Source organism: Tenrec ecaudatus, chromosome 18 (assembly GCF_050624435.1).
Source record: "Tenrec ecaudatus isolate mTenEca1 chromosome 18, mTenEca1.hap1, whole genome shotgun sequence".
Classification (NCBI taxonomy): Eukaryota; Metazoa; Chordata; class Mammalia; order Afrosoricida; family Tenrecidae; genus Tenrec; species Tenrec ecaudatus.
Genome location: NC_134547.1, coordinates 9,625,069 through 9,753,568, shown reverse-complemented (window position 1 = coordinate 9,753,568; position 128,500 = coordinate 9,625,069). Strand labels below are relative to the sequence as shown.

General features: G+C 49.8%; 3 protein-coding genes across 4 annotated transcripts; 1 reads left to right on the top strand and 2 right to left on the bottom strand.

The window, feature by feature from the left end:
* Positions 1-14,073: 14,073 nt before the first annotated feature.
* LIG1 (DNA ligase 1) lies at positions 14,074-51,528 on the bottom strand. 2 transcript variants are annotated; one of them, XM_075537003.1, is made up of 28 exons: positions 51,207-51,528; positions 48,506-48,625; positions 48,082-48,177; positions 45,576-45,714; positions 43,522-43,648; positions 42,472-42,588; positions 38,251-38,358; positions 37,200-37,316; positions 36,374-36,449; positions 34,284-34,364; positions 33,808-33,864; positions 31,731-31,903; positions 29,716-29,882; positions 28,925-29,001; positions 27,618-27,709; positions 27,278-27,377; positions 26,169-26,254; positions 25,396-25,511; positions 24,441-24,536; positions 23,067-23,177; positions 22,547-22,618; positions 22,110-22,254; positions 21,007-21,089; positions 19,708-19,860; positions 17,878-17,931; positions 17,376-17,519; positions 14,535-14,627; positions 14,074-14,389 (listed from the first exon to the last, which is right to left on the bottom strand). In XM_075537003.1, the coding sequence occupies exons 2-28, from the start codon at positions 48,520-48,522 to the stop codon at positions 14,306-14,308; spliced, it is 2,781 nt and encodes a 926-aa protein (XP_075393118.1). In that variant the 5' UTR covers positions 48,523-48,625; positions 51,207-51,528; the 3' UTR covers positions 14,074-14,305. The 2 variants fall into 2 exon arrangements, with proteins under 2 accessions (XP_075393118.1, XP_075393119.1); XM_075537004.1 differs by lacking the exon at positions 51,207-51,528 and adding an exon at positions 51,057-51,197.
* A 2,320-nt stretch (positions 51,529-53,848) lies between these two features.
* ZSWIM9 (zinc finger SWIM-type containing 9) lies at positions 53,849-64,903 on the top strand. Its single transcript, XM_075536312.1, has 3 exons — positions 53,849-54,129; positions 58,053-58,365; positions 62,159-64,903. Exons 1-3 carry the CDS (start codon positions 53,855-53,857, stop codon positions 64,313-64,315), a joined length of 2,745 nt encoding a protein of 914 aa, XP_075392427.1. The 5' UTR covers positions 53,849-53,854; the 3' UTR covers positions 64,316-64,903.
* A 42,175-nt stretch (positions 64,904-107,078) lies between these two features.
* CARD8 (caspase recruitment domain family member 8) lies at positions 107,079-123,222 on the bottom strand. The gene is made up of 8 exons (XM_075537915.1): positions 123,198-123,222; positions 116,128-116,206; positions 114,385-114,614; positions 114,046-114,305; positions 112,953-113,078; positions 111,150-111,291; positions 109,728-109,772; positions 107,079-107,350 (listed from the first exon to the last, which is right to left on the bottom strand). Exons 1-8 carry the CDS (start codon positions 123,220-123,222, stop codon positions 107,079-107,081), a joined length of 1,179 nt encoding a protein of 392 aa, XP_075394030.1.
* Between the last annotated feature and the right edge of the window lie 5,278 nt (positions 123,223-128,500).

Below are 128,500 nucleotides of genomic sequence, written 5' to 3'. Positions count from 1 at the left end.
CCCGTGTGCTCTGATCAGTCATGTAGCTTCAGTGCTTTCCTCTGAAGTAAATTATTTGGGGGGGGCCTGTCCACATAGTTGGGATAAGGACCGGCCACCCCAGACCTCTCTACTGGTTCCCTGCTTCATTCCAGCACCTTGCATTCACATCTTGGGACACCCAGGGACAAGGGGACAACAAGTGATCCAAAATCAGTGGCGAAGAGGGTGTAGGAGGCCAGGTAGGGCTTGATCAAGGGCAATGTAACCAAGAGAAATCAAGGAAACACAAATGAAGGCTGAGTATGATAGTGGGACAAGAGGAAAGTCAAAGGAAATGAGGAAAGAGCTAGGAGGCAAAGGGCATTTATAGGGGCATAAATACAACCATGTAAATATATTTATATGTGATGATGGGGAAATAGATCTATGTACATATATTTATAGGTTTAGTATTAAGGAAGCAGATAGACATTGGGCCTCAAGTACTCCCTCAATGCAAGGACGCTTTGTTCTATTTAACTGGAATTCCATGATGCTCACCTTCCTGACACAATCACTGAAGACAAAGTGGGTGCATAAGCAAATGTGGTGAAGAAAGCTGATGGCACCTGACTATCAAAGATATAGCATCTGGGGTCTTAAAGTCTTGAAGATAAACATGCGGCCATCTAGCTCAGAATCAACAAAGCCCACATGGAAGAAGCACACATGTGCGATCACAAGGTGTCCAAGAGATCAGGTATCAAAGGAAAAAAAAACATATCATTGTGAATGAGGGGGAGTGCAGAGTAGGAACCCAAAACCCATCTGTAGGCAACTGGACATCCCCTTACAGTAGGGTCAAGGGGAGGAGATGAGTCAGTGTAGCAATGATGAAACATACAGCTTTCCTCTGGTTCTTTAATGCTTCCCGCACACCCCACCCCCTGCACTATCATGATCCCAATTCTGCCTTACAAATCTGACTAGACCAGAGGATGTACACTGGTACAGATGGGAACTGGAAACACAGGTAATCCAGGACAGATGATCCCCTCAGGACCAGTGGTGAGAGTGGCGATACTGGGAGGGTGGAGGGAAGGTTGAGTAGAAAGGGAAACTAATCACAATGATCTACATATAACCACTCCCTGGGGGACGGACACCAGAAAAGTGGGTAGAAGGAGACATCGTTCAGTGTAAGATCTGAAAAAATAATAACACTTTAGAAATTACCAAGGGTTTGTGAGGGAGGGAGGGGAAATGAGGAGCTGATGCCAAGGGCTCAAGTAGAAAGAGAATGTTTTGAGAATGATGATGGCAACAAATATACAAATGTGCTTGACAGCATGGATAGATCATGATAAGAGTTGTGCAAGCCCCCAATAAAATGATTTAAAAGGGGAGGGGGGACAAGTGATGGTGTAAGATATGAAAATAGTAATAATTTATAATTTATCAATAGTTCACAAGGGGTTGGAGAGGAGCTGATATCAAGGGCTCAAGGAAAAAGAAAATGTTTTCAAAATGATGATAGTGCTGATGAAACATACAGCTTTCCTCTAGTTCTTTAATGCTTCCCGCCCCCCCCCACTCTCAGGACCCCAATTCTACCTCACTGTGTTACACGGGGTTCTCGAGAGAAACAAAACCAGGACACTTTAAATAGATAGATAGATAGATAGATAGATAGATAGATAGATAGATAGATAGATAGATAGATAGATAGATAGATAGATAGAGATAATAGCTAGAACACGAAGAAATAAATAGCTAATTAGTCCACAGAGCAATACAAATGGCTCAGTTCAACTTACTTCCGTGAGACTGGCAGTCCTTTAACTCACGAGGGCTTCTGGGTGCCAGTCAAGGAAGCAGACAGCTGAGTCTTCTGTGAGCAATACAGGCAGTTCGGCCACAGGCAGCAAACAGCAGGGCAGGTCACCAACAGTCAGCCCGATGACAGGGTCTGAGAGTCCCCAGCTCAAGTGAAGTATACTCTAGTAGCGTGGCGAAGCAGGTCTTGAAGGAACCTCAGACTAGAGCAACGGTCCACAGGTTGGGTGTCCCACAGAGAGTGTAGCTTGTGTTGAGGCAGAGAACTAGCTAAGGCAGCCACACACTGGTCTGATCACAGGGATCCAGAGACAGAAAGGCAAAGCTCAGCGAGCCATTTATCTCTTTGTCCTTCAATTAAACAGCAACTTTATTAATACCACAGGTGTTTATTGGCCAGGTTGGCACAATAAACCTGCCTATCACACTCACAATCTAGCTAGACCAGAGAATGTACACTGTTACAGATAAGAGCTGGAAACACAGATAATCCAGGACAGATAAAGTCCTCAGGACCAACAATGAGAGTAGTGATACCAGGAGGGGAAGGGGAAGGTGGGGGGAGAAAGGGGGAACTGATCACAAGGATCTACATATACCCCTCTCCCTGGGGGATGAACAACAGGAAAGTGGGTGAAGGGAGACATCAGACAGTGTAAGACATGACAAAATAATAATAATTTATAAATTATCAAGGGTTCACGAGGAAGGGGATGAAGGGGAACAAAATGAGGAGCTGATCCCAAGGGCTCCAGTAGAAAGAAAATATTTTGAAAACGATGATGGCAACAAATGTGCTTGACACAACGGATGGGTGGCTTGTGATAAGAGTTATATGAGTCGCCAATAAAATGATTTAAAAAAAAGAAAATGATGATGGCATCATATGTACAAATGTGTTTGATTCAATTGATGTCTGGATTGTTATAAGACTGTAAGAGCCCCCAATAAAGTGATTTTAATAAGAAAAGAAAAATCTTACCTTTTTTTAGTGTTATCCATGACCTATAGGACAGAGTAGAACTGCCCCCAAACCTTATCTTTTCATTAATTCTCCTCTAACTTCCTGAAGCCTTCTTGTGTGTATCTATGCGCATACCTGTATAAACGCACACATATAGGTACACACACACATCTGTTTATTAAAAGGTTAAGTTGCCTGCCTTCTCTGAGTTGTGTAGAATGGTGTGTTCACCATCAGAGTCAGGAGACGGAGGCTGAAAGGATGGTGCTTCAGTTCACACACCGATGAGTAGCTGAGTCAATGTCTCGGTTTCCTCGAAAAGAGAATGGGGATCAAGGCCCCCAAATCGCGAAGTGATTATGAAAGTCAAAGAAAATGAAAAGGAAAGTATACACAACGATACCGCTGCAGGATGAAGAGCATCGACACGCTCTAGTGAACACTCTTCAATGGGTCTAAGAGGGCCGTCGGGTCACTGAAGGGGCCAATTAAAGAGACATCGGACAAGATAAGGCACGAGGGGCTCACCTTCGCAGGCATGACTTCAGGAGCCAGGGCCTCGCAGAGAGAGACTATATTTCCAACAGAAGCCCCTCCACCCCCCAAATGACAGGTAACCACACACGAAACAAAGTGGGCAGTACCCCAACCCCAAAGGTCCCTGAGTTCTTCAGAGAAGTAGCCTAACACTAGTGCTGGAGGCAGATAAGAACTCAGAGTGACAGTCCCCTGAGCAGGGAGAGCAATAGCACACGTCTGCTCCTGTAGATAAAGCTGCCGGCCAGAGAGCACTCAGCCAGGTTCTTGGAAGAGGTCACTTTAAGGTAGCACCATTATGAGAGGACAGAGGGGGGACGATATTAAATAAGAGAATGTGTTTGGGACTCATCTGTAACTCACACGTGTGAAGGCTCTCTCCACCCCAGAATCCTGGCCTGCCAGGCTTCTTGAAATATAAGAAAGAATTGATCTGCATACACTCTCTTCCTGTTCTTCAGTGTCCCACATTAAGTCAAGTCTGACTCAGCGAGTTTACGGAGAACAACATCAGATGGTATATAATGAGACGTCACACCATCCTCACAACTGCTCCTATGTCTGAGCCCCTTGGTGCAGCCACTGCACTCGTTCATCTCCTTGAAGGTCTTCTTCTTCCTTGGCCATCCTCTTTCCCAAGCACGATGTTCTCCTACAGGCACCAGCCCCTCTTGAAAACAGGTCCGAAGTCTGTGAGATGAAGTCTTGCACCATCCTCGCTTTCAAGGAATACCCTGTGCTTCTTCTAACACAGATACATTGGTCCTTCTGTAGTCCAAGGTTGACTCAACCGTCTTTGCCCACGCCATGCTTCACAGACAACAGTTCTCCCTCAGCCTTGCTTTCCCGTCGTTCTAGTTGCACATGCGCACGCGACGATTGAAAATCCCAGGACGACCATCACCAATTTCTCATTTCCTTCTTCCTTTAGCTTCCATCCTCCCATCTCGCGCTCTCTCCCCTTCTCTCGCTTATATTTTTCTCATCTTCTCTCTCTCTCCCTTCTCTGTATTTTTGTCCAAAGACTGCACTTGGCACAGTTTATCATGCTTTGCATTTACAGAGTAAATTTGTTGGGGGAAAATAGGGGGTTTCTCCATAGACGTTCTCAGGTAACAAGGTCAAACCAGAGTAGAGCTCAGCAACATCAAGTCTATGCCAAAACATAGCCACCTCACAAGATAGAGTAGAACATGTACCGCACCCGCTTCCCCCCTCCACTATAGGGGGCACATCTCCCCATCTTTTCTCCCATCAAGTAGGAGGGTGTTCATCCCATCCGGATGGGGTTGTAAAAGAGAACAGATAAGGAGACAAGACATGCAGGGGGGAGACACTGTGAGGATTCGCTACCCAACCAGGATAACCGGAAGCAGAGAGAGACCAGGAAGGACCTTCCCCTAGAGCTGAGATGGAGAGACAGAATGAGAGACAGAGAGCGTGTGCGCACCACCCCGCGGATGCCCCAAATGCAGACGCCCACCCTCCCACACTGGGAGACAGGGGGTCTCTGTTCTTGAAAGCACCCTACTTTGTAGGATTTGGCTACTGCTACTCTAGGAAATCAAGGCTGTACGTGTCCCAAACATGGGCAGGCCAAAAGACTTCTATGGTTAAAAAAAATCCATGTCTCCCATGCCCGACTAGAGCCAACGCATTATTATTTTATTTTGTCTCCTTCCATAGTCTGCACACACACACACACACACACACACACAAATCAAACTCACTGCCATTGAGTCGATGCTGACTCACGGTGACCTTATAGGACAGGGTAGAACTGCCCCTGTACGTTTCTGAGACTGCTGTAACTATTTAGGGAGTAGAAAGCCCCGTCTCTCTTTTACATACAAGTGTGGGATATAAAGAGGCTATTCTCCAAGTTGTCTCTCCCAAATAAATAAATATATGCCAAACCTAAGACGCTGTTTGCTGCACTGGGTAAACGACTGTCCCCTTGGAGGTCATTGCGAGTGACGTGGTCCCACAGCGTAGCTTCTACTTACTGTACCATCCATGTTCACCAGGGCTACAAAGTAGTATCACTTTTGCTCTAGCATCAGTTGTCCACATAGTTCACTGCATTCTTTGTGTTGTTGCGGTTGTTGTTAACAAACCTGATTAAAAGAGAAAATGTTGTGAATTAGGTGAGGTGTATATTTCAGGCCATCATCGCTATATTCCATCATTTAAGCAACTTCTCAGAGTCCCCAGTATTGCCAGTCATCTACGGGAGCGGATCTCCAAGTCTTCCTTCAAAGAGGCACTGGTGAGCTTGAACCGCCGACCTTAGTTCAGATGAGTGCTTAACCACTCTGCCACTTACTGCCATCGAGCTGACTCCTTAGGACAGGGTCAAGCTGCCCCCCTGTGGCATTGCAAGACTCTAACTCTTTACGGGAGTAGAAAGTCTTGACCAGATTTTAACATTGGCAAAGCGGCACACCAGCGGGACACCATTGATAAAATTCATATCCCAGCAAAATAGCCACACGGCAGCCGAAAACCGGATACCCTAGCTTGTTGTGCATTCTTTCCAAAAATTGGGACTTTTTAAAAATGCCGCGGGACGCGGGAAAAATTGTTAAAAATCAGGACTGTCCCGCCAAAAGCGGGACGTCTGGTCACCTTAGGTTATCCGCCCAGCTGATAACCACGACACCACCGAGGCTCCTGCGCCCAAGCCCTCAGTTACCTCTGATAATCTTCCATTTCTCTTGTGTCTGTGCCTATTCTGGATATTTCCTTATCTGGGATAAGGGTCAAATCATATCTTTTTGCTTTTGCAATACCCTTAGTTCCCTTGGCATATGCTGCTTCCTAGGTTCATTCATGTTGCCACCTGTATTCCTCTTCAGGGCTCAGTAATATTCCCTCGGCTATATAGACAACATTCTGTTTGCCCAATCATCTGTGGACGGACAGCTGGGTTGTGTGCACCTTTGGGTAACTGAGGGTAGTTCTGCAACATGTTGTCTGTTTGTGTTGCTGTGTTCGGGGAGAATTCCTGGGTCCCAGGCAGTTCTTGTACATTTACCTTTATTGTGCCAGCCTGGCCAATGAACACATGTGGGATTAATTGAAGGCAGAGAGATAAATGGCTCGGTGAGTATCACCTTTCTGGTCTCTTGCTCTTTGATGGTCAGACCAGTATGCGGCTGCCTTGCTTGTTCTGTCTCAACTTGCAAGCTACACTACCTGTGGGACACCTAACCTGTGGACTGTGTCGCTGTAGTCTGAGGCTCCTTCAAGGCCTGCTTCGCCAAGGCACTGGAGTGTACATCACTTTAGCTGGGGACTGTCGGACCCTGTCATCTGGCTGACTGTGGGTGACCTGCCTTGTTCCTGCCTGTGGCCGGATAGCCTGAATTGCTCTACAGAGGACCCAGCTGTCTGCTTCCTTGACTTGTACCCGGTGGCCCTCAAGACTTGAAGCACTGCCAGGGTGTTAGCTGTCTCATGGAAGTGAGTTGCACTGAGCCATTTGTACGGCTCTATATATTAACTCTTTATCTCTTATGTTATATCCATCTATATAAGTATATATATACCATTAGTGTCCTGGTTTTGTTTCTCTAGAGAGCCCTGTCTAACTCTAACATACATTTTTTGTGTGCCTGCCAGCAGGCAAGGAAGGGTACAGCGTCTGAATCAAACATTTGTTTGCTGAGACTCTCTCTCTCTCTCTCGCTCTCCTGATACCATTCTGGCAAGATTGAGACCCACCTATTCACACAGCAAGAGAGCGGCATCCTGCCGCCATGGAAGAGGGGGTCAACCATTTATGGAGCAATTCGTGGCTAATCTTGTGCCAGCGTCGTCCCCGGCATATCGTCTGTTGGTCATGCATTCAATTCTCACCCCAAGCCTTTGTAGACTGGTGGTGCCCTGTGGCTAAGGGCTGGGCTGCTACCCAAAAGGTGGGTGGTTCAAACCCACCCAGTCACTCCACAGGAGAGAGAGGTGGCAGCCTGTTTCCATACTGATTCAGCCACACCCACCCCAGTGAAAGACTGGGTGCCCGAAAGCTAAGACACGTATCTAACGGGCCAGTCTGGCCAACCCTTCAGACTTCAGACTTCAGGCAGCTGCCTCATTTATTTCGTCAGAGAGCCAGCAGGAATTTGGAGAAGTTATTTGGAGCTGGGCAGGGAGGAAACTATTTATAGGCTAGCGGCAAAGAGCCAACTCTTTGAAATTGAAGAGTCCTGGTTGAATCACAAGGAATCACGGTGGCTCAGTGGGTTGGGTGTTGAACTGCTAACAGAAAGGTTGGCAGCTTAAACCCACTAGCTATTCTGTGGAGGAAGATGAGGTGAGGCAATTCGTTTCTGTAAAGATTTATCGCCTCAGAGACCCTACAAAGCAGTTCTACTCTGTCTCATAGGCTGTGTCCGTTGGAATTGGCTCCACAGTAATGTGTTTTTTGCTTGCTTTTGCTTTTGTTTTGGGTTGAATCTCCAAGAGCTTCAGTGGTACAAAGGTTAAATTCTTGACTGCCAGAACCACTTAAGGCCAGTGGTTTGAACCCACCCTCTCCTCCATGGGAGAAATAAACTGCTTTAGGGGATTCATTTGTCTGTGTTTTACTTCAGCTCATACATCATCAACGGAGAATGATCCAACCAAACCAAAGACCGACTGCGATCTAGGCTACTCTGCCTTAGCGGCCTTAGAGGACTGTGTTAGTCCAGGTGGACTAGAGAAACAAAGGCACCGAAAGAGCTTTCCATATGAGATCAATCGAATATTGAGAAAACATCCCAGCCCAGTCCAGATCAAGTCCATAAATCTGATATTAGCCCATATATATGATACCAACCTGGAAACTCCTCTTCAGACCCACAATACACAATGACACCAAATGCAGGAAGATCACAGGCCACTGGGTGGAAAGTCTTGTGGATCCAGTGGTGTAAGCATCTCAGCACTGGCAGGGGTCTCCACGTGGCTCTTCCAGCTCAGGGCACTAGTGTAGCTCCATGTGTCTTGTCAGCTGCAATGTCTCCCAGGGACAGAGCCTTGTCAGTAGAGTCTCCAAGGGAGTGAGCGTGTGTCCCGCCTCCAATGAGCTATTTATCTCCTTAGCCCCTCCAAATGAGGTCATCAAGCTGTGACCTGACTAACAGGCCAAACTCCACCCCCTTCACTTGTAATTCTTGAATGGACAAGAGATGATCTACCACAAGGACAGAGAGGTGTAGCAGGTTACCTGTTGGGCTGTTAACCACAAGCTCAATGGTTCAAATGCTGCAACTGTTCTGAGGGAGAAAGACGAGGCTTTCTGCTCCTGTAAAGATGCAATCCAGGAACCCCTTGGGAGTAGCTCGAAGTGAGTTTCTTTGTTTTGTTGTTCTGTTTTTTTTCTGAGGATCGAGAATTGCTAAGTAGGTTTCTGAGGCTAGAAATCCTTCCCCGCGCAGGTGGCCGGCCTTGTCTTTCTCCCTTTCGGTTAGCAGCAGCTCCACCGGGGTCCTTTGATTAGCTGCTGTTGTTGTTGGGTGCCATTAAGTCAGTTCCAAACCAGTGACCCAATGAACAACAGAACAAAATACTGCCCGGTCGGTCCTTCACCATCCTCACAAGCATTCCTATGCCCCAGCCCATTGTGTCCGTCCATCTCCTTGAGGGCCTGCCTCTTTTTTGGCTGCCCTTCCATTTCACCAAGCACGACGTCCTTCCCCAGGGACTGGTCTCTCCTGACAACACGTCCAAAGCATGTAAGACGAAGTTCCCCACTCCTTGCCTCTAAGAGCACTCCGACCATACTTCTTCCAAGAGCGTGGTACTTTTCAGTAGTCTTCTCCAGCCGTAATTTAAATGCCACGATTCTTCTTTGGGCTTCTTGATTCAATGTCCAACTTTCCCATGCACACGAGTGTGGGAAACAGACCCGGGAAGGGAGTGGATGCAGACAAACGGTCAACATTCAGACGTGAAGGAGTCTGGGAGGCCAGGGCCTCCCGTGAAGGGAAACTTCGTGTTTGTGGGTTAGAGATATGCCCCACTCACATTCTCCTAAAAGTTATTTCCCTAAATGTCTCCCTATCATAAATGCCAAATCTAGGGTGCTGTTTGCAAACACATGGTTGCTCACTATCCTCTGGAAGGCCAACCACTCAAAGGCTATTTACCTGATGGTTGTCTGCTGTCAAAAGCAATCAGACCCTACTGTCCGTCCCACCCTAAGCATTGCCCATTCTCTTCTGAGAAGGATCATAGATTGATCCCCGTGAGAAGAGCCCAAAGACACCTAAGGTCAAGCCAGCTCAGAGACCACCAAGGTTCGGCTGCCATCTTGACTCTAGAGCCCACCCATCTTGTTATGTATATGCCGTTCTGCGGCATGGATCGCTCTAGTACAACCCCTTCCTATTGTGTGTACACCCCCCAGCTCACCCCTTTTGTTAGGCAGGCTAGCGCAGGGTTGGGGAATGTCCATTAACGCATGCCGAGAGCCAAGCCACGGAAACAAAGGAGTGACACACTGCACATGCTCAGAGGTTCAGGTTTCCCGCCTGTAGGCATGGGTGGGCGCTGAACCTGGATTGGCCCACCTAGGCCACCTGGATTGGCCCACTTAGGCCAGGTGAATACAATTCAGCCAATGGGGTCGATCAGGGGTCATCCACCACGCCTCCCCGTGGAATCCTTGGAAAGGCAGGAGCCCAGAGTCGAGCAACACCTTTTTCTGCGTGACGCTGAGCAGCTTCCGCCAGGCTGCATGGTCGGGAGGAGTCCTATGGGTGCCGTGTAAACCTGAAACTTCTTCTCTCAAAAAACTCACTTGGATCACGAACCAGGCTTCGGCGTGAATTCTCTGGCGCGCAGAGCCAAGGACCAAGGTATAACTCTAGCTCCAGAGAAATCCGACACTTTCATGTTATGTGTATGCTTTTGATACAACCCCTTCCTGTTACATACGTGCTTACCATGGCCTGGGTGCCTGAGATTATACAAGCTCATAAGATTACATTGCGCTCTCTGCACAGACTTGGCTCCTGGAGTCATGACTGAGGTGAGTCCTGGCATGCTTTATCTTGTCTAATGTCTCTTTAGCTTACCCCTCAATTACACAACCTCCCCTTGGACCCATTCGGTTGTGGGGAGGCTGGTCCCCCACACTGGAGTCAATGGAAAATGCCATGGCTCGGGTGGGGCGCCCCTCAGCTGAGCAGCCTTCCTTTCATCTGCAATGGCAATTCCCCTTTGCCATCTCGTGGTTGTTGCTAGCTTGCCGAGTCCACGTGGACTCATACCAACCCCGTGTGACAGTGCAGGGTTGCAGGGAGTGAATCCTGACCCACTGAGACGCCCCGTGTGGGGAACAGAACGGCAGGCACACAGCGGAACTCGGGCATGTCACAGCTCATGCCACCCAGAGACACACCTGGAGTCGGTGACGTAGCCTGCTAGCCCTTGACCTACCTGACCCGCTTCCTCATTGGTGAAGTGTGAGAAAATTCCAAGGTGAGGGGAGTGGACGGAGGCAATGGTACCGATGAACATGAAGTGCCAAACAAACAGGAGGAACCTGGCAACGTCCACTCTCAGATACTAACCTAAAGGTCAGTGATTCGACCCCACCCGGTGGCCCTGGAAGAAAGGCTCCCCGCTGTGAATTCTGAATAGTTTTCAGCTGAGCACACTCGATGGCCTCAGCTCTGTCCTGACACCTGTGGAGTTGCCACCAGTTGGAGTTGATCTGAAGGCAATGTCTTTGGGGTGTTTTTTTTGGAGGAAGGGGGGGGGACACTGGATGTGGCAACAGGGTGTCACTGAACAGCCCTGAGCTGCCACCTCCAACCCTGTAGTGACAGTGGCTCCAGGAATTAACCCATCCCCCCCATGGCACCAGGTCAATGCCAACACATGTTGTGGTTAAGTGTGGTCAAGCTGGTTTCCATCCTATCGACTTTACACGCTGTGTGAGGCCACGTGACTGGAGAAACAAATTCATCGACACTCATGTGTAAGGAAGAGCTTTCTATCTGAGATGGATGGTTTAGCAGTCCAAGATGGAAGAATCCAAACAAAAAACAAACTCGTTTTGTGTTTGTACCCCTAAGGTAGCCAGCCCCTAGGAGTCCTGGTGGTGTAGTAACTTACACGTGTTGCTGCTAACCACAAGGCCAATGGTTCGAAACCATCAGCTACGTCGGGGGAGAGAGCTGAGGCTTCCTTCTCCCACAGAGTTAGTCTCAGAGACCCACCGAGACAATTCAATACTGTCCTACAGGGTCACGGTGAGTTGGAATCGACTCGATGGCAGTTGAGTTTTTCATCTTTTTGGGAAAAGAACCCCTCGCTTATAGATGAGGGCAAAAAGGACGCATCCCTCAGACGTCTTCAGCTGCAGGTGACAGGGCCCAGAGGAACCGCTTTAACAATAAACGCACACAGCCCATCCTGCTGCCGCCAAGTCAATGCCAACTCATGCTGATTCCACGTTGCACAGCGAAGGCCATGCCCACCGCAGCGTGCGGCTGCTCCGTTGAGTTTCCTGATCACAATGAAAGTAGATCACATGGTGTTTCCCCGCAAACTTCTCAGTGGACCCAACCCACCCACCAAGCTTTAGGTTAACAGCTGGTAGCTCCACGCACCCAGGCTCCTAAAGGCACCGCCTTGAGTGGATTCCGACTCACTGCGCCCCCACAGGGCAGAGTGGAATGCTCACAGGTTAGGGGGCTTTTGGGGGTGCTGTGGGCTAGAAGTGGGGCCACTAACTGCTAGCTGCTCTGTGGTGGAGAGATGACGAGGCAGTCTGCTCCCACAAAGACTGACAGCCTCGGACACCCTTTGGGGCAGTTCTGCCCTGTCCTAGAGGGGCCCTATGAGTCAGCATGAAGTACACCATAGTCAGTTATGGTCGGGAGGAGGCTGCTGTCATCACCGGGTGCCATCGAGTTGACTTCTGACTCACTGTGACCCTGGGTGGTGGTGAACTGCCCCATCTGGTTCCCAAGGCCATGCCATCATTCCCTGCCCCCCCTTTTTTAATCCATCATTTTGGGGGGGCTTTTACTAATCTTACCACAATTCATCATCCAATTGTATCAAGCACACTTGGACCTATGTTGCCATCCACATTTCCCAAACATTTCCTTTCTACTTGAGCCCTTGGGATCAGCTCTTCTTCCCCACCCCTCCCCCTCCCTCCCGCCCAAGTGATCCTTGAGCAATTATCTATTATTGTGGTAACCATATCATTTTACAGCAGCAGGCGGCCTCCTTTGGGGGGGAGGGCACCTGCACTTTATGAGTTCCAGCGGAGTGCTTAACCACGGCGCCACCAGGGCCCACTAGGCATCCGACTTCAGCTTACTCGATTCCTTGGCCACCTCCACGTTTGACACCGTCCCGTGCCCATTCTCACTTGCTGTGTCTAATGCAAAGTCATTGGGTATAAAGGTGCACCCCACACTCCGGTGCCCTCCTTGCCCTAGCAGAATAGACTCCATCCCCAAATGAGACTTCATCCGGGGCTTGATTCTCACCCTTATTTGTGGAGCAGGTGGGGCGCACGGTAGCCCCTGGCAACTGGTCTGGTCACTGGCCACCTTCCAGGGGGAGACAGGCACGAAGAGGGGTGAGCAGTCCAAGGCCCATGCCTGGGCTTGGCAGGTGATAAGGGCACCAGGTGGGAGTGGCAGAGCTGGGTGTCTCCCGCCCACTGTGTTAGGACACGGTGTCCCAGGAGGCCTGGCATCCGGAGCCAGACTGCTGAGTCGGAAGCCTGGGACGTGCACCCACAGCTGTGGGTTAACCCCTCCTCTGTGCGTCTTGGCGAGAAGCAGAGCTCAGAGCAGGTGAAGCTGGTTCATCTACAACAGTGGCTCTCCACCTTCCTCGTGCCGCGACCTTTCCTTACAGTTCCTCCTGTGGTGGTGACCCCCCCAACCATAAAACTATGTTCGTGACGACTTCATCACTGTCATTTTGCTACTGTGATGAATCGTCAAGTAAACAGCTGAAAGGCAGGATGTGTTTTCATGGTTACAGATGGAACATTATGAAAACAAAGTGTAGTGATTCGTCACAAAATATGTCATATATTGTGAACTATTTATGTGACTTCCGATGGTCTTAGGCGACCCCTGTGAAAGGGTCGTTGGACCCCCAAAGGGGTCGAGACCCACAGGTTGAGAACCGCTGCCGTACACACTGAACAGCTCAACTCCCTGCCACTCAGTCCTCGCCCACTCACAGCAACCCTGTGGGGCAGGCCAGACCCACCCGGGGGGCTCAAGATGGCAACTCTTTACAGAACTACAAAGCCCCCGCCTCGACCTTCCCCCGGGGAGCGGATGGTGGTTTTGAACTGCTGACCACCTGTGCATCTCGGCGCCGTGCGTAACCACCGCACCACCAGAGCTCCGGCATGATGCGGGCCCTCAAAAGCTGGTAGGACAGCGCCCTTCTCGCGGAAACGTGGGTAAGTCCCCGGGGGCATAAAGGGCGAAGAGTGCAGACCCGCGTGGAGCTCGTGCCGGTGGTGACCTCCACTAACACCCAGCGTTACCCAGGACGCTGCTGTTCCGCCAGCTCGAGAGCGAAGGCACAAACCAATAAACCGCAGCCGGCCGGCCCTGCGCCATTTTGGTGACCGCCACTGTCCCCACCGCCGTGTGGGCCCCTCTCATGGGGGTGGGGGCTGGAAGGGTGGGCCTCATTTTCCGGGGTATCTTTGAGCAGCCCTGGTTGACAAGGCCCGGCCCGTGGTGGCACACTCACCTCAGAGCCCAGCACAGATGCCGGCACTGGGGAGACGCTTAGGAATGATTTATTGGAAAAGCAAACCAACCAACAAACAAAACGATCCCAGACCCTAGCGCACACCCCTTACCCTCCCCCCGTTTCTCTCTCACACTCACACACAGCGCCTCGCGTGCGAATAAGAAACCACGCGGACTATCAGACCAGACTGGTGGGAAAATAGAATCTGGCTCCCACTGCTTCCTCACCAGCCCTGCCCCCCGCCGGCCGGCCCTGGGGTGCCGGAGTCTAGTAGAAGTCCTCTGGGTCGGACTCGGAGCCTGTGCCTTTCTGGTTCTGGATCTGGCTTTGCTTCCGGTACAGCTGGGCCACCTGAGGGGAGAGGGGCCCGTGGGCGACGTTGCAAGTTCAGTGGCTGCCCATCCCTGTCCCCAGCCCAGCCCCGGGCCTCCACACCATCGCCATTCGAGAGGCCACCTCTCCGGGGCGGGGGGGCTGGCCTCTTCGCAGGCCTCACCTGGGAACTGGAGGTGGCTTCTTCCGGCTTCTTGTCATCCCGGACCCGCACGAACCGAGGGAAGCGAAGGGAGATGCCCTTCTCACGGTCCACCTGGGGTGGGGGGACAGGGAGGCGTCAGGGCAGTTTTCCTGGGGTCCAGGCTGCCCTGAGCCTGCACCCCTGTTCACATTCCTCCTCCCTCCTTCGCTTGAACCTGGGCCTCTGTCTCCTGGCCCGTTTGATGGGAGACACGCAACAGGTGGGTGTCAGGATTTAAGAGCATCTGACAAATAACCGGTGGAGAAGGGGCTTCCAAAGAGGCCCTGGGAAAGTGAGATCAAACGTGAGCTGCTAAGCACCTCGTCTGAGGGGCTCAGGGATGTGGCTGCTGCCCAAGCTACCCCGGGGCGAGGGCAGCTGCTGCCAGTGGGATTTGTGTCCATATTCCTGCCAGGGCCGAGGGCCCCAGGGGACTCTAGAAGCAGGGTCTTGTGCTAATCCCATGAGCCACCGAGGGCCAGGTTCTCGTGGCCCCTGGAGGGTCTGCTGCCCGTTCAGCATAGCGGTGACATGCGGGTTCTCTGCTGACAAGGCGGGCGGTGGCTGGGCAAGACCTAGGATTGAACCCGGGTCTCCTGCACAGGAAGCAAGAGCTCTACCACTGAGTGTCAACAAACGCCTTACGGAGAGCCAGGGGGAAGGAAGTCACATCCTAGCTCCCCACTCTTAGGGCGCTGAGGCCCATTTTACCAGCTCTCTGGGGCTCCCGGCCCCACTGCACTTAACACTAGGCAGGTCGAGGTTCCAGTTCCCTGCACTGAGAAGAGGATTCACCAGGTGCACACACACCCCACACTCATGATTCACCTGGGTTAAGTGCCGCTTCAGCGTTCTCACTCACTGCCAGCCAGCGGGTGCCGACAGTGGCGCTACAGGATGGAGTTGAACTACTGGCCTTGCGGCTAAGCAGGTGCCAGGGGTCCTTTAAAGGGCCACCAGGCTTTACGATATGACGCTGCTTGCATAAAACGGCGGGAAGATGTGAGGGCATGGAAATGGGATTTGTGAGTGGTTACCACGGTTGGAGAAAGGGGGCGGGGCGGGGCGGGGGAAGGACTCTGTTGACAGTGATGTTGCAGTGATTGCTGCCACCGGACCGGGGAAGGTCGTCTTGTATGAGGGGCTTCAAAAGGTGCAAACATTACATTGTCTCCCCGTCCCACGTTTCCAGAGCCTTGCTCAATTTCCCTCGTGTTTGTTTCTCACACACGCCCCACCCCCAAAACAAGTTCCCCCTTTACAAGCAGTCCAATGCTGATCAGAAAAGTATGTGCTACGGTTTGAAGGGGGCGCGGGGGTGGGGACTCTCAGAGCGAGTGTGCTTTTCATCTGAGAGGAAAGACAGGCAGTTGGAGGAGCGCTGGGTGCAGAGGCCCGTTTGCTGATTGGGGAACAAGGAGGCTCAGTGGGAAGTTGCTCCTGCCAAGAACAGAGTCCTCTCACGACGACTTGAGGATGGAATGTGAGATGAGGAGGTCGGAGGCACAATTTCTGGTTTCTATTACCAGAGAATTCCTTTTATAAAAAAATTAAAAACAAAAAGCAAAACCTGATGCCAGGGGCTTATGTGGAGAGCAAATGCTTTGAGAATGATGAGGGCAAAGAATGTGCTTTATACAACTGATGTACATATGGATTGTGATAAGAGTTGTAAGAGTCCCTAATAAAATCTTTAAAAAAAATTTTTTTAAGCGAGAGAAAGTGGTTTTTGGACCCCATTACCCTGACACTTTAGTAAATGTTGGATCGGCAAATGCTGCATTAGGCAGTAAAGCCCGTGGGTGCCGGAACCCATGGAAAGCAGAAACCTGTCGGAGGTGGAGAACATTTAACATCATTCCCACTCCTAGAGCAGGATAGAAACGGGCCAGGACTGCACCCTCCCAAAGGTGGGAAACTACCAAGACCCAGACCTGCCGAGCTCCGGCTCTCACAGGCTCCGCTCGGTATCCTGACCACTCAAAATCACCCCCAGGACACCAGTTACCCTGTAACAATGGAAGCCGGCTTCTAGTCTCAAGGGCATGTTATTTTTTTGTCCTTAGGATGAACGTCTTAATTCAAAACGCTTTCCACTCACTTTTATCAACAGATAGCATCTTTTTAACAACGTATTAACTAAATTGTTTTTTCAGATTCCCCCCCAAGATTTCCTTTAAAAAAAGCGTCATTGAAGGCTCCACCCAAGATGTTACCCCCAGCTGAAGTCATTTCCCTGAAGGGGTGATTTTTCTATTTAAATTGAGGGGGGGGGGACAGGGTTGTTTATCTTGTTACAAACGAGACATAGCAGGTCTCAAGGCCAGAGAGTGAAACTACAGAGCTCTTCTGGGTTCACGATGTGAAACAAGCCAAAAGGAAGCCCACTGTGGCTGTCGACTCTGATGGGCAGCAACCCTCCAGGAGGGTACACCTGTAGAACTCCCTAGACAGATGGTCACACTGTGTCCCCGCCACGAGGACACCTTCAGTTGGATGGTGGTCATCCTCACGAGGCGCCCAGGCAGGTACAGCCTTGGGCACCCGCGGGCGCTTCCCTAACAGGTACAGCCTCGGGCACCCGCGGGCGCTTTTCCTCCGTCCCGGTGATCACCACTGAGCGGGCATGGACCTCCTAGGGGTGGGTCCAGTTTGGGTTGGTTATTCGTCTGAAGAACACAGCTACAAGCTTTCCTGGTCCTGGCTTTGTGGTGCTCATCGTTACTCAGAAGAGAAATCGAGCACCCCCACCCCCACCCCAGTACCCTCCCCTTGACCCTCAATGTCTCACCCGAGATCCCTCTATAGCCAGGGACTCACCAGACCGCGGGCCGCGGGGTAGATGGGGGACAGGGACAGGTCGGCACACTTCACCTCCCACACGGTGCTGGGCTCCAGCCAGTGATCGGGGCTCACAGCACCATCGGCCCGCACATAGGAGCGTGGACTGGGCAGCACCAGGGCCTGTGGAGGGGAAGGTGGAGGTGAGAGGGGTCAGCTCTCAAGGTCAAGGAATGGGGTGGTGGACAGTCCGAATGGGGGAGAAAAGCTAGGTGGGAGAGAGGGGGAAGGGCAGACAGGCTCTGGGAGTAGACACAGCAGGCTAATGAGTGGGGGTCCCCGCTGGCAAGAGGATAACCCACACTCAGAGAGAGAGAAAAATACAGAGATTGGGGCGGGGGTGGGACAGAGACAGAGACCCAGAGAGACTCTCAGCACAGGGCAGAAAACCTCGGGGCAGGCACTGGTCTGGCTCCTCTCCAGCACCTGCACCGTGATCCAGGCAGATGGGGAGGGAGGCCGAGCTGGGGTGGGGGCTCACCTGGAGGCTCTGGTGGTGCTTTTCCAGCTCCTCATCGCTGAAGCCAGTGCCGAGCTATGGGGGGACATGGTGGTCAGGGCTCGGCCATATAACTACTCACTCAGCTTCCCGGTACAGGAAAGCCCCCCCATCCCGCTAGTAGCCACAGAAACTGCAGAAGAGGGGCCGGAAGGGTACCGGGAGGCCAGCCTCCCCCAAGACCCCTACCACCTGGACAGTCCAAAGGCCCCCACAGGAAAACTCCGTGGGGCCAGTGTGGTCCCACTGACCCCTCCTGTAGCCACCTGTCTCTGGCTCAGAGCCCCCCCTCCCAATAAGAGAGCAATGTCCTCTCCAACCCCAGTACTGCCAAGAGTTGTCTTTTTTCTACCAAACTTCAAATGCTAAAAAACAAACAAACGGGATGGCAGCAAGCCTGTGACCAGATGGGCACATTCCCACTCAGGACGGGGATGGAGTCCCTTCTGGATCCTGGTGCCCCTGGTGTGCACAGCTGAACCCGGCCCCACAGGGGCCGCAAGCCAAGTGCCGGTGTCATCTTCCGGCGCATCGGTCTCTGGGTGGATTAGAACCACCAACCTTCCAGCAGGCGTTTGAGCGCGAGTCACCACGGGCCTCCCCGGGCTGACTGTCTGCACTGTGATGCGCAGCATTTCCAAGCGGAAAGCTCTTTGTACTGAGCGCCTTAAAGCACCAACCAAAAAACACCCCACAAATCCCCTCACATTTTCCGGTTTCACATTAGGCTTTTTTCATTCTGGGGGAGGGGGCGCCCAACTGTCGCGGGGGGGGGGGGGGGAGTTTCCCTTCTCACTTCATTCCATTTCTCCGCTCACTTTTCAAACCCCCTCCCTGGAATTCGAGGTAAATGTAAAATGGCAATGCGCTGTAGGTGCCCCGGGTCTGAAAACGCTGGAACCACGTCTGTTTGGGTCCGTAAAGGCGGCCCATTCCAGAAACAAGGGCCTCTCCCCCGCTCTCTGAAGATCCGTGTGTACAGAGGCTTGGCAGGGCACGTGGGGGGTTGTTCATCGTTACTACACTGCTTCTGTGTGATTCTGACTCGGTGACCCTCTGCGGGGTGGGAGGGTGGGTGCGTGCTTGTCTCCCCAGAAGCAGAGCGCCCGTCTTCCTCCGGCAGACTGCCAGTGCCATGGCGAGCAGCCCAAGGCCTAACCCGCCGTGCCACCAGGGCGCCTCCCAAGTGCCACACGATCCCAAGTCAAGGCGGATACTTGCGGGGAGAAAACAAACCCTGGATGCTAGCTGGGAGGGAGGGCTGGAACTCGTAGCCACAAGGTCACCAGGAGGCCCCAAGCACAAGGGGGGGGGGGGGCGAGGAGCAGCCTGGGTTCCTAGTGGCCTGAGAGTCTCTGCTGCTCTCCAGACCCAGGCCGGGGGGTGGGGGGGGGCACCCTTCTCTTCCTTAAGCCTTAATCATTTGCAGCCGAGTTTAATTATTAACTGACAAGTTGGGAGGGAGGGAAAAAATGAGGCACTGATACCAAGGGCCCAAGTAGAAAGCAAATGTTTTGAGAATGATGAGGGCAACAGTGCACGAATGTGCCTGACACCACGGGTAGATGGAGGGATTGTGCTAAGAGTTGTACGAGGCCCCAATAAAATATTTTTTTTTTAAATAACAAACACCGACTAGTCTTCCTTTGACCTTTCCACACTAACCCATCTTCTGGGGTCAAAGGTACTTCCAGGTTCAGGAAAAGCACAGACAAACACGGGGGTGGAATCACCCTGCACCGGAGAACACGGAACCCTCTGGGTGTGGCGGCCCGAAAGGAAGCCGCCCCGATCCCACTCCCCGGCCCGCACCTTGCATATTGCCTGCAGCTCCTCACTCTCCGTGTCGTAGGAAGCCAGGAGGAAGCCCCCGTAGCGGCCGGCCCGCTTGCCCCGGCCCAGGTAGGCGCCGATCACCACGAGGTCCAGGGTGTCACCCACGCCCTCCAGATAGTCTTTCTTCAGCTGGGAGAGACCGAAGAGCGGTGAGGGCAGCCATCCACTACAGAGGCTCACGGGGACAGGGACGGACAGACTTCCAAAGAGTGGGCCTTGGGAGACTGCCAAGAGGGGATGGGGCCATGGGGAAAAGAGCCAGTGGAATAGGAACCACCAGAAATGGATTGGAGCAGCAGGCTGGACAGGGAGTTTCCTTTCCACTCCCACATGCATGCACACATCCTTCATCCACTTGCTCTTTCAAACGGACTCCATGTATCCATCTATTCAGGAGGCATTTATTAGGCACCGACCGTGTGCCTTTCCCTCCACACATACATCCCCTCCCTCGGGGCACATTTCCCTCATCCACTCGCTCCTTCACAACGCTGTGTGCTTCAGTACAGACTCCTCCCCTGTCCTGACCTAACACACAATCCACACAGAAGACAACTTGGGAGACACTTATTAGGCGCCCACGGGATGCCAGGAGCTCAGCTAAAGTGGCTCTGTCCCCGACAGGGCAGGTCTGCACAGCCCATGGCGGCTACCGCTCAACTCTGCCAGCTGTGCCAGCCTCCCTGCCTCTCTCCATGAGGCAGCAGGAGGGGCTCCAAGCGTGTGGGTTCCCTCCTCCAAAGGCCCAGGAACCCCCGGGCAGGGGCTCAGCGCCGCCGGTCCCACGGGCCTGGCTGCCCCTCCGCCCTGCACTGCCTGACGCTGGACAGCAAGCTCCAAACCCATCCAGTCCCAGTAACCCCATGTGCTACAGAACTGCTGGGGGTCCACCGTGGGGCCAGTTCGACTGGCCGACCTGGCGGTGAGGATGAAGGGCCCTTCCCCGAGTCGGCAGGAGAATCGCACGGTCTTTGGAGCCTGCCCAGTAACTGGTCCCGGACCATTTGTCACCCTCGGGGAGCCTTCTGTTCTGGAAGGCAAGGTCAGGGGACGCCAGAGACAGCTCCTTGGGAATCATCATGAGCAGGGGTGTCGGGGGAGTGTGAGAAGAGCCCCCACAGAGGGCAGGGGTGGAGTATGAAGGCGGGATACGGGCTGCCTTTGGGACCTCGGGCCCAGACGCCAGCAAGTGGGGCGGGGGCTGTGAGGGCCGGGAGACAAGACGCGGGGTCCCCAGATGCCCTCTTCCTTCCCCGGCTCTCCAGACCCAGTCACCTTGAGCCAGTTGTGTGACCTCTTGGCGATCTCGTAGGTGGCGTCCACGTCCAGGGTCTTCACCATCAGCCCCTCGCACGAGTCTGCAGGAGGCACAGGGGGTGCCTCTCGTGAGCGCCGCCCCCCCCCATCCTCCCCTCCCATGCGGCTGGAGCAGGAGGGATGGCACCTGCTCTGGATTGAACTGTGTCCCCTGGAAGTACTGTGCTGTGCACCCTGACCCTGAAACCTGAAGAGGGTCAGGTTAAGACACACTTCTAGCTGGATCACGGGCCCACTGCAGACACCGCTGCGATGAAGTGAACATCGCCACTGGGTCACACGCATGGTCTCTGGTTTCCAAAGGGCCGTCCGGCAGACGCAGTAGCAGTTGGGCTAGAAGAGCCCCCCGAGGATGACGGCATACCACACAACGTGGAGCGCAGGCTGCGGGGAACATGGGGCCGGCAGGCCGACGGGAATGCAGGGCGGCCACAAACCATCCTAGCTCTGGACTGTGCCCCCAGGCAAAAGCAATCGAGTGATGGGCCTGCTCCCCACCGAGGGGGTGGGCTGGTTATGCGAGGGAGCCCTGCCTCAAACCAACCACTCAAACACAAACACAGTTTTCCAAACCCCACGCGACTCACACCCTTTAAAGCCATTTGGTTGCTTTTAAACAGGGCGCATCATTGTTTCTGTTCTGTTCAGGGTCGTGTGGGTCAAAAAGGATTAGGCACCGGGGCAGGCAAGCAGAGACGGAGGGAGGTGGGTGAGGAACTGTGTAGAGACAAGGGACCTCCATCCTCCGGAGCCCAGATGGCCCTGCCCCAGGCTGGCGCCCACAAGGTGAGACTCTGAGTCAATGTGCGTGTCAGAGCCGCCCTCTAGTGGTGCTTTTGTGACACGGCACATTGTTGGCAAACAGCTGTTACCTGCAAGGTCAGCAGTTCCAAACCACCAGCCGCCCTGCAGGAGAACGATGGGGCTTTCTAGGTCTTGGAAACCCACAGGGGCAGTTCTACCCTGGGCGATGGGGACTCCCGGAGTCAGAATCACCTCCGTGGAACCAGCACCACCCACGGAGCACCTGTGGGGGAGAGGGCTGGGTGGGGCGCCCTCACCTCGCACCGACTGCTCCAGGAACTCGGCGATCTGCTCCGTGTCCTTGGTGTCCAGGGAGGTGGCAAAGACAAACTCGCCCTCTGTCTCCACGAAGTTCTCCCGGAGCAGCTGCCGGCGCCGGGAGAGGGGCTCCCGGACCAGGGACTGAGGGGGTGGAAGGGAGCAGGACACCGTGGTGACCAAGAGGCCGAGTCTTGCTGGCGCAGCGATTAAGCGCTCGGCCGCTAACCCTAACCCCAGCTGCTCAGCGGGAGGAAGACGACGGACAAGAGCCTTGGAAGCGTGGTAGGGGCGTCCCACTGTCCTGGTCGGGATCCTCGGACCACACCTTGAGACCCTCCTCAGTGTGGCTCCCCCACCCCGCCCCCTCAGTGAAAGGGGTTGAGTCCGAGGTCCCAGGCTCACCGCCCCCACTAGACAGGAAGCCAGAACTCACCTCTCCATTGAGGTAGATGAGGTCGAAGGCGTACAAACACACCTGCACCTGGATCTCCGATGCGTCCACGTCCTGCGGGGCGGGGGGGGGGGGGAGGGCGCGGAGGGGAACAGGGAATGAGGGGACGGCTATCAGCCGGCCCTGACACCCTCCTCCTTCCCTGCAGCCGGAGCTTTGTTTTCCCAGACTCCTTTGCAGCTAGCAGCGTGAGGGAGGGGGTGTGTATGTCGTGACATAATTCCAGCCAAAGGGATGCCGAGAGAAAGGAAGTCTACTGGGGTGCACGCTGTGGGGGCCACGGGGACAGATGTTCCCTCACAGGGAAACAACAGGCCAAAAAAGAGCCCCTCTCCCTACTCGGGATGAGTGTGTGATGGCTGGAACCGGGCAGCTACCTTGCAAGAAAGAGAAAATGAAGGCCTGATGGACACTCTGCTGAGAGAGAGAGAGAGAGAGAGAGAGAGAGAGAGAGAGAGAGAGAGAGAGAGAGAGAGAGAGAGAGCCGACGGGCCGGAGCTACCTTGCGCTTGCGGGTGGTGAGCACTTGGAAGGGCTGGATTTGCTTCTTTTCCCGGTCCCACGCCACAGCCTCCGTGTCCAGAATGAAGGAGGTGACGGACGGGAGTTTCATCTGAAGGGTGGAGGGGAGACGAGGGCTGTTGAGAGACGGAACAGGATCCCCTTTCCTTCCCCAGCGCAAGCTCCCTGGCCCCCGGGCATCATGGACAGTGGGAGACGGCTGAACACTGACCCTTTGTTCCCAGTCCCGCTAACCCAGCAGCCTCCGGTGGAGCCATGGGTGCTAACTGAAAGGTCGGTAATTTGCACCTTGTGGCCACTCTGGGGGACAAAGCCATGACGGTGTGGGGCGCTGCCACCCCCACGCTGCAGGACAGACCTGCCCACAGGCCAGTCTTGAGGGCGTCGGACAGTCAGGGCTTTCCTCAGAAGCAACAAGGGGCAGCCTCAAACCACAGCCTTCCGGCTGGTTGTGAAGTGCAAACTGGGTGTGCCACCTGGCACCCTGGGACCCAACACACCACCCGCCCCGCCCTACCTACTGTAGAGGGCTGGACAGCTCCGTGGGGCCAGTGCTGGGTCGTGAGGGAAAGGCGGGGATGGGGGAATGTTTTCTCATCAGAAGAGATGAATGCGCTAGAGCTCGGTCCCCCCGTGTGCCTGGACCCTAATAGGCAGCGACTGGGGAAGAGAGCCAGCCACCAGGCAGCTAAGCACGGTGGAGCAGAAGAGCCTGAGGGAGCCATCTCCACGTGTGAGGGGAAAATGACACATGCTTAATTAAGCCAACGGGCAGGGGACCCTGCTGGCGTGGCAGTTAGGCGCTGAGAGCCATTCCTCGGGAGAAAGGTGAGGCGTAGAGACGCACGGCTTTGGAAACCCGAAGGGGGCATTTCTACTGCCCTGCAGGGTCACCGTGCACGGGAACTGACTCGGCCCATGGCACTGGGTTTGGCTGGTGCCCCCGCCGGCCTCTCTGCTCCTTGTACTCGAGCGGCAGAGATGCGCGGCTGTGACACCGGAAGCCCTGCCGGCCACGTTTTCTCACACCAGCAGGCCCCCGCTGGTGGGCAGGCTTCCTTTAAGGAAACTTCCAGACTAAGACTGACCCGGAGGAAAGGCCTGCGGAGGGGAAACCCCAGGGGGATCACAGCCAAGTATTGCCCGAAACACCAGGACCAGCCAGCAGGGCTGGAAGGTGCTCACCCACACAGAGGCCACAACAAGGACTCTGGCCCGTAGGCCATTGTGGGCAAGGGGCAGGACCGGGTGATGAGTCCCCGGGCTCCGTGGCAACCAACCAGAAGCCACTGAGCGTGGCCACATGTGTTCCCGGTGATCTCCCTCCGTGCCCTCGCCCCCGGTGCACACCCACCTTGGGGATGCGGCTAATGATGTCAGGGTACTTCCCGGTGTTGTCTTCCTGATTCCGACTGAAGATCTTCACTTCCCCGTCCTCCTGAACATGGATCTGACCAGCCAGGGGCGAAGGGGGAAGTCAGAGTCAGTGCAGGGGCATCCTTTTCCCAGACCCCGCCCCGCACTAGCAGAAGGTTCCAGAAGCTCGTGAAGGGCTGGCAGAAGCACCTGGGTGTATCATCTCCTCACTCCCCACCATTGGTGGATCCCCGTAAACACCTGTGTCTTGCTGTGCGTACAGGTATGGATCCCTCCAAATGTTATTAAGCCTCATGGTAGGTGAGCCCTAAATATTGGTCCAGCGTTCAAAGATCCTCTACCACAGAGGTTCTCAGCCTGTGGGTCACGACCTCTTTGGGGGTCGAACAACCCTTTCACAGGGGTCACCTAAGACCATCGGCAAACACATATCTCCGATGGTCTTGGGAACAGACACCACTTCTCCATCCGTCTCCAGGAGGGCCTGCCCACCTGCAGATACGCCTGCATACAGGGGTCCCCACAAGATGAAGAATTGTATTATAAAGGGTCGTGGCATTGGGAAGGTTGAGAACCACTGCTCTACCACGCTCTTACTGTATAAAGAACGTCTCACTGTGTGTAGGCTCTGCCCCACACTCTCCCCAGGTTGGGGAGCGACACCCAATACATGCCAGGCAGCACCTGAGCTCACTCACAGTCAACCCCCAGTCCTCTGATCTCTGCTGTCCACCACACATGGGGTCTTACGGGCACCTCGAGGGCCCTACCTGGCCCAGGTGAAGGGAGTGCTCTTTCCCTAACTGCCTGCGCTTGGGGACGGTATGTGTGCCCCTGCCTTGACCCCCTGCTCCCCACCACCACCACGTCAGGGCCATGGCCTGCTGAGCCAGGCTCCCCGCCCCAACCTGGGTCACAGGTGTGTGCCCCACCTGCGCGCGCTGCCCGTCGTATTTGTACTCGCAGGTGAAAGCTGCCTCCTCGAAGCGCTTCAGGACCTCGCTGACGCCCCGGGTGGGGTGGGCCAACATGGGCTTCAAGGGGACCCCTGGGAGGGGCGGGAGAGGGAAGGCGGTAGGTTAGAAAGGGGCCAACTCAGAGGGACATACCCCCAGCCCCCTCCAGGGCCCACTGTGGTGACCTGTGCCCCCACGCAGAACGGCCCATAGTGTTCTCTTGGCTGCAACCTTTCCAGGAGCAGACTGCCAGGCCTTCTCCCACAGAGCCCTTGGTGCCGGGGGGAGGTTAACCGCTGCACCACTACCCCCCCCACCCCCAGAGCTCATAAACCAAGCAGGTGGTCTCGGGGTCCTTCTGACTCAGAGGCCTTACAGGGCATGGGGCAGCCCCACAAGAGGCTAACAGCAAAGATGACTGCTGAAAGAAGCAGCCGTCTGTCTGCTCCCATCAAGATTTTCAGCCTCGGACACCCTCTCCGCAGTGCTTCCCTGTCCCACGAGGGCCGCTCGGGGTCAGAATGGCCAGGACAGCGGTGGGTTAGGTGGCATCTACTGCCACGTCTTGGCCCCGCTGTACGGCCGGCAGGTTCAAACTGCCCAACTTGTAATAAGCAGGTGTGCGCTGAACCGGTACGCCATCGGGGTTCCCATCCTCCCCCACCCATACAGAAAACTCCACGGAGAAGTGGGAGGGGGTTGTGCACCGGGCACCAGAAAGAGGGGTGCAGGGGAGGCGCCGGGCGTACCCGGGCTCAGTCTGCAGTGCTCCGGCAGCCGCTCCAGGCCGTGCTCCAGCAGCACCGGCACGATGCGGTCCAGGTCCGGAACCTCGCTGGCGGAGGGAGAGAGATGAGGGGGCGAGGCGGCCAGGGAGGGGAGAGCGCGGGAGGTGGCGAAGGGAAAGGTGGGATGGGATGAAGGAGAGGACGGGGCTGGGCGAAGAGGAAGTTAGGCCTTAGGGGGGTCAGGGCAAGGTGGGAGGCACCCAAAAGCGGAAAACAGCTAAGCGCGGGCAAGTTCGGGGCCAATTGATGCGCCCATCACCTGTACCCACCCAGCAGAGGCTCCTGGATTTGAGCTGGCTCAAAGGAGAAACCCCTCACCCAACTCCTGGCGCCTGGGCACCTCTGCTGCCCCATCCTCTTGTCCCTTCTTCACCACAGTCAGGGGGCCTTCCATGTACACTGTCTAGTCCCCTGACTCGGCCTCCCCACTGTCAGGCTCTGCCGTGGCCCCCCACTTCCTCACCAGACCACGGTGAGAAGCAGTCAAGGCCAGTTTAAAACAAGACAAAGCGACAGCCTCCACTGCCAGAGATCTGGGCAGGTGGGGATGAGTCCTTCCCAGACTCCAACCTGATGGCAGGATGGGGGCCACAGCCCCCAACCGACCTCCGGCCTGGCCCCCACCCTCACACTGTTTCTGTCTCTGGCCAGCAAGTAACCCTGGCCCCTGCTCGGGACTCTGCCCCATCTCTGCAGACCCCTGCTTCCCTACCCCCAGCTGTGTCTCCGCTCCTCCCCCCCTAGGCACTGGTCTCTCAGTCGGCCTCCTCCTGCCCATGTGTCCAGCCTGTGTCTCCCAGTAGTAGTCTGTTGGACGCCGCCACCCCAAACGCGGGCACTAGCCCGGGAGGCGGTGACGATGCCTCCTTATGCCAGGCTAGTCCTTCCAACGTGGCCAGCCCGGGTCCACGCTGGCCCCTCCCCCTCACGCACTGTCTCTTAAACTGCATACACATCTGCTGTTCCACCCTTGAGACTCCCCCCCCGCCCTTGACCTCCCATCCTGGGACCTCCTATGCAACTCCCCCCCAACACACACACCTCCATTCCTTCCTCCCACCCAGCCTCACCTGAACGTCTGCTTCAGGACCATGCCCTGCTCATCCAGCCACGACTTTCTGGCCTCTGCTGTCCTGCCCTTCCCGGCATCCACCACGGCAGGGGGGAACTCTGAGAAGGGACCCGGGAAGGCTGAGTCCGGTCCACCATCCCCTCCCCACACAGTGAGGGGTGCTTGTGAGAAAGGGTTGTTAATGGATGGAGGGGCACTTCCTCTGCAAAGGCGGGTGGCTGGGGTGGTGTTGGAGGGACGACAGGTCATGGGCCGAGGGGAAGGGAAAGGGGAGGGGGCCAGGGGAGGGACCCTGGGTTAAGCAGTCATGGGTCTCAAGATTGCCCAGAGGGGCTCACCTTGGCCAGGGGGTGTGAGGCTCACGGCCTGGGCCAGGGCGGCCAGGACAGACTGCTCTGCCAGCCCGAGGCGCAGCCGGCCGCTCAGGGACCTGGGAGAACAGGGAGGGGGGGCCCCCACTCAGTCAGTTACCTCTCCACCTGCACCCGCTCCTCCACCCTCCTCCGTCTCCCACCGGAACCCTTTGTGGACCCGGCAGAAAGCTGGACTATCTTTCCGAAAACTTTATTTGCTTTCTGTGGCTGTGAGGCACCCACGCCAACTTCACAAACCGAACAGCAAACCCACTGGCCCAGTCGATTCCGACCCACAGCGACCCCTCCTCGGCAGGCTGGGGGTTTCCATCTCAATGGGAGCAGCCTGCCCCACCCCACCTTCCCGTTACCAGGTGTGCGCTTTAACCACTGCGCCACCAGGGCCCTGGCAACCCCCACCCCCCACAGAGCGCGACACTCAAGGCAAAGTCTTCCCTGGCGAAGCTGAGCTACTGGCTGGCTGTCAGCAGCAGAAAGAGCCCGGAGAGGCTGATCACAAGGCCCTGGGAGCCCCACCCAACAGAGCAGAGGGAAACTGGCTAGAAGCAGCCCGACCACACCAGCGACTTTTACAGGGCGTGGAGGGTGGACCCAGGTGCTCTCCTTCCCTGTGAGAGGGTGTGGGGAGGAATGGGGTGAACACAGCCCAGCCGGGGAAGAACCTGGCCCCAGAGCAGCCCTTGGTGGAACCCAGTGACCTCAGCAAGTGGCTTCGCCTCTCTGTGCCTCTGTTTCCCCTTCTGGAGGCCAGGGCCACCACCCAGAGTTTGTGGAGAGAGCGGGTGGTCTGTGGGAGGGCTTTCCCTGGCAGAAGCCAACCCCCAGTTCAGGTCGAAGCAGACATCACCAATTGAGCAGGGCACACCAGGTTTAGGGGTTACATTTCCAGGCAACCGGTCCCAGGCAGACATCACTCATCAATCACCACACCTGGCTTAGGTGCTGCCCCACCTGTCTTCTCCAACCAGCTCTCCAGACCTTCCCGACTCAGAGTCGGCATCTTCAGGGTCTCTGAGACTACACACCTCTACAGTAGAGACGGCCTTATCTTTCTGTGGGGCAGCTATGGCTGAGGAGCTCTGACTGATGATCTTGAGATGACTTCACTAGCTGATCTCTACCTTGAGTGTGGACATGCCCCGTCCCCACCCCTGTATAGGCCTCCTGGTTCTCCTGTCCAGGGGTAGCCAGCCAGTATGTCAGCAGTGATGCCAGCTGCCCACCCCACCTCCTCCCCACCTGGGGTCCCACAGGAGCACCCCCCCACTCACCGGGCGATGAATCGGGCCTCTGAGTGACGGCAGGCCACAAAGAGGCCTTTGATGACCTCGATCTTCTTGGCTGTGGACTGCAAGTGGCCGGGGGAGAACAGTGAGGGGCTGGCAGGAGCAGGGAACCCACACTTCCTCACCCTCCCCAAGCCCCGCCTCCTTGCCCTCCCCTGGCGGCAGCCGGAGGAGGCTGGCTCTCCTCCTTGCCCGCCTCCATCACCAGCTAGTATTTCAGAGTCCTGTCATATGGGGGGAGTCGGGAGGTGTGTTCAAACGGCGAGCGGGCTCAGCTGCTAACGGAAAGGCTAGAGATTCAGATCCTCCACGGTGCCTCGGGAGAAAAGCCTGGCAGCCTGCCTCTGAAAACCCTGTGGGTGCCATGTGACACACGAGAGGTGGCTGGGGCACCAGGAGCTGCACATAGCTGGTCACGTAGCCCTCGGAGCGCGTGTGGCAGAGCAGGGCTGCCCGACACGGTTTCTGCGAGGCAGTCACCTGCAGAGAAACAGGCCAGCAGGCCGTTCTGCACAGCCTCCAGGTGGATTCGAACCACCCACTTTCAAGTTTGGCAGCTGAGTGCACCCAGCTGAACTAGCCCACTGTGGGCGCCTGGATTCCAATTCACGGCAAGCCCGAAGGGCATAGCCCAGGGGCCGCAGGGGACTTGAGACGTCAATCTTACCAGCCGACCAGAAGACTGCCTGCCACACGTTGGACTCCGGGGCCCCTCCCAGCCCTGAGAGACTGCGTAGAGGCTCTGGCCAAGCTTGTGACCCACCCTGCCCACTCACTGTACTGCCGGCCAGCCGGGCGATGTCCCGGAACTTGGCGAAGACCCCGGCGGCGGTGAGTGGTGGAGGGGGCAGCATGATCCTCTGCGTGCTGCGGCTGCTCTTGGCCACCAGCCCCACGTCGCCCTTCTCGGCTACCTCTGCTCGGACCGACTCCAGCTGCCGGCCTTGGGGAAAGGGTGCAGAGCACAAGGTTGGGAAGGGGAGGGGAAAGGGCTGGGGGACTCCCCGGCTGCATGCACTTAGGGTGGGGCTGGGGCCCCCAGTTCCCCACAGGGGCAAACAGGTAAGTGCTATTTGCTGAGGCTGTAATCTGAACCGACTGGGAGGTGCCCTGGAAGAAAGATCTGGCTGTCTGCTTCAGGAGAGGCAGTCGTGAGACTTCCAGAGCCAGTCATTCTAGTCCACACCTGGGGCCACCCAACATCAGAGCCAACGTGCCGGCATCCGGTATGGTTTTGCCCGCTGGTACCTGGTTAAAATGGCTGGTTCTGTCTCTATCTGCCAGAACCGCAGGTGATGAGGGGCCATGAAGGACAAAGCGCCGCCCCCCACAAGCTACGCTGGTGGCCCATCTATGCCTGTGAATGGGAGCGTTTGGAAAGGGGGTCCTTGACGAGGCTGGCAGTTTAGTGGGCAGGGTCCTACTGGAGCCGGGCCTCCCAGAGACCAGATCCAGTCACGTGGAACAAGACAGCGTTGGGCTTACAGGTCAAGAAATGCATGGGCTAGCACAGCTGAGACACGGAAGACCGTCCCCTGGAGCGGAAAGACAAGTGGGGTCCTGCCCCTGCCAAGCCTCCACACCATCAAGACAGCCCTGTCCTGCTCTTGGCTTGTTGCAGGCCCTGGGGAGGGGGGAGATTGTTCCAGCAGCCCCCGTCAATCTCAGCCCCCCAGTCCCATCAACATCCCTTCCAGCATCTCCCCTCAGATCTGCCTCTCCATCCCCAGAGCCTGGACCGCCGCCTGCTGGCTCTCCACATGTGAAGGTTCCTTTTAGGCCAGCGGTTCTTAACCTGTTGGTGGAGACCCCTTTGGGGGGTGGAACGACCCTTTCACAGGGGTCACCCGATTCATAACAGTAGCAGAATGATAGTAAGTAGTAATGAAAATCACTTTATGGGGGGGGGGGGTGGTCACCACCACATGAGGAAGGTGGAGAACCACTGTTTTAGGCATTAACCTGGTGAGGCTCTTGGGCCGGACACTGGACTGGCTATTGCTCCACGACGTGTGTGGTACGTGGCGTGGTGTGCTGTGATGTAATGTAATATGACATCATCACTTTCCATTCTGTGCTGCGATGTGAGGAGCCAATTGAAAAGGGGCATTTCCTTGGGGATGTGGTCGGCCTCCAGACCATCAACGACACGTCCTGTCAGAGCTGGTTCGCGCTGCTCTCTCGCTCTGACTGCACCCTCCTTGCTGACTGAACCATAGCTCTGAGACAGAGGCCTGCGGCTGCCTGACCTGGAGGTTTGGGACCTGCCAGCCCTCACAGCTGTGAGCCCGCTCCTTGAAGGACATCCTGATGTGCAAGGATGTAGAAAATGGAAAACACTGCCGTCACGTCGATTCCCAATCACAGCGACCCACAGGTTAGAGCAGAACTGTCCCCCTCGGGGTGTCAAGGCTGAGGTCAGCAGTCCCTGAAGCCTAACCCCTACACCACCGGGACCCCTAAACACACATAAAAGTAAGTACTCTGTGGTCGTGCAGGACTGCCCCTGTGGGCTTCTAAGCTTGTCATCTTGACGGAAGGAAGCAGACTGCCTCCCCCGTCTCCCCGGTGGGTTCTCACGCTATTGTTTCTATCTGTACACACGTGCACACAGAGACAGCAAATAAATAATATGGAAAGAGAAGGGAACTTTCCCACGCTGGCGTGTTTGAGTCTCACTGGTCCCGCTCCTGTAGAGAACCCTAAGGCAGTGCGGGCTGTCCCCCAGGTGTCCCCCTGCATCAGCTCCCAGACCCTCCCTGCTGGTGCCCCAGCCGCCACCCTTTCTTACCCGTGGCCTGGGCCACTGCCTTGAGGAGGACGCCGTCCCCGACGCCGAGCTCCAGCCCCTGCTGGGGTGGCCCGAGGAGGTTGAGGCTGAGGTAGAGGACAGGGAGGAGGTCTGGCGGGGACAGGGCCACCACGGAACGTAGCAGGTTGCTCAGTGTCTCCACCATCCGGAGCCTGCGGGGAGGAAACAGGGAGGTGGGAGGCATGAGGGCCTGGCTCTCCAGGGTCAGGGCAAGGGCTGAACAGGCCAACCAGGGGGGGCCCTGGACCCCGGGAACGTCACAGCCCCCCTGGTTACTGTGTGCCCTAAACCACAAAGATGGCCCTCGGGGCTCCATCTTCAGCAACACAGGGGAAGCCCTCCTTAGAATTGTCCGGAAAGTTCCAGAGGGCTGGGCAGCAGGAGTGGAACAGGAAGCACAGGGAGGTGGCAGGAGGCGCAGGGGGATGGCCGACAAGGACCTGACGTGTGTGGACAGTTGGGACAAAAAACACCTGTGCTGTTAGCCTCCTCCCAGTTCACAAATGAGTTTTTAAAAAACCCACAAAGAGGTCTCATTTTAAGCCCAACCACGTCCCTTCATTAGACCGTGTGGGTCTTTCTAGACCCCTCCCCCGCAGTCAGAGCGACAAGAGCGACTGGACAGCTGAGGCAGGAACCTTCCAGGGCAGTGAGTTCATGTCAACAGGGGAGGGGCCACCTCACAGAGGCAGGCTCCCCAGGGACCAGGGGTCTCTGTCTCCTGCAACACTGCTGCGCCCCCACACAGAGAGAAGTCACTTTGGGGATAAGCATCTACTGCCGTCAAGTTGATCCTGACCCACAGGGACCCTACAGAACGGGGTACAACTGTTCCCAAGGGTGTAACTCCTTCACCAGAACCAAACTCATTGCCCCCAAGTCGATCCCAACTCCCACGACCCCACAGGAGAAGGGAGAACCGCCTGCCCCATCAGGGTTTCCGAGGCTGCACCTCTTTACGGGGACAGGCAGTCCTGTCTTTCTCCCGCTGGTCGGGTGGCTCGGGGGTCGGCTTCTTCGAAAGGGGCAGATGTGGCATGCGCGTCTTGGTAAGGCCGGGGCAGGCCAGTCTCAAACTGGGCGCAGGGTGTTTTGTGAAGGGCAGTTTCCCAGAGTGGAAGATACTGTCCCGCCCCACCGCCAGTGGAATGTTCCCAGGATTGGGGGGAAGAGGGGATGCAAAAGTACTTTATCCTCCAGGATGGGCTACAGCACACACGTCTTTAATTGTTGGGGAGAGTGGGGGTCACTGGGTAGTTTGGTTTTGTTCTTTGGAGCGGGGCAGTGGGCTAAATAAGCTTGGACACCTCTGCTCTAGTCTTTAAGGAATCTTGGTGGCACAGGGTCCAAGATTCGATGACCGCAGCGGGTGTTAGATATGCCCGTAGAGTCGAGGAGAGGTTACGTGCCTGGCTGCTAGCCGAAAGAAAGGTCGGCGGTTCGAAGCCAGCAGGCACTCGGTGGGAGAAATCAAGGCAGTCTGTTTCTGGAAAGGTCGACAGTGTCGGAGACACTCTGGGGCAGCGCTACTCTAACCACCAGGGGTGGTGGCGGCTGTGGGCTGGCATCTTTCATTAGCCGTAGAGACTCTGAACTATGAAGGCCTGGGGGGGGCTATTTGTGTTCAACGAATTTGTGGTAATCTTCATGTTTTTGTGTAAGTGCCTAACATATCATCGTGACTGACTCCCGTAGCTAGGAAATCTTGACATCAAGGTTAAATGAATGACAATGCATGGGTGAATGAATACCTAAATTTTGTATGACAAACCTCTTCTAAAAGGAACGTTTCTGAGTTCTCTTAGCCACAGAGACCGTGGGTCTCCCTCTCAGCCACCAACGGGAGCCTGTTTCTCAACATGACTAATTAGCTGCCATGGCTCTTAGAGCGATTGTCTCATCTTGACCACAGACACTCAGTCCCTGAAGGAGGTGCTCAATAAATAACCACGTGGGGTGGAAATGGAGATGGGGGGAGCTGTGGCCAACAGCAGCTCTGCCCACTGACACGTAGCAGCCCCTGCCCACACCCCACGGGGCTTATCTGCCCACTTACCGTGCAGAAACCTCCTCGATCTTCTCAAAGGTCCGGGCCACCGCCAGATAGGGGACCCTGGGGCAGGGAGAAATGCACTAGAGCCACATGTCCTGTGCCTGCTGTCCCGCCACCCCACCTCCCACACTCCTCCCTGGGGACAGCTTTGCCGAAGCCTGAACGCAGGCCAGCCACCCGGGTTTTCCCGGTGCCCGTGTGCCTGGAACAGGGGGAGGGAGAGACTTAACCACTTGGAGCCGTGATGGGATAGGAGCCCTGGTAGTGCAGTGAGTAACACACTGGCCTGCTAACCTCAAGGTCAACAGTTCAAAACCACGCTAAGCCACAAGAGACTCTTCTACTCCCAGAAATAGTTACATACGGTCTTGGAAGCCCACTGGTGAAATTCTACCCTGTCCTACAGAGTCGCCATCAGTTGGCGTGGACCCATATGGGTGAGAGGTGGACTAGGCCGGGCTGGGTGGGACAAGCCTCACTTCTGGCCAGGTTTCCAGCAGGCATCCTCCACGGGGTGGTAATTATTCTTGGCAGGATTGTAGTGGGCTGGGTCCAGGGGCCTGGGGAGTAGAAAGGACAGCAGAAGACGGGTAACTACCCAGGCCACAGAGGGCTCACTCCTCCCACTGTGAGCCCGAGCAGCCAGAGTCCCCGGGAGACGCAAACGGTTTGCAGTCACTACTAGCTTCGAGGTCGGCGGTTCTAGCCCACCTGGTGGCACTGCGGAAGAAAGGCCTGGCAGCCATGCCCATGACACTCACAGCCCTGAGAGATGACACCAGGGGTGCATGCCCACCTTTGACTAATACACCGAGATCTAAAGGGCAGCCTGTACACAAGGGCCAGGTGGAGAGTGGGCATGAGGAGGAGACTTGGGGTGTCCGGTGGGGTGGGGTGAGGGGAGTGAGCCAAGTGATGTTCTATCGGGAGGGCTCAAAATCAGTGAGATGAGACCCAAGGTGTGTCACCTGTTGGCTGGAGGGCTGACGCGCTGTGAACCTCACCCCCCAGTTCACAGCACAGTCAGGAGACCCCGGGCTCAAGTAGAAAGGAAATCTCTTGGAACTGCGGATGGCAACATAGGTACCAGTGTGCTTAACCCAACTGAATGACGGACTGTTATGAGATCTGTAAGACGCCTCCCCCACTTCCCTCAATAAAATGATGAATACATTTTTTTAAGAACGTAGGAGAGACCACAAGCCTCAGACACCCTCTGGAGTGCCTTCTACCCGGACCCACGGGGTCACCCTGAGCGAGAAGCAGCATGATGGGGAGCGGGCTTGGTGCCCGAGTTCCCCCTGCACCAGCAGACCCTGCACTAGGCTCCAGGGCCCTTGAGTGGGAAGGAAGCGGCTGTCCTGGAGCTTCCGTTCTTGCTGGGACTGGAGATGAGGTGGGAATGGGACCACAAACTGAAAGCCACATTTAAACCTAATCATTTTAGGTGCTTAAAAAACAAAACAAGCAAGCAAGCAAACAAACAAAAATCCAACAACACATTTTGGAATGAAAAGCTAAGTGGTGGGTGGGCCCACGGTCAACACTGTGGACAGAGAATCAAGCCCAGAGGTACAGATGCCTCAGACACGACACAGGGGCGGGAAAGGGTCCAGAGGAGCCCTGGAGGAGCCGTGGGTGAGGCCCTGGGCTGCAGACCACAAAGTGGGCAGGTCTAACCCACCAGCAAGACCTCAGGGACAAGATGAGGCCACCAGCATCCGTAAGTCTGTACTGTCTCAGAAACCCTCGGTGGCAGCGCCACACTGTCCTGTAGAGTCACTGGGAGTCGGGAGCCCACATGATGGCCGTGGGTTTACTGTTTGGGGAGCATTTGGGGGTAAAGCGACACATCCAAAGGCTTCCTGGGATTCATGCCGGCCATATCAGGAACTGAATCCTACTCTCCTGCCTCCCAAAGAGGCGCCGTAAATCCCAATGTCCACCCTGGTGGTTATGCATCCAGAGGGTGGGGCCAGGCCCCGGAGGAACAGAGGGTCCCTGGCAGAGAGCAAGACAGACTGACCACAGTGGCTGGACCGACGCAGACACCTACTGGCACTGCCGCACGCTGGCCTGCCCGGCACTGCTCCCGTGACTTCCCTCCAGCCACACAGGTCTCTCGCTGTGCCCACCCCCCTCACCCACCCTTCCTGCCTCAGGCCTGCCCACCATTCCCGTCTCCGGGAACCTTTTTCTCCAGCTTACGCTGCCGTCTCCTCCAAATGGAGGCCCCCACCGCGGCTGCACCTTCCCGGGACCTGTTGGAGAACCCACCACCTGCTGTGCCATGTGCTGTGTGCCCTGTGCCCCCTGGTGGCCCACAGGGTAAGAGCTCGGTGGCAAATGGCAAGACTGGTGGTTCAAACCCACCCATGGGCTGTGGGAGAAATGCCCAGGCAGAAATGCCCAAGATGACGGCCGGCCTGGGAGCCCCCAGAAAGCGCTCTACGCTGTCACATCAGGTCACGGCCAGACAGCACCCAGCCACCACTGCTGCCCTTTCCGGGAAGGACGCAGCGTGCCGAGCTCTGCAAGTGGCCATGTGGACAGGAAGGGGGCCACTCACCCTTGAGGCTCCCCCTCCCCAGGGGCACCAGTGTCCTCTTCGGTCACTTCTTTTTTGGTGGCCGGCTTTCGAGGAGCTGGGAATGAAGCAGGAAGATCGTGAGTTGTTTTTTGTTTGTTTTTTTTTAATCCCCATTGCTCCTCCCAACCTGCCACCAGGGACAGGCTCAGGAGCCCCAGGAGGGAGGGAAGAAGCCCGGGACCAGGAGGAGGCCGGAGCCTGCTCCACAGAAAGGAGCCCCTGGGTGGGTCAAGTGTCTACACAAACGGTCTTCTACTAACCTCAGTGGAGCCCCAGGGGCGTAGTGGTTGAATTGGACTGCTGCCTACAGAGTCAGTGGTTCAAACCCCACAGGAGGAGAAAACGAGGCTTTCCACGCTCCTAAAGAGTTCCTGTCTGGGAAACCCACAGGGGCAGTTCTACCCTATCCTGTCGGGTCACTGGGAGCTGGAATCACTCTTGGGCAGAGTCCCTTACCTACAGGTTGGCAGTCCCAAGTCTACCTGGAGGAGCCTTGGAAGACTGGCCTGGCCACCTGCTGGCAAATAGCTCCCTGCACGGTTCATCTCCGCATGCATGCGTGGGTGGGAATCAACGCATTATTAACTGGCTTGTGGTTTGCTGGGAGAGAAATCCGGTGCCAATACCCAAAGGCAACAGCTTGGGGTGGGGGGAGGCAGTGACTTTGTGTCACTGAGAGCAGGAAGGATTTGGGGCTGGTGGTTCTGGCCTTGGAAACCCGGGGACCACTGTTCGACTCTGAATCCTAAGTGGCCTTAGGTCAACCTGCACCAGCACCAGGAAGGCAAGTGGGCAGGGCACTCACTGAAGAAGCTGCTGATGGTCTTGGGAGGCCGGGGGGCAGGCTTGCTCTGGTCCCGCTCCCGCGAATCCTTCTCGTCCACTGCAGGCTCAGGGGCAGTTGCTGTGGGCGTCTCTGCTTCTGCATGGAGAGTCAGATGGCGATGCTGGTTATGCCCACCTTGAGCCCTGGGCTTCTTTTTAACCCCAGGTCATTCCTACCCTGGAGATGGGAGACTCGGACTCATTCTGCCCCACCCTTCGCACCCAACAAGCCCTGAACGAGCCCCGGGACTGTGGGTGTCTGGCTCACGGCTCGCTGATGGAATACCAGCACTGGGCCTGGGTGCCCCAATTATGTCAGACACCCCACAGATGGGCAGCTCTCGCACTCAGCCTCTCACAGCCGAGGAGCTGGAAGCCCGAATTCGGGGCTCTAGGCAAAGGCTCTCTCTTCGGTTCTCGGGGAAGGTCCTCATTTCTCGGATCTTCTGCTCCTGACATCTCTCTTCCCCATCGCTGTTCCCGCCTGGCAACCTCAGGAGAGATGGACTTAAGATCTAACTGGGAGAACACAGCCTCATCTCCATGACAAAGGGCAGTCAGTGGTTTAGCACTGGCTGATAACCCAAAGGCTGGTGGTTGGGACCCACCTGCAGCTCAGAGACTCAAGATGAGGCTTTCTGCCCCGGTAAAGACCATCAGCCTTGGAGGCCCACAGGGGCGGGTTCTGCTCTGTGCCACTACAAGGTGGCACTGGCTCACCGGCAGGGGGTTTGTTTTGCTTGGGAATGGGCCCTGGCGGCAAAGTGGTTATTAAGCGCCAGACAGGCCGGCATTCCCAACCCACCCAGCGGCTCTGCGGGAGGAAGTCCTGGTGATCTGCTCCCACAAAACGCGACAGCCTTGAAAATCCCGTGGGGGCAGGTCCACTCGATCCCATCGGCTGCTCCCTGTCGGTCAGCGGAATGCCCTCCACAAGCTTCCTGTTTTTATTCTACTGGATTCTGCAATTCTCCTGACACATCCTAGGGTTCTGCCTGGGGGTGGCGGATGGGAGAGGACCAGAGACTCACTGGTGGTCTGGCTGCGGTTGGGGGACTTCCTGGGCAGGTCCCTGTCCTCTCCAGCCTTCTCTTTCGCCACCTCAGGCGCTGTGCTGCTCTCAGCTGGGACAGGTGCTTCTGGGGACAGACGGAAGTCAGTCCGGGTGAAAACCAGCTGTGCCAACCCCGAGGGCATTCTCAGCCCCACCCACACCTGTCCTCGACCCCATTTGCTGTGTGATTTTGCGTTGCTAGTCCCCGTGTAGCACGCTAAAGAGTCACCGTCACCCCTGATATTCTAACACCCACTTTCATTTTTGTGGGAGAAACCCACACAGAAACTGTATCCCCCAGAAAGACCCTAGAGGGAGTAGAATAAGGAGTTCAGGGGGAGGGGGGTAGAATGGGTGGGGTGGGGAGGTGTAAAAGGGAGATGTCATGACCATGTAGAAAAAGAATGTTTGGAAACCGTGGTAGCAATTGTACATCCTACTTGATGTGATTAAAATATGGAATGATATATGTATTCAATCCCAAATAATCATTAAAATATATATACGACAAAACAATAATCTATAAATTATCAAGGTTTCATGAGAGAAGGGGAGCGGGGAGGGAGGGGGAAAATGAGGGGCTGATACCAAGGGCTCAAGCAGAAAGCAAATGTTTTGAGAATGTTGATGGTAACAAACGTACAAATGCGCTTGACACAATGGATGGATGGATGGGGATAAGAGTTGTACGAGCCCCCAATAAAATGATTAAAAAAAAAGAAACGGTATGTCCCTTAGGCCAGGGCTCCCAACCCCACCTCATCCCACAGAGACCTCGACTAGACTGCTGTCTCCCTCTGGCCTGGTTCTAGACCACTGCACACGTGTGCTCCCGTGTACAAGGCCTGCTCCTTTGCAGCTGCACCTTTCTGCAGCTCATCCACCACGGGAGCTTGGGCTGCAATGCTCCGTCTTCACCACTGCTACGGGTGTTCCCAGGGAAACCTTCGAGAGGCGGACGGCCTCATTTGTCTGGGTCTGGCCGGTGCCCTGCCGCTGGCAGCATGCCGGTCTTACGGCCTTTCTCTCCCTCCTGCTTGTGGGAAATATTTGCGTTTTCCTTCTCTGACAGGTGTCTGCCCCAGACAGGTTCTGGCTTTCATGGGTTCCACAAGAACACATTTGACTCCTTCTCCTTTTTTTTAAAAAAAGTTGATTGATTTTATTTGGCTAAAAGGGTCACTGTTATGATTTAGTTTAAGGCTCTTGCGTAGACAGTGGCTTCAATGAACTGACCCGCTCTTCTGTGGATGTACGTGGGTTGTCGGCGCTACCTGGGGGCTGTGAAGAGAGCTACACGGGATGCAGGGTGGAGAACACAGGCCCTTTAGAAGTGTGGAGGGTGAAGCTTCATCTCAAGAACCTTAGACACATTCCCGTAAGCAATGAGAACTTCCGGGACAAGACTCACTGCCATGGGGTCGATTTCAACTCCGGGCGACCCAATAGGGCAGGGGGAACTGCCCGGTGGGTTTCTCTGACTGGAGACACTGATGCACGGAGCGCAAAGTCTCATCTTTCTCCCGGGGAGTCACTGGTGGATTTGCAATTCCCACTTTTCAGCCGCAGCCCACAACTGATTAGGCCCTTGGTGGCGTAGCGCTTCAAACTGGGCTGTGATCCGAAAGATCAGCTGTTCGAGACCACCAGGTGCTCTGAGGGAGGGGGTGACCTGGTGCTTTCTACTCCAGTAAACAGTTAGTCTGGGAAACCCACAGGGGAGGTTCAACCCTGTCCTGTAAGGTCGCTGAGGTGGCATCAGCAGATGGCAGAGACTTTGCTTGTTGGTTTCGGGGTGCCATCAAGGCTCCTGTATCTTATCCACGCCCCACGTGTGAAACTCGGGGTGCCATGGTTCCCATGGGGATTTAGGAGGGCGCTGTGGGACAGCGCACATCGTCAAGGGACTCCACAGCGACTTCTGCTGGACACTGAGGGAACTACCAACTCGAGGCTTTTGCAATTGAGCATGGTTGGACTCCCAGTGGGTGCCGTGGTTGGTCGGTAGAAAGCAGAACCCTAAATGGTGGTAGGTTGTTGGCCATAAGGCTGGTGGTTAGAACCGACCGGCGAGGAAGGTGAGGCCATCTTGCCCCAACACTACTGACAGCTTTAGAAGCCACAAGGCCCCACGACGCGCTAGTCGGGCACTGTACATTGGCATCGACGCAAGGCAGTTGGTGGGTGACACAAAGCAAGGGCTACACAAAAAACCAACATCACAAACAGGACATGAGAAGTGGTGCAGTGTCCAGAGGACACACACCCCTACCCCCACCCTCCCAGGGACAGCTGGTGCGGGGCCAGTGACCTCTTTGATGTGGCTCTGCTGGCCAAAGTCCCTAGCTGCCACCCAGCCTTTCCCGGCAGGGGGCTGGTACAGAAAGTGGGGGAAGATACTGATAGGATCCACCTGTGCGTGGTTACGAACAGAATGCCCGGAGTGACATCCTGCTGAGTATAAAATGAGCTCTCTGAGAAGCAAGAGGAGGGAATCTCATGACCAGCAGGAGCCAAGAGTGGAGCAAGTCCTGCGGACCCCAAGATCCCTGCACAGTGAACCTCCTGGATCCAGATGAGAGCTCCAACATCAGAGGAGACAGCTGCAGAACCAGGAGCCAGAGCACGGGACAGTGATGGAGTTCCCGGCCCACGGGGGCTGGCTTGCAGAGTGGGGAGCCTCTGGGCACTCACCTGTCTATATCCCAAACTAGCAAGGATGGTTTTTTCTTTAAGCTGCTCCTAGTCGTCCGTTCCAAATTTCTTCCAGCCATTTTTTTGTTGGTCTTCATCCATCCAGACTTTAATATGTTTGTGCACTGTAATTCATGGTAGGAATTTGACCTTTTTAGGCAAGGTCTTTCTTTTAAAAATAATGATAGGTCGCAGTTTATTTCCATTAGCCAAATATAACAGCACGACTGTGAAATGTTTTTCTTTTTATTTCCTGTGATTCTGAGTAAAATAATGGTGTGTCCCAAACTTGCCACAGTTCTGTTGCTTGGAAGATCAAAGGTCATGGGTGTTTTGTCCATATTCCCACTATCTCCTGAGTCATAGTTATGGATCCTTCTTTGTTTTAAGATGAACGAATGGAATGACATCACTTTTTCATCAAGGCCTTTTGGCAACTTCTGTGAAGTCTATGTTTTTTTGCTGCAAACACAGGGCAAACCTATTCGTGAAGCGGGTACTGCCACCATCCTGCTGCCGCAACACATTTTTCAATGCCTGGTTCTTTCGTCATCTTTGGCCATTTGAAGGGCACGTAAGCGAATTCCCATGCAGTTACACAGTCACCATTTTGACGACTCTCCATAACCCATTTATGCAATTCAGTCTCTAGAGCCCAATAGGACGTCGTCAAACCAGGTCGAGGTTTTACTTGCCTTTGGAATCTTTTCTAAGTCAGCTTTCATTTTCCGCCACTCCCTCCCTTGTTTTACATCAACACAAAATTCCCTACTTGCAATACTGTTATTGCTTTCTTCTGCTCTTGACACACCTTAAGTTTGAAACCAGCTTCCTATGACCTGCCCTGCGTGTTGGTTTTGGTCTAGGATTAGAAGTATTGGCATCCGTTTCTAACAGGATTAAAAAAAAAAGACTTTGAAAAAGAATGCCATACCCTAGCGATTGAATTCTCAAAATATATCGTAAGCCTTACTCCAAAAATAAGCCCTATAGTTCTTAAAAGGTCAAATTACAGTTAAAAAACAACAACAGTGGTGTCCAGACAACTACACATATAAACAAGTAAAATCAATTGGCAATAGAATGCAGCAAGACAGACTTCTCCATGGAAAACAAGATACCCCCCTCTCCACAAAGAAACAAGATACCCCCCATTCCACAAAGAATTACACTCAAAAGACACCCGAGACCCAAAACGTGCTGGATCACCAGGGAGCTGACAGTAGGTGAGGGTGTGGAGAGTTTGGTGTGATGATACTCCAGAATGTGATGACATGACTGTCTGCACAGAGCAGCCTGTGTCAGGGCTCATGATATACACGCTGCACTGTGTACAACTACCCTGACCGTTCCTCACGGACAGCACGGCCTGCTAACTTCTTTAACAAACCCTGTTAATGATCAATGCTGTGGGTTTTGCGTGGCCATTACAATGTCTACTAGAAACGAGAGTGCAAACTCATTTCTGGAGGGCATGATGAAAACATACATGAAGACAACCTACCCCCTTTCTCTCTTTTCTCCTCTCTCTCCTCCTTCTTCCTCTTGGCCTTTCTTTCCTTGTCTTCTTCCGGCTCTTCCTGGACCTCCTGGATTTTCCGTTTAGATACCTGCTTCCGAGCTGGGAAAGAAAAATGGGGTGATGGCTGGCTGGCCTCACTAGCCCATAGGCTAATTGCAATGTCGGTGGTTCAAATCCACCAGCCACTCCTTGAAAGAAAGAAGAGGCTGGCTGCTCCTATAGATATACGCTTGGAAGCCCTAAGGAGCAGGTCTCCTGTCTTCTAGGATTCCTGTGAGTCTGAAGCAACTGGATAGGCTGGGAACACTCCCTCCACCCCCCCCCCCCAAATAAAAGGCTGGCCCCTAGGCTCCCAAATTCTGGTGACCACCTCTCAGGCAGTTATGAACCCATCCCTCCCCGTCTTGCCTCTGACTACTCCTCCAGGCCCAGCCTGACTGCCCAGGACCCGCTGTGATCACCCCTAGCACACCCTGAGTCCTTCAGCCCATGGGAACCATCCCTGCTCTCTCCCCTACCTCCCCTCTCCCCGTTCTCCAAGATCCTCTTTTCTCCACAAATACGGAACTCTTCCTCTCTCAGGCTGTTCCCGCCTAGAATCCCCTCCTACCCACCCCCACTTCCCAACATCCCTAACCCCCACCTGTTTTCCCAGACCCAGGCCAGACCACACTGGGGTACCCTACAACCCTCCACTGCCACCAAGTTGGTTCTGACTTGCAGGGACTCCGCAGAACAGAGTAGAACTGTACCTGGGTGTTCCCAAAGCTGTAGATCTTTAAGGGGCACAGGCAGCCACCCCCCCTCCCTCGCAGCAGCGGCTGCATCCAGTGGGACACCAGCAGGGAAGTGAGGTACCTCTCCCCACAGGGGGTCCTGTAGAAAGCAGGAAGCAACAAGCCTAGATGGGCCAGCTGACTGGCCCAAGGTAACACGGCTGGTATCAGGAGCCAGCAAGCTCTCAAACACAACACCAAGGTGGGAGCCAAAGTGGGAGAGGGCATTGAGGGGGCAGGGATCCTGGGGCCTCACCTGTGCGCCGCTTTGGGATCCCTGAGGGGCCCAAGTCCATGGGGGAGGTGTCGGGGAGAGTGGGGCTGTTCTCTGGAGACGAGACAGGACCAGGGAAGGAGGTCTGCGGAGAGCCGGGGGCAGGCTTCTGGAAAGGCCGAGAAGAGCAATCTGAGTGTGAGGAGAGGGAGGACAGGCCAGCGGTCGCCTTCCCGAACAGCTGAGATCAAGGGGCCTACCCCTTTGTGCCCTCACCTGGACCACCGCTCCACTCTCCTACTCAGTTTCATGCCTGTAAATCTCCCCATCGAGGGCCCAGCAACAATTTTTTTAAAAAAGGAAAAGTTCTAGGATCTTTGATTTTTCCCATGGAAAGACTTCATTTCCCAGAGTTCCCTTGCAAGCTGGGTGTGGTCACAGGTGTCAGGACTACATTTCCCAGCCTCTGCTGCAACCAGGTGTGGTCACAGCCTCTGTCTGAGCCAATGGGGTTTGGGCTGCTTGCTGCCTTGTGAATGTCCACTCAGGGTGGTTCTCTGTGTGTCAGTGGACAATGTGCTCCCAGGAGTTTTTAAGAGCTGAGTTTTCAGAAGTCGAGGGCCAGGCCTGCCTTACTTCCAAGGTGCCTTTGGGGTGAGTCAGACCTCCATCCTCTCAGCAGCCGAACCTGTTTCAGGGTCCCACACCTGCGGGCCTTCCAGTACAGCTCCCTGGCACCCCCTCAGAGAGCCAGCAGCACCAGCAGCCCACCCTGGATCTGCAACCCCCAGGATTAGGGGCACCTACTCCCCAGGGCTTGGAGTCCAGCATTGGCCCCAGTTCACTCCACGTCCCTGGGGGCTGGGGGCTGTGACTACATCCCATGGGTTCTCTTCTTGTCACCCGGGGAGGAGGGAAACCCTAGAGGGCATTTATCCTACCCTGCACCACACAGGGGTGCCGTGAATCGGAAGAATAGCAGGAAGTTGCCTAGTGGACAAAGGCCCCCCTGGGTGACCATTATTTCCAGACCAGTCCTCACTTCAATCACGGGGGCAGTTGGACCCTGACATGTGGGGTCACTTTCTCTGAGGCCCAACAGCCTTGGCACAGCAAGATGTCTGGCTCCCTCAGCTGACTTGAAGGTGGAGCGGTCACACAGGTGGAGGCAAGGCAATCACAAGAGTGCACAGGAATGGGACAGAGATGCAGGGAGCGCTCAACTAGGAAAACGGGCCGGCCTCATGGCGGCTCTGGGGGACAGAACTGTCCCCTAGGGGTTTTAGGGCTGCTGTCTTGAGGGGAGCAGCCTGCCTCATCTTCCTCTCATGAGCTCGCCGGTGGGTTCAAACGCAGACACCAAGTGAGCAGGGGCTAATGGAAAAATGGTGCCAACAGACTTGCCACCAACTGTTCATTTGTGGGGGGTGGGGGGGGGAGCAAGAGCTACAAGGCACAGGAAGAGGAGGTTTCCGTTCTGTGAGCAACCGAGTACTTAACTACCGCACCACTAGGGCTCCTGGAAAATGGGGGGCAGGGCCTCGGTGAGGCCAACACAGCTCCACAGGAACCCCTGGAAGCTGCTTGGGTCCCCGCCCACACTGCGAGACCTGCTCAGCCTGCGTTTGTGACCGGTACGCCCTTGGGTGTAGACAAGCGGCTCCAAATGAGAGAAGCCTGGTGGTGCCGCGGTTAAGTGCTTGGCGACTAACAGGGCTGATAGTCAGGGGTTTGAATCCAGCAGCTTTGTGGGAGGGAGATGGGGCGCCTGCCCCCCCCTCCCCCCGTCAACAAGTACAGTACAGCACAAGCACGACCCCAGAGACCCACCAGGGCAGGGAGTGAGTGGGTGGTAGGATCAGGTGTTACCTACCATCTACCTGTGAACGGACTCCATCCTCAGGACCACCCTTCGAGCTGAGTGCCACCGGCAGCCACCGCGGAGTAGGTGAGGCCCCCATGGAAGTGACATTAAGCACCCACCCAGGTCCCAGGCAGAGGCAGAGGCAGGACCTCGTGGGCCATGCCTCCAGAGCCCTGCATGGCAGCCACAGCAGACAGGGACAGTGGCTCCCGAGGGTGGGTAGTGCGCCTACCTGGGCTTCCTGCACCATGGGGGTGCTGTCCTCCTCATCCTCCCCCTCACTGCCCAGGACCTGGGCCACCTTCCTGGCTGGCCTCTTCACGGGGGACTCACTCTCGGGCACCACTCCATTACGTTCCTTTAGTGCCACCCTGGAGCAATGGGGACAAAGGGCATGATGGTGGGTTGGGCGTGGGGGCGGGGGGCTGGCCCCCAGCACACATGCTCATTCACTCCTCTTCCTTTTAAACATCCTATGAGTAGTCCCCCTAGGCATCTACTCAGCAATACTGCCCCCCACACCCAAACTGTGGTAAATGCATATATGTAAGGAGTCCTGGTGATACGGCAGGTGAGCGTTTGGTTGTTAAGCTAAAGGTCAGCAGGTCGAATCCACTAGCCACTGTGTGGGAGAAAGATGAGGCAGTCTGCTTCCATCAAGAGTTACCGTCTCAGAAACCCACAGGGGCAGTCCTGCCCTGTCCTATCGGGTCGCCCTGAGTCAGAATCGACTGGATGGGAGTTTCCTTCTGGGTCAACCAGAAGGAAAAGGGGGCACAGAGGTGGGTTACTTGCCCAGGGCCCCAAATAAGAGATCTGACCTAAGCCCAGCTGACTGGTTTCCAAACACCAAACCCAGTCAGTCCATGCCCATGGGGCCGAGTCTGACTCCTGGCGACTCTACGGGACAGAGCAGGGCTGCCCGCGCGGATTCCGAGGCTGTACATCTTTCCAGGCGCAGATGGTCACATCTTCCTCTGGAGGAGCGGTGAGTGAGTGAACTCGAACTTCCAACCTCTAGTCAGCAGCCAAGTCCTGACGCACTGCACCATCGGGCTTCTGTGATTGGCCCTGGTGGCGAGGTGGGGGCTAGAGACCACATTACCTGGGCCAAGCCACACGGGGTGCAGGAAATGAGAACGGTGGTCTCTTCCACTTAGCACAGACAGCAGAGACGGCCTGCTGCAGAGTAAGGGCAGGACACAAGCGCCCGGCTCCGGAGGATCTGATGTGGAATCCCCACTAGGAGAGCTAGACTCTACCTCAGACACCTGTAACCTGAGGACTGCAGATTGAAACGCTCTTGTGTGTGAAGAAGCCTAAGACAGCTAAACCAAAATTATTGTAGGGTGAGTAGGCGGACTAATATCTACTTCCCACTTCAAGGCCCCGCTTGCCATGTTAAACTATGTATTGTTCAGCTAGGACAGACCTATGACTGACATTGTCAGTGAATTTTATGGTAAGTTTTTGCCTGGCCACCGACTCCCATTGTCTGTGCAAATAGTTCCCAGCCACATCAAGGATTTATTCTGTACAAGTGACCAATCCAAGTATTGCGAGAAGCAGATTCCACTTTTTAATGAGTACCATGGACTCATCAATGTGACACTTTTAACACAGAGATGAGCGATAAAATTCTCCATCAATTAGCAAGGATGTCTCTATGGTGAACCAGAGGCAGATTGAAAAAAAAAAAAGCCTTAAGATTCAAGAATGGATTTCAGGCTCGAGGTTAATCCTGGCGCCAGTGTAAGGGCAATCAGTTCTTACAACATGGCCCTACTCGACACTTGCCCTTGGGAAGGAACCAGAAGCTATGGGGGCTACAGGAAAGTGTGGTGAAGAAATCAGACGGTGCCCGCTATCACACAGAATAGCACCTGGAGTCCCAAAGACTTGTGCCCAAGAAAAGCAGCCATCTAAGTAGGACATCAACTAAGCCCACATGGAAGAAGCACACCGGCATCCGTGACCCAAAGACTGTAAATGATATCATCCAAATCTGAAGGAGGGAGTAGTATCAGAGTTTACATTGTTCAACTCCGGTGTGCAAAAGGCTGTGGATGACAGTGGGGCCTAAAACACAGTTGCAGGATCTACACAGGGAGTAAGCCTCCGGTGATTTCCCTCTAACTGTAATTGAGGGAAGGGAATAACCTGGTTGTAGACAAAGCATATTGGAGAGATGACGAGAGATTAAAATGATAAATCTGACTTGAAGGGTTAAAGTCCTGACACGTATCTCCCCTCTGATACACTCTGGGCTTGATCTGCTTTTTAATATTTTCAGGGTTGGCTATTTTTTTTTTCATATCGGGGTTTATCTCTGTTGTATTTTGTCACCGTTGAAAGCCTTCTTGAGTGTTTGTTATGTGTTTTTCTATCTTTTTCGGTGTATGAAACCCAGGCTAGGTGAATCTATAGCAACAGTAAGGCGAGTTTCTGAGGCTATGGAGGGGGAGTAAGGGGAAACTGATATTAAGGAGGTCAAGAAGGAAGACAATGCTTTGGACCTGATTGTGGTACAGCTGTATGCTATCACTTGATGTGACTGAACTATGGAACGATGTATCAGCTCTCAGTTAAATGGTTTTGGAAATGGTTAAAAAAATTTTTAATTAAAAAAAAAATCCCTTTGGGACCAGAGATGCTCTGAGTTAGGTTTACAACACTTGCAACCAAGAGTCCATGTGACTGGGAACACACACACACCTCCACCCCGAGTCCCCACGTACGTGGATGGAGGAGCTGCCTCTTTGCCACCAGCACTGGAGGGCTCCTTCTCGGGCTTCTTGGCTTTGCCCTCCTCCTTCTTGGGCTGGAAAAATGACCTGTGGGCAGGGAGGAAACAATCAGTTCGTGGCATCAGAACCAGCTCTCCCCGCACCCCAGTTGGCATCTACAAGTCCTGGATTGTTAGCAGCTACTGGATGCTGAAAGAGACGTGGGTTTGCCCCTAGCGCTAATCACTGAATCCGGGCTCGAACCCTGGAACTAAGCGAAAATAAAACGTGGTCTTCCAGTTACAGCTGCCCGAGGAAATACTGAGTCGACCATGCGGTTCTAGCATTTCAGAGACCAAAGACAAGGGGTGGAGAGACCGAGGCGGGGCGCGGTAGTGGAGGTGGCAGGGAGGCGAGTGGGGCGTGGGGTGCTTACATGATGCTGCGCTGCATGATGGTGTCACCAGTGGCCCGTATCTGCCTCCTCCGGTTCTCCTGGGTGCGTGGTTCCGACAACTGAAACCCACGTGCACGTGGATCCAAAGGTCTAAGTCGACTTTTTTTAAAAAGAGAAAGGTGAGACCAGGTGTGGTTTTCCCCACAAAGAAGCACTCCCGTTTTACGCAAAATGACTTGGTAGTTAGGGCTTCCTGGTGAGTACAAAACCAGAAACGCCACGCCCGCTGCTGTCCAGCGGATTCCGATTCCCTGCGACCCTTCTGGTGTGTTTCTGAAGCTGTAAAGTTTTACGGGGATAGACAGCCCCCTTGCTCCCAGAGAGTGCCTGGTGGAACTTAATTGCCGGCCTTACCCCAACAGAAATATAAGTTCCAAATCTGGGGCAACGGGAAAAGGGCCTTTTTTCACAGACACCAGTTGCTGTGGAGTCGGTTGCAACCGATGGTGACACTCTCTGTGCGCACTGCAAAATTTTATCTTTAAAAAAAGTTATCATTGAAGAGCAAATTTTGGTTTCATTGCTGGAGTTGAGAATGCACTAAAACAAAAACTTCCCGATAATCGAGTCTGTGGTGACTTGTCACAATCCTAGATGGCCGAGCGGAACTGCCCCTGCGGGTTTTGGAAGCTTCGAACCGTGGGAGGTGCACAAAGCCTCCTCTGTCTCCCTAAATGAAGTTGGTGGTTTTGAGCTGCTGACCTTGCGGTTAAGCAGCCAGGTCAATTCAAAAGTCATGACCCCATCTGAGGTCCCACACCACTGGTAGAGCTACCAATTCAAAAGCTCCTCTGTGTACAATTCACTGACACTGATTCTCAATCTCCCAGTTGAGTGGCCATCCTTACCCCCCTTTTCTGAGTTCCTCCCCATTCATGTAAAATTCACCGCCCCCCCTAAAGTTGGGTGGTAGTTAACATCATTTCATGTCAACTTGAAGACACATAAATAGGATAGGGGTGGGATTTAGGCCTGTCAATCAGGTCACAGCCTGATGGTGACTCCTGATCATCAGGCAGGCCCTGAGAGCCTCCCCTTCTCTCTCTGCCTTCACCTTCCTGCTGGTTGACCGATTGCTGCCAAGGCCCTAGATGCGTCCACAGCCACTGGATCCACAGTACACTGCACCCGCCAGCCTGTGATCTCCCTGCATTCTGCATCATTGCTCAAGACTGCGTGAGTCTGAGGAGGGACTTATGGACTAGTATCCAATTTAAGTACCTCAGTTGGACTGTTTCCCAGATACCTAATTACCCGATATAAAGCTCACTCTTAGGCATGCATGAGGGCCTCTGGATTCGTTTCTCTAGTCAACCTGGCTTCACACAGGTACACAGGTGCTTATCCAATCTTTCGAGCTGCGGTTGTCAATTTGATCGCACTGAGATCATTCTTAAGAGCACAATGCTCACGGCAGATATTCTTGCCTGGTGAAGCAAACCTATTTTTTTTGGTTTTAAGGCGATTTCAGCCGGTATTTTTGGTTTAACGATTATCTCAGAGGGGCGGTAGTTTCAAGAGTTCATCCATCACCCATCACCCATCATCCATCACCCATCAGCCATCATCGCAATGGCTAGTCCGTGAGATTTTGCAATACTGTTCTGCATTTCTCCCCCTTTTGATCAGGATGCTCCTACGGAATTTTTTTTTATTAAAATGCTCAGTAATGGTAGCTGGGGACCACCGGTTCTGGTTTCAACTGCCAAGGAGGCAGTTTTTCAGGGTGGCCATTCGCCCCACTCTGCTTAGTCTCCTACTCAGGCTCTTAGTCGGTGAGTTCGGGGTTCTCTCCCCAAGTGCCTCTGCCCCTCCCCGACCACTTCGGGCAGTCCCACCAGAGGGGCTTCCCAAACCTCTCAGTGGTGGCTGAATCCATTGGACCCCTACTCCTCCTGGCTAGCCCCATCCCCTTACCAGGCTCAACACCAGACCTCCCCTCTACCCAGGAGGTTCCCTAGCCCGTCGTCAATCCGTCAGGGCGCAGACGACCATTAAATATAACCTGCGTTGGCTTGCAGCGGCCACTTACAGGCAGATCCACCACAGATTAGTAAACAGAGCCAATGATTCACACTTACTAAATTTGGACCTCAGGGCGTTTACTTAGCGTCTTGCGCTTTATCAGGGACCTCTCCCTGGCCAACCTCCATACAGCACGCCTCTCCCGGTGGAGCACCCCATCAAACTCCCAGGGCCCTGCAGCTGCGGCCTGGACTCGCCGCCACACCTTGCTACCGCATCTCACCTCGCAGGCCCTGGCCCCACCCCCTCGGGCTGAACCCGCCTCTCCCAGCGCGCATCCGGGTTTATTTGCCCCGCCCACCCGCAGAGCCGGCCCCGGGTTCCCCAACTATGAGTCTGGCCCCGCCCCCTACCTTTAGATGGCCCCGCCCCCTCCTCGGGCCCCGCCCCCATCGCCAGCCGGTCCTCGGGCCTTCTCGGGTTCGGGAGCCGCCAGCCCTCGTCGGCGCGCTCCCCGCAGGCCCACGTCTCCTCACGCAGTCGCCCTGCCCCTCTGGGGACTCACCCCCCGCCGCCCTGCTGCCCGCGCCGGCTTCTCCGCCTCAGCTTCCTCACGCTCGCTCCTCCGAGCCACCTCGGTGGCACTATGGCCTCTCAGCGTTCCGCACGCGCGCCGCTCCCAAGCCCATCACCCCGCGCGGGAGGCTCCACTTGCCTCGTGTCCGCTCCGCGCGCCGCTATCCGGATCCGCTTAGCGCGCGACTGCAGTCCCAAATTCGCGCCACGGCGTTCGCGCGCAGACTTCGCGACCGGGGGCGGGGCTGAGCCGAGGGGCGGGGCCTGAAGGAACCCGCTCCGCCGGTGGCCGCTGTCCCTAGTAGAGGATGCTGGGAGTTGTAGTCACCCGAGTGGGGAGGCGGCCCGGAAAGAAAGGGACGCCAGGCGAGCCCTCCTGCAGAGCACGCTAGGAAGTGGCCTGCAGGTGGGGCTGCGGGTCCAAGAAGCGGCCCGAGGGAAAGGGCGAGTCTGGGTGCGGGGTGGGTGTCGGGGAGGGCGCTGCGCGAGGCACGACGGGAAGAGAGGCGGGAGATCGCGCGAGGCATCCCGGGAGCGAGGGCCCGCCAGGGCCTCGGCGCGGGGCATTGTGGGAGGCGGACGCCGCTCCGGGGCGGGTAGGTGAGTGGGGAGGGGCGGGAAGGGTGCACATCTGGGGGAGGGAAGAGGCACAGCTGGGTGGGACGGCAGAGCTGGGAGGGGCCGCAGAGGGCGGGGCTGGGAGGAACCGGGAGGCAGAAGAGGACTGAAGAAGGCTGAAAGAAGCGGTGGGGGCGAGCGGGTGGGGGAGGCGCAGCTGGGGATGGGAGAACATCTGGGGTGAAGGAGCCTATTTGCATTTCATCTGGGGTGAAGAAGTCCATTTGCATTTGGGGCCATGTCCAGACGAAAATGCACATCCCAGGAGGATGGCAGCCGAAGAGGGGTGGACAGGATCCCAGCTGGAATTGGGGAGGGAGGAGCGGGGTCACAGATGAATCTATGGATGACACTTCTGGGAGAATTGGCCAGACCACCTGTAAGGGAAGGGTCAGAAACTGGGGGCGGGCACACCTGGAAATGAGATCATCTCTAGGGATTGGGGGTCCCAGCTGAGTGCGAGGTCACACAGGGGTCGCGCTTTAGGCGGACGTGCCAGCTAGCAAATTGGAGATACATCTGGGAAGAAGACGGAGGAAAACAACGTGGGTGTGGGGGGGGTGGTCGGTGATTAGTCGTGGAAAGCCCAGGAGATGGGGCATCCTGAGAAGGAACACAGCTGGACGGGGAGCAACTTGGATGACAGCCAAGTGGAGACATTGAGGATGTGGATGGGGGCCTGTGGGAATCACTGCCGTGTGTAAGAGGCTGGTGTCGCAGTGGGTTAAGACTTGGGCTGTTAACTGCAAACCCACCAGACTATTGGAGGGTGACAGATAGGCCTGTCTGCTCCCTTAAAGATTTACGGACTCACAATTCCACAGGGGCAGATCTCCCTACTCTACCCAGGGGGTAGCTATGGATCACACTTGACTACATGATAGCGAGGTTCACGTTTTGGTAAGCCACTGGTTGACACTTCTGGGGAGGAAGCCTCAGCGGAAACTGATAATGCATTTGAAGCTCTGCTGGCTGCTGAGTTAAGACACATACCAACAAAACCCAAACTCACCGCCATCGATTGGATTCTGACGCATAGTGGCTCTTTATAATGTTTCAAAGGCTTTGTACATTTTTACAGGAGCCAATAGCTTCAATGGTCTCACTCAGAGGGGGTTCGTGGGTTTGAACCGCCGACCTTGCACTTAGCGGTTCAATGCTTACCCAACAGTACCTCCAGGGTTTCTGGCAGAACCGGAAACTCACTGCCAGCAAGTCAATTCGGACTTTTAGCTCCCTTAGAGAACACAGTGGAACTCTTCCTGTGACTTTCTGAGGTTTACTCTCTGTAGCAGGAGTTGAAAACCAAGTCTTTCTCCTTGGATAAGCCAGTGGGTTCGAACTGCTGACCTTGTGGTTAGCAGCCCAACACATAAGCATTACACCACCAGGTCTCCTGGTGCCTAACAAAGGGGCCTTCAAACAGCAACTGGGGAAAATTCCATTATCGTTCCATTCCATTTTTTCATGAGCTTTTGAAACGCCTGGTATTTTGAGAGCAGACACCCCAAGTGGGTCACATCTAGGGAAGAATGGTCCACAGTTGGGGGCCAGGAATCAGGATAACAAGCTCCAAGTATCCTGTGGGGGCAGAGTCATGTGTTTCCAAAGAAGCCTCCAACCCACTACCATTGAGGCAATTCTGACTCAAAACTCTAGAGGATGGAGTTGAACTGCTTCATAGGGTTTCTTAGACTGTAAGTCTTTACTGAAGCACGCTGCCTCATCTTTCTCCAAGACAGCGGTTCCCAACCTTCCTAATGCTGCGACCCTTTCATATAGTTCCTCATGTGGTGGTGACCCCAACCATAAAATTATTTCCGTGGCTACTTCATCGCTGCAATGTTGCTATGGTTATGAATCGTCATGTAAATATCTGATCTGCAGGGTGTATTCGGCAATTCCTGTGGAAGAGTCATTCGACCTCCCAAAGGGGGTCACGACCCACAGGTTGAGAACCGCTGCTGTAAGACTCAGTGACTGGTGGGAGCCATATGGCTTAAGAAGGAGATGGAGGGTCTTAATCTGGAAATGGGAGCCCTGACCCCATCTGGGTAGCGGTACTCACAATGAAGGGGCAATTGGGATAACCAGGTGGGAGTGCATCTGATACCATTTGTCTCCCCCCCCCCCCCCCCCCCCCCCCCCGCCCATCCCAGGCATCAGAGGATGGAGCGGCTGGATCCCCCACCCAGCACAGCGGTGGGGCAGGAAGAGCAGGAACTTCGAGAGCGAGCCTTCTTCTCCTGGGCTGAATTCAGCCGCTTCTTTGATGCGTGGTGCCAGCAGCGGTTGGCGCTCTTCCTCATCAAGAGCTCCATGCGCCTGGCGCGCTGCCCCTGGGCCAGCGCGCCCCCGCTCTACAGGCTAATCGACGTGCTCAAGTACAGCTACGTGCGGCTGGTGTGCAAGGATGTGCGGACGCCCAACCGGCCCACCATAGGGTGCGTGAGTCCGAGCTGCCTCTTTGCTGGGGGCTGGGGGTGCTGGGGAGATTAAGGCTGGGCAGAGGTACCCCCACAACACACACACGTGTTTCTGACAAGGTAGAACTGTCCCTGTGGGTTCCCAGTTCCGTAACTCTTCACGGGAGTAGAAAGCCTCGCTTTTCTCTCAAGGTGTGACTGGTGGTTTGGAACTGCATAACAACTACATCACCAGATCTCTGAGAAGGGGCCTAGTAGTGACTGGATTACTGATAGGGAGACGGAGACCCAGGACCCCAAAATAAAATCAAGCCTACCGTCGGGCTAGTCAATTTTGACTTATAAAGGCAGGGTAGAACTGCCCTTGGAGGGTTCCCCAGGCAGACTGCCTCCTCTTTCTCCCACGGAGCAGCTGGTAAGTGTGAACCAACAAGTTTTTGGCTAGTGGCCATACCGCCACCAGGAATCCTGAGGCCCAAACCAACTACCATCAAGTCGATTTCTACTACTAGAGAGCCTAGGGGAACAGAGTGGAGAACTGCCCCCCTTGAGTTTCCATGACTGTCACCTTTGTGGGATCAGGTGATGTGGACTCATAGAGCCAACCATATATCTGTACATATAGATAGGAGGCTGTGTGTATGTCAGATGTTCAGTTAGAGGCTTTTTCAGGGTGCTGATAACCCCCAGGATTGGCAGGCATATCACAGATGCCAAGGTGGATGAATCCAAGGTTGGCAGATCAGATAGCAAACCTCTGATGGCTCCCAGGATTGGCAGACAGTATGGCAGGCCGTTGGCTCCAACCCAAAGAGCTGGAAGTGGATGAGCCAGATGCAGTCTCCAGACCCAGCAAGAAGCAAGGAAGCTTTCCCACCCACGGTGTCCACTTATAGAGTGGGCCATACCACGCCTCGGTAACTCATCCTTTCCATGGCATCAGCGCCGTGACCTGAGTAAGCAGGTGGCACCCTGCCCTAGTCTTCTGACACCTGATTGGCTGCTCGCCGTAGATCCTACTATGGAGCTGCTTACCTGTGTTAAGTCACGTCATGGGAAGTTACTAGGCCTTAACTGACAAACCACTGTCAATCCTGGCCCAGCCAAGTTGACACAAAACCTAACTCTCACTCCTTTTTAATTCCATTTTTCCATGAACTACTCAAGGGTAACAACTCACCCGCCTTCAGACAGCAGAGGCTACTTTTGTCCGATAGTGGACTTAATAGAAATGAGAAGCACAAAGTATGTTCTTGCATCTGGCACCTTTTACCCAGCATATTTGTGGGTTTCGTCCTCCTTGTCAGGGAGTGTCCTTATTGATGATGGGTATGATGTAGGAATAGACCAGTGTCTTTTCCCACTCTTATTGGACGTCTCAGTTTTGTCAAATACTTGTGGCTAAGATGATACGAATACTCCTGCTATGAATGGTAATCCTAGCATATGTCTTTCCGTGCCCAGATATTTGCATTTACCTTGGATGGAATTGCTGGGTCACAGGTGAAGTCTGGGGTCAGTTTCAGTGTCTTCAGAAATAGAGATTTTTTTCCCCAAAGTGACTGAACCATTTTACACACCCAGCAATTAAATAATGTATGAGCGTTCTGGTTGCCCCGGATCCTCACCAACCCTTGCCACGGGCACTCTCATTCATTTGACCCAGGCTGGTGGGAGTGCAGTGGGACTCTCTTAGGGATTTAAATCCGTGTTTCCTTGATGACGAATGAGTCTGAGCACCTTTTAAGGCGTGCAGAGTTTTCAAACAGAACTATTGTTTAGGCGTGTATAAGAACATAGGCAAGGAGGGCAAAGACCCAGTCTTGGGGCTGTCCATGGAGGAGGAGAGAAAGGTTGGGGCAGGAGTCACAAGAGGACCTCACCTGTGATGCTGCTGATGCTGAAGCACAGCAGGTGGTGCATAAGTATCTAAAATGATTTGTTCTTAAATTGTTGAGGTCAGTAACACTCATCCACTTGGTGGTGCTGTGGGAAAGTGTTGAATTGCTAACTGTGTGGTCTGCAGTTCAGACCTATCACCCACTCTTGGGGGAAAGTTGACGTTATCTACTCCCATAAAGACTTACAGCCTCGGAAAGTAAGGGGAAATAGAGGAAAGAACTAGGAGGCAAAAGACATTTATAGAAGTATAAATATAGGCACATACATGTGTAAAATATTAATATATAATGATAGGGATATAGGTCTATGTACATTATTTAAATGTTAAGTATGAAGGTAGCAGGTGGACATTGGGTCTCTACCCAAGTATTCCCTCAATGCAAGAACATTTTGTTCTAATAACCTGGCATTTTGTGATGTTCACCTTCCCAACATGATCGCTGAAGACAAAGCAGGTGCATAAGCAAATGTGGTGAGGAGAGCTGATGGTGCCTGGCTATTAAAAGATATAGCGTCTGGGGTCTTAAAGGTTTGAAGTTAAACAAGCCGCCATCTAGCAGGGAAGCAACAAAGCCCACCAGCCTGTGTGATCACGAGATGTCGACAGGATCAGGTGTCAGAAGACCCAAAACAATTATACTGATGCAAATGAGGGGGGTTCGAGTGGAGACCCAAAGCCCATCTGTAGACAGTTGGACATCCCCTCACAGCAGGGCAACAAGAAGGAAGAAGTCAGCCAGGATGATAGCACTGACGAAACACACATTCCTCTAGTTCTTTAATGCTTCTCTCCCCACTCCCACTCTCATGACCCCAGTTCTACCTTACAAATCCAGCTAGATGGGAACATGTGCACTGGTATAGGTAAGAGCTCTTGGTGCACGGATAAACCCCTCAGGGACAGTAATGGGAATAGTGATACCTTGAGGGTAGGGAGAAGGTGGGGGGAGAAGAGGGAGAGGAAACCGATCCCAATGATACCCCCACCCCAGGGGGACAAACAACAGAAACATGGGTGAATGGAGACAGTGAACAGAGTAAAACATGAAAATAATCATCATTTATAATTTATCAAGGGGTCACGAAGGTGGGAGGATGGGGGAGGGAGGGGAAAAAAGAGGAGCTGATACCAAGGGCTCAAGTAGAAAGAAAATGTTTTGAAAATGATGATGGCAACCAATGTACAAATGCGTTTGATTCAATTACTTTATGGATGGTTATAAGAGCTGCAAGAGCCCCCAATAAAATGATTTATAAATTAAAAACAAAAAAGATTTATAGCCTCGGAAAGCCTGTATCAGGTCACTGTGAATCAGAATCAATTCAATGGCAGTGGGTTAGGGACTGGTGAAGACAGGACGTTTCAGACACGGGGACTTTATTGTTGGCTATCTAGTCTGTGCCAGCCTTTACTGCACCTGTATCCAACAGAACTAACCACTGCCCAGTCCTGTGTCATCCTCCCCGTTGTTCTGTTTCAGGTCACTGCTGTAGTGCCTGGGCCCATCCATCTCCTTGATGTTCTTCCTCTTTTGGGGCCGACCCGATGCTTTCTATGTGTTAATTCTTTAATGCTCACAACAGTTCTAGGAGAAAGCTATGGTTATGTGTGCTTATTGTCGGGTGCCTTCCCGTCAGTTATTAGTACTCTCCAGCAATGTGTCTGGGTTTCTAAAGGGGATGGTGCTCATCCTTTAATCTGAAGGTTGGCTGTTCAAAGCCACCCTGAGGCACCGTGAAAGAAAGGCCTAGTTAATGACTTCCATAAAAATAACAGCCAAGAAAGCCCCATGGGGGCTGGGGGGGTGGGGGACAGGGAGGAGGCCAGTGCTGCTTTGTAATTCACAGGGTTGCCAGGGATCAGAGCCATCCCCACCCCCCAGGGCGATGGTTTGCTCCTTGGAGGCACAGGGACTCTTGAGTGACTTGTCCAAGATCAGGCCCTCTCTCTTCTTTTTCTCTGTGTTGAGAACAATTCTTCCTTTAAAAGGTGGGGGGTGGAGTCACGTGACAACGGGCGGTGGTCATTCCTCCCGCAGGGCCCCCCAACCAGGCTGCCCCGCCTTCATCGTCGTCAAGCTGAGCCCGCTCCGGGACCGCCTCGTGGTGACCGAGTGCCAGCTGACCCACTCGCACCCCGCCTGCCCAGTTGAGTTTGCCTACTACTTCCGGCCGGGCCATCTGCTGGCCAACGCTTGCTTGCCAGTGCGCACCACCAACAAGATCTCCAAGCAGTTCGTGGCTCCGGCTGACGTGCGTCGTCTGCTCACCTGCTGCAAGGGCGAAGACCACGGTGTCCTGGACGCCCTCCATGTGCTGGAGGGGCTCTTCCACACCGACCCCGAGGCCAAGGTGGGGTCTCGGGAGAGGCCAGACAGGGTGGGGGAAACAAACCTGTTGGAGGTCCACCCATCCATCCATCTGTCCACTTCTCTCATTCATGTATCCACTCACCCATCCATTCCATCGATCCACCCTGCTCATTCATACACTCTGTTCATTCATCCCTCAGTTCTGTTGTCCACACATCCCTCTACTCCTTTGATCCATCCACTTATCTTATTCATTCATTCATCTACTTCATCCATCCATCCATCCATTCCTCAGGAATTCACCCACTCATCTATGTACTCCATTCATTTATATATCCACTTACTCCATTCATTCATCCCTCCACTCCATTCTCTCTACCTGTCTACTCCTCCCTCTTTCCTTAATATTTATTCACTCCTCTCATTCATCCACTCATCTATCCATTCATTCATTCATCCATCATGCATGCAGGCATTCCTTTTGTTCATAATATGATCCATCTCCCCACTCCATTTAATTCATTCATCTGACCACTCACCCCAGTCCATTCATTCATCCATCTACTCCATGTAGTCATCCCTTACTTTTATTCATTCATTCATCAGTCTACCCACCCATCCATGTACTCTTTTCATTCATTCATTCAATTACTCTTTGTTGAGTGCCTACCGGATTCCGGGCATTGGGAGTTCAGCATCAACCAAGGGACAGATATGGGCCTTGCCCTCAGAGAATTCATCTCCTAGCACAGTGCTGCCTGGTAGAACTCTCTGTGTTGACGGAAACATTCTATGAATCCGCGCTGCCCCACGTGGAAGCCACCGGCCATATGTGGGGTGATCGCTTGAGATGTGGCACGAGTGCTACCCCGAGACTGGCTTTTCTATTTCATCAGTTTTCGTTTGGGTCTTAATCCATTCGTGTTTATTTAGTTCTTGTCACTTTTTTTTTCTTTTTCACCACAATGGAAATAGAAACAGCAAAAAACTCACCCGCTTACCCGTTTGCTTTAAATGAACTGAAGTGTGAATAACTACACAGGGCAAGCGGCTTCATCACAGTTAGTGGGGGGTGGTGGGGGGAGAAACAGGCAACAGACAAGCATACCCCATGTATTACCATGCCACTCAGGTTGGGAGTCAGGAGCCCTTGTGGTGCAGTGGTTCAGCACACAACTGCCAACCCAAAGATTGGTGGTTCGAGCTCACCCAGTTGCTCCGTGAGAGAAAGACTTGGTGGTCAGCTCCGGTAACGGTGACACTAGGGCGGTTCTACTCTGTCCTCTGGGGTCACTGAGTCGGAATTGAGTCAAAAGCATTGGGTCCATGACTTCTCCATCTCCACAAAGGCTCTACCATCCACCGCGTTCCTCAAGCAGGGAGGTGTGAGTCATGATGTCTGATCTCTTTTGCGATGGCCACAGGGCAGTGGTTAGGAGCATGGACTCAGGGCCCACGCTGCCTGAGTTCAAAGCCCAGACCTGCAGCTCACGACCTATGTGACCTGGAGCGAGCTAGGGAGTCTCTCCATGCTACCAGGTGCCACCTGGTGCCCTCTTGGCTTTATGTTTGCCTGTGCCTTGCAGGACCCCTGTTGTAGTGGTTATGAATTTGGGCTGCGATCCATAAGGTCAGCAGTTAGACACCACCAGCTGCTTCTTGGGAGGAAGACAGGGCTTTCTAGTCCCATAAAGAGTTACAGTCTCTGGGAAGTCTACCATGTCCTATGGGGTCGTTATGAGTTGGCATCGACTGGATCGCAGTGAGTTTTTCGTTCTTTACCTCATGGGCTGTATCCTGCTGCTCCGAGGTATGGCTGGTTCATACCTTGGGGGCCTGGGGCAGCCCCTGACACACTGCACGCCTTCAGCAAACATTTGTCAAGTGAGCTCATTCATTGATGTCTCTCCCACCGTCATTGTCACCCGTGACTCCATCGCTGTGAAATCAACTCTGACTCGTGGTCACCCTGTAACCAAAGACCAGCCAAACCCACTGCCATCGGGGCCATTCCAACTCGTAGTGACCCTATAGGACAGAGTTGTCCCAGGGTGCCTCCAGGCTGTAATCCCTTAGAGACGCAGATGGCCTTCCTCCTGTGGAGCCACTAATGGTTTTGAACTGCCAACCTTTCACTCAACAGTCAAGTGCTTTAATCCCCCAAACCAAACCTGCTATTGAGAACAACTCTTCTAAAACTGCCCCACCTGGTTTAATGGGCTGCCGTCTTTATCGGAGCTGGGGTTCGAACCACCAACCTTCTGGTGTGCAGTTGAGCGCTTAACCAGTGCATCAGTGGGGCACCTCTTGAGTGGCCTCGTCGCGTACCCAGAACCTTGTGTCACGAGTGAGGGGATGTTTGCATCAATGGGGTAGCCACAGACTTGGAGGAGGAGGTGACTGTGAGCAGAGATGTTCATTACCATAATAACACCTCTGCTGAGTTGAGCTGTGATGTATGCAAAAAGTCAGCAGTTCAAATCCCCCAGCTGCTCCTCAGGAGCAAGATGGGGCTTTCTACCTCCCTAAAGGGTACCCGCCTGGGAAACTCACATGGGGGCAGTTCTACCCTGTCCCTGTAAAGTCACTATAAATTGATATTAACTTGATGGCCGTGAATTTTTTAAAAATTCCCTTCCCCTCCCCTCAGTGAATGCCAGGCAAGATTCTCAGTGCCTCCATTCTTTTTATACCAGCCTAAGGATGCGCTCCATTTGCATCTGTTTACCACTCTGGTGGAGGATAAGGACGTTGCCCGGAGCCACACAGCCAGACAGGAGGGGCTCCAGAGATGCCACTTCTCACCACTGCCCTGCCTCTCAGAAGGCGCCCTGGTAGCACAACAGTTAAGCAATCGGCTGCCAACTAAAAGGTTGGCTGTTCGAAACCCCTTCCCTCGCCGGCTGCAGCTCCCAGCGTGAGACCTGCGATTTGTCTTTCCGGAAGAGGAGAGCCCAGAGAACCCTAAGTGTGGGGCGGTTCTGCTCGGCCACTTGGGCCTGCGGGCGTGCATTGCGAGCAAGGTTCTGGCAGGCGATGCCAGGACTGCACTTTGGGTGCCGCTGGCTTAGACTGCGAAGGAGCCCTGGCGGCGTAGCGCTTGCGCATCGGGCTGCTAACCCCAAGGTTGGCGGTTTGATACTACTAGCTGGTCCTCAAGAGACCTCTTCCCATGAAGAGTTACAGTCGTCAGACGCCATAGGGGCAGTTCCGCCCTGTCTTATAAGGTTGCTATGAATCGTCATTGACTAGATGACATTGAGTTTGTTTTCCCGGGTTTCAATCTGTTGTATAAAGAGGATCACCGGGAGTGGGGTCCAGAGCCAGATGAGAGGGCACGCACTTAACAGCCTGGACAATTTGGCTAGGTGATATTAACTATTGTTCTGCACTGCCTCCTGCAGGCCAAATGAGTATCATGCACAGAGAGAACGCACGGATGGATGGATGGATGGATGGATGGATGGATGGATGGATGGATGGATGGGTGGGTGGATGGAGTGGATGGATGGAGTAGATGGATGGGTGGGTGGGTGGATGGATGGATGGATGGATGGATGGATGGATGGATGGAGTGGATGGATGGATGGATGGATGGATGGATGGATGGATGGATGGATGGATGGAGTAGATGGATGGGTAGATTGATGGATAGATGAATGGATAGATAGATGAATGGGTGGGTGGATGGATAGATAATGGGTGGGTGGGTGAGTAGAAGGAAGGCAGGAAGGAAGGGAATCCATTTCCAAAAGTGTGGGACCTAGACCCTGGGAGCTAGCCTGGGCGATCCTGGCCCCTGGTGACCTCTCTCTCATCCTGTGCTCTTGCAGGTGAAGCTGGTGTTCGTGGAGGACCAGGCCGTGGTGGAGACGGTGTTCTTCGTGACCTCGCGCACCAGGGCGTTGCTGCGGCGCTTCCCGCGCATGCTCCTGGTGGACCGGCTGCCCGGGCTGCAGGGCGCCCTGGACCTGCTGGCCGTCCTGTGCGTGGACGGCGCGGGCCGCGCGCACCAGGCCGCCTGCTGCGTGGCGCGCCCGGGCACGCCGAGCCTGCTGCGCTTCGCGCTGGTCTCGCTGCTGCAGAGCGCGCCGGACGTCAAGGGTCGCGTGCGCTGCCTGACGGCCGGGCCCGAGGTGGCGGCGCAGCTGCCTGCCGTGCGCCAGCTGCTGCCGGGCGCGCGCGTCCAGATCTGCCGCGCGCAGGGCCTGGAGACGCTCTTCAGCAAGGCGCAGGAGCTGGGCGGCGCCGGCCGCGAGGACCCGGGCCTCTGGCCCCGCCTCTGCCGCCTGGCCGGCGCCGCCTCGCCCGCGGCGTACGCCGAGGCGCTGGCCGAGCTGCGCGCGCACGGCCCGGCCGCCTTCGTGGACTACTTCGAGCGCCACTGGGCGCCGCGCCGCGACATGTGGGTCCGCTTCCGCGCCTTCGAGGCGGCCCGCGACCTGGACGCGTGCGCCCTGGTGCGCGGCCACCGCCGGCGCCTGCTGCGCCGCCTCAGCCCGTCGCGCGGCGTGGCCCAGTGCCTCCGCGACCTGGTGGCCATGCAGTGGACGGACGGCGCGGGGGAGGCAGCGCCCGAGGTGCCGGATGGCGGAGCCTCGGGGCTGGAAGGCGAGCCAGGGGCGGGACCCCTGGTGCAACCAGAGAGGATGCGGGGCTTGGGGCCAGGGGACTCGGGCGGGGCGCAGCACGACGGATGTCTTTGGAAAGGGACCTCATTGGAGAAGGAGGGGGTGAGAGGGCTGGAGACTCGAGGGTGGGGAGGGGCGCCGTTAGGAGGCAAGAAGGGGCAGGAGCCGCAACCCAGAGACTGGAGGGGGCTGCCGTTCGAGACCCCCAAGGCAAGCGCCCTGGACAAGAGCATCTGGGGGGCAGCCCCGTGGGAGAATGAATGCGGGAGAGGGTCCTCTATCAGATCCTGGAGAGGGCCCCCTGTGGCGGGCGAGGAAGACTGGGGACTGGGAGGTGACTTCTGGAGGGCAGCCCAGCCGGAAGAGCAGGGGCTACGTGGCCTGGAAGGGTATTCCCGGAGGATTGCCCAGGAGGAGGAACGAAAGACCAGGGCGCTGGAGACCACAGGTGCCCGGGGAACCCCGGGTGAGTATATGGGGCCCTGGGGTCTACAGGGCAACACCTGGAGGGGGGCCCAGTGGCAAAATGAAAGGGCCAGCGGTCCGAAGACCAAAGACTGGCCGGAGCAGCGAGTGGCAGGGGAGAAGGCCAGGGGGCTGGAGGCCCGAAGTTGGAGGGGCGACCATTTGGGAAGGCTTCAGGAGCTGGTGCTTGAGAATGGAGACGCAGTGGGACCCCGGAGGCAGGGGAGAGGGTCCGAGGTTGGAGTCGAGAAGGGAGTGCCCCGGAGAGTCAGCAAGGGCCTGGAGGACATCGTTGTGGTCCAGCTGGGGGACACGACGTTTCCAGGCCTGGAGAATGGCCGTGCTGGCCTAGCCCGACCTGTGGATCCCAAGAGCCGTGCGGGAGGAGGGGTGGGGTGGAGGGACCCAGCAGAAAGGCGACCAGGGCTGGGGAGCGGAGTCGTGTGCAGCACACCGGTGGGGGCTGTGTTCCAGGGGGAACCAGAATGGGCCACGGCAAGGAAAGGGTACCTGCCGGATGGCGGGGAAAGAGACGATCCACAGAAACCAAAGAGGCCACTTGGCCCCTCGGGAGAAGAGGGCGCAGACTGGGAGCCCTTGGCCAAGTTCCGAGCGGCCTGTGGGCCAGAGCTGGCCGACCTGGTGGCGGAGGAGCTGGCCTTCGCCAGGCAGCATGGGACCCGGGGTTTCCACTGCACGGGAACCGGCTTTGCACTCAAGGATGGCACCTCAGACTTCCACCTGGACGGAGCCCTGACCCGCTGCACCTGCTCCATCCATGCCGCCAGGCACCTGCCCTGCCGGCACCTCTTTGCTGCACGCCTCCTCACCGGGGCAGCCTTATTCCACGTGGACCTGCTCAGGGATTGCTGGGGGAGAGCCCCCGAACCCTGACCCCTCAGGCCCCCAGCCCACACACCTCAGAGGTGAGGGCAACAGGGCATGCTTCGATCCCAAAGATTAAACAGGGCGGACGGAGGTCAAGGAAGCCGCTCCAATCCCTCTGGCCAGCTCCTGGGGCATCCGTGGATCTCTTCTTCAGCACTTAGTCTCTCTGGATCAGAGGGGAAGCTGACATCGGCTGAGGAGTTCCTGATGCTACAGCTTTGGGAGACAGTACGGGCCAGGGTGGATTCTGGTGACTTCCATTGAGAGAGGATATGTTGGGTGACAGGTATAGACAGGGGCAAGCCAGGGAAGGAGGCAGAAAGAGCCAAGGTAAGGTTATGTGTGTGTGTTTAGAGAAGGGCACGTAGGATTTGGGGAGAGTCAGGGACTGATTTAAGGTGCAAAGGGGGAAAAGGGCAAAAACCAGGAGAAAACAGAATAAGATAAGGAGAAAAGAGGGAAACAAAAATGGAAGAGACTATGGGCTGAAATGGAGAGGGGGTGGGGAGGCAGGAGAGAAGCTCACTGCCATCGAGTTAATTCTACCTCAATGGAGAAGAGGAAGCAAGACAGATAAGTGATGGGAAGGGAAAAACAAAGGGTGTGTGTGCGGGGGGGGGGGGGGGGGGGGGGGGGGACACACTGATATTTGTCCAAAGGCTGGAGGCTTAGGGCCCCCTCCTCCTCTGGATGGTTTGGGGGGTGGGGGGTGGGGACGGGAACTGTCTGGACAGTTGGCTATCACGTTTGGAATAAAATAGTGCTATTTTGGTTTTCATGCTGAGGTTCTAGCTTCTGGGAGAGGGTGGGATGCTCCGATCCAGAGGGAAATGGAGGTGGTCCAGTGCCCCCACCCCCTGATTTTCTATTAGCAAGGCCTCTGGGGCTGAGAAGGGATAGAACCCCTCAGATGATGCCCCCCGCCCCCCTCAGCGTAGCTCAAACCTCAAATCCCCAGCATCCATCCGCCCAGCTTGCCTGCAGCTGTTGAGCTAGCTCTAATTCACAGGGACCTCCTGTGTGAACCCCTGTGGGGGACCAGCCTCCCCACAATCGAATGGGCCAAGGGGGCGGGTATGTAATTGAGGGGTAAATTGAAGAGACATCCGACATCATAAAACATGCAAGAGCTCACCTCTTCCATGACCGGAACCAGAATGAGACAGTCCGGTACCGGATTCTCTCACAGACTTTTGTAATCTCAAGCAAGCCACCTGTAAGCTCCCACGTAAGAGGAAGGGGTTGTAATAGAGACCTGTACGTGACAGGAGGGAAAGCTGGGGGTGTTCACGCAACAGGAAGGGGAGGTGCTAGAGGCACACATAACAGAATGGAACAAGATGGGCGGGCTCTAGAGTCAAGATGGCAGCCTCACCTTGTTCTTCTCTGAGTTGGCTTGACCTCTTTGAGCTCTTCTCCAGGGGAGCAAACTATGATCCTTGATCAGAGGGAGTGGGCCCTACTGAGGATGGGAGAGACAATGGGGTCTGCTTGCTTTCGAGGGCAGACAGTCTTCAAGCAGTTGACCTCCAAGAGTATAGTGAGCGGCCGTGTGCTTGCAAACAGCACCTGCTCCACACCTGCCCCTAGCCAATGTGCCCAGTTCACAGCAGTGACAGTTGTGTCGTGCCTTTCAACCCCTCTCAGCCCTCTATCACACAATATTCTGCTGTGATCCGTGGGATTTCCACTGGCTAGTCGTCAGACATGGATTGCCAGATGTCTCTTCCTAGTTTATTTCAGTACAGACATCTACCATAGGTGACCCGGCTGGCACGTGATGCTTCCAGAATTGTAGCAACACAGCGCACCACCCACACCCTGCTGGGTTGGCGGCTTCTGCTCTGTGCTCACGGATCACATGTCTGTCACTGGACATGATCCAGTGGCGGTATCATTGTATGCCTGTAACTCAGTGTCACAGAGAAGGTGCTGGTAGCTTAGTGGTAAAATTCTCACCATCCATGTGGAAAACTTGAGTCCAATTCCCCGGCAGTGACGCTCACAAGCAGCCACCACCCTCTGTCAGTAGGGACGTGTGTGTTCTTAAGATGCTGACAAGGTTTCAGCAGAACTTCCAGACTAAGACTAGGAAGAAAGTTCTGGTGATTGTCCAAGCATCTGCCAGTGATGTCTAGAGAACCAAACCCAGTGAAACCCATACAGGTAGAAGCAAGCTTTACATCAAGTCATCTCATTATCAAGAAAGCATCCCAGCCCCGTCCAACTTAAGTCCACAAGTCCCAGGCTAGCTAGCGTAGAGCTTTCTTCAGACTCATGTACCTGTGGGCCCATGATGCAGAAAAGGGGAAGCAGGAAGGGCACAGACCGGTCACACCCTCTGCAGAGGATGCAGCGTTTCATGGGTTCAAGGTCAGTGGAAATGTGGCCAGGCACCGACAGCTCTCAGGGTTGTGCAGGTCACATGGGGCTGCTCCTGGAGGCAAGCATAGAGTCTCAGCAAGCAGGAGGCTAAAGGGACAGCCAGAGAGAGGAGAGAGTAAGGAAGAGGTCCCCAGTGTGTCTCTTATAAAAAGGCCACGCCTCCTAGGGCAGTGGTTCTCAACCTTCCTCATGCCACGACCCTTTCATACAGTTCCTCATGTGGTGGTGACCCCCAGCCTTAAAATGATTTTCTTTTATTTTTTTCATAAAATGATTTTCATTGCTGCTTCATCCCTGTCATTTTGCTTCTGTGATGCATCTTCATGTCAATATCTGATAGGCGGATGTATTTTCATTGTTACAAATGGAACATCACGAAAGCAGAGTGATGAATCACAAAATCAATGTGTATTTATAGATTGTGAGCTATTTATTTCTAATGACAAATCATTGACATTTTGTCTTGAAGCATGGTGTAGTATGGGTCACAGTCTTAATATAACAACAGTGAACTGCATTGCTGCATTTTGCGACAGTATGCACAAAAAAGTAACGTCTGTGGGAAGGTTGAGATAGTTTCTTTCTCACCAGATCAGAAATTCTTGGGGCAGTCTTTGCAAGAACCCAACAAAGATCATTTTCCATAACATTTACCCGGTACTTATAATTCATGAAGTGTCGTTTTACCTCCAATACTGCTGCTTTAACATAGTAACTGCTTTTTAAACAGAGTAGCCACTTTCAACACAGCAGCTGCTCTCTACACATGTGTGACTGATCCTCATAAGTACATTATGGCGCCAACCCTGTCGCTTACACCTGTATTTGTACTGGGTGCATGTGATGGGTTTGACGCAATGATGTCATCATGCCAGGTACTCATAGGTGGGCATATCTGCATGTGGACGGACCCGCCTGGAGACGGATAGAGGAGTGGTTTCTCCATTCCTATGACCATCAGAAATAGGTGTTTTCTGATGGTCTTAGGAGACCCCTGTGAAAGGGTCTTTTGACCTCCAAAAGGGTCACGACCCGCAGGTTGAGAGCCACTGTCCTAGGAGGTGGCATCAGGCTGTGACCTGATAGATAGGTTCAACTCCACCCACACACAGGTGAAAATTGACATAAACTCTTAGCTACCTCATGGAGATGGAGCCCCCTGTGCAGGAGTTGCCATGAGTTGGGTGCCAACGGGGCAGCGGGCACACCACTGTGAGGGTACTAACTTTGTCTATGGCTTTGGGTTCACTGGTATTATTTACATCCAATGCTGTTCACCCAAATACAAGGGAGGCTTCCAAAAATTCCTGGGGAAATGGAATCAAAAGACATTGGAATTTCCCCCCACAGACTTTTGGAAGACCCTGTGGTGTTAGCTCTTTGAAAGCAGGAACCTTGTCAATAATTTTCCACTGTACGTGCCCCCTCCCCTCCCCACCAGTGCCTACAACACGAAGTGCCCTGGCATAAAATCAGCACTCAGGCCTGGGGACTCAGGGCGTTAGATTTCTCTGGTGGGAAAGACCTCAATTCTTGACTTTGCATGAGAAAGAATTCACGCCAAAGACTGGTTTGTGATTCAGGTGGGTTTTCATAAAGGATGGAAGAAGTTTCAGGTGTTACAGTCACTGAACACGGGCAACCTCGTGGGACTGCGCACCCACACGTGGTGGCCTGGGGCCAGAGAGACTGTGGCACAGCCAAGTGGGCACAGGGCAGGAGCCGAAAGGCGCAGAAAAAGGGGTGGTCTCTAGGTCAAGGTATTTGAGGCCTCTGGCTGGGAGGCGTGGTTGAAGGTATAGTTTGACCCCATTAGCTGAATTAAGCCCACCTGGGCTTAGTTTGGACCGTCCAGGTGTACCACCCACCTGGCTCTGGCTTGAATTGGCGCATGCCCAGTTAGACTTTGTGGCTGGCTAAGGACTTGCCTGGTTCTCCTCCAACCTCCTGTAGGGGGCCTTCAGGCATGGAGAGGGACACCCCCGTCCCTGTTTCTTGCTACCTAACAAGGGGGCACCCAGACCAACTGTCAAGAACAGCCCACAAAGACAGTGTCCTATATCCTACATTGGTGAGTAGTGACTAGAAGCTTAAAAGCTTGTGAACAGTCATCTAAGGTGCAACTAGGTCCCATCTCGAGGGAAGTAGAATGATGAACTTCAAAAGACACAACTAGTCTTTGGAAACAATTCGCCAATGAACTAACACACCACATGACCATCGACCTCCACGACCGCAGGACCCGAAGAACTGAGGCAGCCTAGCAAAAGACCCTCCATTTTTGTTAGCTGCTAAATGACCCTCCTGTTCCTCCTTCCCATCTCGGAAAGTTGACTGCTAGCTGACCTGCCAGTTCTCCCTCTCCTTGTGAGAAAGTCTCTGCTGGTGATTAATGTGAGGATGTACTCCTATGTTCCCAGGTCCAGGACACTACAATTCGTTTTACTATTTTTAATATATCATTTGTTTTCATTGTTTTTCATTCTTGTTCCCTTTGATGTTGTCATCTGAAGGGTGTAGTTAATCTTGGCCTGGTCACCGGGATGTTATCATCAATCCTGGTACTGTTTCTTTTGTGATGAGGAATGTACCTTGTAACGCATGCTTGCTCTTCTTGACGTTATAATGAATCCATTAATTTTGCTTTCTGCTTCTGTTCACGCTTTCTTGAATCTGAGACAGGTGATAAATGAATTGTTGCCTTTAAAGGTGGACTGAAATGCATACTCGAGACAACCATCACAGAATCGCTTTCAGATTCTAGCAGCCGGGTTATAACGGAATAAAGACACTTCCAAAGGGTCACGACATTATACTGGCTGTCATTTATTTGAACCCATCCCCGAACTAGATAGTGACCAGCAACCACTACCATCTCCTCTGAAAGAGATCCCTCTAGAAGGTCCTGGGGAGAGGGGGAGAAAATTGTGGGGCAAAACTCAAAATAAAAAAGAGAGATCAGGTTTACCGGTCAGATCGAGGCTGGTGGAATATTGAGCCAGTATCGAGTCACCCTGAAGGGATGGGGCAGAACTCACTCCCATGGCTCAATTTTTGGTCAAACAATAAGTCTACGAAGGAAATTAAAACACTGAGGACTAGGCAAGTCTTAGACTCATCAGCCGTTTGAAATCAAGTGTGGCATTTACCCAAGGGCAAAGTTCAGAGGATTAGGGTAGAAGAATGGAAACAGAAAACACAAGGAAGACGGCGGATAAGGGATGTGACGAGCTGAGTATTGAGACCAACAAGATGATCCAAAATGTGTATGAATTTGTGAGTAGAAAACTGACCTGTTCTGTAAACCTTCATCCAATTCACAATAAAAAAATTTTAAGCACTCATCCCATTAAAAATGGCAGACTGTATATTTCATCGTCGCTACACTGCACTCTGACTGGCTCGTCTCCTCCCCGCAGCCCTTCTGCAAGGGGATGTCCAATTTCCCCCAGATGGGCCCTGGGTCCACAATCCACACTCCCCCTCATTCACCATGCTATGATTTTTTTTTGGTCTTTCTTGAATGATTCCTCCCTGCCAACTATCATGATCCCAATTCTACCTCACATATCCGGCTGGACCGGAGGATGTACACTGGCACAGATAGGAACTGGAAATACAGGGAATTCAGGACAGATGAACCCCCCAGGACCAGTGGTGAGAGTGGCAATATCAGGCGGGCAGAGGGAACGTGAGGGAGAAAGGGGGAACAAATTACAAGGATCTACAATACAACCTACTCCCTGGGGATGGACAGTGGAGAAGTAGCTGAGGGAGACGTTGGATGGTGTAAGATATGATAAAATAATAATAATTTATAAATTATCAAGGGCTCAGGGGGAGCAGGGAGGGAGGGGGAAAATGAGCTGATACCAAGGGCTCAAGTAGAAAGCAGGTGTTTTGAGAATGATGATGGCAACCTATGTACGAATGTGCTGGACATAAATGTATGTATGGATTGTGAAGAGTAGTATTAGCCGCTAAAATGATTTAAAAATAAAATAAAACTTACATGAGGGGGAAAGTGGCAGATTGGCTAGGAGGGCTAGTGGCATCACTGTTGCCATGGTGACAGTCTCATTAAAAATTCCCAGGGTTCAATAACCTTGTTCCCATCCTCATCTGGTGCCCCTCTATTGGCCATGTGGAGCTTGTCAGTGTCAGAAAACTACAATTCCCAGCAGGCTGAGTGCCACCGACGCCTTTGGGATGAGCCTGACAATACTGGTGTGTGTGTGTGTGTGTGTGTGTGTGTTTTGGGGGATTAAGGGATGAAACCTTTTGTGTACCGGCCTCCTCATCTCTAAAGTCAGACTCTGTGCTCTGAGGGGTTTGAGCCCAGGGTCTCCATATCCCAGTGAGCAGAACTGGGGACTGTGCGCCCCTGTCTCCATGGTGACGGGAGAGCTGGAAAGAGGAGGGAGCCCAAGATTGACGTTGCCTTGGTAACCCTGGTGCGGCTGAGGGGACAGGGAAGAGATGAAAGGGATGCGAGTTACCAGGGAGAAACGGGGGTACCAATGGAGGGAGGGAAAGTGTGGTGGGGAGACCTGTTTAAAATATGGGGGGTTGGAGTGATATTAGGGGACTTGGGCTGTTTTGAGGGAGTGGGAAAGTGAATTGGGATGAAATAAGCAGACTTAGGGAGGCCATTGGGGAAATTGGTATGTTAGTAGATAATTGGAGTGCTTTGGGTTGTTCTGTAGGGTAGATTTGCTGGCTGAATGAAAAGAGGACTTGAAACACTTATGATGAAAACCGCAGACTACAAACTTCAATATGGATTACATCTCAACATAAAGAAATATCCTTATGCTTGGAGCTGCACACCACATCATTGCTTACAGGTTGCTATTTGTGTGATTCTTTTTTTTTTTTCAATTTTGGCAAAAATATACCCAACAAAATATTCTCCAATTCAACAACTTGTATGTGTATACTTAAGTGCCGTTGATTATACTCTTCATGTTGTCCAATCATTATTGATATTGGAATTTATTTTGTATGGCCTTTAATAATTGGCGGGAATTGTTATATATTGAAAATGCTTTCCCAAAATGAAATCTAGGCTAACTAGGGACTCCAGGTCACAATGAAAATACGTCCAACAGCATGCCTGATTTTCACCTCACAGCAGTTAACCTAGAGACTCATCTACTGCAGAACTTGCCAGGTGGAACACATAGGTGTGTTCGTCTAGGTAGACTAGAGAAACAAATCCACAGAAACTCATATATGTATAAGAAAGAATTTTATATATAGGGTAAGTGTACATTCAGAAAGCATCCCAACCCAGTCCAGCCCAAGCCCGTAAATCCAACTTATCCCATATGTCCAACACCGATCTACAAAGTCCTCCTCAAACTCACAAAACACACACAATGACACCAAATGCAGGAGGATCACAGGCCAGTGAGTAGAAAGTCTTTGAATCCAGTGGTGGTGTAAGCATCTCAGCACTGGCAGGGGTCTCCACGCGGCTGCTCCAGCACCCAGGGCTGCAACGGGGTAGATCCATGTGGCTTCTCCTCAGGAATGTCTCACAGGAAGTGAGCCTTGCCAGCTGAAGCCGGGAACTGGCTAAGGCAGCTGCATCCTGGTCCAACCATCAGAGAGCAAGAGACCTGAGAACCAGAAAGGCAAGGCTCATGGAGCCATTCATCTCTCAGCCCTTCAATTAATCCCACATGTGCTTATCAGCCAGGTTCGCACAATAAACCTTAACTATCTCATAGGAGTCACACAGATTCAAATCTGTAGAAAAAGATGATGGAGCAGCTCAATAACAAGGCCGAGGGCTACTTTGGGAACAGACGGTCGATTTCTGATATGCAAGTTCAAGTTGAAGTGAAAGAAGATGAAAGCAAATCCATGAAAACCAAAGTACCACCGTGAGTATATCCCTGCTGAATGTAAAGACCATCTCACAACCAGATTTGATACATTAAAGACACATGACTGAACTACACGTTATTGGATGGCACCAAGGACATCATACACAAAGGAACCAAAAGTACCATAAAGAGACAAAAATAAATAAGAGGCCAGGCTGTGTGTCAGAAGAGACTCGGAAACTTTCCCCTAAATGTAGAGGACTTAAAGGTAATGGGAGAAATAATGAAGTAAAAGAGCTAAACGGAAATTTTCTCAGGGGAGCTTAGAAGACAACATAAAGAATTGCAATGGCATGTGCAAAGACCTGGAGTTAGCAAGCCATAAAAAGCAAGAACATGCTCAGTATACCTCCAGCTGAAGAACTGAAGAAAACCCTCAGGCCTCGAGGTGACATATTGAAGGATTCTCTGGGCAAAGTGCTCAACAAGGCAGGAAGCATCAAACTAAGATGGAAGGAACACACAGAGTCACGGTACTGAAAAGAAGCGGTCAATGTCCAACCATTTGAGGAGGCCACATAGGATCAAGAGCCGATGAGATTGAAGGAAGCAGTTCAAGCTTCCCTAAGGCAAGGCATAAAGCAAGGGTCTACGAATTGACAGGAAACCAACCGAGATGTTTCAACCAATAGCTGCAACCCTGTAAGTACCTGCTTCTCTATGCCAAGGGACTTGGAAGGCAGCCATCTGGCCCACAGATTGGATTGTGGAAATTCCAAAGAAAGGTGATCCAAGAAGAATGCTGAAATTACCGAATGATATCTGTACTATCATTGGCAAGTAAGATTTTGCTGAAAGTAATTTTAAAAAGCAGTCGAAGTAGTCTATGAATAAGAAAGTGATCCAAAGTTAAACTGGATTCAGAATTCAGAAGAATTAATGATAGCCTTGCTGAGCGGATCTTGGCTGACACCAGTGAAGGCCAGAAAGAATTTTACCTATGTTTCCTTGACTATGCAAAGGCATTTAACCGTATGAACCATAATAAACAGTGGGTAACCTTGCCAAGAATGGGGACCCCAGAACACTTCATTGTATTTACACAGAATCTGTACATAGACCAAGAGCCGGCGATTCCTACAGAAAAGGGGGATATGGTACGGCTTATAGTCAGGAAAGGGGTGCATTTGGGTTATGTCCTTTCACTGCACTTATTCAGTCTGTAGGCTGAGCAAATAACCCAAGAAGCTGGGCAATCTGCACAGAGTGTGACAACAAGATTGGAGGGAGAGTCATGACCGGCCTGAGATACGCAGATGACTCAACCTTGCTTGATTCAAGGGAGTAGACTAGGACTTCCGGTATGGATTGCTCCTCAAGATTAAAAAAAACAAAAGAAAAGAAGATATACAACTTCACCCCTGGAACAATAAGCAACATAATGATAAATGTAGAAAATATTGAAACTGTGAAAGATCTCATTTTACTTTGATCCACCATCAATGCCCATGGAAAAGCAGCCAAGACATCAAAGGATACATTGCTTCTGGGGAAATCTGCTGCCAGAGATCCCTTTACGGTGGTAACAAGACTAAGATGCACTCCACCCAAGCCATGGTCTTTCCAAGTGATTCCGATGCATGTGAAAGATGGGCAGTGGCTTCTCCCACCTCCACGTGGACCACCAAGAGGGACTGAGGTCCGAGGAAGGAAGCGGGACCATTCTGATCACACACCAAGAACGGGCGCCCCTGCCAGCAGCCCACCTGCAGGCATCCCCAGGAGAAGCCCCTACCTTGTCACCCACAGATCACTGACCAAAGTGCTCTATCTCCTTCACCAGCCCGTCGCAGGCGGTCTCAGTGAAGATGGGGAACCAATAGACGTCCAGGCAGGCCTGGGGGAGGCTCAGTCAGCAGAGTTCAGAGGGCGCCTCCCACCCCCTCCTCCTGCCCCCACAGCCCCTGCCAGGGCCCAGCCTGCCCCACCCGAGTCGTCTTGAAGCTCTGCTGAGACTCTCCGCATCACTGCTACCTGCACGCAATCCTCCGCTGGCAGACAGGTGGCTGGGATTCAAACTGGGATGTCTGCATGGAAGATGAGAATCTTACCACGGAGCTGCTACTGCTCTCTCATTGATCTCGACACTCGGTTGGTTGAGAATGTAAATTAATTAAACAGGGTGGAAACTGCTGAAAGAAAGAAAGAAAGAAAGAAAGAAAGAAAGAAAGAAAGAAAGAAAGAAAGAAAGAAAGAAAGAAAGAAAGAAAGAAAGAAAGAAAGAAAGAAAGAAAGAAAGAAAGAAAGAAAGAAAGAAAGAAAGAAAGAAAGAAAGAAAGAAAGAAAAAGAAACAAGGAAGGAAGGAAGGCAATTAATTAAAATGATCAAAGAAGAATGGGTGTCTTTGAAGTGTCGCGTCGCAGAGAATACGGAACATAACATAAACTTCTAGAAAAAAACAACAATGACAACAACACATCTTTTTGGAAGAAGTAACTCCAGAGTGCTCCTCAGAAGCAAGGATGGAGAGGTTTCATCTCACATCCTTTGAGCATCTTTATTAGGAAGGTTCCGTCCTTGACGAAGAACATCCTGTTTGATAAACTAAAGAGTCAACGAAAAAGAGGAAGCCAACCCAGAGATTGAATGACTCAGTGGCTGGAACAGTGGACTCGAGCATAGTAGGGGTCAGATTGTGAGGATGGCGCAGGACCCAGCAGTGCTTCATTCAGTTGCACACAAGAGTCATTATGTGTTGATATCGACTTGATGGCCCCCCCACAGGACAGCTACTGCAGAAGGAGACTGAGGAGTGTTGAATCAGTCCTTGAACGTTGTTTGAGGGAAAAGGAATTCTCCTCTTTGAGAGGGAAGAAGTCGGTTTGGAAATAAAGTTTATGATTTGTCAGCAGCATGAAAGGGCTGAGGGTTGGGCGACATGATGAGCTGAACCCCGTAAGGCTCTCCATTCTCACGCTTTTCCAAGAGCCAAACATCCAATAAGCAGAGAGGCTGCTGTTTATGCAGTAAAAGAAAACAATGCAACTGACCGGCACAAGGATGCTCTGAGTCGCTTTCTTTTCAGGGGAGGACTGAGAAGAGAGCCTGGTGCTGTGGGGGCATTGGACACTCTGGTGATGTCTGGAAAGGACACTCACCATGTAGACACTGGTCCAGATCATGAGGGCCACAAAGAGGATATCTCAAATCATCATGGCACTTACAGAGATCGCAGAATGGTCATAGTCAAGGTGGTTTCCTTCACAGGACATTTGAGTAAACCCAGAGCCCCCACACGGTGACATTTCTATTGGCTACGCTGCTTAGGATGATCCGGGTGTCGCTCAGCATGTTGATGAGCCAGAAGGAAAGGAAAGAAGCAAAAATGCATCTGGAAAGTTTGTATTGAAGCCACACCAGTTTAGAATTACTGGAACTGATCATGATGGCTTGACACCCACTCAAGAAGGAAGTAGGGTAAATGGAAAGCCCCCGGGGAACTCTGTAAATGGACTACACCGCCTTCCGTCCCACATCGTCCCGAGAATGTCTTACTCCGAAGAAGGCCGTGATATCTGGAATCAGCCTGCACACGATGGTCATCCCATTGGCCAATGTCAGGTGTATAGTTATTAGATCTACGGGCTTCCTCGGGTGAGGGTGAACGAAGAAGGTGTACAGATCTACCATGAGGAGCAATACCTTCCCGATAAATCCAGTGCAGACGTGAGACAGGAAAAGAAGCCCCAATCTGATGTCACTGGGAGTCAGCGTCTCCAGAGACACGGATAGTTTTTCATTAGGACAGCCATTCCACTCCGCACGTAACACGCCAGCAGGTTGGAATGTTCAAGAAAGAGCTGAACTGGTGAAAGAATCACGATGGGCCATTCAGGTTCAGGAGAGGGCGATGCACTGTTTGTACATTTCAAGAGACTCCAGAGGTCGGATGCCAGAGATTCTGCAAGCCCGAAAGAGCAGAATTTGGTAGGGATGACAATGGCGGGATGCTGACAATGGCATCTATTTTAGAACATTGCCCAGAGCATACTTGCCCTATATGAAAGACAAAGTTGCACATTAAAAGTCTTTTTTCCCCTTTCAGATTACTTTCCAGCTATCAGCGTAGATATTTAATCCCTTATGGTACATTGTACTTTCTAAAGCATAAAATGGTAGCATATGCATTTAAACCTTGTGGACGATTTTGATATGTTATAATTGTTCCAAGAAAATTGTCCCCAGTTTTATACTTTAACTAACCTTGCGATTTTTAAGCGGGGGCCCATCTTGCTATCCCTAACCAGGAGAGACCGATCCCTGGGAAGGGACATCATGCTTGGTAAAGCAGAGACAGACCCTGGACAAGACGGATTGACACATAGTCTGTAACAATGGGTTCGAAGTTCAGAACAACTGTGAGAATGGCAGAGGACCGGGCAGTGTTTCATTCAGGCCCCACATTCTAGAACTGCTGCCCTCACTGTTGTGTGTCACTGGATGAAGTCCTAGTGAATTGACCTGTGTGACAGGGTTTCCTAGGCTGGAACTGTTACAGGAGCATATCTTCAGGTCATGCCTCCATCCCCTTCCCTGTGGAGCCAGTGGTGGTTTTAACCCTCTAATTTTTCAGTCTTCAGAGAAATGCTTAAGCATTGTGCTCCCAGGTTCTTTCTGTATGACGAGTAGGGGCGTGGGGGTGGGAGTAAGAACCTGACAATGAAAAACAGCATTGCTCTAGTCCAGCATCTACTGTATCTGGCAGTCAATTTTAAAATAGCAGGCCTGTGAATATTCAGAGACAACTCATTTGAAACCATGAAAAAGTCAACCGTCTAAAAGATCAACTGCTTGTTCAGAGAGAGTGATCACACAGAGACTTTAGAATAACTAGTTCCTTGTATTTCAGTGGAGCGCGGTCGGCAAAATGGAACCCCTAGACGCTTGTCAGGAACAAAGGCTTCCAATGGAACTGGAGTTGACAGAAATAGGGGAGGGAGAGTCTGTGCATGGTCGAGAAAATACGAGTGAAAGGACCAGAGAGAACCACAGCCCACTCAGCCTAGAGGGACATTCCATTCAGTCTATTCTGAGGGTGACATCACCTTGGTGGCACAAGCGGATAGGGTGAGCAGGAAACAGAAAATCACTAGCGTGGTTATTTCAAGAACCTACATAGCAAAAAACACCCAAGAAAAATCTATACAGCTAATTATAAACTACCCCATGATATGTACATACAATCAAGCAACCGAGGGAGAGAATTTACCACTTGATGCACGGTGAGCGGAGCATTAGACATTTGATCTGTATGATCAGCCACAGTCGTAGACTCAAGGAGCAGCGTAGGTGAGCCTCGATAGATCTGGACAGTCATTCGTCAACTTGAAAATGCAAGTCTCACCATCAGTCTAAGCAGCTCAGCAAGGGAATGAAATATCTGCACCCTGCTAAGAACATCCACAGGATGCCAAGAGTACACACAGTAGCAGGGAGCTACTGAAAACATTACCTTTGAGATTAGAAAGAAAAATACACACAGTATCACCACCGCCACCCCCCTTTCTTTTGGGAGCACTTGGCTTTTCAGGAAAGCAGTCACTAACCAAGTTGGAAAGGGAGTAGGATGATTTTTCAATCACTTGTAAATGATGCCCCATTCAACGCAGAAACCCTACCGTCGAGTTGGCTGAATCACTAGAATGATAGACTTTCAAGGTTGCTGAAAGTTAAGTCAGTAGAAAGGTTACGTGCATGTTTAGACTGCCCCGTAAAAATACTGTTAAGCAACTAATTTAACGGAAGATACCCCTTCGACGGTGTGGAGAACCCAGGAACCAACATCACAAAGGATGTGGCGCCCCCGAGAGGAAATGATGCCATACGATATACTCAGTGGGTTTGTAACACTCGTACATGGAAAGGGGGCTGTGACAAACTGTATAAATTTCCTTGTTAATAACAACAGAACGTTGCCAGGGGAAAACCAACATCAAGGACAGCGGTAAAGTGTAAAACCAACGGCGAAATAAAACCGAGAGGGAAAAAATTTGACCTGAAATGCACATACATATCAACTAGGATATGGGGACTCGAGAAAAGAGACAGAAAGACACGTGAAGGATGCTTGACTAGCCGGATTCGCCGTCAAGAAGAGCTAGCGCAGCAAGAGAAAGGGAGTAATACATGTTGTTGGAAGGCCGTGCAAGAGCTGTGGACACCACTGCAGGTGGCGTCGTGGGTGACGAGTTGGGCTGCTACCTCCAGGTCTTCAGGAGGCCCTTGGAGGGAGAAAGGTGAGATTGTCTCCCCCTGTCAAGAGTTACAGACCCAGAACCCCACCCCCCCCCCCCCCGCCAACTCCCAGGTGCAATCCTCCTCTGCCTGAGGAGGTCACTGGGAGTCAGGATTGAGTCGACGGCAGTGGGTTGGGTTGGGTTGGACGTTACAGAGTAAGGGAACGAAAAGGAGGAAGAAGGAACATACGTCAGGGAAGGAGAAGAGAGAGATGGCGGGAACGAGAAACAGCGAGGCTTAAAAGGAGAAAGAAGCTCAAGTCCGAAATAGAATAAAACAAAAACATAACAGGAGAAATCTGAGTGGGGGCGGGGGGCATTCAAACTCAAAGGAGGCAGAGAATGGGGGAAAGAAATCTTGACAAATTATCTCCGTACCTTTTTCTTGTTCTCAAGGCTGAGTTTACTGGACTAAGCAACGCAGTCGGCTTCTCCAGGAAGTATCTCTAAAATGCTGAGTCTGTTGGCCAGGACTAGATGAGCCACGAGACGGCAGGATTCTCCCCGTGGACACAGATCACCGTGTCACCTGCTGTCCCAATGACCTGTTTACTGGGGATCATGCAGATGCCCCAGCGCCGCAGCAAATGACTCTCCCAGGTGCACTTTGATTTCTGCTAAATGTATTTGTTCATTAAGAGTGCAAAGTCGCCCTCTGGGGATGCCCCTTGTCCTGAGTTGAACTAGAGAAAGAAGCAAACTTCGAGGGCTAGAGAAGTCAGTTTTCACTCAGCTGATAGCTCTGGCCCCAGGGTTTGATGGGACCTGGCCCCTGAGCGGCAACCTGAGCACAGGTGCCCCTCTCCACCTGAGTCTGTTGTTCGTCCTTCTTTTCAGAGTGGTTTAACTTCCTTCACTTTCCATGAGGTTCAAGAATTTTGCGGGGCCGCAAATCTTACTGTAAAATCACCATTTCAGGAATTACTCAGGATTGTAGCAGCCAGGGTGCGCTCACCAAAGGGTTAATAATCCCTGATTCTAAAACCCACTATTCCTTTATTTTTCTTTATCGATTTAATAGAGGTGCCCAGGAGCTGGTGCCAGGGGCTTAGGTGGAGAGCAAATGGTTTGAGAATGATGAGGGCAATGAATATACAAGTGTGCTTTACACAATTGGTGTAAGTCTGGATTGTGATAAGAGTTCTATGAGCCCCTAATACAATGATTAAAAATATATAGGTGTCCGTTTTTTATTTTTTAAATGACATCATACTTGGGGTCACTTTCTATAGTGGCAGAGTCCTGAAAGGATAGACTACTAACCAAGAGGCATGGGTTCTTTTTTGACCAGCTGCTCTGTGGGAGAAAGTGTGTCTGTCTGTTTTTATAATGACTTACAGCCATGGAAACCTTTTTTAAAAAATCATTTGATCGGGAGCTCTGACAGTTCTTATCACAATTCCGGCCATGGAAATTTGATGGTGCACTTCGACTTCACCTTATAGAGTTGATGTAATTTGGAATTAACTGGTCAGCGTTGGGTTTAATCATTTGGTTCCATGGACGGCATGACTTGTCTTCAAATTTGAAGTTTCAGTCACTTCATTTTTTTCCTACTGTCGATCCTGTTTTATGAGTGTACTGTAATTTTTTTCTATCCATTCCAAGGTGATCGTGTTGAGTTATTGCTCTGTATTTTCTATGCATCCAGAATGTGATCATGAACAGATTCCTATATGTATCTTGAATTACTAATATGAAAAGGTGCTACATTTCCAACATTAATATATACAAATATATATTTGCTGGTGTCAGATGGATCTCGCCTCGAAGCAGAGGATACCAGAAAGAGGTGTACTTGTGTTTCAGGGACTATTCAAAGACATTCGATTGTGTGGAGCTTCATAAGCTCTGACTGGCCTTGAGAAGAATGGGAATTCCACAGTACTTTGCTGCGCTCATTTGGAACTTGTACATGGATCTAGAGGCCATTGTGTGAACAGAACACGGGAATACCACATGGTTTAAAATCAGGAAAGTTGTGCATCAGGGTTGTATCCTCTCACCATACCTTTTCAATCCACATGCCAAGCAAATCATCAGAGAAGCTGGATTATAATAAGAAGAGGGTGGCATTGGGCTTGGAGGAAGGCCGATTAAGAACCTTCAGTATGCAGGTGGCGGAACCTTGCTTACTGAAAGTGAGGAGGAATTGAAGCACTTGCTGATGAAGATCAAGGACTGTAGCCTTCAGTATGGATAACGGCTCAAAGTAAGGAAGACCCAGATCCTCAGAACTGGACCAATAGGTGCATCATGGCAAATGGAGAAAAGGTTGACATTGTCAAGGACGTTGTCTAACTTGGATCCATGCTCGTGGATGCAGCAGTCAGGACATACTGCACTAGCTAAATTTGCTGCACAAGATCTCTTTAGCGTGTTGAAGAGCAAGGACGTTACTTTTGAGGACTCACGTGGGCCTGACCCAAGCCACGGTAGTCTCCATCGCACCGTATGCGTGTGAAAATCAGACATTGAATATGGCAGCGTGTAGCATGGATGCAGTTGAGTCACGGTGCTGGAGAAGAATATTGAAAGTACCATGGCCTGCTAAAAGGACAAACCAACCTGTATTGGAAAAAATAAGACCAGAGTGCTCCTGGGAGGAAAGGATGGGGAGAGTTCGTCTTACATATTTGGGACACGTTGTCAGGAGGAGGACTTCATATGTGGTCAGGGGGGCGGGCGGTGAAGAGGTTGTCAGGGATATCCCTTTACTTGGAAACAACAGTCAAAAAATCAAAGGAAAAAAAAACCCAAAAAAATCAAAGGAAGTATTGCATTGGGCAAATGTGCTGCAAAAGAGCTCTTTTAAGACTGTCGAATGCCCCCCCACCGGGGGGGGGGCGGGCAAACAACATAAACGTGGATGAAGGGAGAGAGTGAGCAGTGTAAAATATGAACATTTAAGTTATTTATAAATTATCCAGAGTTCACAAGGGTGGGAGGAAGGGGGAGAGAGGGGGGAAGAGGAGCTGATATTCAAGTAGAAAGAGAATGTTTTGGAAATGATGACTGCAACACATGCACAAAGGTGCTTGATACAGTTGATGTATGGATTGTTACAAGCGCTATCAAGAGCCCCCAATAAAATGATTTACTAAATAAAAAAGTGTTGATGATTAAAGATGTCTGTTTGAGGGCCCCAGCTATGGTATCTTCAGTCTCCTCGTGCTCATGTGGAAGTTGGACAACGAGTGAAAGTAACGTCCGAAGAAACAATGCGTTTGAATCACGGTATTGGCAAAGAACATTGAGATGATCTGGACTCTCAGGAGAACACACAAGTCCGACTTGGGGGAAGTACAAGAACACTCCTTAGAAGAGAGGAGGGTGAGACTTTGCCTCATGTACTTTGGGGAAGTTATCAGGAAGTAGGAGTCCCCAAAGAAGGACATCATACTTGGCAAGGTTAGAGGACCAGAGCAAAAGGAGACCCCAACGAGATGGATCGATATAGTGGTGCACCAATGGGTTCAGACATGACAGCAGTGAGGCTGGCCCAAGATCAGGCAGTGTTGTTTGTTTGTTTGTTGTAAATGGGGTTGATATGTATAGGACTTGATCAGGCAGAAAACAACAGCAACACTGTAAATACATTGAGAAGTGACAAAATGATAAGCATCTAATTATCTGCATTTTGAATGGGAGATTTTTTTTGTAAACACATCCCGTTTTCTATGGTGAATAAAATGGATTATTTTTATTGTTAATTAGATATATGCATTTCTTTTTGTTGCTGAAAACCTATGCAATTTCAACACTTTCAACGTGTATAATCCAGTTGATGAATTCTTTGAACTTGCAAACCTTCTCACCCACTGAAATAGTTAAAGTTTATTGTGCCAACCTGGCCAATAAACACATGTGGGGTTAACTGAAGGGCGGAGAGATAAACGGCTCAGTGAACCTCGCCTTTCTAGTTCTCGGGTCTCTTGCTTTGTGGTGGTCGGACCAGGGTGCAGCTGCCTTAGCCAGTTCCATGCTTCAGCTGGCAAGGCTCACTTCCCGCAAGACATTCCCAAGGAGAAGCCTAATGGACCTACCCTGATGCAGCCCTGGGTGCTGGAGCAGCTGTGTGGAGACCCCTGCCAGCACTGAGATGCTTACACGCTCATTGATTTGGCTTTCCTCCTGCAGTCAGCACCATTGTGTGTGTTATGTGGGATGGAGGAGGACTTTGTGGATTGGTGTTGGACATATGGGTTAATGTTGGACTTGTGGACTTGGGCAGCACTGGATTGGGATGTTTTCTTGATGTACACTTACCCTTTATGTAAAACTCTCTCATACATGTAGGTTTCTATGAATATGTTTCTCTAAAGTACCCAGTACACACTCACCTTTTCTGAATTTTTCCTCTCCTCTTCACATGGACTTAGGTCCACCCACACCCCCGCCCCGCCCACACACACCTACTTTTCCTTTCATCTTTGGAGTTGCGATTGTCCATTGGATCACTTACAGCTAGAACTTAAAGTGCTTAATGCTCAGACGGAGCTTCTCAAGGGATTCCGATTCCACAAGGACCTTCCCCCAGAGCTGAGAGAGAACAAAAAAGTCTTTCCCCAGATCTAACTCCCCGCATTTGGACAACTGGCCTCCTAAAATCAGAAGGGAATAAATTTGTTTGTTAAAGCCCAGAAACAAACAAAAAAACAACATAGTGCTCAAGGTAGACTTTGTTTTTTTCTTTTAATAATGTAAGCTAAACTCTTGTTGGGTGTTAAGAAAATGTCAGGGGATATCTTTAACTTAAACCCACTGCCCTCAAGTTGATTTTGACTCATAATCACTCTATAGGGCCGAGCGGAATGGTTCTACTGATCAAGAATGACCTGCAGACACAGAGTTTCCACATAAGCAGAGCTTTATTAGCGAAGAGGAGGGCCTGTGTATTACTTATCCTGGCCTCCCGAAAGCGAGAGGGTTTTTAATCTAGATTAGCATCTTTAGACCTCAGGCTTTGCCTTCAGAGAGTTCTGGGGGTTAAGAAACACGTCCTGACATTGATTTGGGAGAATACTTCCTCCCTGTGGAGAACAGGGAACATGCTGGTAAGCTAAGGCGGATATCTCTTTGTGAGGATGAAGTTGTTGCTTCTCGATGTCGGCGGCGTCCACGTATGGGAAGTTTGTGACTGCTCTGACGGTCTGAAGATGAACGGACACAAGGAGAGGAAGGCGTGGCGCAAAGGCAGAAGGAAGGCGTTCGGGATTCGTTTGAGTAATTCCTCGGGTCAGTTTCTCTTCTCAAAGGAGGTAGCATTGGTTTCCAAGTCGTGTCCATTCTGCTTTCTACTGTCCTGAACCTTCTGTTTTGAAGTGGGAGAATGCATGAGCACCTTCAGGCGAAAGAAGGCCGGAAGAGAACAAGGATCAGTCCATGCAACGTATTTGTATTTGTATGAGAGCAGGGTGGGGCTTGAGCTGTGAGTTGTCTCTTTTTTTTTTTAAGCAATTTTTTTTTTTATTGTGAATGAAGTGGGAGTTTACATTTCAGGTCATCAACTTTGTATTCAGCAACTGAAGCTACTGATCACCTCTCCTGGAAGCGTGCCCTATCCCCCACCTTGGGTTTCTCTTCACTCTCTCCTGGAACACAATCTTGCCTACCCTCTAGCTTATTGCTTCATCTTCCCTCATGCCCTCCCTGCCTTGGATTAAAGTCTTGATTTTGATTTTTTTTTCTTTACAATCAGTTTTCTACAGTAGTTATCCTTATGTGATAATCAAGTCTCTCCAACCTGCCTGCCGATTCTCTCCACCACCACCCCTTTTGTGAGATTTACACAAAACAGAATGATTGATTTATGGTGGTGGTGCGCAGCCCAATGACTTCAGCTCGACAGTTTCTAAACTTATAACTCAGTGATACCAGTTAGATCCTGCTGACTCATCTGAACTCATAAATAGGAACACAAAGAAAGCTGATGGTGCCTAGCTATTAAAAATATCCATCATCTGGGGTCGTCAAGACTTGAAGTTAAACAAGTGGCCATCTAGCAGAGAAGCAGCAAGCCTACATTGAAGCAGCACACCAGCCTGTGTGATCACGAGGTGTCAACGTGATCAGGTATCAGGCACCTGAAGACTCAAAACAAACAAATATATTAATGCGAATGATGGGGGTCAGAGAGGACACCCAACGACCTAAAGTAGACAATTGGGCATTCTCTCACAGAAGGGTCACAAGGAAGGAACAAGTTAGCCAGGGTGGAGCACAGCACAGATGGAACACACCACATAGTGGTTAAGTGTTGGACCGTGATCCCAAAGGTCAGCAGTTCGAAACCACCAGCCACTCTGCTGGAGAAAGATGAGGATTTCAATGCCTACAAAGAGTTAATGTCTCAGAAACCCACAGGGGCAGTTTGACCCTGTCCTATAGGGTGGTCATGCGTCAGGATTGACACAATGGCCGTGTGTTTGTTTTTACAAATTTGAAATGTCAGATCATGGAGCGCCGATAGATGGAACGTGTGTGTGTGTGATGCACAGCTAAAGAACATTCTCCAACATTGAGAACTTGAAGACCACAATAGACTTAAAACCCAAAAGAATCTCTCTCTCTCTCTCTCTCTCTCTCTCTCTCTCTCTCTCTCTCTCTCTCTCTCTCTCTCTCTCTCTGTCCCCGGTTGTTGGTTTGTTTGTTTGTTTGTTTTAAGTCAATTACCAGACCTGCCCTCTGAGCCATCTCCACATGGACTGGAACCTCTACTATTTCACTTATCAACCCAGTGTGTGAATCATTTATACCACCAGGGAATCCTGGGAGATCAATTGTGGTTAAAAAAAAATCAGTAATTAAAATAAAACCAGTCATTTTAATGACAGAATTGGCAAGAAGCATTACAGTGGCACGGAATGCCCAAACATCCCCCAAATCTACATCTTCCCTCCCTCGCCCCCATGAAATGGCAATCCACTCACCTAACACATGCTCTAACCACAGGTATCTGTGAAAGAAGGTGACATCATCAATAACGTCTCCATGTATAAGCTTAACAACATATTATCTGATAACAAATGTACAAGAATCAATTTAGGTCTCAATATGGTATTTTCTTGTCACATGAACAATGTAGCCATCGTGACTTACCAGTATCAGTGACTTTAATGAGGTTTTTCAGTGGAACGCCCATTTTCCTTGTTTCCTCTTTGAATGCCTCATATTCCATAGGTGTTAAGTCTCTGTTTTTGCCTTGAACCAGAGAACAACATTCTCAGTCTTTCTTCATTAGATTCCTTAGAAATTCTCCACATGAAATGGAAACTTGATTCCAAGAGGAAAGCTGTTCAGGGGTCTCAAGTTTCCTGGGAGGTGCCAATGGTTTGCACTTGATTGTGAACCTCGGGGTTGTGGGTTCAGACTTCTTGGTTACCCAGTGTAGTGACTGTGTGTGCCATGGTGTGAATTCTGACTCAGCTACACTGCAGGACAGAGTAGAACTGCCCCACGGAGTTTCCCAGGCTGTCGCTTGTCAGAAGCAGAGATCTACATGGGTGGCCCCTCCAATGGCCTTTTGGTTAGCAACTGAATGCTTAATTGGTGCACCAGTGGGGCTCCTTTCTTACCCAGGAGGCTAAATAAGAGCATAAACCAACAAACAGGCGAAGACAAACAGGCTTGTCCTGAAAGGCAAGGCAATGATACTTACTGAGGCCTATGATCAGGGATGTGACTCTGCGGTCCTCACTTAGGTTGTATAAAAATAACGTACATGTTGTGTGGGTCATACTTACTAATGTCATGTAGTTTATCCCCACATCTGTGAACCAAAAAAATATGGTTAGATTCATTTTTATTTTATGAGGCGCGTGAAGCAAACTAACCAAAGAAACTCCATTTTGGTCAGCGGCTAGATGACTTGCCCACTTCCCCCTTCCATCTCGGAAAGCTGACTGCTAGTTGACCTGCCCCTTCCCCCTTCCCTTCTGCGAAATTTCCAGTGGTGATGAAGTTTAAAACGTTTTAGTTTTGACTAGTCTTCCATAAATGGTTTCTTTTGCTTATTCTTCAGTATCACTCCTTTGGATGTTGTCATCTGAATGGTGTAATTAATCTTGTTAGGTTAACCAGGATATTATAATTCATTCTGGCATTGTTTCTTTTTGATAATAGATGGGCCATGTAATGCTTACTTGCTCTTTTTTATGTTAATTTTTGCTTTCGGTTTCTGTCCATGCTTGCTTGAGCGCTTGACCAATGATAGATGAGTGTTTGGTTTTTACAGATGGACTGGGAGGTCCAGTTGGGATTGCTATGTGGGGAAACAACTTTAGTTTCTCGGTAGCCCAGCTAGCTGAATAAAGGAGTCTTCTAAATTGCAAGACATTATAATGACTGTCATTTATTTGAACCTGCAACCGTATGTATACAGGAGGAGTCCCGGGCAGTACACATAGTTAAGAACTGGGTGACTAGCTGGAAGGCTGGCTGTTCAAACTCTCCCAGTATTGCCACAGAAGAAAGGCCAGGTGATATGAGGGAAACTGAACCGGGAAAGAATGTATGCAGACAAATTCTCTACGCTCATAATTAAGAGTCTGGGAGGCAGACTCTTGTAGAGGGAGGCTTTCAGGTTTGTGAGTTGGAGAGGAATCCCAGGCACATTCTCTCCACTAAAAGTTATTCCCCACAATGTTGCCCCATAATGCCAATTTTAAGATACTGCTTGCTGATGGTGCCCGGCTAGCAAAAGATATAGCATCTGGGGTCTTAAAGGCTTGAAGGTAAACAAGCGGCCATCTAGCTCAGAAGCAACAAAGTTCACATGGAAGAACCACACCAGCCTGTGCAATCACGAGGTGTCTAAGGAATCAGTTATCAGGCATGATCAGAACAAAAAAATCATATCATCGTGAATGAGAGGGAGTGTGGAGTGGAGACCCAAAGCCCATTTGTGGGCCACTGGACATCCCCTTACAGAAGGATCTTGGGGAGGAGACCAGCCAGTCAGGGTGCAGTGTAGCAATGATGAAACATAGAACTTTCCTCTAGTTCCTAAATACTCCACCCCACCTCCCCACTATCATGATCTCAATTCTACTTTACAAATCTGGCTAGACCAGAGGATATACACTGGTTCAGATAGGAACTGGAAACACAGGGAATCCAGGGCAGATGATCCCTTAAGGACCAGTGGTGAGAGTGGCGATACCAGGAGGATAGAGGGAGAGTGGGTTGGAAAAGGGGAACCGATTACAAGGGTCTACATATAACCTCCTCCCTGGGGGACGGACAACAGAAGAGTGGGTGAGGGGAGATGGTGGACAGTGTAAGACATGACAAAATGATAATTTATAAATTATCAAGGGTTCATGAGGGAGGGGGAAGCAGGGAGGGAGGGGAAAATGAGGAGCTGATGCCAGGGGCTTAGGTGGAGAGCAAATGTTTTGAGAATGATGAGGGTGACGAATGCATAAATGTGCTTTATGCAATTGATGTATGTATGGATTGTGATAAGAGTTGTATGAGCCCCTAATAAAAACGATAAAAGAAAGAAGACCAACAACAACAAGATGCCGCTTACAAGGACATAGTTGTTACTATGTGGTAGACGGTTAGCTGCTCAAACGTTATCTGCCTGACATCTACCATCTGAAGGTGGCTGACATCTACCACCAAGAGCATCAGACCACCCCAAGCGAAGTACAGCACACTCTCTTCTGATAAGGATCACAGATCGCTCCCCTGGAGAAGAGCTCAGAGATTCTTAAGGTCAAGCCAGCTCAGAGATGACCAAGTTTAGACTGCCATCTTAACTCCGGAACCCTCCCATCTTGTTATATATGTACCTCCTGTTATGTGTATGTCCCTAGCACATCCCCTTCCTGTTACATATGTGTATGATGTGGCTTGCCTGCACGAGATTATATAAGCCAGTTAAGAGAATACATTTGCCCTCTCTCTCTCTCTCTCTCTCTCTCTCTCTCTCTCTCTCTCTCTCGCTCTCTCTGCTGCTCCCTGGGAGACATTGCAGAAGACAAGCCACATGGGCACAACCAGACCTCGGAAGCCAGAGAAGCCACAAAGAGACCCCTGCCAGCGCTGAGATGTTTCCAATGACACCGGATGCCAAAACTTTCTACCCACTGGCCTGTGACTTACATTCAGCATCATTGCATGTGTTTCGTGAGTCTGAAGAAGACTTTATAGATTGATATCAGAAATATGGGCTAACAATTCTACCTTACATAACCGGCTGGACTGGAAGATGTACACTGGCACAGATAGGAGCTGGAAACATAGGGAATCCAGGACAGATGAACCCCTCAGGACCAGTGGTGAGAGTGGTGATATTGGGAGGATAGAGGGAAGGTGAGGGAGAAAGGGGGAACAGATGACAAGGTCTACATATAACCTCCTCCCTGGAGACGGACAGCGGAGAACCGGGTGAGGGAGACATCGGGTGGTGTAAGATATGATAAAATAATAATTGTTTATAAATTATCAAGGGTTCAGGGGAGTGGGGAGGGAGGGGAAAAATGAGGAGCTGATACCAAGGACTCAAGTAGAAAGCAGGTGTTTTGAAAATGATGGTGGCAACATACATACGAATGTGCTGGATACAAATGATGTATGTACGGATTGTGAAAAGAGTTTTATGATCCCCTAATAAAATTATTTTTTTAAAAGAAAATGGGCTAATATTGGACTTATGGGCTTGATGTGGACTTGGCTGGGATGTTTTCTCAATGTTCAATTGCTCTTGTTTATAACTTTCTTTCTTATATGCACGTGTATCAATGGATTTGGTTCTCTAGTCTACCCAGACTAGCACAGTGGGTTTCTCAGACTGTAACTCTTTCTGGGAGAAGAAAGCCCAGTCTTTCCCCCTCAGAACTGCTGGTGGTTCTGAACTGCCAACCGCTTGCCGTCCTATGCATAACCACTAGCCCGCCAGGCGCTCCTACGCTTGAGCTTAGCCAAAAGGCCAAGAAGTGACCAGGGAGCCTGCAGGGTAGGCAATAAAACCCCACCACTATGAAATCGACGCTCATCAAGTTGATTCTGGTGTACTGCAACACCTACTTGGCTGATTGTGCTCAGGGAGGCATGCCTCTCTGTTTCTATCTCTCCCCTTTCATAACCGTGTATTGTTTGATTGCAATTTGTGCCCTGGGGATGAGTTCATTTCCAGACCTGAAGGGTCTCTAAGGATCATAGTCTTAGAGAATATTCCATTACCTCTTCATTCTATTTCCCCCACAATTTTAATTCATTCCCCCATAAGCTTTTGGAAGCTCCCTTATAAGAGCGACGCTATATCAAAATAAAATACCACAGCTCGCAGGGCTGGTCATACTCACAGTCAATGAAATACCATTCCTCATCAATTTTTCTCGCGTGGAGGTGGATTTTTTGGCACTTGCAGTTAGTCCTTGAAAACAAAGAGATGTCCCATTCATGAAAACTCACTGAATTCATTGATGAAAAGAAATACCTAATTAACATGCATAAGTGATACTCGAGCAGGTCATCCGTTTGCTTCATTTTCTACATCTCTGAAAAATTAACTCATTTCTGAAAAAGAACACAGCTATGAAGAAAATACCCCTCGCAGGGAAGGAGGAGTGACTCTTGAAGGTTATATTGTTGAATCCATGAAGATTCATAGTGACCTCATCAGAAAGAGTAGTAAGGAAAAAGCTGTAAATCATGCCCACGGGCAGCCATACCGTCTCTGGAAGAGCAGGCTGGTGGGTTATAACTGCCAATTTTGTGGTTAACAGGTCAATGTCTAACCAACAGATCAGGGACCAGGGTGTCCACCACCAGACATGCGCCAAGTCAGGCCCCAAGCCAGATGGGGGGGGGGGTGGTACACCTAGGTGACCAGTATACCTGGATTGGCCCAATGGGGTCAACCAGAACCATCAACCATGCCTCCCAGTGGAGAGTCCTAAAAACTGGAACCTGGAGACCACCACTCTCTACCCATCCTACCCCCTGTTCTCTGCCATCCCCTAGGCTGATGTGTTATGGTCTCTTTCTCTCTTCTCTCTCTCTCTCCCTCTCTTTCTCCCTCTCTCTCTCTCTTTCTCTCTCTCTCTCTGGTCTGGGGTCATACGTCTGTTGGGGGGCTGGGGGGCTGGGGCATGCAGTTCCATGGTTTGGTTAACTGTAAAATCTGCAACGTCTTCTATCCCCTGTAAAAACCCACTTGGATCACAAACCAGGCTTTGGTGTGAATTTCTTTCTCCCGCAAAGCCAAGGGCCAAGGCATTTCTCACCCCAGGAATCTAACAGGACCACTGGGCAGTATTTAACAAAAGTCCCTCTATTGTAAAAGGGTTGTCATGGTTACCTGCTCGGCTCTAAGGAGGAAAGACCTGGTGACCTGTTCCTATAAAAAGGACAGCCTGGAAACCTATGGGGGTGGCTCTGGCTCTCCTCCCACACATGCACCCAACGGTGACATCAGGATTCCATAAAAACAACTTAAAGGCAGTCAGAATCCAATACCCTGGGAGGGTATGCGCTAAGTAATGCAGGATTTCCGAGGAAAGCATGCCCCTTCTGCATGGCTATTCTTCCACCTACCTAGGTTCTTGGGGGGTGCAAATGGCTTGCACTTGACCACGGACTGAGAGGTGGGTGGTTTGAACCCAAGTACCAAGGAAGAAAGACCTGGTGACCTGCTGCTGTGAACACGTCGGGCAAGAAGACCCAACGGAGCTCAAATCTACTCCAGTAGCACATTGCATCGCCACGACCCAGAATGGATTTCGGGGCAATGTTTTGCTTTTTTTCGTTTTGTTTGGTTGTTTGTTTTTTTCATTGCTCCCAAAGCATAGACACTTTGATGACACAAAAATAACAGAAGGCGAAGTCATTCTTTTGCCTTTTCCCCCTGCCTTCTAAATCCTTCTGAAAACCGTTACAGGTCCTCTCACACTGCTCGTCGGTGATGGCAGACACTTGCTCTCGAATACTGAACTGAAACGTGGCTCAAAAACAAACCCTCTGCCTTCAAGTTGCTTCCCACTTATAAGTAAAGAGTAGCCATTTCTGTAGGTTTTCTAATGTTGTGCAGGGCGAGATCCACCACACCACTGTATGAATAATTAAAACCTGTATTAAACAACTGGATGGAGAGTAGGCTACTGCCTGAAAACCTCTTGATCCAGAACTAAGAAATGGCATGATTTGTATAGTTCAATGTAATGGGCTGGCTCAAAGGGAGAGATTATCTAGCAATTATATTTTGATCAGGGTAACAGGGTAGGGGGAAACAGCACAGCTGCAGGTACTAATTCAAGGTCTTATAAGCTAGTATACATTTCTTGCTAACTGGGCAGGGTTTGGAGATCTCAGAAGAGTTAAGGTCTTGTGAGGAGAGCCGGGAGAGGGAAGAGGAGAATGGGGCACGAATGACCAGCAGGGATTAAAGGCACTTTAAAACAAGATGGAGTTCCTCATGTTAGGTTACAACACCAAGGCTGTCGTCTTTACGGAAGCAGACCACCACATTTTCTCCCCGTGAGTGGCTGGTGAGTTTGAACCGGTAACCTTTGGGTTAGCAGTGGAATGCTTTAGCCACTACACCACCAGTGCTCTTGTGAAACCAGGAGCCTTCCTTGTCTTCCAGCATATCTGGAGTCTTTTTGAAACCATCTCATACTCACAAGGTTTTCCTGCACTACGGATGAAGTCCTACATCCACTTTCTCAAACGCTCCTCCGTCCCTCTCCAACCACAGCTCCCCTTCCACAAGGAAGTCCCGAGGAAGTACCAAAAATAGACTTTGGAACCAGGGTGTGGCACCCCATCAGACTGGACCAGAAAATACCCCTAAAGGTCAACAAACAGACCTTGAACTATTTACAGACTTTTCTTTTTTCGTCATTGGGTTTTCTTGTTGTTGTCATTTTGTGTTCTTTTGTCACTTTGTCTTGCTCTGTCTTGTTTTTTTGTGCATTTTATTATCTCTGCAGGTCTAGCAAGATAAGATAGGCTGGATAAAAATCTGAAGGAGAAAACAATGGGACTGATGATTCTTGAGGGACATGGGAGAGGGGGAGGTGAGGGAAAGGAAGTCGTGTTAACCAACCCAGGAACAAGGGAACAACAAGTGATCCAAAATCAGTGGAAAGGAGGGTGTAAGAGGCCTAGTAGGTAGGGATTGATCAACGGCAATGTAACCGAGAGGACTTACTGAAACTGAAATAAAGGCTGAGCTTGACAGGGGGACAAGAGGAAAGTAAAAGGAAATAGAGGAAAGAAGTAGGAGGCAAAGGGCATTTTTAGAGGTCTAAATACAGGCATGTACATATATAAAATATTTATATATGATGATGGGGAAATAGATCTATGTGCATATATTTATAGGTTTAGTAATAAGGTAGCAGATGGACATTGGGCCTCCACTCAAGTGCTCCCTCAATGCGAGAACATTCCATAATGCTAAGCTTCCCAACACTATCTCTGAAGACAAATGGGTGCAAAAGCAAATGGGTGAAGAAAGCTGATAGTGCCAGGCTTTCAAAAGATATAGCATCTGGGGTCTTAAAGGCTTGAAGGTAAACAAGCGGCCATCTAGCTGAGAAGCAACAAAGCCCACATGGAAGAAGCACACCAGCCTGTGTGATCATGAGGTGTTAAAGGGATCAGGCATCAATGAACAAAAAATCATATTGTGAATGAGAGGGAGTGCAGATTGGGTACCCAAAGCCCATCTGTAGGCAACTGGACATCCCCTTACGAAAGGGTCGCGGGGAGGAGACAAGCCAGTCAGGGTGCAGTGTAGCAATGATGAAACATACAACTTTCCTCTAGTTCTTAAATGTTTCCTCCTACCCCCGCCTCTACTATCATGATCCCAATTCTACTTTACAAATCCAGCTAGACAAGAGGATGTACACTGGTACAGATAGGAACTGGAAACACAGGGAATCCAGGGTGGATAATCCCTTCAGGACCAGTGGTGAAAGTGGCCATACTGGGAGGGTGGAGGGAGTGTGGGGTGGAAAGGGGGAACTGATTACAAGGATCTACATATAACCTCCTCCCTGGGGGATGGATAAAACAGAAAAGTGGGTGAAGGGAGACTTCAGACAGTGTAAGACATGACAACATAATAATAATTTATAAATTATCAAGGGTTCATGAGGGAGGGAGGAGTGTGGAGGGCAAACAATCAGGAGCTGATACCAAGGGCTCAAGTAGAAAGTAAATGTTTTGAGAATGATGAGGGCAACAAATGTGCAAATGTGCTTGACACAATGGATGGATGGATTGTGATAAGAGTCGTATGAGCCCCCAGTGAAATGATTTTTTTTTAAAAAAAAAGCTAACAACAGCGATCAAATAAAACAGAGAAAAGCCTCGATCGGAAAGAAAAGAGAAAATATTTCAAAGGAGAACCATTTTAAAATGGGTCAAAGGGGGGGATCGAATGATGAGGTGTTCTATTTTAAGCCAACAACATCTGTCATAATGCACTTTCCAAGGAATTATTCATGGGAGCAGGCAGTCTCACCTTTCTCCCATGGAACAGCTGTAGGGGGCAGTGTTGAATCTCCAATTTACGGTCAGCAACAACACCTAGTATCCCACAGGAACTACATCGAGCTGAGGATACTATACCATTACATTCCTCATTTGACTTCTTGGACTTCGCTTGTGTCTCACTTAGCAGAGATTCGTTGAAAAAGAAATATCTCCACTCAGAATTCATCCCCATGGAAACATTTCCAGGATTCTCTTTCCTCTCCTTTTTTCAAAAGCTGGAGGTTCAAACTCACTAGCCGCTTTTGGGAAGACCCAGCTGTCCGCTTTGGTTAAGATTGACAACCTTAGAAACTTTATGCATAGTAGGGTCACTATGAGTTGGGGTAAACCCAACGGCAGTGGGTTGGGTTGGGTTGGGTTGGGTTGGGTTGGGGTCACTTTCTACTCAAGAAGCTCCACTGGTTACTTGGCAAGCACTTGGTTACTGACCTAAAAGTTTGGGGTTTAACCTCATCTAGAGACTCTTTGGAAGGAAAGACCTGTCAGTCTACTCCCATAAAGATGGCAGCTTGGAAAAGGCTTTGAGTGGCCTTATGGCCCTGATCTGTCTTCCCGGGTCCCTAAGAATAGGAATGGACTCATGAAATGCGCAACAACCTTTTATCCACTGGGATGGACGACTCACCTTAAATAAACATCAAAATCCATGTCGTGGGTAACTGGTGACTCTCTAATAACATGAAAATACATTCTTAGTGGTCCGTTGTCGCCAATCATTTTTACATCGTTGGAAACCAAATAAATAGTGTGCCATCTTGTCTCCTAAAAAGAACATTCCTATAAGATTTGTTCGGCTACTCATGGGTTTGGCAGTTCATACCCACCAGCTGCTCCTAGGGAGAAAGACGAAGCTGCCTGGTCCTGTAAAGGCTTGACTTGCAGGAGGTGAGTTGGTTATAAGACATCTTATTGAGTCCTCTGCTCTGTGCATGGTTACTTGCACACCCAAAATGAACAAAACCCAACAACACCAAATTGTTAGATCATAAAAAAACGTCTTTTGTTTCCTTGTGTTATTCAAAGACAAAGCAAAAATTTAGTGGGCAACATGAAATTATGCAAGGCATCGTGCCTGCGTGTTGGATAGCCAAGTGTGGCTATTGGCTTCTAGTTTAAACTTAGAAAGCATGTGTTCTAAGGAGCCCTGATAGTGTAGTGGTTATGCATCAGGCTGTGGTGACGTGGCTGACAGTTCGAAACCACCAGCAGCTCCTCAGGAGAAAAACTGAGCTTTCTATTCCTCTAAACAGTTACAGTCTTGGAAACCCACAGGGGGTTGTTATGAGTCAGTATCGATGCATTGGCAGTGAGTCTCTTTTTAAGGGTGCCCTGGTGACGCTGTTGGGTAAGTGTTGGATTACTAACCACAAGGTTGGCATTTCAAACCCACCCATCAATTGGTGGGAGACAAATGATGCTGTCTGCTCTGGTAAAAATGTGTCATCCTCCCCCCCCCCCCCAAAAAGTGTCATCTAAGAAACCCTGCTTAGCATGGATATGAGTCGAAACTGACTCTACAGCAGTGGGATTTGAGTATCACGTGTGATAAGTTCGGCCAGCCTTCTGGTGGTTTGGTTTTGTCATGGAAGCAAGTCAGGAAAAACTAAATTCTGTCTCTAATACTATCCACATACCCTCAAGGAGCAGACCAAAAAGAAGGAAAAAAAGAAAGGATGGAAGGAAGGAAGGAAAAGAAAAAGAAACAGGGGCAGAGATGGACACACTCATCTCAGAGCAGTTCACATCAAGTTATCATCAAGTCAACAACAATCCAACTCATAGCAAGCCCATGTGCATTGGAGCAGAAGTTGTGAAACAGACGTAAGATCTTCAGACTCTGTGATCTTTTGGAAACAAATCAAGTGTGGCTTCTGAAGAGCCTTTGGGTGAACTTAAACAGCCACTATTTGGGTCCATAGTTGCATAGGACACGTAGTACTGAGTAGGACACATAGCTTACCTCTGTATACTACCAGACTTCAAACTCAACCCAAGCCCACCACCATCGAGTCCATTCAGATGCACAGTGACCCGCTATAGCCGCGGTTCACAACCTGTGGGTCGTGACCCTGTTGAGGGTTGAACAGCCCTTTCACAGGGGTCACCTAAGACCATCGGAAAACACATATTTCCGATGGTCTTAGAACAGAGACACCGCTCATCTCTCCAGGTGGGTCCGCCCACATGCAGACATGCCCACCTACGAGTATCCAGCATGAATGCTATGACCCATGCCACACCATGCTTTAAGACAACGTGTCATTGATTTGTCATGAGAACTCAATACTACACAATCTAGAACGACATATTGTTTTGTGATGAATCACGACACTTTCACTATGATCAATTGGCACCAATTAAAATACATCCTGCCCATCAGATATTTACATGACGATTCATCACAGTAGCAAAATGACAGTTACAAGGTAGCAACGAAATTGATTTCATGGTTGGGGGACACAACCACATGAGGAATTGCATGACAGGGTCACGGCATGAGGAAGCTTGAGAACCACTGCTCTATAGGGTTTCTGAGACTGTAACTGAGAGCAAGCAATCTCATCTTTCTTCCTGCGGGCAGCTCATGGATTTGAACCTCTGACCTTTCGGTTATTTGTACAGTACCACAAGTATTCAAACAGTGCTGGTCATGTCTCCAAACCGGTACCTGAGCTTCATTATAATCGGCGTAATTCGTCGTAGCACACGTTAGCCCAAGAGCAAGAATTACGAGTCGCAGCTCCATCCTGAGGCACATCATCTTTGCTTCAGCACCTGGGAATCTCTTTCCTAGTAATGAGCAATACTGAGTCCTTGGCTGGTTTTTTATAGGTTTGTATGAGGATGTGGCTTCCAAGGACTGGCTCACCGGTACTCTTGATTATCTGTAATCTTAACATAACAAAACTTGGCATCCAGATTGCCCGGTCTGAAATGGCATTTCGGAAATGGACCCGGTTTGGGTCGTTGATCCTTCAGCGAACAATGCACAACCATTACTAAATGAGATTTCATTGTCTCCCTGAACATTCAGAACATGCAAACACATCACCACTTGTGTTCTGCCTCTGGGTTGACGAAGTGAAGTCTGTATAGTTTCTTTCTTTCTTTTTTCTCCTCCCTGATTGAAACTTTTGGCCTTCTTTCAAGGTCACTTTATGAGTCAGGAGTGCCTGACCGAAGTCATGGTCTTTTTTAAATCATCTCATATGCCCGCCAGCTCTGGACAAGGAACCAGGAAGACTGAAAAGGAACCAACACGTTTGAATAATGGGGTTGGCTTAGAAGATCGCATGTATCGTGTGGAAGAGTGGAAGAATGACTCAACGCCAGTGTTCTCCTGTTATCTGGACTAAACCAAACCTGTAATTATTTAAAGGGCAGACTTCCCATTTTATGGTCATTTATAACCATAGAGTCTTCCTACTTGATTCTTCATCTTAGTGAATAAATTGGTTAAAGCGGTAAGCGGCTCATGGCTGCTTCCGTTTCCAGAAGGCATCAACCATATCATTTGGTAATGGTCGCTGCAAGTGTTCTCCTGATCAGCGCCAGAAAATTCACCCACTTCTTGTGCAAGTTATAAACTGAAATGTTATAAAACTTAAATGTTGACGTGCATTTGGCTTCAAACTCGGAGGCAACATCCTGCCAGTCATCCGCATCAACTTTGTGCAAGACCACATGGCCATACTGTGCAGAGGGGAATGATAGAGAGGCTCGGTCGCTTTGAAGACCCTACGCCCCGTGGCTGAGAAGGCAATGACTATGCGCGTCTCTCCAACCCTGTTCAAGGTTGCCTGCACATCTTCCTTGCTTTTCATCTGCTCCACCGTGTTGACTTTGGGGGGCTTGACTAACGACCGTGGGCATGGAAGGAACTGAACCAGGCACCGGACGAAGCTTGGACGTCACACCCTGCAGTTTTGGAGGTCGTTCACTTTATGTAAGCAGGCTAAATAAAATCCCTCAGCCAAGCTGAGGAAAATGACCTTTTCCCAGTCAGTGGCCGTGGATTTGATTTAAGGAGACCCTTCGAGAGTGGGATGATTGTGCAATTGTGTTACGGCAGATATGATGCAAACACATGCCATTGTGTTCTTTTAAAGGAGGGCTGAGTTGGCTGGCATATGCTTTACTCCTTTGGCACACCATTGCCTGCTACCTGCGATGTAGATACGCTAGTTCGAGCTCCAATAACAATACGAGGGTCAATTGTAATTGGATGTGGACATAACAAGGGTCTGTACACCACTGAACCTGCTGGCTCCCAAATGACATAGTACTTTGTCATTCCCCCCCCCCTCAGTCACCCCCTACCCCCCAAGTGCTAACAGCAAGCCGACTTCCTCTTGGTCATCAGGTTGGGTCAATAATGCCAGCCGGTAGAGGAGACTCCCTCTCAGATTACCATTTTAATGGCATGTTCTTGTTTGGTGTTATTGGGCTGGTTCCAACGCATAGGAACCTAAGTATAACAGAGTGGATCATCGGCTGTTCCTGTTCCACCCTCCCATAGGTAGGCATGAGGTGGCTTCACAAAGCTCATGGAAGAATGGAGCGAAAAGAGACTGGGGTTTTCCCTGAACTTTTTTGAAGTCCCTCAATTACTTGAGCCCATTGTAGCACCGCCACAACCATCTCTCAGTAAAAGCCTTCCTCTTTTCTCAGGTCCCTCCACTCCACCAAACAAGAAGTCCAGTCCCAGAGATTGGTGTCTTCTGATGATATGTCCAAAGCTAAGCAACATTCTGGGTGGGCTTCCTTCAAGACAGATTTGTTCATCTGTCTGGCAGGCCCTGTGTGTTAGTCTGGGCACTTCAGAGAAACAAATCCACAGAAACTCATGTATAAGAGAGAGTTAAAGTTTATTGTGCCAACCTGGTCGATAAACACATGTGGGGTTATTTGAAGGGTGGCGAGATAAATGGCTCAGTGAGCCTCACCTTTCTAGTTCTCGGGTCTCTTGCTTTGTGATAGACATATGGGTTAAGGTTGCACTTGTGGGCTTGGGCAGCACTGGGTTGGGATGTGTGTTAGTCCAGGTACTTTAAAGAAACAAATCCACAGAAACGCATGCATAAGAGAGAGTTTTATGTAAAGGTTAAGTGCGCATCAAGAAAACATCCTAACCCAGTGCTGCCCAAGCCCACAAGTCCAACATGAACCCATTAACTCATATGTCCAAAATCAGTCCACAAAGTCCTCCTCCATCTCACAAAACAGACACAACGATGGCAGCTGCAGGAGGAAAGCCAAGTCAGTGAATGTATAAGCATCTCAGCGCTGGCAGGGGTCTCCACATGGGTGCCCCAGAAGCCGGGCTGCATCGGGGTAGGTCCATGCGGCTTCTCCTTGAGGATGTCTTGCAGAAAGTCAACCTTGCCAGCTGAAGCTGGGAACTGCTAAGGCAGCTGCACCCTGGTCCGACCATCACAAAGCAAGAGACCCAAGAATTAGAAAGGCGAGGCTCACCAAGCCATTTATACCTCTGCCCTTCAATTAATCCCACATGTGTTTATCAGCCAGGTTGGCACAATAAACTAACTAAGGATGTTTTCTTGGTGTTCACTTAACCTTTATATTAAACTGTCTCTTATACATGAGTTTCTGTGGATTTGTTTCTCTAAAGCCCCCAGACTAACACACCCTGGTACGTTCAAATGTGTCAGTTCTTTCTTGCTATTCCTCTTTCATGGTTCAGTTTTCCCATGTAGACGAGGCCATCGAATATCCCACAGCTTGGGTCAGGTGCATCTGAATTATCAAAGAGACATCTTAGCTTTTTAACACTGTAAAAGAGGTCTTTTTCAGAAGCTGTCACAAGAAAACGATGTTGTGGCTGAAGGAGCCCAGAATGGCCATGGAAAAGCCAGTATCCACTGGGTGGAGCTACTCGACTGTGCTGTGTCTCACATGGGGCTCTTTTTTTGTTTGTTTTGGTGTATAGGATTTCCAAATCTGATCAGCCTGAGGTGGTCTGGGTGGGAAGCAAACATTCTCAAAGTGGGATAAAAAACAGCAAACAAATTCCTTGCCATTGTGTCCATTCCCCTTTCTAACTACATTTCAAAATTGTGCTAGAGCCTCTAGTCATTACTGCCGCGAAAAAGCAGAAATTTGGTATCTGATATTGAGATGAAACCATTGACAAAACCCAGACCCATTGTCGATGAGTCTATTCGGACACACGGCTGCCCGACAGGACAGAGGAGGACAGTCCCATAGGGTGTCCAAGGCTTTCCTTTTTATGGCAGCCAATGACCACATCTTTCTCCCACAGAGCAACTGGTGGGCTCAAAGCACCGACCTTAGCAGTCCAGCTCATGACCTCTGTCCCTCTGTACAAGCAGAACTCCTCAGAGTAGGATAACAGTGCATTTCTGGAAAGGCACCACCACTCCCAGTCTGTGCCTTACTCATGAATTCGCGTATCTTGACTTGCAGTGACAGAGCACAGTAGCATAGACACGTGTGAAATCGTCTACCGCGTCTGGTAAGAAAGTACCCCAATCCCATAGACTATCATCATTTAACCTTTAGCAACAAACTCCATCTCTTCATCAATTCGCTCCTATTCCGTGATGGGGCTAACAGAACCCGATCAGTGAATGGCATGAGTGTAAACCCATTGCTGTCCTTTCTTCATGTGGCAAAAGGTCTTTCTGTGTAGAAGCAATATTGTCCCGAATAATATGGGATCCACAAGAATATCCATAAGATATAGCGCCCCTGACAGGGTAGAACTGCCCCTGTGGGTTTCCGAGACTGTAACTCTTTATGGGAGTAGAAAGTCTCATCTTTCTCCTGTAGAGCAACCAGTGGGTTTGAAGTTCTGACCGTACAGTTAGCAGCCCAATGTGTAGCCATCAGGACTAAGGATACCATTCATTGGCATCAACTCCAAGATAACGCGCAGCAATAAATGGATACAACTCGAGACTTTGAGTGCGTTTCTCATGGTATGATTGCAGGCAGGCTTCCAGGGACTAATGAATCTCTCAGCTTGCTGTGAAGAGATAAACAACCTGGGGCCTGGACACAGAGTGATGAGGACGTAACAAGGATAGAAAGGGCATAGTGATTCCCTTATTTGAAGTCTCCGTGACATAACATGATAAAAAGGAAGGTGCATTTCTCAGAAGAACCTTGGCAAGCAGTGAAAATACCACCTCAAACTTCAAAGGCACATGCTAGTGTTTATTATGTCCTATGGACCAGTAAAACATGAGTTTACCAGAATTCCCCCAGGGCCAGTGGGGAGATCGTCATAAAGGTCAGCAGACAGATCTGGAATTATGTATGTTTATTTTCCTTTTTTCAATCTTTTTTCCCCCTTTTTGTTTGGCCTCTGTTATTATTGATTTGCCCACTAAGGTAGGCATGGGAAGCAAGTTCGAGGAGGAAGCAATGGGACCACATTTCCAGAGGGACTTGGGGGGAGATGGAGGTGGGGGAAGGGGTCAATCAGCAAACAATGTCATAGACAAGGGAATTAAAAATCAGCAAGAAGTTGGACATAGAGACCCTGGGGGTGTTGGAGCAACAGCAATCTAGCTGAGAGGAATTGCTAAGAGGTGGAAGAAGGGCGAGCAGGAGGAAGGTAAAAAGAAACAGGAACAATCTAGGAAACAAAGCTAGGGATAGAGATATAAGCATCGGTGTGTACATATGTAAATACATTAATTCAGAAAAATAGAGGTATTTGCCTAGGTACATATATTTATATGGCAATACACTGAGGTAGTGGACAGACTTCGGGACTCTGCTCATGCCCTCCCTCAATGCAAGAGCACTTTGTTCTAACAACCTGGCATCTGTGATGCCCCCATTCCTGAAACAATCACTAAAGACAAAGTGGATGCATAAGCAAATGTGGTGAAGAAAACTGATGGTGCCCAGTTATCAAAAGATATAGTGTCTGGGGTCTTAAAGGCTTGAAGTTAAACAAGCAACCTTCTAGCAGAGAAGCAACAAGTCTACATGGAAGAAGCACACCAGCCTGTGCGACCAAGAGGAGTCAAGGGATTGGGTAACAGGCATCAGAAAACCAAAACAAACAAACCATATTATTGAGATCAAGAGAAGTCAGAGCAGAGACCCAAAATCCATCTGTAGACAATGAGACATCCTGTCCCAGAAGAAGCACAAAGAAGGGATGAGTCAACCAGGGCACAGTAAAGCACTGATGAAACACACAATATTCGGCTGGTTCCTTGAGGCTTCCTCACCCCCCACTATCATGACCCTGTGCTGCCTTTCACTTCGGGCTAGAATGGAGCATGTGCACAGGTACAGATAAGAGCTCACAACACACAGAATCCAGGAACAGGAATGGGAGTAGCAATACCTGAAGGGTAGAAGGAAGGCAGGGAGTAGAGGGGAGGAAAGGGGAATCGATCACAATGATCGACACACAACCACACACATACCCCTCCAGGAGGATGAATAACAGAAATCGTGGGTGAAGGGAGACAGTGGTCAGTGTAAACTATGAAATTAATAACAATTTATCATTTATCAAGGGGTCATGGGGGGGAGGCAGGGAGGGAAAAAAGAGGAGCTGATACCAAGGGCTCGATAGAAAGTCACTGTCTAGAAAAGAATGATGGCAACCTACGTACACATATGCTTGATGCAATTGATGTATGGATTGTGATAAGAGCTTTAAGTCCCCAATAAAATGATCTTTTAATAAAAAATAATAAAACATGGGTTTACCCAGTGGAAGCCCAAGATACATTTGTGAGACCTACACAGGAAATAAGCCTCTAGTGATTTCCCTCTATCCATGCCGGAGGGATGGGCATAAACTGATTACCGGACCGAGAGTACTGGAGAGACGACTAGAGGAGATCAAAATGACAAACTTCACTGGAACAGTCGAAGCCTTGTCACTTGATCCCACCTCCGAGACACATTGGGTCTGATCTGTTTTTCAACATTTTCTGTTTTGTTTCATACTGGAATTTCTCTCTGATGTATTCTGTCTTTGTGGGTAGCCCTCTTGGATTTTTGTTATATGTTTTTCAGTATCTGAAACCCAGGGTTGGTGAACCTATAGAGACAGCAAGTAGAATAAAGTTTCCTGGGGGGTACAGTCGGGGAGAGGGGGGGTAAGGGGAACTGAGCTCAAGAAGTCCAAGAAGGAATAAAATGGTTTTTAAATGATGGTGATTGGACAACGGAATGATATGATCTCTTTTGAGAGACCATTTTATAGATGAAAACAATTCAGCACGTGGAAGAAAATTATGCCTTTCAACATACAGATTTTGTCTTTCATACATCCCAAATATGTTCTGGGCAATGTGCTAGAATTAAGAGGGTTTTCATTAGAATCCCGCAATCTCCATAATGCCCAAGTCTACTCTTGACATTGCCTGGAATCACCCAGAAATGCACAAGAGTCAAACCTTTCAACACTTCCCCCTTACACTGCTCAATCATAACTTCTTCCACAGGTTTAATTATTATTAACTAGCCCAGAGAATTCTATTTAAATTTCATTTGTAAATTAATGGCTCCCCTATTTAAAATATCGAAAAGAACCCGAGGATGATGAATCCAAGTCCCATGACTCTGGGGATGATTATTTCCAAATCTTAAACTGGTATTGGGTTCATGCTGGGACGCTTTGCTTCTCATGTTATCTGTGTACACCTGCTTGGTTCACCCTCACCTTGAGAAGCCCATAGATATGATTGTTACCCACTTTACATTGGCCAAGGACATGGCCATTATGTTCGGGCTGATTCCTGATGCCCGCCCGGTATCTAAATTTTCCGTGTTCATTTCCCTCTTTTTCATTTCTTGATTTCTTTTGGATCATCAACCTACATCCAGGATCTACATGCAGGTCATAAATATAAACAGTAATTTTACTATTGTGGAGTATGGGAAGTGAGAACTGGGAAGAAAGTGTATGCAGATCAATTCTCTATGCTCATGATCAAAGAAACGGGGGGTGGGGGGCAGGATTCAAAATTCTGAGGGAGGCCCTCACATGTGTGAGTTGGAGAAGAGTCCCAGTCACATTGTCCTAATTGAAAATCATCCCCATAATCCCCTCCCATTATAGCGCTACCTTAATGTCACCTCTTACAAGCACATGATTGATTACTATCGGGCTGGCAGCCTTATCTGTAGGAGCAGACATGTTGCTATTGCTCTCCCTGCTCAGGGGACAGTCAACTCCCCTCTGCCTGCCCCCAGTGATGCTTGTATTAGTTTTCTCCTCCAAGGAGACCAGGGATATCTAGGGCTAAGACACTGCCCACTTTGTTATGTGTGGGACTGACTGTAATTGATGAGGCTTGCTATCCCCCAAGACTATATATACCTGTTTGAATACATTCTCTCTCTCTCTCTCTCTCTCTCTCTCTCTCTCTCTCTCTCTCTCTCTCTCTCTCTCTCTCTCTCTCTCTCTCTCCCCCCCCCCCCTTCTACCTCTACCTCTCAGACCTGACTTCATGGAGGAGGTGAGCACCCAAAAATTTTTGTCTGGCTTCTTATTTATTCCCTTCAATTACACAATGACCCCTTAGGACCCATCTGGTTGTAGGCTGCTACCCACAATTGAGTCTGGGTTTCATCAAGTATATTGGAAAGACAAGAAGTATGAATATGACCATTCAGTGGCATTTATAAGTACCATGGTAATTTGGGTTCTCCCTGTTATGGTTCTCGTGATCTGGACCAATATCCACCTGGACAGTATTCTCTTCAAAACCACAAGAGATTCCAGTATATCCGCAACACCAGCCTCTCTTCTCAGCCATCTCCTGAAGACAAAGCCACCCACAACACCCTTTTCCTGAGAGGTTGTTTTGCTGTATTTTATTGCTTACACAACTATCTTTCTGGTTCTGGTTTATTTATTTTCTACTTTTGGACCCTAGAAAACCTGGAACTGGATGGAGAGCAGTACTGGGATGATGTCATCATACTACCCAACCATTTTCCCTTGTGTATGATTGAAATATAATAAAAACATGTCCAAATGTGCTTCTTCCATTTCAAAGCCTCATCCTGCTCATTGCCTTTCCGCAATGAGCATTCAGGGATTGAGCAAATACCACATAGCTTCCTCTTGCATATGGGCATCTCTACGATGATTTACATGAGCTGGGGGAAGAAAAAAGCTTTCATAACGCAAAGATTCTTAGTTTCACTTTCAAGGAGACATAAAATATGCAACTGTATTCATTCTAAAATTAGGCAACGTAATATTGCAAATATAATATAGGGGAACATGCCCAAAGGGAAAAGTTAATTAAAATATTAAAATGTTTCAGGATCGTGTTTATTTTTATGGGATATGGGGGCTTGCCTGCATTTTGTAATGTTTTAAACATTAAACTAAGTTCTGAAACCTATTTTGGCAAAAATCTCTTATGATGTAAGGTATAAAGATGAACTATTTTATGCCTGATTAAAAAAGCAATTCAAACCAGATTCCTTCTTGCCTTCATATAATGTCAGCTTCTCTGAGGGAGAAAGATAAAAATTTCCACTCCTATAAAGAGTGAAAGGGAAAGCCGACAAGGGAAGTCACCCCCTATTCTATGGTGCTGCTATGAATCAGAAGCCACTCAATGGCACAGTCTTCGTTTGCTTGCTTGGTTGTGTAATGTCAGATTCTCTTCTAAATTTCAGTAGTTTGCTTACCTCAATTTTAGTTCAGATTTCTATGCCCTTGAACCTTCCAAAACTATTTGCCTAGGATCTTAGGAGCTACCCTTATGAAGAACACAACTGAAAAGGGTGGAGAAAAATTATTTTCAATTTCACTTAAAGCTGTAAAGCACTGAAAAGTCATTAAAAGAACTACTTGGATATATATATATATATCCATTTATTTATATTAGCAAAGCAATAATCCAGAGAGGCAAGCATTAAAACACCATTTGATTTTTCTTCTTCTTTTGTTAAAAAATCATTTTATTGGGTTCTTAAGGAGCCGTTTTACTTCGGGCGAAGTGATAAACGTAGGCGAACTACAAGTTAGAGTGCGTAGGCTCAGTGATTCCTATAAGCACCTACAGAATTCCATAAAGGCATTATACTCACAATTTTAGTCTATTCTAGCAAAAGGATATAGATTAAAATCAGAAACAGAAATATTTATCTAAAGCAGGACAGGGTCCAGGAGATTTCCAAGTACAGACTGTCCAGTCGCCCTCTCCCAATGTGGTAATCATGCGGAAAGTAATTATCTCTTCCAGTAACCATATGTGGCAACAGGGATGGAGTATTGCCAACCAAGGAAGCTCACATGAAACTTAATGTGCAGAGTCCCTATTGGGATCAGCCATATATTCAATACAGATCACCTACACGGATCCCTGGTGGCACAATGGTTACTCACTGGGCTGTAACCCACAAGGTATGAAGCTCGAAACTACCAGACACTTTTCAGGAGAAAGATGGGGCTTTCTACTCCTGTAAACAGTTTTGGTCTTGGAAACTCACAGGGGCAGTTCTACCCTGACTCAATGGCAGTGCATTTGGTATGATTTTGGATTGTCTACATGATTGACCTAAGTCTCCAGGCCCTCTAGAAGCTGAGAAGATACTACACAGCCTGTGACTCCATAATAAATCATAGTGTTATCCTAGATTACCAAGCAGAACTTTCAAGGAATTAGAGGTTGCTTACTAAGAGCTGGGGGGAATGGCTCCACATGTCTTTGGGCAAACTTAATCCTGCCCAGTTGAGTATCTTGTCTGAGTCATGGAGGCAAACTGGGCTGCCTGAGGTAAGACACAAGGTAAGGGTCCCTATCATTGAGGCTCTTGTAGAATAAATCCAGAGCCTGCTCTCCTTTTTTGTCCACCATTTTCAGCAGCATGTTGTTCCTCTTCCGCTGGGTTGGCGCCTGTTCCACCAGCTCCTTCTCGTCCTCAGTGAAGACCTTGTTCTCCTGAAGGTCATCCAGCACTCCCCCCAGGTCTCCCATCCTGGCTTGGAGTTGTCGGTAGTTCTCCTTCACAAAGGCTGCACCTGGGTAGGAGAAAGACGTGCAGAATTCTCAAGGAGCCTATTGCTTATAGAATTCTGGATGTACGCGTCTAAAAGTCGTTGATCAGGGTAGGGATAGGATGGCCTGTCACACTCACTCACAAGGTAAACAGTCCATTGACTGTGGGTCATGCACTTAGGTGCCTTCTACAAGTGGGTCCCCCTCATTCCCTTCACTCCCCTATAAATGTTGGTGGCCTCTCCTTTCTTTGTTTGTTTCTCTTTTAAGCCCGAGAGTGAACTCTATATTGCTTTACATTCATGTACCTATCCATTTAACAAGCCAATAAAAATCGCCAAGCCCATGTGGTTGGAAACTGCAGGATGCTAGATGTAGGGAGATGGAGTGGGTTGGTTTCCTGCCCCCCAAGGATTTTCTCACGAACATGTGGGTGAAATTTAACTAGGTAGCTATCACAAGGAGAAACAGGGAAGTCTTGGATAGAAACTGTGGGATATTTTGCCCCCACCATCATGCACTCAGGATTCACATGGGCTTTCTTAGTTGATATCTTTGTAACGTTTCCCAGATCCATTCACTTCCCTGCCTGTCCATTTCTGCTACTAATAGCAAACTGGGGCTTTTCAATGCTTTTGTTAATCCCAGAGGCAGAGATGATAAACATGCTCGTTCATTCAGGATTATCATCCAAAGAGCTTGCTACGATAATGAACTTTCTTTTAGGTTCTTAGTTTATAAAATCCCCTGGATATTTACAGTCAAGCCAATATGACAACTTGTGAAGTCTTCTCTTCGTTTGGGAAGTGTCATGAGATGTTGGGGCTTGTCCCTTTGACTGTAAGTACCTGAGGCTAACGCCAATGCTATGATGGGAGGCAGGATAGACACATGGAGTCTTAATGAATCTGTGTGACATCACCGCCATCATGGGAGCCTATGGGTGACTCTTGAATAAAGTCATTTCTATCTATTGGCCTTTCATACACTTGAGACAGAATACTCCCTTTATTCTGTCTTTAAAAAAATCTAATTATCCCTTTATTCTTCAGCGGCTATTAAGTTGCTGAAGTTGGACTCTTTGTCATTTGCCACATGTTTTCACAGATAGATAGGACATGGCAGATGGCTGTCTTATGTGATTTTTTTTTGCCTTATGTGATTTTAAAAATTAGTATACAGATGAGGAAATCAGAAAACAGGTATTTGAAGACTGGGATCCACCCGTGACAAGATGATAGATTTTATGTCTTGGGTGCGGCAGTGTTTGATCCTTTATTTTAAATCATTTCTTTCTCGGGAACATACCATCCCAGCTACATTGGCCAATGCCCGGACAATGGCACTTCTTGACTCTAAAACAGTCTGCAGTCTGTGCCCCCTGCTTTGTATCTCAGGGCCACCCACAATCCCTCATCCACAGTTCAGAGGTCCCAGTACCCCGCTGCCCACCGTCCAGAGTCCTGCTTTGTCATCAGTCAAAAGTTCACAATATTCATATTATCTTCCTTAGACATGCATTGTTAGGTTCTTGCCTGCGTCTCCAGTCTCATATTTACTTTATCCTCACATGGTTTATGTTCCAATCACATTAAATTTAAAAATTTTAAAAACCTCTTTCTTGTAGTTCCTCCATGCGAGGTCCCACCCCCATCCCATATTCATTGAACATGTTCTTTGGTCCGCAGGCTTAACCTTCTGTGGTAGTTACAGAATCTGGTGTAAATTTGAGGATTAAGAGTGTAGGGATGGAGTCTAGCCTCTCAATTAGGATATAGCCAATGAGGCCTCTGTGTGGGTATGGCCTTCTCCTGAGGATTCTGGGAACTCCTGTATTTCCTCCTTGGAGGTAGGAGACACTCTCTCTCTGCTCCCTCCCTGTGAGACATCCCTATGGAGAAGACACATGGAGAGCGGCTGATGGAGCCAGACCTCTGGAGCCGGAGAAGCCACATGGAGACCCCTGCCAGTGCAGAGATGCTTCTACTGCCACTGGATCCACAAGACTTCCCACCCACTGACCTGTGATCTTCCTGCATTTGGCATCATTGCATGTGTTTTGTGAGTCTGAAGAGGACTTTATAGATTGGGATCAGACTTGTGGACTTGTTCTGTTCTGGACTGGGATGTTTTCTCAATATTCAATTGCTCTTGTAGATCGAGCTCTTTCTTATATACACACGAGTGTCTATGAATTTGTTTCTCTAGTCTACCCAGACTCACACATCTTCACAACCTCCTTTTAGTAAGACATGCTCTTTGAGTTGGTCTCTGATACTGGCTGGTCTTTGTAAGTGACAGAAACGATGAACAGATCCTCACTGTGTGATACGGAGACACTTAATGACGCCCACAAATCAGACACATTTCTCTGACTTTTCATGGAAACATTGCACTGACCTGACATAGTGGATGAGGCCGATGCAGCACTGAGCTGGAGATCCACTAGAAAAGAGGGGAATGGGAGGGTGAGAGAGGTCGAAGTCCTTCACCATTACTGGGCTTTTCATTCTTGGATACAACCAATGGAAATGATTTCGTTCCGTCCTATAAGGTTAGGATCCTCTTCTGAACCTCAGTATGCCTTGGACTCCCACTTAAGTAGAGACACATTCTCTGCCCATTAGGCAATTTTTAAAGTCATTTTATTGTGGTCTCTTACAGTTCTTATAACATTCCATACATTAATTGTGTCAAGCATATTTGTACATGTGTTGCCATCATCATTTTCAAAACATTTTCTACTTGAGTCCTTGGTGTTAGCTCTCTTTTCCCCCCTCCCATCCTCGTGAATCCTTGATCAATTATATATTGTTATTATTATTATTTCATATCTTACACTGTCCATTGTCTCCCTTCACCCACATTTCTGTTATTCATCCCCTTTGTGGAGGGGGTGGGGCTATATATCCAATCTTGTGATGGGTTCCCCCTTTCTCACCCTTCCCTCTCCCGGACCATCCCCCTGCTCTCATGATATCAGCACTCCTACTGTTCCTGAGGGGTTTATCAATCCTGAATTCCAAGTGTTGAGACCTCTTATCTGTACCAATGTGTGATCTCCAGACTAGCCAGGTTTGTAAAGTAGGACTAGGTCATGGTAGTGGGGAGGAGGAAGTATTCGGGAACTAGAGGAATGATGTGTGATTCGTCAGTGCTATACTACACCTTGGTTGAATCATCCCTTCCTTATGACCCTTCTGTGGGAGGATATCCAATTGTCTACAGATGGGCTTTGGGTCTCCACTATAACCCATCTCATTCACTTTGATATAGTTTTTTGTTTTGGATCTTTTGATACCCAATACCTGATCCTATCAACACCTCATGATCACACAGGCTGACGTATTTCTTCCATGTGAGCTAATTTGCTTTCCTGCTAGATAGTCATTTGTTTGACTTCAAGCTTTTAAGATCCCAGGTGCTATATCTTTTGATAACAGGGCACCGTCTGCTTATGCACCCATTTTGTTTACAGCGATCGTGTCAAGAAGGTGAGTATCAAAGAGTGTCGGGTTATCAGAACAAAGTGTTCTTGTGTTAAGGGAGGCCTTGAGTAGAGGCCCAAAGTCCGTCTGATATCCATTAAGCAACTTTTTATCAGAGGAAGGAAGAAACATTTCTGTTTCACTCTCTAGAGATCAACCATGGTCACCGCCATTGTTGCACTCCCATTAAAAGACGCTGACAATAGATTTGTTTTCTGTTCTGGGATGGGACAACAAATAGACTATTCCCTTTGAGCCACTTCACTCCACCCAAGGATTGAGAGGCCTCATTTTTTCTTCTGAAAAAAAAATCTGTCCTCATACTTTTACCTACCTGGTTTCACCAAAGTCTCCCATACCACAGTCCCAAGATTTTTGCTAGCAATTTCCAGTTGGATTGGTTCCGTCAACTGCCCGGTATAGACTTTAGAGAAAGGCTGGATCTCTCCGGGGCTCCTGTAGGACAATTTCAACTCCTAGAGAAAACATACCACTTATCTTGAATCAGTGGAGGGTAGGAAAGACTAGTTCCCGAGAATGAACAAGCCAATGGGACTGAACCCCTTTCTTCTGCATGGCTGTTTAAAAACTACATAGAGAAAGAGAGGTCAACAGTCTTTTACACTTACAGTCTGGGGATACACAATTATCCCATGGAAGGGAGGCTAGCTATTGATTTAATACAAGCTCTCACATTCTTGATGTCCTTCATTAATAATGCCAGCCGATCATCGTCTGAGACAGTATGGCGAAAGGAAAGTCTTGTCAATGGAACCACATCAGTTCTCATTCAACCTAACTGGGAACAAGGGTCATTTCATGTTACTCTACTCTGTACCAGACTCCCCACATGGGCATGGGCAAATTGGCACTAACTTCCTGACCAGGACAGAATGAAGAAAAGCTCAGCTGATGGAAGTCTAGTTCCTTTCGCTTACAAGTCTCACAGTCCTTGAAAAATAATGATTTTCAGTTATTTGGCAGATGTGAAATCATTGATTCTAAGTCTTTCAGGTGGAAGACGATTTTGAGGAGAATTTTCCTTCATTGAGATTCTTCATCAACTCCAGTTACAAATTTCTCTTTCATTTCTCCACGCACACGGGAACACATTGTGTTCCATTCATCTCTAAATCACCAATGGTTATACTGACGTGTCATGCTTCGAGGACAACCTAAGGTTTTGACTTAATCTTTCGCGATGGAGCTGTCAACTTGATCCTATAGAGAGAGTGCTTCCAAGATCATGATGGTGAAGGCAGATCTTTTTTTTTTTTCTTAACTAGTTAAGCTAAACTATTGCCTGGTTTTAGAGGGAATGTCAGGGGATTGTTTGGTAAAAGTTTAAAGATGATCTCAGGGCATTCGCTCGAGTGCTTCATCCCATCTCCGCGGCACTGGAAGGTCTGGGATACAATTTAATATTCTGTTCTTCATTTTCCCCTCGTTGATCAGGATTCATCTATAGACCCTGTGATCAAATGTTCAGTCATGGTAGACAGTCATCATCAAATTGCTCTGGTTTCATAGCAAGGGAGGTCCTTGTTTCTGGAGACACCTCACATTCCATTTCTACCTTCCAATCCTCACTTCCCTTTAGGAAATTTTTGCTCTTTCTCTAGGCAAATAGAGACCAAATTACTGGGCTTTGGATGATTCTCCGAGCTTTTAAAGGAAATTGGGACTTATAAAATGACCAAGAACACATATTTAATTGTATTCTTATATTGTTGCATACTTATATTTTAAAAAGAACACTATTTTGATATTTGCCATTGATTTTTAAAACTTAACATCAGTGTGATATTAAGGACAATCATTTGGGTACTATAGCTGTCATGTCCAAAAGGGAAAATTATACTATCATAATCCTGTTGATTTTTCCATCCCGTAGTTTTCCTCTATGGCTTCCTTGATTCCATAATGGGGAAAGGGGAGAATACATTGATCCCCAAACTATAAAATGGGTCAGTCACTTTCCATGAAAAGCTTGCAACTGATTGAGATGATTTTTCCAATATAAATGGAATAACAAGTAAAATTTGACATCAGTGATATAGAAGGTTGATATTTTTTCCAAGATTCTACCATTTGTTTTTTGGTGAAACATGCTCAGTTAAATTCAGATTCCACTGACCTTGGGGATTATTTCCAGGTGTGCACATCCAGACACAATATAACGGGAACCAAAGTTCAAGGGTTCCACTGGGGGAGAGGTCTGCAGACGCACACCACGGAACCTGGTTTCTTCTCCATCTATTGCCTAAGATGAAAAGACAGAAATTAGAAAAGACAAGTCAGTAAGCAAGCAAGGTGGAATACATCATATTTATAAGTAGAATGTATAAGATGATTCAAGTGTGTAGTAGTCACTTAATCTGGTGTCAATTGAAGGATTAAGAGTGTAGGGGTGGGGTCTAGGCTGTCAATCTGGAGCTAGCCAATGAGACTTTTGTGAGGGTGTGGCCTTCTCCTGAGAATTCTGGGAAATCTGGTACTTCTCTCTCTCTCTGCCACTCCCTGGGAGACATTGCAGAAGACAAGCTACATGGACGCAACCAGACCTCAGAAGCCGGAGAAGCCACAGAGAGACCCCTGCCAGCGCTGACATGCTTACAATGCCACTGGATCCAAAGACTTGCTACCCACTGGCTTGTGATTGGCCTGCATTTGTCTTCATTGTATGTATTCCGTGAGTCTGAAGAGGACTTTATAGATTGGTATCGACATATGGGCTAATATCAGACTTATGGCCTTGGACTGGACTGGGTTGGGATGTTTTCTCAATGTTCAATTCCTCTTGTATATAAACCTCTCATATATATGTGTGTGTATATATATATGCAAGTTTATGAATTTGTTTCTCTAGTCTACCCAGAGTAACACACCACATGTATGTGTTTAATGATCCATTTTTAATATAGTAATAAAAATTTTTCTGGATCTTATTCCTCTGAAAAATCCCCCCAAATATCCTCTCTCCTTCTCCAGGCTCTGAGAGTCAGAGAAGGGAAGATCGATTTTCAGTAGGGTAGTATTTCTGCCCTCGAGTCTCGCCCGTGGCAAAATGATAAACACACATTCGAGACATGCTGGTGGGTGCATTATGCTTCTCTCAATTAAAACTAATCTTGGCCTTTCTGTATCAGCAGGGGGTTGGAAAATCCAAAGGGATCATCTGCAAACAGAATTCTCATCTTCTTATAACACAAACAATCGTTTAGCCTTACCTGCCTCAGCATAGGATCACTGGGGACAAGGTACACATGGAATTTACTGCCCTTCGGATGAGGGTGATAATAGATCAGTGTGGTGGACGTGATGGGAATGGAGAGGCGGGTACCACTGGCGATCCTCAGCAAGATTCCCATCAGTGAGAAGCTGGGGTTCTCTAGAACGACGTAGAAAGGCTCCACCCTGGTTGGCTGTTCCAGGACCATTCCTTCATACTTAAAATGGGCAACTTGGAACCAGGAGAGATCGACCCCACCTTCTGTAGGAGAACCACAGTGAGAGTTGAGCAAAATGCTGGCCAGGAATCCCTACCACTTCCTCTCTGCCCTAATTACCTTGCAGAGAGACAAAATGGGGGAGGTAGATTTTGGCTATGGCCTCCTTGGGCTCTGCCATTATCTCGAACAAGGGACCTGCGACCATCCACTGATCATCCTCCTGCAGGTTCACGTCCAGGTGCTGACTCCAAGACTCAAACGAAAGTTCCACCATTGCCTTCTTCCTGACATCAAAGCCCAGTCCTGTGGCTGGCCACACATACCAGCCTGCTCTGGGAAAGCAGATGCTGAAAGAACCAGAAGAGATCATCATGAGGTGTGTTAGTCATGTGGATCCAGTAGTGGTGGAAGCATCTTAGTGCTGGCAGGGATCTCCATGTGCCTCTCAGCACGTAAGCCCTGCCTCAACCCAAGAACACTTTGTCCTACCAACCTGGCATTCTGTGATGCTCACCCTCCCAGCACGACTGCTGAAGACAAAATGGGTGCAGAAGCAAATGTAGTGAATAAAGTGGATGGTGCCCAGCTATCAAAAGATATAGTGTCTGGGTCTTAAAGGCGTGAAGTTAAACAAGCGACCATCTAGCAGAGAAACAACAAGTCCACATGTGCCATCTAGCCTGTGCGATCATGAGGTATTGATGGGTTTGGGTAACAGGCATCAGAAGACCCAAAACAAACAAACAAAAAACATGTTGTTGAGAGTGAGGGGGGTTAGAGCAGAGACCCCAAACCCCTCTGTAGACAATAGGGTGCCTTACAGGAGGATCACAAGGAAGGAAAGAGTCAACCAGGGTGCGGTATAGCACCAATGAAACACAATATTCCTCTGGTTCTTTGATGCTTCCTCACCCCCCACTATCATGACCTGGTTCTGCCTTTCAGATCTGGATAGACTAGAGCACGTACACTGGTACAGACACGAGCTCATAACACACGGAATCCAGGTCAGATAAACCTTTCAGGAACAGAAATGGGAGTATCGATACCAGGAAGGTAGGGGAAGGGTGGGGAGAGGAGAGGAAGAAAGGGGAACCAATTGCAATGATCAACACACAACCCCCCACACCCCAGGAGGATGAACAATAGAAAAGTGGGTGAGGGAGACAACAGTCGGTGTAAGATATGAAAACAATAATAATTTATAATTTATCAAAGAGTCATGGCGGGGGGCAGGGGGCAGGGATAAAAAGGAGATGATTCCAAGGGCTCAAATAGAAAGTAAATGTTTCGAAAATGATGATGGCAACATATGTTTGAAACAATTGATGTTGGGAATATTATAAAAGTTGTAAGAGCCTCTAGTAAAATTATTTTAAAATAATAATTATAATTAATAATTTGTTAAGGAGTCATGGGGGTGGGGGAGAGAAAATGAGGAGCTGATACCCAGGGCTCAAATAGAAGGTAAATGTTTAGAAAATGATGATGGCAACCTATGTGCAAATATGGTTGATGCAACTGATGTATGGATTTTTATAAGAGCTCCCAATAAAATTATTTTTTTTAATAACGTAGATTCCCCCTACACTAATACTGCCTCATGAATGGGAAACAGAGGACCGGCAAGAGTGTGTGTGCAGACAGATTCTCTCTGCTCATGATTAAGAAGTCTGGGAGACCAGGGTTCTGGGTGGAGGGAAGCCTTCCCACGTGTGAGTTGGAGATGAGTCCCAAGCCCATTCTCCTAATTAAAAATCATCCCCACAGTATCCTCCCATCACAGTGCTGCCTACATGTCATTGTCCTTTCCTTGATATTAGAATTGTACCTTATACAATCACCATATTCTATTCTTACCTGTATATGTTTGGGTTTCGATCAATCAACTTGATATCCACCTTTCCTTCCGGTCCCTGAAACTGAAGATAACTGCAATCTGTTTAAAGAAAAAAAAAGGTGGGCGCTGAATGAGGATATCAAGGGCTCAAGTAGAAAGCAAATGTTTTGAGAATGGTGATGGCAACATATGTACCAATGTGCTTGACACCATGGGTGTATGTATGGATTGTGATAAAAATTGTACGAGCCCCCAATAAAATGATTTTTTTAAAGGTGGGGGGAGATGAGAAAAATATTGGTTGTTCTCTACTAAACAAATATTTCCTGATTAAATTTTTTTTAAAAAAACATGGTGCATGGAAGAAGTAGACGGATGGAAAACACAGAGTCTGAAGGAGGTCCTGGATGTTGAATATCACACATGCAATTAAGAATATAGTTTTTAGAGAAACCCGTATGTAGTCAAAACATAGGATTGTGGTTTTTCCATCTGGGCAGAAAAAAAAAAGGGCACAAATGTATACTCCCCAAATCTCACAGTGTTTCCTAGGAAGCCAAGTTTGAGTTTGGTGATGGAAACCATTTCCCTAGGACTGAAACCAAATACAGTTAATTTTAATAAAATCATTTTATTGGGGGCTCATACAACTCTTATCACAATCCATCCTCCCATCCATTCTGTCAAGCACATTTGTACATTCATTGCCCTCAGCATTCTCAAAATATCCACTCTCCACTTAAGCCCCTGGCATCAGCACCTACAACTAAATGTTTACAGTTCCAAGTAGCAGGTAGTATCTTCTGTTGTCTTGTAACATTTGACCCAAAAAAGAAGCAGCACAGAAGCCAATAAGGCAGAAGAATATCTGTTCCTCTACTGCCTTTCCAAGTGACCCAAGACCCTGCCTGGACCCCCTGGGGGAGGCAGATTATTTCAGGATCCTACACGTTTACCCTGCTGGATTCCATCCCCACTGCTCAGCTTCTGGGATGATGACTGATCACACACAGTCAATATTTAGACACTGTGTGATAAAAGTCCCTAATATACTGTCCTTCAATGAAATCCGTTTACAAAGAATTACAGATCAAGGTAAGTCATTGTCCCGCGCTTTTGGTGTGCGGCAGAATGAAAAGTCTCCATTATGTAAAAATGTTTCTCAACGTCTCTAAGTTTGTTTTCTCCTGTGCACATGGCAAAAAAGACACTCTCTGACCCGTACAGAGGTAATGTGAAGTGAAGTTCCTATATCCGGGAACCTAAAGAAATATGTGCATTCAATGCCATCTATCAATGTTAACACAAATGAACTTACTCCCATGATCAGAGAGTTGATCCGCAAAGGAGGCTGGCTGGGACATCAGGTACATCTAATGTTTATGTCCTTGCATCTCACATGACTTTCAAACCACGCCACACCCTGGGGGTCCAAACCATTTCCAAACCATAGGTGGGGCATGCCATTCGAAGATCTGGAATTGTGAAGCCTGGGTAAAGTTTTAGGGGTTTTGTTTTGTTTTGTTTTTTCAATCTAGTATCACAAACCTAGGAGAGTTTCATTGCTCAAGTCCACCCCACCAAAAATATCTCAAAAGATCAAGACGCTTCAAAACCTACTGCCTATTTTGTGAAATGAATTATGGCAAAATAAACGCATAAGAGCAACAGGGCACAGCGGACTCTTCTGATGAAGCCCAACACTCAAATGCTGACTCACATCTCCTACTAGCTGGATGATCAAGTAAATTCTCAGCCCTGAGTTTAACTGTCCTCACCTCTAAAGTACAATCTATAGAATCTACTCAGAGCGCTTCCACGTATAGTAAAAAGAGACTGCGTTGGCAGGCTGGTCTTCCAAGTCGCCTCTGTGTGGAACCTCCCACAGTGTGCCAGTAGTTCATGCAGTAGGAGCTCTTTTGCGCCCCTCAGGCACCCCCTTTTTTATCTGCACTTTGAAGCCATGAAATATCTCAAAGTCCGTGTTCCGTGTCAAACCACAAACTCCATCGGTGACAGATCCCTGACTCCTTCTCCACACGATCAAATTACCTGTTCCTGGGCTCTGATGCTCCCTCAGCGGTAGGTAATCTGCAAAATCGTTGATGGGCAGATCCCTTGTGCTACAGAAAGAGGAGGAATACTAAGAATCAATTCATGAATCTGGCGGGAATGAAAGATTAGCCCTGCACTGTTCAAGACATGTGATGACTATTTTCATTTCAATCATTTAAATCAAATCAAGTCCAAAAATTTTAAATTCAGCTCATCATGGGGTCCTATTCACATTTCACGTGCTCAATACCTCATGTGGCTAATGGATACCATAGTAGATGATCCAGAATTGAGTATTTCCATCGTCAAAGAATGCTCTATTGCACAGAAATAAACTAGACAATCAAATGAGGTGGAGATGGTCTCGATAAAGAAAAAAGGGGTTCACAAATACATGGAAAGGAGAAGTTCTGGGAATCTCTCTCTGGCGCCACTTATGACCTGACTGCTCTCTCTGCTGCGATTAGACAAGTGTCCAGTTATTTCTGTTACTTAAATTGTTCTGACTGGCATCGTGTGACCATTGGGATCAAAAGAGAGTTCCCACGGGTAATAAAAAAAGAACGTCTCACATATCTAACAGTATTAAGATTATAGAATTCATCTGAGAAGCAATATCTAGAATTGCATTTGGTAATTATTTAATCTGAATAATGATTTCAGGAATGAAACAATTTAGTTCCCTTCCTTATTTACAATGCTATTGTGTATTATAATTATTCCTATTGGAAGTACCAGTTGCATGACCGTGATGAACATAAATTATTCACATAATGGAATAAGTAATGTCAATTAGTGGATTGTGTCAATAAGGTGCCCAGGATCCATGAGTAAAATGTATACATTAGTTTTGGCTGACCTCAACCATACCTGGGTAATTTTAACACACACAAACTCCCCTGCCCCGCCATATCCAAATCACAGTTCATCTATTAAAGCAGAATGATGGAGCTGGGACCCAGACCTGGCTCATGCTGCATAGCCTCAGGTTATTCCAGCATTCAGCCAAAGTTGAAAACCACGATCTAGGGACTACCAGTGACTCCTCAAGTGTCCGGTGTGACCAATAGGCTCTAACACAGGTGGCTCTTTCTGGCTGAAGGCAAGCAACGCAGTCCCATCCTCTACCTGGGAGAACTGGAACTTGGCACAAATCAGGGCCTGCAGCATCCCAAGTCGCGAGTCCCACACAGTCACAGGAGATGCGATGGAGCAGGAAGCAGACACTTCTGCTTTGTGGGGCAGATATTTATTCCACATGATGAATAGGGCCCATGTTCCTTAGGTCCCCTTATTTTCCTGATAGACCCCAGGAATCTTTGATATACATATTCGTCTCAACATAAAAGAGATTGCAAAGACATTACAGCACAGTGTAGGGCTATTGAGAGAAGGGGTTTTGTGGGCAAGCCATAAAGTTAGAAACCCGTTGGGCGCCCTTCCTTAAACGTGGTGCTGTGTCTTGGGCTGATAATGTATCCCTGCGCTATGCCAGCTCCACGCAAAGGAATGAAGAAGAACATCCCAGTTTATAGTCTCTCTCATGGTCCACGTGCCATCTGGATACTGCTGGCTGGATGACTGAGAAGACTGGATTTGGGATTGTGGCAAGAATCCAATGAGTATCTGTAGCCAGCTCATACCATAAGGCTGTCCTGAGCCTAAGCCTACAGGAGGACAGCACACAGTGCCAAAATTCAGAAATCTCGGGGGTTCGTTGGCAATATCGACTAGCTGGGTTTTTTTCCCCCTAGTGGATTCTTTTGCAAATCACCCACGTCCCGTTGCTTCTCATGTTCCTCTGTGACATAGAGAAACAGCACCTGACAGTGTCAACCTCCTCCAGAGAATACAGTTATCCTCACCGGATGTCATCCACGGGGAATTTAGACGCAGACGAAGCTTCCATAACCATCACATCTTCAAATTCGGGGACACTCGCTGCATCCATAATTACCTGCACCGGTTCCTTTAGGACTTTCACTTGAAAAAACACACAACAGATCATGAGTTTTAAACATTGGAGTCAGATAGCAGCTCTTCTTGAAAATGAAGGGAATGTAGTTCGTGTCATTGAATTACACACATAAAACTCGTTGAAATGTGTTGTTACATACATTACTATTTCTTCCCCCATATGTCTGGGATGAACTTGTACGTCACTAAAGACTCCAAGTCCATTTGAATTTTATTTTTCCTCCTTTTTCAGTCACTCGGACCAATATTCAGATCTAAGGGGTAAGGAATCTCAAGGTGTATATCAGTCTGGGTGCTTTAGAGAATAAATCACAGAAACTCACATATAAGAGAGTTTTATATAAAGGCTAAGTGTGCATCAAGAAAACATCCCAGAAGAACACAGCTTTCCCCCAGATCCTGGATGCTTCCTCCCCCCAACTACCATGATCCGAATTCTACCTTGCAGGGCTGGATAGGACAGAGGCTGTACACTGGTACATATGAGGGCTGGAGGTACAGGGAATCCAGGGTGGATGATACCTTCAGGACCAAGGGTGTGAGGGGCGATGCTGGGAGAGTGGAGGGTGAGTGGGTTGGAAAGGGGGAACTGATTACAAGGATCCACATGTGACGTCTTCCCTGGGAGAGGGACAGCAGAGAAGGGGGGAAGGGAGACTCCGGATGGGGCAAGATATGACAAAATAACGATGTATAAATTACCAAGGGCACATGAGGGAGGGGGGAAAGAGGAGGGAGGGGGAAAAAAAGAGGACCTGATGCAAGGGGCTTAAGTGGAGAGCAAATGCCTTGAGAATGATTGGGGCAGGGAATGTATGGATGTGCTTTATACAATTGATGTATGTATATGTATGGATTGTGGTAAGAGTTGTTTGAGTCCCTAATAAAATGTAAAAGAAGAAAAGAGAAAAAAATGATTAGGGCAAAGACTGTACAGATGTGCTTTATACAATTGATGTATGTATATGTATGAACTGTGATAAGAGTTGTATCAGCCCCAATAAATTGTTAAAATAAAAAAAAATTTAAAAAAATCAAACCAAAAAAAAAAAAAAGAAAACATCCCAACCCAGTGCTGCCCAAGCCCAAAAGTCCAACATTAAGCCATATGTCCAACACCAATCCACAAAGTCCTCCTCCATCTCACAAAACAGACGCAACGATGCCAACTTCAGGAGGAAAGCCGAGTCAGTGAGCATGTAAGCATCTCAGTGCTGGCAGGGGTCTCCACATGGCTGCTTCAGTACCCAGGGCTGCATCGGGATAGATCCAAGTGGCTCCTCCTTGGGGATGTCTTGAAGGAAGTCAGCCTTGCCAGCTAAAGCAGGGAACTGACTCAGGCAGCTACATCCTGGTGCGACCATCAGAAAGCAAGAGACTGGGGAACTAGAAAGGCAAGGCTCACGGAGCCATTTATCCCTCTGCCCTTCAATTAACCCCACATGTGTTTATCGATCAGGTTGGCACAATAAACTAACTACCTCAAGGTGTTTGGGTTGGTTTTTTTTTTTTCATGAATCAATTTTTATTTTATTTTTAGTTTTAAAATTATGTTTCCCCTGTTAAACCTCCTTTGTTTGTGGGGAGGGGTCTCCCTGTTTCCCATCCCTCCTTTCTCCCTTTTCCCACCCCAGTCTCTGGTCTCCTCATAGTCACCAAAGTCTAGTCTTTTGATGTATAAAACACATTTCTTCCTTGTTTTTTGCTTAATAACAATGGCCACATTAAGTACATGTACTTCTTCACTACAGTAATGGTGTGGCGGTAGGGTAGTCTGTAAATAGATCCTGTGTTTCATCGTTTGGGACATCTCCCTCCAGGTCCATCCCACGCCATGATTCATCTCACCCCTTATTGTATCTCTGTCTCCCGCTATCGGCATCCATGGAAACAGACCTCAGTTGACTCTCAATCTTTAATACTTACCCAATGCTTCTTGGCCTAAACTACCTTACGGAGGATGCTGGGGAGCTCATAGTCAACCTAGTTTATATTCTGCCTGTACTCATCATTGGTACCCAAGAGAAGAGAGTCCCAAGCTGACTGAGTCACATTCCTGGGCGTTAGTGAAATGATGTATAAGCGTCATACAACTCTGAAGCACACCAGGTCACCAGGAGTCGGGAAACTGACTCTGTGTCAACCAGCTTGGATTGTAACCAACAACAGTCGTTTCCCCCTGCGTGGCGCAAACAGTGGAGGCACTAACTGAAAGGTTGGTGGTTTGAATCCACTTCGGAATCAACTTTCAGGAAGATCGCAGCCTTGAAAACTGTGTGGAGTTCAGTTCCTTGCTCACACTTGTGGGGTCTCTGTCAGAATTGAATCAACGCCATCTCCAACGATAGGATGACGCCCTCAAAGTGCCGGATTCATCACTTTCATTTTCCTTTCTTAGCGGTTTACGATCAGGACAGTTACCAACATTGCTGTTTACCCCAAGAAAAGATGCTGGCGCTGTTGTTATTTTTTACTTTGCAAAACAAGAATATTATGCTATCAGTACAAAATCCTTGTGGTGATAATCATAAACCCAAAGAGCAAATTAAATCCATCGTCATGGAGTTGATTCTGACTCACATCAAATCTCTGGAATGGACTCGAATTACTCCTTAGGACTACCGAAACGGTACGTCTTCACTGGAGCCTCATCTTTCTCCCAAGGAGCAGCTAGTGGGTTTGAAACTACATGCTTGAGGTTAGCAGCCCAATGCATAACCCACTGTAACACCAATAATAGAAGTGTTACGTATACACACACACACATATGGTTAGTATATTGTTATGAATACATCGTCCTCGGTAGCCCCTAGTCTATAGTCTTTGGTGCATGTCAAAGTTTCTGGATTGGACAAACCGAGCTCTTATGCCTTGTTCATTCCCTTTAGATCCCAAGGCATGCATTGGCTGATCACAGAGGAGACATAAGCCTCTGGGAGCTTAGGCTGTATGATCCTGCTTGGATCTGAGATCCTTGCTATGGGATTGTCAAGAGTATAACCAAGACATTATAACCCATGCCACAAGGAAATCGCTGGAGAAACAGCCCTAAACTCACTTTTGCTCTGGTATGAAGTTATCATGGTCGGAGTCAACGTTATGGATAGGGTGGATCTACCTAGCGCACTGGACTCTCCAGCGATTGCTCTTTTCTGTTCTGTCATGTGGAAATAAACGAATGCAGAGAGGCATAAAGAACACCAGAGCAACTAGATGGTGCCCAGCTACCATTGCCGACCATTCTCATCAGGGTCATAAAGAGATGGACCATGAGAGGATGGCAGAGACACATGCAACAAAACCGCAAATTCCTGAAACACCAAGAGAGACTTTCTGCCCTGGCTGAGACTGGAGGGCTCCATGAGATGATGGTTCTGGGATACCCTTCCCAATTTTCAGCGAAACTAACCCCTGAGGTCACGGTGTGGCTATTCAACAGACTCTCACAAAATAGTGAATCTCAACCAGAAATACTGCACTCGCTTTAAAAAATCACTAACAAGTAGATGAGACCAACTGTCCCACAATGACTTAACAACTGTGAGCATGTAAGGGGAAGGACACTAGATTCGTGGAAACAGCATCACCAGAAGGGGAGGAATGAGAAAGTCCACACATTGCAAAGAATCTAACCAATGTCACTGAGCAACTTGTGCAGAAGTTGTGGAATGGGGACCTAAACTCGTGTGTACCCTTTAAAGGGGAACACAATAAGATAGTCTCTCTTTTAAAAAAAATGCAGACAGCAATTTTCAAATCTCAGAATACATCCACTGTATTCTGAGTCTCACAGAAGGACAGCAGGATGCACAGGATTGAAAAGGCATCGAAAGCTACCATCATAGTATGAACACTAGAGCCCTGGAGCTGAAGGAGCCTCATGGAGACCCCTGCCAGCGCTGAGATACTTCCACCACCACTGGATCCACAAGACTTTCCACCCACTGGCCTGTGATCTTCCTGCATTTGGTGTCAGTGCATGTGTTGCCTGAATCTGAAGAGGACTTTATAGATTGGTATTGGATATATAGGCTAATATTGGACTTATGGACTTGATCTGGACTGGCTGGAATGTTTTCTCAATATTCAATTGTTCTTGTATATAGAGCTCTTTCTTATACACATATGAGTGTCTGTGGATTTGTGTCTCTAGTCTTCCTGGACTAACAGGCCCACTGAGTCAGTTGCAACCCTTTGGGGTCCTATACACACAGGAGGAATCTCTGCCCAGTCCAGAGCCATTCTCACAGTGGTGGCTATGTTTGAGCCCATTGTTGCAGCCACTGTGTCAATCCACCTCGTTCAGGGCCCTCTCTCAGCCCCTCTACTTTACCAAGCATCCTCTCCCTTTCCAGGGCATCTCTCTTGACAATATGTCCAAAGGATGAGAGATGAAGTCTCACCATCCTTGCCTTTAAGAAGCACTCTGGCTGTACTTCTTCCAAAACAGATCTATCTGTCTGTCCTTTGAGCAGTCTCAGTACTCTTCTCCAGCATCACAATTCATAACATCAATTCTTCTTCAGTCTTCCTTATTTAATGTCTGACTTTGACACATATGAATAGCCTAATAATCCATTTTTAATAATTAAGTTCTAACTTCTCAGAAGTTTGCCTAAGTACCGATATCAATTACCTAAAGTATTAAGAATCCAGAAACAAATGGACAATGTTACAATATTCAAGGAGGTATCAAAAGCTCTTGGGAAAATCCCATTTCCTTCAGTTCCATCTTTCCACTGACTTCTTGAAGTCCCCTCATTTAACCTAAGCAATTTCAATTATGTCATTGAACAATGTTCAGAAAAATATGCATCAGGTTTAATTGCAAAACTCTATCCAGTACTACAGTTTGCATTTCAATGCAAGTACTTTGAAATCCAATGTAAAGAAAGTTTTTCTGTATAGGAAATTCAGGATAGGTAAGTCTATAGAGACAGTAACTGGATTAATAATTTCCTAAGGTCTTGGTAGGGGGAGGCTGGTGGGGAAATGGGGAGCTAACAATGAATACAAGAAAGGAGAAATTTCTAAAATTAATTATCGTGTTAGCTGCACAACTCTTCTTAATAGGATTACCTTTTGAATTGTATTATATGTGAAGATATACCAAAAAATTATTTTTAAGTGGATATTAGTACTCACACATGAGCTTTCATTTTCCACCCCATATTCAAATTTTACTATGCATATCATTATTTGTATTATGCCTATGAGAATAACATCGAGGCTCCTGAGTTCAAATATGCACCGTGTTATTTAATAAATCTAAACACATATTTTTTAAAAAGAAAAGCAAAATCTTCACAACGGGACCAATAAGCAAAATCGTGATTAAGAGACAAAAGATATCCTTTCATTATGTTCAATTGGTAACAAGGAAAATACATCTTGAATATCAGATGTTTACATGAGTAGCAAAATGGCAGTGAGGAAGCAGCAACGACAATAATTTTACGGTTGGGGTCACCACCGCGAGGAACTGCATTAAAGGGTCACGGCATGAGGAAGGTTGAGAACCACTGCCCCAGAGAAAGCATACAGGAGGTAGGGAATGCTAGAAAAAAATGACTTCTGGCTTTTGCTAGAAAACACGAGGTTAAAAATATAGAGAGATAGATATATATCTAAAAGAACAAACGATGCCTCATCTACAAGCCTTGTTGAAATGTCACCCATGTTTCCATTCAAGTCCCCTTTCCCTTTCCCAGGGCTTCTTTGGGGTGGGACCCAGGCTGAGAGAAAGGGGGACAGTGGCCATGATCGTCTCCCTCCACATCTCCAAAGAAATCTCCTGGGCAGGGGGCGACAACTCCATTTGTGGGCAAGAGAAACTCCACTTCCCAAATGATTCTGAAATTCACTCACTCACCTCTGCCCGCCGGACTTCTTGCAGCCCGAGAGGATGGTGGCTGGATGGGCTGGGGGATGCTGCACCCAAATGATGGTTCGAGTGTGGACAGGGATGCTCTCTCTGTCTCTTTCATGCACACCTGCCAAAACCCCTGAGAAGGATGACGATTATGAGCCGTTCTGTGAAGATCAGAGAGACTTCCAAGGAAGCCAAAAATATATCACGAGAGAAAATGAAACTGAATTGTGGTGGGTGGGGTGGGGTGGGGTGGGGTGTGAGTGACTTTGCTCCAGAGGCTGTGATGTGAGCCCTTTGAAGTTCCTGGTTACCTATGTAGGAGCCACCTGCCCTTTCTGACGGCTTTGCCCAAGTAGAAGGCAGCAGAGGAGGAACTCAGGGCGATTCTTAAACATCATCGGTGGGCAAACAATCAGAAAGTGGGGTCGGACTGTTTATGACTCTCTGCCTCTTTCCCACACGACAGTAGCTCATCCACGTGGAGATGGTGCTCCTTATGCAAAGTCTTGGGTTCATATCAAGTCGACGGAATGGCACGTTTGCCTTTAAGAAGGACTGACCCCCAAAGGAGTTCTTTGCTTTTTTGCTTTCAGTGGTTGGTGGCAAATACAAATTGCAGTCGGCATCTTATCAAAAATATTCATTATTATTTTATTTATTTGAAAGGAGCTGGTATATCATTAAAGAATCCAAGTCCACTTCAGTTTGACTTGCCCTCCTTCTGTAGCCACTCAGATCAAGGTTCAGGAGCCCTGGTGGCTGCAATGGGTTAAGAACTCCTTTGGGAAGGAGCCAGCAAGAGCCCAACCTTGAGAACCCACTTATCTCACTTGCCCTCCAATCAAGCTGTGACCTGATTGACAGGTTAGACTCCGCCCACATGTTCCGGCAGTTCAAAACCAGCAGGCAGCTCAGCTGCAGGAAGACGGGGCTTTCTACCCCACTTCACAGTGACTGGCTCTGAACCTCACCATGGCCTGTCCTACAGGGTCACTGTGAGCCGGCATCAGACCTAAGCAGTAAGGAATCGGGAGGGTGTTTAAGATTGAAAGCCTTTACTTAATTAAAAAAATACTTTATTTACTTCTGTATTTTGGTTTTTAAAGAAAATCATATTCATTCATCAAATCAGTAATTGCCTAGCTTCAAGCCCTGCCCCCCATCAATGTAGTTGGGTTTTTTCTCCCTCCCTCTATAATTTTCTGTACCGTCCCTCTTCCTGCCCCACCCCCATACCTGGCCTCCTAGTAATCTTCAAAGTCTTATCTTTGGGTATAATAAACGCTTGACTTTTTTTTCCCCTTACGATAATGGTGTTATTAATTACTTATCTAGCTAAGATTGACTAACTGTGCTAAGCATCATGTTCTCTAGTTTTGTCCAGGTCTCGTGGTGTTTCACAGAGTCGTCCTTGGTTTGTTATTGATACATCATATTCCATGTTATGGATACATAATATGCCATGTTATTGATACATAATATTCCATTGTATGAACATACCGGTGTTGTTTATCCATTTCGCTATAATCAGAGTTTTGTTTATCTTTTTGCCATTGTGGAAATTGTACCCATAAACATAGTTGTGGACCTGTCTGATAATGTTGTGTTCTTTATTTCTTTAGAAAACATGCTCCATAGAGGGATTGCAGGACCATAAGGTAATAGCATTTGCATGTGTTTAAGGAAGCGCCCTACAATTCTACAGTCCCACCAGAAATCTCTGAGCGTTCCCATCTCTCCACTTCCTCCCCAGCATTGATTCTTTTCTGCTTCTTAAATGTTGCTAAGATTGTCAGTGTGAGGTGGTATCTCGCTGCTGTTTTCATGTGTATTTCTCTAATGAGTGTGAGCATTTCTTCACAGGGTTGTTGACGGTTGCCTGGATGTCATCTTTAACAAAGTGCCTTTTCATGTTCTGTGCCCATTTTTTTGATTGCACTCTTTGTAGTTTTGCTATTAAAGTGTCATTGACAAATATTTTTGCCCGACCTGTGGGTTCTGTTCTAATTCTTTTGAGTAAAGTTTTGTTTGTTTGTTTGGATGTGCATTGTCTTAGACAGGGTTCTGGAGAGAAACAAAACCGGACACTCATATATATATAACAGGATAGGTCTATACAGCAAGAAGGAATACAACAGCCAATTAGTCCACACAGAGGGTTCAGCCCAACTCACTTTAGTGGGGGCAGTTAGTATACTGAAGGTCCTTCCAATTCACACTGGCAGCTGGTCCAAGGTCAAAGAAGCAGAGAGCTAAGTGGCTGGCGGGAGGTGGGGAGTCTGCCCACAGCCAAGACAAGCAGACTTGGCCCACAGGCAGCAACAGCAGAAAGATGAGATGTTCAGGCGGAGCAGAGGACAGTAGGGCAGCAAGCTGGTAAGGAACAGAGCCTCAAGGTGTAGCGATCCACAGCACAGCGGTACAGCGAAAGGATCCACTATGATCCACAGGACGGCTCAGCCCACAGGTAGCTCAGCACACAGTTGAGG

Coding starts and splice junctions, on each gene's coding strand:
- ZSWIM9 (XM_075536312.1), top strand. CDS start 53,855: ATGGAGCGGCTGGATCCCCCACCCAGCACAGCGGTGGGGCAGGAAGAG. Junction 54,130..58,052: donor CCCAACCGGCCCACCATAGG/GTGCGTGAGTCC, acceptor TTCCTCCCGCAG/GGCCCCCCAACCAGGCTGCC. Junction 58,366..62,158: donor ACACCGACCCCGAGGCCAAG/GTGGGGTCTCGG, acceptor GTGCTCTTGCAG/GTGAAGCTGGTGTTCGTGGA.
- LIG1 (XM_075537003.1), bottom strand. Junction 22,619..23,066: donor TCACCACCCGCAAGCGCAAG/GTAGCTCCGGCC, acceptor CCCGCCCCGCAG/GACGTGGACGCATCGGAGAT. Junction 14,628..17,375: donor ACCCCGCGGCCCGCGGTCTG/GTGAGTCCCTGG, acceptor CCCCCACCCCAG/GTGGACCGTGAGAAGGGCAT.
- CARD8 (XM_075537915.1), bottom strand. CDS start 123,222: ATGATAACTTCATACCAGAGCAAAA. Junction 114,615..116,127: donor CGAAACCCAAACATATACAG/GTAAGAATAGAA, acceptor TGGTTCTTTCAG/CATCTGCTTTCCCAGAGCAG. Junction 114,306..114,384: donor CCATTTTGTCTCTCTGCAAG/GTAATTAGGGCA, acceptor CTCCTACAGAAG/GTGGGGTCGATCTCTCCTGG.